Source organism: Melanotaenia boesemani, chromosome 13 (genome assembly GCF_017639745.1).
Source record: "Melanotaenia boesemani isolate fMelBoe1 chromosome 13, fMelBoe1.pri, whole genome shotgun sequence".
In the NCBI taxonomy this organism is placed as follows: Eukaryota; Metazoa; Chordata; class Actinopteri; order Atheriniformes; family Melanotaeniidae; genus Melanotaenia; species Melanotaenia boesemani.
Genome location: NC_055694.1, coordinates 28837809 through 28954612, shown reverse-complemented (window position 1 = coordinate 28954612; position 116804 = coordinate 28837809). Strand labels below are relative to the sequence as shown.

Sequence of the window (116804 nt, the reverse complement as noted above, 5' to 3'; positions counted from 1 at the left end):
TGGAACAAGAACTGTCAATTGATGATAAATTATTTCTAATAAATAAATAATAATAATAATAATAATAATAATAATAATCTACAACTTTACAACCTAACTCCGGATAAATGAGATGTTTTTGTTTCATGTGACTGAATGAAAAGGAACTGTTTTCCGTTAATGATCTGTATAGTTTGTATTTGCTGTTGGATCTTTTTGATAAAAAAAATTATATTTTTTATACAAATCAAATTAACATTGGTTTAATAATTTTATTTTTACCATTTGTGAAAATCTACTTACTAAGTGACAGATGGATGAATAATATGTCTATTCAATCAGATTTACCTGCCAAAAAACAGCATTTTTACTTGATTCACTTATGGATCGTTTGGAGAAAATTTACTCTCCAGTTTTTCTGACCTTATCCAAACTAGATTTATCCATATGATGGTAGTTGTAGTTTATTTATCTCTGATACAAAGGGTTTTCCAGTAGGGTGACTGGCCTGTATAGACTACATTTCCAAGCATGCCCTGCGAAAGTACCGCCTCCTCTCACGTCTCTTTCACAGTACTGGGCCGCGAGGAAGTCGCAAGATGGCTGATGTCGCTTGGAAGTAATGTTCCCCTCTGCAACATGAAGCCGTGAGTGTGGAAGAAAGCGAGGGAGGCACCATCGGGCTTTTCTTTTTATTTTCTTTCAGTTACTTTTATTTTCTTTCGTCAAACATCCATCTCATTCCGCGTCGTGTCCGCCCCGGACTTGTCTTCGGGAGTTGACGCGTCAAATCACGCCGGGGACCCCGCCAGCAGCTAACGGCTAGCCACTGGTAGCAAACAGAAGTAGTCAATTAGGCGCACTGCCTCTTCAACACTTTCCCCCTTTCTCAAATCGATATTAAGTTACCGGTTAACCAGCAAGCTACTGCTAAACATACTGAAATTTCCCGGAAACATTGTGGAATAAATGTGAATAATAAAAATCAGCTGTCACATGAAAATAACTATTTTTAATCTCCTCGATCTAACATGATGTCCGCGACCTAGCCATCTAGCTTGTGGATTTATAACTAACGCGCATCTGTTCACATGCATTAATCAGTTAACCAGCAGAATTATTATTTAACATCCACCAAATCGCCCGCATTAACGTTACATTCTGTAGACTAGAATTTTTAGCTCGTGATAAAGCAAATGATGGGAGCAGTAACTCTGATTAACTTTATCTGGTTGTAGTTACAGCACTGGCCCTGCTGGCATCGTACCAAAAATCCGTGGGGATGGACACCAAATCGAGTAGCCGCGACCAAAACTGAGAAACTAGCAATAGATATTTCTGGATAATCTCCATAGTCAGACTCACTAGTACTCAGTTACCCGTTTCAGAAACTTGGGTGACCGTTTAGTTGTTTTCAGCTTGAACTCAACAGTTTTTCACCATATCGGAGACAAGTTAGCTTGCCTGGAGCTAACTAGTCTCTCCCGTTAACACATTACCACCACGGCGTACAGAGCGTACTCAGACCCGGCTCCCGGCCAGACACACCGGCTCAATAACACCGTCATGGGAGTTCAGGGATTTCAGGAATATTTAGAAAAGCGGTGTCCCGGAGCCGCAGTCCCGGTGGACCTCCTGAAGCTTATCCGCACCGCGGCCCGCCAGCCACCTCACCATCACCACCCACACCTCCACCCTCATCACCCCGGGCCCATGCCTCCCCCGCCCGCACCTGCCAGGATTCTAATCGACGCTGACTCCAGCCTCCAGCGCCTGTATGGAGGCTACCAGACGGATTGGGTGTGCGGAGGCGAATGGAACGCCATGCTAGGCTACCTGGCCGCCCTGTCGCAGGCCTGTCTGTACCAGGGTGGCCTGGAGCTGGTCGTGGTTTTTAACGGCACGCTGGGAAAGGAGCGCTGGCCGGAGTGGGCGCGGCGAGCCCAGGGCCAGCGGCAGACAGCGCAGCTGATAGTCAACCACGTCGGCAGCAAGGCCACCCCGCCTCCTCGGGCATGGTTCCTGCCTCCGGCTTGCCTCAGCCACTGCGTCCGCCTCGCCATGTTTCGCTTCCGAGTGCGGGTGAGAAAATGATCATTTTACTTTGTTACTGTGGTCCTGCAGCGTGTTTGTGTTCATTTAGCAGCTTCCTGAACTTCATCTAAGTATGTTTCTCTCAGATCCAGAACTCCATCTGGGACTGTTTCATAGTCAGAATTCCACCTGGGATTGTTTCAGAGCCAAAACTCTTTATCAGGATTTTTCCACACAAATCCAGAACTACATTTAGCTCCAGAACTCCATATCTGTTTCACTCATGTCTAGAACTTCATCTGGGTCTATTTAACTTGGATCCAGAACTCCTTTTGAATCTTTTTTACTCCAGTCCAGAACTTCATCTGGATTGGTTTCACTCAGATCCAGATGTCCACCTGGAACTGTTTCATATGCAGAACTCCCATTTGGATCTGTTTTACTCAGATCCAGAAGTCCATCAACAGAACTAGACTGAGAGACCGTTTAACGGCCTTTGCAGGTGTTTTGAGTTAATTAGCTGATTAGAGTGTGGCACCAGGTGTCTTCAATATTGAACTTTTCCACAATATTCTAAGTTTCTGAAAAACTCAGTTTGGGGTTTTCATTAGTTGTCAGTTATAATCATCAGAATGAAAAATCTGTTAGTCTGTGAGGAATGAACATCTACATCATACAAGTTTCACTTTTTGAATGAAATTACTGAAATAAATCAACCTTTTCATGATATTCTAATTTTATGACGAGCACCTGTAGATCTGTTTCACTCAGATCCAGATTTTCATCTCAGTCTGTTTCATTCAGGTCCAGAAGTCCAACTTGGACTTTTTTTTTAACTGAGATCCAGAACCACATCTGGGACTGTTCTTGGTGGTTTTTCTTGATTCTGGATCAGGATTTAGTCTGCTCTGAGAGCTGAATGTTGTTGGTTCTTCTTCTATAGGTTGTACAAACGTTGGAGGACCACCACCAGGAAGTGTTATCTCTTTACCGGGACTATGGATTTGCAGGTCTGATCGCTCAGGACTCAGAGTTTGCTCTCTGCAACATACCTGCCTACTTTTCTTCGCACACGCTCAAACTGAGCTGGAACGGAAAGAACCTGACCACACACCAGTATCTGCTGTCTGAGGCCGCCAGGCAGCTGGGGCTAAAAACACAGCATCTGCCACTGTTTGCTGCTCTGCTGGGTGAGAACCACACACATGATGGCCATATCAAACACGAATCCCTGCTTCTATCTGCTGCTTTATCTGTTTTTGTTCATCCTTGCAGGAAATCATATTTTACCTGATGAAGACATGGCTGCCTTCCACTGGAGTCTGCTGGGACCAGAGCATCCTCTAGCTTCCCTCAAGGTACTGAATATTTCTAAACATACAGCAGCTAGCTCTGAAAAGTCTCTACCTCCTGACAGGTGTGGTGTTTTTGTCCCAGCTCTTGGTTCTACTGAAGGTTTTACTTAAACATTTATAAAGAAATGCTGGTTAACAGAGTCTATTACTGAGCCCGTTTACATAATCATCAAAATCAGATATGTGGTTGTAATCAGATATTTATAGTAATCTGATCTGATGCGTTATATGCACTTCTGAAATATATTCTAAAAATCCATGTCGGCTTTACCAGTCCATGATCAGATTTATTTAGGAGGACATATATGTGTTGTGATTTCACTTCCTGTTATTTTCAAAGCTTCCAGATTTTGTTGAACATGGTGACGTCATCTGTCTTCCCGTTAGTTGTCCAGATCTGGGAGCTAATAAGCCTGCAAAATATACAAATGCTTTACTTTAATTATACTTCAAGAGGAGGAAACGATGGTTGCTTTGCCTTAAAAAAGTGTTGTAAACGGGCATGTTGCAGGTTCTGATCCGCTGGTGTTATTTTCCTGTTGCGCTCGACACTAAGCTGCCTTTAGAAACTTCCAGTACGTGCTGATCTGACCAATGATCTCATATAACCTGCCTTGGCCTTTCTCACAGACGCTTGTTTCAGCATTTTCTCACGTTCAGCAGATAAAGAATATTGACAGTTTTCATTTCTGGCAGCATGCAAGTCATCTTCACCTCATTCCAGAAATGACTCTTCGTTTGCCTCCCGCTGCTGCACGCCATGACTGTTTGTTTTTTGTTCTGCTTGGGGTGTGACTGCACAGCTTCCGTCTTTTTTTACGTCCATTTTAACATCTTTTTAAATTCTTCTATTAAAGGATTCTTTTGCACACGTGCAGATGTAAAAACAAAAAAATCAGAAATACAGATTTACATTCACAAAGATATCAGAGTATCGGGGAGAAATCTAGGTGTGTAAACTCAGTTTCTCATAATCCTGTAATGGCAGTTACCTGAGAAAGTATATCAAAGTTTGCAGTTTACACGATCACCTGAATTACCTGATCGCTCCAGAAAACGCACAGCAATGCTGGGTTGTCTAACAGAAATCCCTACCCAGGCGGAACGTCGCTGTTAGAGGGGGCATTGTTTGGAAGAAAAAAGCTTCCTGGTGGAGCGTCAGTGTTGTGTAACAAAATCATTGTTCGAGGAAGTGTTTCAGCCCAAATTTGGTGCAAAATGAAGATAACCAGAATAATATTAAGATAATATTTTAAAAAAGACATTATTGAATGAAAAATATCGAACTTGATCTTTTAGGGCTGGTGGGAGAGGAGCCCGCCTCTAATATTATGCTGGGGAAACGCTGGGTTTTATTAAATGTACGTGTGCAGGTCCCTGGTTCAAAATAAAACGTTGGTTGAAAAGGAAAAATCACAATAAAGATTGGTGAGCTAACCTAAATCTTACTGGTGTCTTTTTATGCATAATAATGTTAAGTTCAATATTTACAGTGTTTTAGAGGAGCTTTTAAAACATCAAGATGTATATCGCTTATCGGGATACAGCCAGAAAATAATCAGGGTATCAGTTTTAGACCATATCACCAAGCCCTAATTCAAAGTATTAAACCAACCAAAATAGTCCTACAACCCATGGGGTCATCAGGATGTTGTTGATGGGTTGTCCTTGAGTTGAAAGTCAAAGTTTAAATGTCACTTCTGGTGATTAAACGCTTTTACAACGATAGCTGCCATAACTCCTCAATAAATCATATTTTCATCTGTTACTAACCTGCCTCTGTCTCAAGTCTGTAGTAAACTGTAGGTCTGCTGTAATTTATCATTATAATAATCATAGAGGTGGTACGTGACCAGCGTCCGAAATGAACTTTCTGACTCACCGGCCAAGTTGGCCGGTAGAGGAAAAATTCCACCGGCCAAACATATTTTTTACTGGCCAAATTATTAAATTATTTTACACACACATACCTCTACACACGTTATTTTCTATAAAACTATGTTGTGTTGTATCCAAACTGAAAGTGGAAGTCAGAGCAACATTAAACAAATGCAACAAGAAAAATGGTTTTATTTGATAAAGTGTTGATGTCTGAATTCATTAACTAAAACCTAATCAGACTCCTCCCTCTCTACTCTTCGTGCTTTTACACAGTCCGTGAAGTCTGGCCTCCTGCTCCTAACAGTCCTTGTGCCACAGCAGTACAGCGTTGGTGCGATCATACGCCCTGATTTTTGTTTTTTATTTTATTGTTTAAAAAATAAACTTAACAAAAATTAATAAATAACAAATAAATGACAAATCAGTAATACTGAATATAAATAGCTTATCAATAATCATAAAAGCTGATTTATAATAATAATGAACTGATTTATACAATAATAATAAGTATAATTATTATTGTATTGATAATTTAATCGGCTGACAGCCGTTCGTAGTCACGTGGAGTCACGTCACGCCCATAATGGAGCTGTTGTCACCCTTCAGGTTGAAAACAGCTAAGCTAAGAGGCTAACATCACGTCCAACAGAGTGCTGCTGTGCTGACAGCGTGGCATGCGCAGGTGTGTTAAAGCCTACAGTCGGTGCGTGAGAAGCGAGAGGAACGGGGCCGTGAAGCAGACAGAAGTCGCTGCTAAATCCAAACCATCACTTTTCATTGTAAGCCCTGCTGATTTATCCTCCAGTCCACTGTGCTTTCTTTTGGCTGACTCCTGCTAAAAATCTCCACATATTTACCTACTTAATTAGCCTGAACTAAACGGTAAAGAGAACTGAAACCGTGCAGCGCATTCTCGTGTCACGTGCGAGTGTTTGCGTCAGTGTGCGTCGTTCATACATGCAGACAGCAGAGGAACATAAAGAAGAAATCCACCAAAAGAAAGATGGAAAAACATGACTAATTTGGTACAAACATTAACTCACCATTTGGCGGACAGCCCTCTGAGATTTACTCGCCAAACAAAAAATTTACTCGCATTTGGCGCCTGGAGAGTGTTAATTTCGGACCCTGTATGTGACATAAAAAGTTTGGGAACCATTGTCTTTATTTATTTTGCCAAGTCTTAATTGCTCTTGCTCTGGAGTAGTTTTCAAACTTTTTCCTGGACTGTACCCTTTTGAAATAGTTTTGAACTGAAAACTCTCTGACCAGGGAAAAACGTTTTTAAGAAAAAAATAACCCCAGACGTGACATGAGAAACACTAAAACTGTCATAAGTGGTTTATATTGTACTTTCTATTGATTTTATTCCTAATTACTTTATTACTCAAGGTTTTTATTCTGATATTTTATTTATCTCAAGTACCTTCGGCAGTAGTCCGTAGTACTCCCAATAGAGAACCAGAGCTCTAGATAGCCAGGAAGGCTGAATGCGGTCGTTGTTGTTGAACTTGTAAATTATTTAGCTCTTTTAAGCAATTCAGTGTTCAACATTTAATTGTCTTTTTGGTAGCTCTGTGGTGGAAGGAGAGACAGAGCAGGTGAAGAGCAAAGGGAAAGAGAAAGGAGCAGTCAGGGGAAGAAAAACGAAAAGAAAGCAACAGGAGCAGGTGATGAGAGATTAACTTCTTTTTTTTTTTACATCAAATGTATTGTTCTAAAACGCAAACATTAGATATTAGTTCGAACAATAGATGTAAAGTTGGCTGCTTTTGGAGATTGCTGCTGCTGTGACCCTCTAAACTATGACAATAATGCTTCTAATCTAAGTACATTAACACACCTTAAATGAAACATTGCACTCTGGATATTTAGGTACTGTACAGTCTACTATTATGTGTACTGCTGCTATCATCTACTATAACACCTTTTTTGTATTCTTGAAAAAAAAGAATCTTCATTTTTTAATTTACATTTGAACTGGACTCAGCTCAGGATGTCCTTAAAGGCTGGAAACATCCCTGGTCGGAGCGCAACCCATTCCTTCCCCACCCCTTCACTAACTCTAAAACTAAACGATGCCAGACCAAATAATTGGACTGAGGTGATGAAGGAATACCGAAACAGAAACAAAGACTTGGATGAAAGTAGAGTTGGACATGGTTTTATATGACCATCTCTCCAACTGCTGGAAAGCCACCACAGAATCCACCTTTGAAGAGGAAACCGACCCACTGCCTCCTCCCCTTGCAGGGTGACTACTGAATATAACATTCATGTTGGCTCATTCAGATAAATCAATAACTGGAATAATTATTTAAGAATAAAACCTGAATGTCGCTGCACTGTCATGTTGCCTGGCAACTGATTTAAATGTCAAAAGGTGCTTCAATTACCAGTTAGCTTAACTATGGGCCTGGTGGTGTCCTAATCATACCTCAGATTAATATTCAGTGTCCATTTCTTATCTCTTTCTCCTTTCTTAGTCATCATCTTGGATAGCTTTTTTTTTTTATCTCATCTCCATGATCTTAAACTACTCATTTATTAGTGTTTACTGACTTGGTATAAAAACTATATTTATTGCTGCAGTTTGTTGAGTCTTTCAGCTGCATCAGTGTAATAAGTAATTTCCCTTCACGCTCTATTGTCTCCTCTACTTAATCTCGTTCCATTCTATAAGAGTTCCACTAAAATCAAACTGGTCTTGGGGAGGGTCAAACTCTGAAATGAGCATCAGACTCACGGTGAGGTTTGTGTTATTCATTTAATTTCTTCATTATTAATTCTCCGTTGTGCTAAATCCGTGTTCATGGGATTTTAGGAGTTCCGTAAGTTTAGTTTTGATCTGGTATTCATCTGCATATCCTAAACAGTTACTTAGTGGTGGATTCATCCATTATTAAGGACAACACAGGACTTTTAGCACAGCTTTGTCAATACTATTTATAGTGCTTTTCTGGCAGACCTTTTTCATTCACGTAGCTACCATGGCTTGGTGTTTCTAGAAGGATACTCTTTCATGAATTTAACCAGATGAGAAAAATTCTGAAACTATTTGACATCAATAGGAAAAAAAAACTGTCTTAAATCGTACTAATTAATCAACAACCCAGTAAGCTCAGTTACGTCCGAGGTCTAGGTAGTTTTGTGCTGTAATGTTTTAAGAAAGCCGTTCATTTCCTCTTCCAAATGCAAGTGTGCCTCTGTTTTTTTTTTTATTTTATTTTTATGGCATTACACCGTACATTGAATTGTGCTGTTTATGTCACCACTTTTATGTTAAAGCCACGGATGAGCCAGTTAGCCTGAAACTTTTATTTGGCTGCTTGGAAACGTTGGTGCTACAACATCACTGACACCAGCACTGCTACTAGCATTGATCTTTTCTTCTGATGTTTTTCCCTTCAGACTTCAGATGTGATGTTAGATTTGTATTTAAACCTGCCGTCCGTGAATGGATCTTCTTACCGGCAGGAAATCCTCAAAGTTTCTGTAGCGGATGTCGTCTATTTCTTTTTAGAATTATGGCTCCGATGCACATGTTTACTGCACATTATTATAACACTGCTTTAATTGTGTGCAGGAATTTCCTGCATTATAAGAGCCGGGTTTGCGGGAATTGTTTATATTATGTGCGATTCCTGCAATCCCACAGTGAATTTCAGGCCCTGTTTAACTATAAAACATGAAATTTATCTATCAGATTAATCACAGCTTACAAATTAATTAGTCATGATTAGACACCATTTGCAACTATGCTGGAAAAAGGCACGTTTTACTGTATTGTATCAAGAGAAAGAGCCAATGCGTACAAATATTAAATGTTAACAGACCTTCACTTCGGTTTTTCTTTTTTCTACATTAGATAATCACTTAATTTGTAATAATACTTTAAATAATTAATAAAATCTAGACCTCAAAAAGAGTCTTAATTTGTGCCCCTGCCTGGCCCCTCATCAGAAGTTTTCTAGACCCGCCCCTGCATATCTGAAGTATAAATCCTTTCTACTACCTGTTAGCTACTATGTTAGAGAACGACCATGCTCTGATTTATATCTCAGAACCTGGTCAGAATTCCTCTCATCACATTAATGGTTCCTAAATGATCAGCCCTGTGTCTCCAGCATCTGCCCAGCACAGATGATTTAGGGAAGATGTCCCCTTCATTTTCTTTTCTTTTCTGCTATTTCATTCTCACTAGATATCTGAACCTGATCTATCTTTATTAATGTGTGCTGACTGCCTGCTGATTAGTAGATTTTATGGCAGTCACTAACAAACCTCATTAATACTAAAAACTAGGTCCCGACCGATACGGATCTTTTGAGGCCGAAACCGATTCTGATATTTGACAGAAAAAAAAAATCTGATTACCGATTAAAAAAAAAAAAGAAAATGTATGTTATATATATAAATAAAATGAGTAAATTAACTTCATTTTTGGTTCATTAACTCTTACACCAACAAAAATATGAATTACAGGCAGAACATTTTAGTGCTTCACAGTATTTTGTCTTTATATGTTTACAACAGTAGAATTTCCACAAACATGCAGCAAAGCATGAAATAACTGGGAAATTAAAATATATACCCTTCAAAAGTCAATATATAAATGAATTGTATAAATGAAAGCTGACTTAATTAAATATATCTTATGTACTTCTTGTTGATGCAAATTAGAAGTAGGTAAAAATACAGGTAGAAAAATATAAAGTGTATGCCTTAAATAAGCAACATGCAGCCTTCTGATGCCTTTAAATGATAAATTACATTTTCTTTACTCCAATTTTTCTTTGTCATGAAATATATCATGACAAAGATATACCTGCGGGAGGGTATCATATATGAACCAAAATAAAAACCAGGTATGCTTTTCTCAAATGCCAAAAAGATGTCATCTTTGATAGAGTTGTATTTTATATATAATGGTCACAAATGGTCTGGCACTAATTGTAACACATAGTGAGTCGCTGTTGAAGCCTCTCATGTTAGTATTTCCTGACAAAGTAAAATTAAGACATGACAGTGGCTGATGACAGACTGTATAAGTTTTCGGTGCTGCAGTGAATAAACCTCCTCCCCTCTGCATTCACATCTCTCCTCCTAAAATACGCCTCAACCTGCAGCTGACGGATTGATGATGTACTCTCAGATATTTTACATGCTTAAGTTTTTTTTGCAGTTACTGGCTACTTGGCTAATGCTATGATAGGTTGGGATAACAACGATGTTATTGCTAACACAGACGGGTGTTATGACTGGCCGTTTTTAGGAATAACTTAACAATACGATATGTATGAACTGCAGACATCAGCCAGTTCTTGATGTGCTATTACGGCTACAAGTCAGCATTGCAGTGCTCCAACATTTTACATGGACATCCTGTTCCATTGCTTCACACTTCAAAATAAGAGTTTCTCTTACAGCGGTTAGCCAAAACATTACAGGAAAGCACCTTAAGCTAATTTAGCACAACTTTAGTAATGCGGCGTAAATGAAAAGCTGACCGACACAACGAAGCCCGAGTCACTCATTACACATGGCCAACAGAGTTAAACTGAAACTGGAGACATGCTGACTCATTAATTTCACAACATTAGGAGGAGAAGGCATATTAGTACAGAACTGTGGGAAAAGCGTTGAAATATTTTCTTTTCTTTAAATGGAGGAGTGCGAGTGTTGAACCGTCTCACTGAGAAAAAATTTAACACAGTTAATTACACAAGTTAGTTACCGCCGTTAATGCGTTGTTTTTGACAGTCTTAATATTTTTAATTAATGTTTTATTAGCACACTGATTTTAATTATTGAGTAAATAAACTCTGATCAAAAATTTCTAATAAAAACTATTTTGAAATTGGACTTTATAGGGAAATGGGCTGCTAATCCAGGACAGTAAATTCTTAAATGTTTTTTATTACGATGGCTTTCTGGCTTTCTTCTGCGAATTCCTCACAAGCATTTGCCAGCAGTTGTTATTGCTGCGGTTCGTTGCACTTTTCCTTTAAGGCAACAAACTCATGCTCTTTCACGTGATGACAACCCAAATTTAGCTTTTAAAGTCACTGATGTTATGTTTGGCAGCATTCGTTCCGCCTCTGCAAACTTCAGCCCTGCATATTAGGCATGTCGCTGTTTTGCTAGTGGGACTTTTTTAATGAGTAAAGACGCCAAACTGCTAACATACCTGTAATGCTAAATGTCAGCACAACAGTGACACTCATCCAGCTGCTTCTCCGCCGACCAGCTCAAAGCTGTTGCTGTTACTTTCTGTGTCTGTGTGTGGTTGTGTTGGGCAGGAAACAGAATTATGATTCCATTTCCATGGTATCAGATGGTGTTTAGACAGAAATACTTCTGATGCTAGCATCGGTATCGGCCCAGCTCTAGAGTGGAGTCCCCACCTCTGCTGTAATCCCATAAATACACTCTTTATTGTGGATGGTGTCCTGAACTGGACACAAAGGACAACATACCTCAGAAATGTCCATCATTAAAATGTGTGGAAATGGTCAGTGTGAATGTTTTGATGGTGTTTTCAGGTGCGAGCCCATCAACTGGTGCTGCCCCCCTCTGAGGTGGTGATCAAAGCTGTCTCTGAATATGTCTCCTCCATCAAAGACCTGGGAAACCTGGATGCCATCGCCAGAGATGTTTTCAAACAGTCCCAGGTAGTCTGCATGCACGCTGAACTTCTTTACTGGTCAATATTAGTGTTGGCCCATCATTGCTGTGTGTTGCAAAAACATTAAAACCACTATAAACAGTTAAAACCGACATATACCATGTGTATGACTGTACTACCTCTAGTGCTGTCCTTGGGGTGTAAGATGTGTGTATAGGTTGTGTACTTCAGCGTATTATGATAGGTAGCTTAAATTTTAAATTATCCATCAAAAGTTGTTTCTCTTGAACAGAACACTCAACAGATGTTGTTTAACAAGTTTATGAAATAAGAGAATAGATTGTGGCTGATGCTGTTTACATTATAAAAGTTTGTTGTGGAGAGAAAAAAAATAACAATGATCCAAACAAGAAAGTCCTTTCAGGTTTTTTAAAAATTGTGCACGAGGGTAAGAGAGTCATACAGAGTTACCAGTATGAAAAGTCCCGACAGGTTCTCACCTGATCTGTTTAGTATAATGGAGACAGGTATACAATGAGGTTATTAGAAAGACAGTTTAGTCTCTTAATCAGCACTCTGGCAAACAATGGTCAAACCTGATTTACTCAGTATAGTGAAGGTTGGTCTATGATGGGATTAACCTGATCTGCTCATGACACAAGCGCTTGTCTAAAGTACTTTAGTCTAAACCAGTATTTCTCAATCCAGGTCCTGGGGACCCACATCCCTGCCTGTCGTAGACGTGTTCCTACTCCAACACACCTGATTCAAATTTATGAACGTCCTTATCAATTAATTTGCAGCCTGTTAACGAGCCATTCATTTAATTCAGGTGTTGAAGTAGGGTTACTTCTAAACATGCAGGGCAGGGGGTCCTGAGGATCTGGATTGACAAACACTGGTCTAATTTAAATGAAGGAATAATGAATTAAATTTTCTTCACAAGTTTTTATGAAGAACATGTTTTGGCTAATATTTCTGCATATCAGCACCAGATTATTCATCCATTATAATTCCGTTGTCAAGCAGTGAACATGATGGTCTGTTTGGTTTTCAGTCTCGTATGGAGGACAAAGTTGAGCGCTTCAAGAAAGCAGTGGAGTACTTCTCTGCTGCATCCAAACCACGTTCACCTAACATGGGGCCCTCCTCTTTCATTTGTGAGTACATTTCAGGATCATTTTTATGTTTTCATGAAGTCATCGGATCAGTAAACATTTCCCCCCTCTGTATTTATGTCTCTTTCCTCAGTACCAGGATTTGGACCCACTCCATTTGGGGGCCCACCTGGTCACATGGGACCGATGCAGCCTGGAAAGAATCAGGTGGATTCCTTATTCTGTGATCTTTCTGTCTCGTTCATGTGTCTGATTGCTTTCCAGCTCTACAGCAGAACTGTTATTATTCTGGATTGTATTGCTATGAATATTAATAGAGAAAAAACATTAATTGATTTCCAACACTATAGATGTATCAACACTACTTATAGGTCTTTAAAAAAATTTTTCTATTTTTTGACGCGAGCATAACAAAATAATTAGGGGTGGGACTCAAAAAATGTATTCAATAAATTCAAGGCTTAATTAGAGCACATTTTAATCACATAATATTTGCCCCAAAAAGCAACTTTTTTAAATTTGAATTGTTTTTTGTGGACAACCGAGTCACATAGTAGACACATAATAGACATTTATATTCTAAAGTCAACCTCTAGTAATGTTTGGAAACATGCATTTAATTGCATTTCAATTGAAAACAGTAGAGAAAGAAATGGCTAAAAATTAACAGACCTAAAGTTATGGTGTCACTTTAAGTACTTTTCTTTTCATTCTTGATTAGCTCTCCTCTAATTGAGAGTCTATAACATGTTACAGGGGGGGTACTGTATAAGTCATTTGCCAAAGATGGAGGAAGAGGAGCTGGATCACTGCATACACCTCAGCAGCAAAACAAAATGTTAATGACACAGATGCATTTAGTCCCAGTCCATGCAAACACCGTTTTCTCTGCCTCCTCAGTGTTTACAGACACATGGTCGTATTCATACTGAGAATCGAATTTTAATCTCAGTGGTGATCAGAGTTTTCAGCGATCATAAAAATGAAATGATCTGATTATTTGTCCTTTGCAGTTTACTCTTGTGCTGTTTTCAGTTGCAAATCGAGCGCCACCGGCGTTGCAGTGCTCTGCTGCAGACTCCTCCCACAGCCCCGACCGCTTTGCTTTTATTCAATGCGATTTACCAACACCTAGACTGAAATGTCAGGAATAAATAATCCACCAGCTCCCAAAGACACAAAGGGATAACAAACGTTATAAACAAACATAACCTTTTTTTTCTCGCCAAAGACCAGTGCTCAGTTAACGCAGTGAACAACCCGGGCATCACTTGTCACCATTTTAGTCTCTGTTCTGTATGATGAGTGTTGTGAGGGTGTTGTGAAGGACGTGGCTACAGTGCACTGTTTCGCCACCACAGCGGACCTGTGGTCAAGCCGCACCATAGAGCCGTATATAAACGTCTTGCTACATTTTATTGACGTGGATTTCAACGATTGAGTGGATTACAAGACTCAGTTTTTCCAGATCACATGTTCTTCCCCGTCCCAGACAGTCCCACAGCTTTCATCAGGTGGTTAATGTTTGATGTGAAATAAAGTGTCTTCCTCATCTTCTTCTCTCCCTCCTCCACTTCTTTGTCCAATCCCAGTTCACTCCCCCCCCAGTTCCTGGGTTAAAGCCACTCTATCAGAACGCTCCATATGGGCTGGGCTCCGCCCCCATCTTCCAGACGCCACAGCCGCTGTCTCAGGACTGCAATGACTCAACGCCCAAGATGGGCTTCTCTGATTGGTCAGCTCCGTATGAGTCCACCCAGGGGGGGAGTCGACTACCCAACCATCACACCACCACCCAGTCTGGACCCTCGCCATCCTCCTCTTCATCATCAGATGGAGATGAAGCCAATGACAGCAATGCAAAGTAAAGTTGTTCTTCCAGTTTCCAGTGTTTCCCTGGGTTCACAGCTTTGAGGGGGATTTGAGGGGGGGTTTGACGGGCACCCACACAAAGACTGGCAGAAAGATACCCTTTACAGATGCAGTAAAATCTTTTCCTACATCACAGGTCAGGGTTTCATACAAGAACTATAATCTTAATAAAAAGCATGTAAATATCGGCCTTAAAATCAGCACTGCTCAGTCATGAACTCTGTATCTGTAACAGCTAACCTACCCATTACCTTTACCATTACCTCCATTACCTACACATTACCCATTACAGTGAGAATATGACATGTGCGATAATGACTATATGATGTAAATGTGACAGACAGGCTCCGTCACAGACTTTTCTTTCCATAAATGACTGAAATGCTGTGATAAAAACCACTCAAAACAGAAAACAGTTAAACTTTTTAAAAGTCAAGATGAAAACTGTTTCATTCAGTAGAGTTGTCCTTATACTCTTATTAGTTCAGATCTCATATAATGTGTTGATGTTAAGAAAACCTAAAACAATGACAGTGGATTTAGCTTGTTTATCTGTGTGTCTGCAATGGACACGACGTTCTCAGTGTAACATTGGAGGAGCTGCGGAAGCTGGATGATTAGGGGGAAGCTGGAGGAGCAAGGGGAGCTAGAAGAGCTGGGGAAGCAGGGGGAGCTGGGGCAGCTGGATGATTAGGGGAAGCTGGAGGAGATAAATAACATCAGACAGTTTCATTTATAATAAAGTATAAACTTGTCACTGGGACATTGTTGGCCACAGATTCTACATAAAAAATACACAATCACATCGAATAATTAATATTCAAATATTCAAACTGGCTTTGAAATGTTGAAAATCATAAATGATTATTTGGTTGTTTTGAGCAGGTCTGAAGTTGTTTAAGTTGTTTACAAAGAAAAAAAGCAACAACAACGAAAAATAATAAAATTTTTGGCCACAAAGGTCATAAGAGGGTACTAAATTTGAGGGGGGCACAAGGGTTAAGACCAAGGCAATGAGAGAGGTTCCTGAATCGATTCTTCCACTGAGACAGTTGTTGTTCATCTTGACTCATTCCAAATCTCCCTCATCGTTTTCCCAACGTCTCTGGAGTACCAGCTCAGCGTTGGGGAGTACGCGTCAGACTGCTGTCCCTCAGCAGTCTTTGGTGTCTCAGATCTGGGAGGACATGCAAAATCTGCAGAGGAGACACCATCCTCGTCCACATCTGTGGAAAAACGCTGGATCAGCTTCACTGTTTTTCCTGTACAAAACACGGCGTTTTTAACATCAGATGAGATATCATCTAAAAAGATAGTTAATTTTTGAGTTAAAGACTAGATTAAAACTATTTTTCTGTGCTTTAGAAAATCCTTCACCCCACAATAAAATTAGTCTGACCTATTTTAAACCTATCTGGGCTCCCAAGCTGGTGAGGAGGTTAGCACCGCTAACCCTCAGCAAGAACATCGCTGGTTCTAGCCACTGCTAGGAGGGGCTTGAGCCAGGACACTCTGTGGAATATGAATGTTTTCCCCTTGTATGTGTGGGTTCTCTCCGGCTTCCTCCCACAGTCTAAAGACATGCGTATTAGGTTGACTGGTCACTCTAAATTTTCCCTGTGAGTGAGTGGTTGTTTCTCTCTGTGTTGGTCCTGTGATGGACTGGTGACCTGTCCAGGGTGGACACTGCCTCTCAATTGCTAGGATAGACTCGAGCTCCCCCGTTACCCTGAACTGGACTAAACAGTATAGAAAATGAATGGATGGATAAACACTACTATGAAAAACATGCATATCATGCTGGGAACCTCCGCCCACCTTACCCCAACTCACCTCCATCCTATTCAGCCACTTCAGTTTCATATTCTGTGAAATTCTTCTTTTTTGATGTGTCTGGTGCAGTTCTGGAGATTTGGACAAAAAGGTGAAAACATGCTGCATATTTTTACCCATTCGCAGCTTGATTAACGGGAGGAGATGAGGCGGTCCTCGTAGAGTTGTTGTCAGTTTCAAGTCAGGTGGAATAAGTCAAGGAAAGATGATCAGGAACAAGCATATTATATATACAGTTTCATCAATCTCAAAATTTCTGGGCATTCATACTCTGGTTTTGGCCAAACTTCTTTTAATAGGAAATCCTTTGTACAAGAGGCCCCTGGTCCTGACCATCTCCTTCTTTTCTCAGCCATCTGACTGACAAGCCCTCTCGGTGGGAGGATCCTGCTGGAAGAGGGGCGTTGACCTCTGGGGATGGTTCCCAGGGCAACGGGAGTGGGTCAAACATTCCATCACTGTTGTCGATGGCAACACGGAGTCACATGGACATCACTACACCACCACTGCCTGAGGTGAGAGTCCACCTGACCGTAGAGCTGTTGGTACAGTCTGCTTGTATCTTTCTGAACATGGAAATTTCGCTGCAGTCCAACTTGTTGATCCGGATCCAGAATTTTAGTGAGATTTTGCTTAATGCATTTCTCTCTCTCTTCAGGTCAGTGCTGAAGTTCTTCGTGTAGCTGAACACAGACACAGAAGAGGACTAATGTACCCCCAGATTTACCACATTTTGACCAAGGTACAAAGTTTTATTTTTATTTTTATTCATTTTTATCCTTAATTTTCTGCTGTCTCTGTCCCGTTGTCCTCACGGCTCTGTCCTCTCAGGGAGAAATGAAGATGCCAGTGTGTATAGAGGATGAGTGTAACTCTGAGCTGCCTCCTGCCTCTCTGCTGTTCCGTGCTGCCAGGCAGTACGCCTACGGAGTCCTTTTCAGTTTGGCTGAAACACATCGCCGCTTGGAGAGGCTCGCCCTGCGCAAGAGGACCCCCCTAGAAGGTAGACGCTCGGGGGGGGTCAGATCAACCTGCCGGCTCTGAGGGTGGAGGGGGGAGAGGGATTCAGCTTGAGCTCAGAGAGAATAAGCATGTGTTTTTGTTCAGTTCCTCCAGTGATTGTGAAAGAGTGGAGCTGTGGGAAGGCCAAGTCAGCGCTGACCCCAGAGCTGGTTCTGGCTCTGTGTTTCCGGGAGTGGACCTGTCCCAACCTGCGACGCCTGTGGTTGGGTCGAGCTAGCGAGGACCGCTCCAGGAGAACCAGGGCCTTCCTGGCGTGCCTTCGCTCCGACTGCCCAGCCCTCCTCAACCCAGCACAGGTCCCTCAGCATCTGCTGCTTATGTGCTGCGTGCTCAGGTATCTGTTCAGTTTGAGAGTCCGTTACCAGCCGCTGACTGAAGCTTAACTATTCCGATCATCAGTCCATACCGATTTATGCACCAATCAGCCATCAGTCCTGTCCTCATCGAGGCTGCTGAAAAATATTTATTCAGCTCTGTCCATTTAGACCTTCACTTAGATCACTTAAGATCATAATTCTGTATTCATCATGTCAATAACTCGTCTGTTTCTTCTTGTTTTCTGTATTTAACCCTGTTAGCTGAACTATGCAGGATAGATTGGTCCGACATGACAGCTCTGGTTGGTGGAAACCTGTGGGTTTGGTTTTTATTTTGGTCATTTGTGATTTACCAGAAACCAATTCAGTTGTCAGACAGTCAGATGGGTGGTCTGGTAGATTTTAGGAGGAGATCTCATAAGCCTGGAGCAGACCTGGAAACCTGAGCAGAATATGGAGCCTGTTTCTAAATCTTCCATCATTTTCCTCCTCCTACCTGACCAGTCTTTCCATGTCTATAATTCAGTTTTTGTTAAAGGTGTTAGTGTGTACTCCTGATCCTTAAAGCCGGTGTTTTCCTCTTTCCTTTCAGGTATATGATGCAGTGGCCTGGCGGGAGGATCCTCCAGAGACATGAGCTCGATGCCTTCCTGGCTCAGGCTGTTTCCAGTCAGCTCTACGAGCCTGACCAGCTACAGGAGCTCAAGGTGATATTCCACTCCTCCGTCACTCTGAGCTGATTAATAATGAATGTGTCTAGCAGAGTTCAGCTTCATCAGGTTCTTCAGTCTGATGGTTTTTATTATTGGTGTAAACTCAGGATCAGCTGATCCACCAAACATCTGCTGTTTATTTTTCACGTCTAACATCAAACTTCATCTGCTGATGATCTGCTGACGGTTAACTGGAACTCATTTATTTTCGAGCGCCATCTCCCATATCAGCAGTTTCTAAGGAAGCTAGCTTACCCTTTAGTTGATCTATGGACACTTTCCAGGCCTCCATCCAGGAGGTTTACAATCCAGCCACGAATGTAGTGTTTATTCAAAGAGAATTTGTGGTAAATCCTGTTGATCTTGACCAAAACACACACCTGTACAGGTGGGTCTGGAACTGAGACTCATCAACACTAAGGGTCTAACCTCAATAAGATGGTCTGGGGGCTGGCCTGAGCTGGTAGGTGAGAGTACTCGTTTGGCTGTAACCACATCTAAATTCCCAGTATTTACCCTCTAACTCTGGAGATTTGACGTTGAGCATGGGACTCAGGTTGTTCACCGGCCATGCAGGTTACTTTGGCTCCTCTCTGATCTGTGCGCTTGGTATCCGACCAGATTGATTTTAGAAGCTAGGAAGGGAATAAGCTTCAGGGACCTGTTTTAAGTTTGGACTAAGCTAAATGATAAGAACCCAGCATTCATAAAAGTTGTACCACAACCAAGACGTTACTAAGCTTTCAGTGATGAGGGGGGCTTAATAATGACGGCTTTATTTAACTGCAGGTTATATTTATTAAAAGCATTAAAGCAGGGTAAAATGGTGGTTACAGCTCTTATTTTTGGTAAATGGAAAATAATTAAAGAGCAAATATAATTCAAATCAATTAAAAATTCACTAAAGATGATAATCAAAAACAGAGTTCAATTGTACTTTAACTGTTCTAAATGAAAATCACAATAACTGATTATCTCATTTCTGAGCCGTTGCTGTGTGGGAACGTCAAGGTTGCTTGGAATCGTCTGTTATTCTAAACCTCTCCTTGGGAAACTTTGAGGTGAGGTTTTATCAAGTTGTCTGGCTGAACAACCCAGTAATTCCTCTGTGTCAGAAATATCAAAATCTCTTAGGCCTGGTACACACAACCATTTTTGGGCTGTTTTTGTCCCAATTTTGCCTCTTCCCGACCTCGGATGGCAAACGCCCGATCATCGTGAGATTTCCCTGTCCAATCATCATTTGTCTGAGGTGTGTTACGAGCCGATTTGTCCTGCTATTCCCCCCCGAAATGGATCGTAGTCGACAATTGGGAACATTGAACATGTTAAATGTTTCAGAGCCGATTTCTGAGGAACTCCGTGGATGGTGACGTGGTATGGAATGTAGCCAATCAGAGAGCGAGCTGGCTGGGGAGCAAGGAAGTAAATAAAGTCCATGTTCACGCCGTCTCCAGTCTGTTATTTTTTTCATTTCTATATTTGTCTGTTAACAATAGTCCCAAGACCACCATCATTCCGTCTTCCTATATATCCTCTTCCATGCTGAGTGTTGAGTTTTCCGGTTGTTGCTGTGGATATTCTTCTACGTTTCAATGTTTGTCCGGCTCGGAGCACTAGATTGTAGATGAGTTGCGGGACAGCATTGTCACGTGTGTGTTGTTCTGTGATTACATTTTTCGAACACACCACACACAGTACGATCAAAACTGAATTTTTTATCTTCACGTGCGAGTTCTCGACCGGATAAAAAATCTCATAAGATTAAAAAAAATCGTTGTGTGTACCAGGCCTTAGTGGTGGAAAAGTAACTCAAAAGTCCTTTAAATCCACAAAACCTTTCAAATCTGTGATCAAGAGTACTCCAAATCATAAAGCAGAATTTTCTATCTTGGCCAAAATATCCCAATCCTTTAGAATGGTGGTAAAATAATCCAAAAGTCCTTTAATCCACTATATATTTAAAGTCCCATTGTGAAAAGTATTCCAGATAATATATTCCAAGTGGTGCAATTCTTAGACAGTCGTGGGGATGCAATCCAGCTTTTGACTTCTTCTGAGTCCCTGAATCAATCTGTAGCACCAGAGAAACTTACTCTTCCAGAGCCTAGAGGACAAGATGCTATTTCAGCCAAATTAAACACTTTTATACTCTTGGCAAATCTCTGACCTCAGTTCCTTGCCGGAGACTTAATTTCCTTGCAGTTGCTGAGGTAACTGACATGAACAATGTTCTCTCTCTGCCGTTACCTGGACGACAGATGTTCACACACTCTTTGCGTTTGTCAGCTTCGGTATTGTACATTGATGACCATAAAAGCCTCGAACCGTGAAAACACCGAGTTTCTGTCTCCGTTTCCTGATCAGACCCTCGGCCTGCTGCTTTCTTTAGACTTTGTTGGTTCAAGCAGAGCTCCCCTCCTGGTTCCAGGGTTGCCATGACATTTACTTTCAGACTCATCAGACTGCTCTTAATGAATGTTAAGTTTGATCAATTCATAATCTAATATTGATTTAGTGATGTTAGTATAATTGTCATGCAAGAAAAATGCATATATTTCTAATACATATCTTGACTAGCAGTGATTTCTGCGCGTGTGTGTTTTAGTGAGTGTGTGTGCGTAGCAGACTCCTTCGAGTACTGTTAGTTGCTGCCTTTTACTACTTCTGAATGCTTTCTTTGCACCACCTGTAATGCTTTTTAATTTTTTATATGATGAACTCTGAGTTGTCCTGTACATGAAATGAGCTATAGAAATGAACTTGCCTTGTCTTAGTATTAAATTCTGTTTTGTTGTTTTGGTTTGTCGTTATCTATTGATACGTTCATTTTTACATAATTTTAGCTTCATAATAGGACAACTGAAGCTGTCCTGAAAAAAATATCTGGATGTTAACTGGGATTAAATGGCTTGAGCTTCTACATGCAGTTTTATATTTTTGAGAAAAAAAAGTAAAATATGTCTTGGAGTTTTAAGCGTTAACGAAGAAGTGCTGCCAACCGATTCTACCTTAATTTTTTCATCTTTCCTTTTTTTAAATGCCGCCATGTGTCCTTCCTGTCAGGTGGAAAAGGTGGATGCCCGCGGCGTGCAGCTGGCTGCTCTCTTCATGGCTGGCGTTGACACAGCATTATTCATCAACGATGTCTGCGGCCAGCCGTTGCCATGGGAACACTGCTGCCCTTGGGGCTTCTTCGACGGCAAGCTGTTTCAGAGCAAACTGGCTCGGGCCGGCCGCGACCGGGCCGCTCTGCTGGACATGTGTGAGGGTCAGGTACGAAGCCGAGTCTGCGCCTTCTCATGTTATTAACATGGCGAAACAAGGGAACATGGTGCAGTTTAAAACTGAACATGTTAAGAAATTAAATTAAATTTTCACAAGCTTAATGTGGATCAGCTGATGGATGAAGCTGTTATAGCAGACTCGAGATTTCAAAGTTTCTCTGGTTAAACTCTTCATCTCTGATCTGCAGGAGGAGCTGGTGTCAAAGGTGGAGAAGATGCGTCAAGCCATCCTAGAAGGCATCAACCTGTCCCGCCCTCCTCCTCCTCCTCCTCCTCTTCCACCTCCTGCCTTCCTCTCTCCCGCCATGGTGTCCCCGTTCTATGCCATGCCTCCTCTCTACCCACCCCGCCCCATGGGAGGGATCCCTCCACATCATCACCCTCATCATCCTCATCACCCTGCCCAACACAGACCAAGAGCTTTTCCAGGTACACACATTTTCACCTGAGCTGCAGGCATTTGTTTTTACGTGAAACGAAAAAAAGCAGAAATACCAATGTTTGGTGATTTTATAAAAGAAAAGTCAACCTGAATGAGGAAAAAGATGCATTGATAATCCTGACAATTGGATCGAAACACCTTGAATCGTGAGGCACCTAAGATGGCACACCCCTACTGTCCACCAGCCTACATCTGCTCTGCTCATACATGCAGAATTAATCTTGCCCGTCAGAGTTTTCCAGGAAGTCACAGAATCTAAAATCATGATGAAGACCACCTTTTAGACTGCCGAGTGGCCTGTTCTGGTCCACAGAGACGGGAAGACACATGATGTCCAAACATTTACAGATAAAACCTTAAGGAAGAAGCCATCTTATTGTTAATTACAGGGCACTTTACAGAAATAATTAGAACCAATTCATTGTATTTATTCAGTGTTCATACAAGCCAGTTCATAAAAAATAATAGCCTAGCTAAGGAAAGCACTGGATTGGATTGAATCTTGACTTCAATTTAATCCTCCATCCTGAGCTGCATGGCGGCAGGTGACAATGGAAAAGGGATAAAAAACTACCTTTTGAAGAAGAAAACAAAAATCTTCCAGCAGAACCCGACTCACGGAGGGCGGCCATCTGCCTTGACCTGTTGGGGTGGAGAGGGCAGGAAAGAGACCAACAGGCGTTGCAACTTTCATCCAAGGAGACCTGCTGAAAGAGAAGAGGAGAAATACAAGTTATTGATGCCAATACTGACAGGTTTATACATGAAAACCAAAGAGCAGAGATAGAAAAAAGAGAAGGAAGCACTCAGTGCATCATGTCCCTCAGCAGTCATACCACTGGGTGCGTGTTAGCCACATTACCACCGCGCTGCGGCCTTTGCTGCTACTTGCAGCCCTTTTAGTCAGTGGTTTGATTTCCACCGGGGGCGCCGCAGCGCGTATCAGAAGCGTCCCAGAAGCGCCTTGTCACGGCTCTCCACTAAACCTACGCGCCGAGTCTGGTTTTGATGAAGCACTCATCCAGAATGCGTCAAATCCAGCAGTTCAGATCGGGGCAGACAGGAAATCAGACACAGGAGCAGTGTAAAAGCTTCCAGTATTTTTCAAAATAAAAGCCCCTGTGGCGATGTGCACTGCTGAACCATTACGTGTTGAACCTGTCAGGGGGTCTCGGTTTCTCCTGTGATTTCGTGATCTCGAGGATCCTGCTAGGTGGACTGCAACTGGGGGCGCTCCACGCCTGACACGCTCCCGGTGTAGATTACTGCACCACATAGGTCGGAACAAAACCGTGGCACAGCCGTAACGTGGCGCACACACACCCAGTGGAAATGAGGAGCAAGCCTATGACAGCTTTACTAAGGGATGGCTCACCACCCCTAACTATAAGGTCACAATAGGTCTTCCAGACCTGATGTGGGCCTTCGCAAAGACTACAGTACCTACCGGCCTTACATAGATGCCACGTGAGTACAAATCCAGCTTAATATTAATCAAAAAGGAAGGTTTTAAGCTTGATCTTAAAGGTAGCGAGAGTGTCTGCCTCCTGAACCCAGACTTGTAGCTGGTTCCACAAGAGAGGCGTCTGATAGCCAAAGACCCCTCTTTGTCGCTTTGGTGGTGCTTTTGCATAATTTTGATACAGGGTGTCACTCATTTTATCAATATTACGCAGGTGTACGAAGGTGGTTCTAGAAACTTGTTTTATATGCGAGCCACAGGGCAAATCCTGGTCCAGAATAATTGGAAGGTTACTCACTAGAAGCCAAATCGAATCTATGGCTCAAACTGTTCACAGGTCAAGTTTTTGTTTACTGACGGGAAACACGGTAAACATCTTTGAAGATGAATTAATCTGGAGATTTTTCCAGCAGACGGATCTGACCTTCTTTTCCTCTCTGTTCAGGAATTCAGTCCATCCCCCCACAAGGAGGGAAACTGGAGATAGCTGGAATGGTGGTGGGCCAGTGGGCTGGGAACAAACCAGTTCGAGGGAGAGGGGGCTTCAGCATGCAGGTGGTCTCAGTAGGAGCAGGAAGAGGGTGAGAACAATAAACATTCTTTACCAATTTAGACTGGACATATGAGTTGGAGCATATCTGTGGTGTAGTTGATGCTGAACCAGTTTTTATCATCAGTCTAAACATTTCAGTGCGAGACATTTGGTAGTGATACATATCTTCATAACTTTAGTCTCAGAGGAGTTGAGTTGGTCTGAGGATATAAGCAGGAGTTGGTTAGGTCTAAAAATGCCTCTGTCATGTCTACATGTTTACATGAGCAACATTTCTTCAGCCAGGCTCGTTTATATTGCTTTAAAATCTGACGCCATGTTTTTGTATCACAAACTGATCAGTTTAGTTTTGGTCATGCTGTGACTTCCTCTATACGTAACTTTTTATTTATTTATTTAAATAAACATTGAGTAAAACAAACAGTGTAATACAAGTCACAAAATTTGGTATTATGTTGATGTACAGGTAACGTAACAGGTAAATATTCGGAAAGTCTATTTACATGCACGGTGATCAGAACAATTGGAATAACCCTCTGATGGAAAGGAAACGTTGATCAGATCAGAATTTCGTGTAGAAGTGGATTGTTTACATGAAGTATTTTTATGATGATCATAATTTAACTTGTCTCCATGGAAACAGAGAAATGTACATGTAGAGGAACCTTTGCTGCCAGTTAGAGGGTTGGCCACTGCTGGCAGCATGACACACCTGGGCCCATCTGCACTTACTCAGTGTGTGACTTGTGTTTTTAGCGGAGTTGAGTGTGAACTGCTCTCTGAACATGTTTCCTCTCTTCAGGAGAGGAAAGGAAATTCCAGCTAAAATGAAGGGAGGGAAAAAGGTCGGCAGCAGACCTCAGGTACGACACTCGGAACCAGAACTCTGCTCTACCTCAATATGTGACCTCGCCCTGTTTCCTCATCTCACCTTCTGTCCTTTCTCCAAATTAGACGTCGACATCCCCTCCCTCCAGCAGCCCCCCGAAGCCATCGGAGGAAGCGGTGTCCACGCCAGAGACTGCAGCTCAGCAGCTGAACGGCGGCTCCATGGCCTCCATCAGCCAGCCTCTGGAGCTGGCCCTTCTGGCCCAGCCAAATCCATGTGCCTTAGCCAGCAGAGACAACCAATCAGAGGGGGCAGAGGTGGAGCCCCCCTGTTGCCTTGACGACTGCCCATCAGATGGAGCACTACAGAAAGAGGAGTGATGGCATCACTGCCAGAATGCACTGCTCTCAGAGAGTTTTCTGTGTTCGACTGCCTTTCCCTGTTTTTGTAGCCCGTTCTGTTAGCTGTGCATGCTGTCACATGGAGCAGAAATAGCCCGCCCCGCCCCCCCATCATCTTGTCTCCTGCTCCATCTGACAGATCAAAGCAGTGAACTGTTGCCCCCTTTGAGTTTCTCATGTGATTTTACATTCAAGGTTTTCCATGAGTACAAAAGCATAGCTCTCCCCCCAAAGAAAATCCCAAGCTTCACCTACCCATATTCAGAGCAGAGTAAGTACCAATCCTTCTCACCCCCTCCACTGAAATGAACTGGATGTTTAGTTGGGGAATCTGTACAGTTTTACCTTCTTACAGGTTTTAATGGTCCCATTAAGTCACTGCACACCGACGCAAAATTAAGCCTGTGGTGACTGAGTGGAGGTGGTTACCACGGTTACAGCTGCTGGGCCTGGTTGCTGTGGTCAGTAGTTGTTTATTGATGAGACGTTTAGAATGACTCTGGACAGGATGGTGTACCATTCTGTGCAGTGACAGCCTCCCTCCTCCTCCAAAAAACAAAAACAAAACTAACAAAAAAAAACATAACACACACACACAGCCACACACACACACAAACCCCTTTAGTTAAATTGAATATTGATTTATTATTGATGACTGGAGCACTTAACAATTATAGTGTGCAGATTTATTCTGAGCTGTGTAGCAGAGCTCAGCTGTGCTCAGAGACCCCATGAATTTATGCACCTTAAGCCCTGAAGTATGCAACATTAATGTCCCTTTTGTCCCAAAGCTTTGATTGTATTAACCCAGCAGAAGCACTTAACGTTGTATTTAAAGAGAATAAATCACAAAAAGCCCCTGTGTGTCCAGCTAACTGACGGCGTGTCCTCCATGACACGTAGAGCTGCGTTTAAACTTTATTATAGACGGCAGAATGTGAACAGAGTGGTTTCACACAGAGAAGCACTTTGTTTTAGATTTTCAGCCACACTGGACGGTCCTTCCCCCGCTGGAATGAAAACGCTGTGGCACCTTCATGACCCGAGGCCAAAAACAAAGGATTAACGCTGCCACGTGGGGTAGACCATGGACGGAGAGGGTGGGAAAACTGCTGCCAGGCAGACAAATCTTCCACCAGAGAGAGTATACGTCGTCCACGTCAGAGACTCCAGGAATCATTTCAGAGTTGTATAAAGTTATTTTAAGAAGCCCCCTCCCTCTCCTCCTCATCCTCTGATGGGGCAGCTGTTTGGACAGCTTTCAGCCCTGCACATCTCTGGTGTGTCACTTTAGAGCAGCAGGAATTTTGACTCTCTGCTGATGTTTTATTAGAGCACTTATAAACCCCCCTCCCCCATTTTGACCCCGATAGGTGTAATCTGACACAGAAATGGAAGTTCATCCTTCTTCCAGGTAACTGGAAGCTCATCTGCAGGTGTGAAAGTAGTTGACAGGCAGATGCTGCCTGAGAAATGCTCAGTATCTCTAAACTTTCCACTAGCACCTGGAATCAGCTGATTCCAGGAAAACGTCAACAAAAAGCACCTTAAACTTTCCACCTTGTTGGTGATGTCACTCTTTATGTGCCACAAAGTTGACATGACTCGTCTGAAACGTGGTTTTAGAGGAGAAATCCTGACTATATCTGTTACTGTAATCTCATCAGACACCCCCTCAGCCCTGAGCCTCGGCCTGCGCTCAGCTGTGCTGTTTCTGATGCCATCAGACAGCAGAGATTCAGACGCTATATATTGGATGTTTTCAGCTGTTATTAATCGGACGTTTTCAGCCTTTATTGATCAGACTTTTTTAGGTGTTATTGATTGGATCTTATAGTTGTGCAGACGTTAATAAGGCTTAGAGCAGGAAACAGCGTGGAGCCCAAACACAGGATGTAAAAACCAGGCTAGAGAAGCTCACTCCACCGGCCGATACTACCTCTAGGATCACTAGAGTCACATTAACAGATCTAAGGACAAATACTCGTATTACAACAACTAGAAGATGGCTCCTACACGGCGAACCAGACCACGGTCTGGAGTACGACGCCCTCTCACAATTTGCTCGCCATACACACACACACACACACACACACACATACATACACACACAGACAGTTTCAGTTGTATTTGTTACCAGCAGCATTTATGAAATCAAGTTTTACCTTTAGAGATAATTTGGTAACAGATTCTGCTGACGAACTGTCTCCATGGACGGGTCAGAACCAGATGGTCAGAACCGGTCGGCTGGTGTCGGCCCTCCACACACACACTTGGATGTTAAATCATGAGTTAGATAGTTTTTGGGAAAACAAAGTTTTTGTTTTAGTGAAATAGGTTTATGATAAATTACTTTTTTTTCTATGCTTTCAACCCCCCACCCCCACCTTCACTTATTTGCCCTAAAACACCAACCACCCCCCTCCCCCTTCCCTTCCCACAGTCACTTTTAGCTGCCATTTAAACTGTACACCCCCCCCCCCCCCACCCCCACCCCCCACCCTTCCCCAGGCATCTCGGTCATCCCATGGTTCTATGCCCCCCCCCGCTAACAGGCTCTATAAACTTTGATAATCAGTTTCTGTTTGTATCTAGCCAGCGTGAAAAAGAAAAAATGAAACCAGTTAATCCAGTTGTGGAAATGATGATGTTTTAACTATTTTTGATCTTCTAACCTTCTACATGGCTTCAGTTAGCACTGAGACACGCTTAGCCCGCTAGAGGTCTAACTTTTTACCTGTATGTTACCTGGCCGTTATCTTCACCATTTATTCTATATGGACGTAAATATTTCACCCTGTTTTTCATCCAAGACGTCGTCTGCACTTTGTTTCGTTTTGTCCCTGATGAAAATTTAACTTGTTTTTATTCCAAGCTCGACTCTGCACAAAGCTGCAGGACTTCTGGAAGAGTCCAGAACCATAGTACCCCCCCCTTCCCAAAAAAGAAAAAAAATATACGTACCCACCCTGAAATTTTGAGCTCCAATACGAAGTTGTCTGATGAATTAAAGAAAAGATGTTTCAGCATATGTCTGACAATCTGTGGGTGTTGTATTTCTGGTGGCCGTGGAGACAGACGGGGAAAGGAAGTCACATGATAAACAGGCAGGTTTGGGTCTGTGTGTGAGTTGTATTCAGGAGCTGTGGGAAGATCGATGTTTACTTCCTGAATCCAGCATCTGACACCCGTTCAGCTGTGCAGGGGGGGGTTTCCCTGTAAATGTTGAATTTTGTCTCCAGGACTCTGTCTTGTCCTGCTGTTAGAGGACAGAGGGTGAATCTTCCTCCAGACAGTTTGTTTTCCTGTTGATCTGAAGTCAGAAGCAGCTGATGACCTGAAAAGTGACCAGAAGAAAATGGCTTAAAAATGTTGAATCTGACTGAAGGATGTGAAGTAAATGTTTGTTTATCAAAGACAAGTTCTGTGTTTGGACACTTCATCCAGTTTGGATAGAAGTTGATATTAAATGTTGGTTTTAGGTGGAAAACAAGGAGCCTATTAGATGTTTTTCTCCACGAAGCCATAAAAAAGCCCCTGTCCCTCCCTGCTTTGTGGAATGGGAGAACATGAATCCTCTGAGGTTTTCTTCCTGTCGTTGTATTCTTGTCCTCTTTGGATGAAGGTCCCTAATTTCAGTCTGTCTCTACACCACCCACTCCCCCCTCCACCCACTGAGTTCTAAACTCCAGGACCCCCGTCTGTTTTTTGAGAGCATTAGTCACGTTGATACATGAGTACTTAGCCCCCCTCCCAAACTTTGTGCAGCGGAGAAAAAAAAAACAAAACAAAACAACAAAAAAAATGGTTAAAGTATCCATAACATAATTGTTATAGAAATATTATCATCATCATTATTGCTGTCATAATTATGGTTGGTATAATTTGTCATCGTTAGCATTATAGAAGCACCAGTTGGTCTGTGGAAAGGTGAGAAAAGAAAGCTTTTTTTAAATTTGATTTTTATTGTTCTAATTATTTTTTTCTGTTTTGTCTGACTGTTGGTGGTCTGATCTCACTGAGGGACAGAAAGAAGGTCCAGAAAGAGACAAAGATGGCAGTCATGTTTGTACTGGTTGGGAAATGACTTACAGTGCTGAAATAAAATTTATTCTTTTAGTAAAAAAAAAAAAAAAAAATGTACCTGTGGTGTCCGTGTCTTGACTTTCACTGGAAACAAAGAGTTTTAATTCACTCTGAAGATGTTAGTCTTCCTTTTACAGTAATTTTATTCATAGTTTTTATACCTTCAGTACAGATCAGATTCATGCTTTACAGAGAACTCCAGATGTGAATTCGTTTTATATTAAGTTTGACTAAAACATGACTTGAACCTCCCCGAATAACCGGCACGCTTAAATTTGACAGCCATGTAAAACAAATTAAGTTTGATCAGAACTTTAAAAAAATCTGTTGTATCATCAGTAAATAAGGTCACAGATAAACAACACTGCATCTTTTAGTTTATATGTATGGAGGCAGAAAAGTGCCACAATGCATTAAAAACGGCACTGAAATGTCACTTTATTGGAATGAGAAATGCACAGATGAATAAATGATGAAATGTATTGATTTCATTTAAATATTTCATTTTATTTAAAAATGTATTTTCACTGCTGCAGCACATGATGAATTTTTTTAAAAAAACTGCAGTAACAAATGGGTTTGGCCATCGAACACCTGGATAAATCCTGCCACGAAATATGTTGGAGCTCTGCAGGAATTTTTTTATTTGGGTCGTGACCGTTTGAATGAATTCATGATGCAGCTCAAGAAACATGAAATCATTAAATAGTGAAATAAAGTTTTTACTTAAAGCTAATGTAACCATTTAAAAGCACATTTGATTATGAATTTGAAAAATTACAATTTGTTGAACTTCAAACTGAAGACTTTAGGTAATCCGTTATATATTTTATCATAGATGCATTCATTTCCAATATTAATGACATATGTACGTATTAACTAAATTTATTTAATGTGTTTATTTACAGTTTAAGTTGTTGACATAATTATTTAACACTGTATTGATGTATTTTATATTGCCATTTATCTCCCTCCTGGGCTCTGTTGTCCTAAGGTGAAGCCATGTTGACAGGTCTTCACATATATGAAGCCAGAACCTGTGGACAGGTGTGCAGGACCACAAGGCATGGAGGTAGTTGTCAGTACAATGTGAGCAGATATTTGATTATTTCAGACCCATCCTGGACATCTGTTGTGTTGTACAATGAGTTCTGTGAAGAATCTTAAAATGTATTAGTTGCATATTTGAATTCTCATTTTAAAGGTGTTTAAACTTACACTACGATTCAAAAGTTTGGGGTCACTTTGCCATGGGATTCAATAGGGAAGTGACCCCAAACTTTAGAATGGTAGTGTATTTGTGACTATACACTTTGATTAAAGTTACATTGAAGGTCGGTCCTTCTCTTTCAAAAACTGTTCAGTTTCCAATTTCAGAATAAAATCGCTGCAGCACTGTGCCGCAACTTAGCCAGAGCACATCAGAGTGCAGAGAAATTCTCCATATTCAGCATTAACATCAGAGAGGAAAGCTTGAAACACTCTGTAGTAGAGCCTCCATGCTCAAATTACGTTGACAGTTTTCACAACTGTGTTCTTCACATTTTCAAGATTGACTGTCTTAGCACAAAGAGCTTTTGGTGAATGAAAGTGTATTTTAATAGCCCCACCTCCACTCCCCTTCATCACAGACACCATTAGTTTGTGCTCACCTGTCATAGCTGGAGCCCCTTCTGTTGTAACTCCACAAAGCTTTTATTATTTAAGTCCCACCTTGTCAGCTGAGTCTGACACAGCTTCATAAACGTGCTCACCTGTTGCTGTGCCTTTATGACTCTTAAGCTTGAGCAGCTCCTCTGTAACGGCAAAGTTTCAGCTCCCTGCACATAAATAAGCAGCTGTGCTGTGTCTGTGGCATCAGTGCCCTCATCGCATGCAACGGGCCAGTTAAACATTGACTGCAGACTGCAAATGGCCCAGGGGCCGTAGTTTGGACACCCCTGCTCTAGTGAGGAGTTCTAACTGAAATTCCCAAAGCCTCCTCCTTTTTCTTATGGGAAGGAAAGGAAATGAATTTTTCCTCACATTACTGCTTGTCCTGCCAAGTTTTTAATTCTAAACAGATTCTTGAAAATCTTCAGTGTTTTATTTAATAATAATAATAATAAAATGGAGGAAACTAAGTTAACTTTGCTATGATTGGAGGTCATCTCCAGAGGAGGTGTTGCTAGACACTCTCATTAATTGGTCAGATTGTTGCTATGACGACAGAGCAAAGAGAAGTAAAAAGTAAGAGCGCTCACTCTGACGCTATTTCAAATAATCAACTTTCCATGTTTTCAAGCCTCAGCCCAAAGCCTGATGTTCAAACCTGAATATGAAACAGTCCTTTCTAAAACATTTACATTTTAATTATGTTTTATTTATATTTACATAAACGGTGTGTTGTTTGCAATGTTTCTTTTACTTATTATTTACTTGACAGGTAGTTATATGTAATTTAGTAAACAAGTGGATTGAACTAGATTAAAAGATGAATTTTTAACTCAAAAGTCAAACATCTCCCATACCCCATGTCCCTTGTGGTGCTCTGATAGGTTGAAATAATTAATTATAACTTATTGTTTATTTTTATTTAAATAATATAAATTCTCCAAATAAGTACTAAATATAGATAGTATGACTCTGCCCAATATTGATATATCCCTTTGACTCCAGATATTAAGAATTATTTTGGCTTTGTTCAATCTATTCGTGAAGTGTTACCTGGAGTTTGGAGTTTTAGTTAAATTGCCAAGATATTGTACAGTCTGGCAGGAATGTTATCAAGAAAATGGCAGGAACAGTTGTGCAGTGGTAATATTTCACATTTAGAGGTATTTCATGTCAAACTGGATACACTGGAGAATAAATTCATTAAGCTAATAGAAGCTAAGCTGGTGTGGAGGAAAAGTCAGTAAGGACACTGTTCTGTGGAGAAAGAGCCACAACACTGGTCTTAATTTTGGATAAAAAAAAACGGTAGCATCGGCCAGATGACAGATGTTAAGTTGTCAATTGAAAATTGAAATACCATTAAAGGAGATCTTTTATGATGGAAATATGAATATATATCTATATATATAGATATATAGATATATATAAATAAGACAGGTCATCAGATAGAACTAAAAAAGCCACAAAAGAGTATAAACTAAGAGACTGCAATAGAACATAAAACCCACAAATCATGACAAAAAGTTTGGAATCAAGACAGTGAAGTGTGATGGGCCTCCACCTGTCTAAACATTTTTTCTTTATTTGGTTTAGATATTAGGGCTGAGATATACTTACTGTATGTATGTATGTATGTATGTATGTATGTGTGTATGTATGTATGTATGTATGTATGTGTGTATGTATGTATGTATGTATGTATGTATGTGTGTATGTATGTATGTATGTGTGTATGTGTATGTATGTATGTATGTATGTATGTATGTATGTATGTATGTATGTATTTATGTGTGTATGTATGTGTGTGTGTGTATGTATGTATGTATTTATGTATGTATGTATGTATGTATGTATGTATGTATGTATGTATGTATGTATTTATGTGTGTATGTATGTGTGTGTGTGTATGTATGTATGTATTTATGTATGTATGTATGTATGTATGTATGTATGTATGTGTATATATTAAGGCTTTAAAATTTCCATCAATCTTTGGTATCTGGTCATTAATTCTATCTATGAAAACTTCACACTCAGTTCTAGAAAAATGTTTTGTAGACAGAACTATAAAAACTTGTGATATGATTATCTATGTTAAACTTATCCTCACATAAACAATCATCAATAGTTTGGTAATAGATTTGTTGTCCTGCCTCCTTCTTTTCTTAATTAAGGAAATAAGTAATGCTTTTCTCACCCTCTTCAATCCACCCAGACTTCGAGCGAATAATGCACCCACAACTTTTTCAGTATAAAGCTCATCAATGATTGTACCTGAAAAAGTTGCTATTTATCTTCCTTACATAGCAACTACAGAAAAAAGTAGTCTTAGAAATAATGTCACTTTGCTTCTGTATTCTTACCTTATTTAGTTCCCTGCCTTCATAAATTGCAATTCTTTTCACTTTAAATTTGAACCACTCCCATTTATTAATTGTGGCTGACCCTTTAAGCAGAGAGACAGAATTTTATTACATAAGGAATCACTTTTGAAAAGATTTCAGTTGAATTTCCAATGGAAATATTTCGGTCTAGAGACCTGAAAGTAACTTGCATTAGGCCAAGTATACTGTGTTTTGGGTTGGTAGTTAAATAGATCATGAGATCTTGAAAACTCAAAATGTAAGGACTGAAAGAGGGAATATGAAAGTGAGAAAGAAATCTATCCTGCCACTCAAAATGGTAAAATCACCACCAACAGTAACTCTGTTAGTGGAGTGGATAGTTTTTCAGTTAACAATTATTTTCTGCCTGTTGTTAAAGTAGTAAATCCATCCATCCATTATCTATACCGCTTCATCCAATGAAGGGTTGCGGGGAAGCTGGAAACTAACCCAGCATTTAGCAGGTGAGAGACAGGTACACCCTGGACAGCTCACCAGGCTGTCGCAGCCATAAATATTCACCAAAATAAATTTACATGGTGGTGTGATGGTTAGCACTGCAGCCTCACATCAAGAGCGTCACTGGTTTTAGCCTTTTAAACAGCGTTTTCCCCCTCTCTCTCTCTCTGTCTCTCTCTCTCTCGCTCTCTCTGTCTCTCTCTCTCTCTCGCTCTCTCTCTCTCTCGCTCTCTCTGTCTCTCTCTCTCGCTCTCTCTGTCTCTCTCTCTCTCTCTCGCTCTCTCTCTCTCTCTCTCTGTCTCTCTCTCTCTCTCTCGCTCTCTCTCTCTCTCTCTCTCTCTCTCTCTCTCTCTCTCTCGCTCTCTCTGTCTCTCTCTCTCTCTCTCTCTCTCTCTCTCTCTCTCTCTCTCTCTCGCTCTCTCTGTCTCTCTCTCTCTCTCTCTCTCTCTCTCTCTCTCTCGCTCTCTCTGTCTCTCGACCGGCGCAGTGACTCATCTGGCATACAGACAATCTTTGGTGTGACGTCGCTGCCTTCCACGATCCAAGATGGCGAATATTCGGTGTGTGAAGGTGAGGAAAACTCAGATGAAACCTGCAAACGTTGTGGCTTGTAAACCAGTTATGACCTCCTTTGGGGGAAAACGACTTGTTAAACATTAAATGAGTTTATTTTATATGTAAATAAACCGTTTTCTCCGTCAGATTTCATCACAGTTTAGAAGTTTGTTTCTATGGTTTAACTCCAGATAACCTCAGCACCTGCCCTCGCGCTCCACATGTGAGAAACTACAGGGGCATTAAAAGGTCCATTAATGATCCTTCAGGGTGCCTGGAATTTAATTAAATTAAATGTAATAGTTTCTCATTCGTTTCTAGGCTGTTTAGACTCACAGACCTCTGTACAGGAGCGAGACTAGAAAATGTTTGATCAGGGGACCACAAGGGCACCATTCGGAATGGGGTGGCTCATGTAAATGAGACCTTCAACAAAAGAAAAGGGGTCTATGTTTCCTGTTCCAGCACATTTGAATCACTTGAACATAAATAGCAAGGTTCTCTTTCAAACGTTATCATACGGTGCTGTCCTTGTACCTCAATGCGTGTTTTGTGCTGCCATGGTTGTTAAGTCAGTTCCTCCACTAGTGGGCAGTGCTAGGTTAACAGTTCACTTCCGTGAGTTGACGTCATTTTCAGACACCATTTGGCAACGGTAATAGATAGCTGTAAAGTTGTTTTCCAACCACCCAACACACCCTAAATATTTGCATAGTCTTTCTTCAAAAGCTTGTGCAGTTTTTACAGTTGTTGTCCTTGTCATCATTCTTCTTCTGCTTTTTTGTTCCTTTCCTAATTCTCTTCTTCTCTGGTTTGTTTCTTTTGCCGGTCGTATGTCAGCTATTCTACTCAGGACTGCCCCATGATTTCCGGTGGTATTGTTCTGTTTTCTGCGTCAAGTGACGGATAGCTAAGCTCCCTGAAAATGGACCAAATTATGTGCATAACCGACGCAGAAGACGGACGGACTTGTCCGTCTGCGTCGAGCATAAGTGGGCCCAGATGGAAAGAAATCACAGATGCAGTTATGTTGCCCAGATCTCTTTGAAATATATGAAGGTGAATACGGTTTTAAAATTATGTTATTTACTTTCTTTGCTGTCATTTATTCATATAAATAAATAAAACACATTTTGCATTCAAAAGCTTTAAGTTTAATTTTGTTTTTAATAAGTTTAAAATGTGTTTAAGAAAGAAAAGGGGAAAAAATCGATTAAAATTTTAAATCGGATTTAGTTTAAAAAAAAACAAAAAACGTTATTTTCAGGCCGTATCGGCCAGCCCTGGTCCTAATGAAACAGTTTCATTCAGTAGTTGCTCAAATTCTTAGATCAAGTGTTTACGTTAAAACCTCCAGAGGATACTGGCTCTATTTTAAGCTGTAATACAATTTAGAAATTACTACAATGACTTAGATTCGGCTTGTTGAGCTGTGCGTGTTCCCGTGATGGACATGAAGTTCTTGGCGTAACACCAGGGCAAAAGAAATACTCTGGCTGCTTCTCACTGGAGTTTGCTCAAACCAGTTTACATGTGCTTTGTGGACTTGGAGAAGGTGTTTGACCGTGTCCTCCGGTGGCTCCTGTGGGGGGTACTCTGGGAGTATGGAGTGCCGGACCTCCTTGTATGAGCTGTCCAGTCCCTGTACGACTGGTGCCAGAGCTTGGTCCGCATTGCTGGCTGTAAATCGGATTAGTTTCCAGTGCGGGTTGGACTCTGCCAAGGCTGCCCCTTGTCACTGATTCTGTTCATAACTTTTATGGACAGAATTCCTAGGTGCAGCCAAGGCTTTGAGGGGATCTGGTTTGGTGGCCTCAGGATTGGGTCTCTGCTCTTTGTTGATGATGTGGTTCTGTTGGCTTCTTCGGGCCGTGATCTTCAGCTCTCACTGGAGCGATTCGCAGCCGAGTGTGAAGTCAGTGAGAATCAGCACCTCCAAATCCGAGACCATGGTCCTTAGTCGGAAAAGGGTGGAGTGCTTTCTCTGGGTCGGGAATGAGGTCCTGCCCCAAGTAAAGGAGTTCAAGTATCTCGGGTTCTTGTTCACGAGTGGAGGAATGATGGAGCGGGAGATCGACAGGCGGATCGGTGCGGCGTCTGCAGTGATGCGGACTCTGCATCGGTCTGTCGTGGTGAAGAAGGAGCTGAGCCAAAAGGCAAAGCTCTCGATTTACCGGTCGATCTATGTTCCTACCCTCATCTATGGTCATGAGCTGTGGGTAGTGACTGAAAGAACAAGATTGCGAATACAAGCGGCCGAAATGAGTTTTCTCCGCAGGGTGGCCGGGCTCTCCCTTAGAGATAGGGTGAGAAGCTCGGCGATCCGGGAGGGGCTTAGTGTAGAGCCGCTGCTCCTCCACATCGAGAGGAGCCAGATGAGGTGGCTCAGGCATCTGGTTAGGATGCCTCCTGGACGCCTCCCTGGTGAGGTATTCCAGGCACGTCCCACCGGGAGGAGGCTCCGGGGAAGATCCAGGACATGCTGGAATGACAACTGGAGTGACCACATCTCTCAGCTGGCCCTGGAACGCCTCGGGACCCCCCCCCCCCCGGATGAGCTGGTGCATGTGACCGGCATAGGGAAGTCTGGGTGTCCCCGCTTAGGGTGCCCCCACGACCCGACCCAGGATAAGTGGCAGAAAATGGATGGATGGAGATTTTATAAATTTATTTTGTATTTATTTCTTGGCATATTTTACTTATTTATTTAATTATTAATTATTATTATCAGCATAAACGGGTCAGTAAGTTAAACTGTTTAGAAAAGATCTTTTAACTCAGTTTTGTTTTTGGTATATTTTTTAAAGATCCAGCAGACCCAGAAACTTCTTCAGAATGACAACCATCTACTCTAATACAGTTTTATCACTGCTGTTAGTACAATTATCAATAAGTGATTAATATACTAATTAATATATTGAGGATGTGCAGCATATCAAATTATGATTTTTGCTTTTAGCTATCACAAAATCATTGATATCAACAAAACAACTGTTATTATTAAAATGATGTTCAGAATGACATGCACAATTCTGTTGTTTCTGAACAATAAGCAGCTGTGGTGATGTAGACTCCTCCACTGTTTAAAACAGCTACAACAGACCTGGTGTTGTGGCGAAATAAGCACCCGTCCTGCCGCAGTTCCTCCGAGCTCCGGTTAGGGTAGGCGATGTTCATCAGTCTTCACCGCATCCAGACTTTTACCTGATTTGTCCTGGTTTACTGTCACATATAAATCTCTATGAAACCAGGGCTCTTCAACTGGTGGCCTGCCCGCCACATGTGGCCCAGAACCAACTTCCATGTGGACCAGCCTATGGATCTGCCAATAGATCAATCAATAAATAATAAAAAAGACTTCAGAAATTTGTACGTTGATTGAGGAACTACTGTAGTATGGACCATGATTGTAAAACTCGTTAGCCTAGCGATTTTAAACCCATAATGCAGCGTTTTGTTGTCTTTCTCCAGCCCAAAAAAACCCAAGATTTAACCCCACCTGGACTGACAAATGTTTATTTTACCATCACATTCAAATGCAAAACCTTTGTGTTTAATTTGCAATGAGCGTGTGGCAATGTTTAAAGATTACAGTCTGAGGAGGCACTATGTTGAGAAACATCAGACATTTCCATGCAGACATCCCAGGAGAGGGCTGCAAAAGTGCAGTTTGATTGCATCTTTCCACCGGAGCTGCATGTCCATAGTACGGTCATACTACAGCATAGGAGAGCTATTAAATACATTTATTTTTTAGTTTTCTCAGCTTTGCACATTCATCACCATCCTCTAACGTGCTGACTGACAGATGGCAGCCCTCTGATTATTCTACTTTTCTTACTTTTACTTTTCTCTGTGGGTGTGCTGCTTTTTTAGGGTATGGTTGGCCTGGTGACGGGGGGTGCGTCCGGTTTGGGGCGGGCCACTGTGGAGCGTCTGGTTCAGAGTGGAGCGTCTGCCGTCATCGTGGACCTGCCGTCCTCTGATGGACAGACTCTGGCAGCCAGCCTGGGAGACCGATGTGCCTTTGCTCCAGCAGATGTGAGTCCATCAGTTGTCTGTCAGAGTTTAACATGAAACATTTCACTTTGAAGCTTATTAAAGATGGTTGAAATAATTTCTCAGGGGTGGCTATTAAATGTTTTTTGAAATGACCAGAGAAATACAACCTCAGATGGGAAAATGTCAGGATGTAAGATGTAAATAAAAACAAAATTCAATGATTTCCAAATCTCATCAACTCATATTTTGTTCCCAATAGAACATAAACAACATATCAGGTGTCGAAACTGAGACATTTTATGGAAAATATGAGTTCATTGTGAATCTGATGGCAGTTTATGGTCGTGGCTCCGGATTGGATAAAACTTTTTTGAGCTAAACTTTCATAGCTGCACTGATGTCTCCCATTTGTATCCTGTCCTTCAGCCATACAGATGACACTCACCTGCTACAAAATTTATGGTCCATTAAATCTGTCCTGTATTCTGTTATCCACGGCATGCCAGACTCTTCACCACTTCCTGGTTTTATTTTGGACAGTGTCTAAAACGAAAAATAACACAATGTCCTTTGAAATGTGTGGGTTGAAACCGGTCCTTTGTTGTTTCCAGGTGACGTCTGAGGCAGACGTGCAATCAGCAGTGTCTCTGGCCAGAGAGAAATTTGGGAAGTTGGACCTAGCCGTTAACTGTGCTGGCATAGCCGTAGCCGTCAAAACGTACAACTTTAAGAAGGACACCCCTCACAGTCTGGAGGATTTCCAGCGTGTGATCAATGTAAGACTTAGTTTTCACCTTGAACATCCTGGGGTCCTTACGAGACTTGCAACCTTGGAGGAACATTGTTGTTGTGTAAAGATCTTCAGTTTAACTTTGAGTTGTTTGTAGAAAAAAACATTTAACAGCAGAAACTGTTTTTATTCATCATCTCAGAAGTTTGGTGGTTAAACAAAAGCCAAGCAAACAGGTTGCGGTTTGTTCAGATGCAGCTTTGCTAACCTAAGCCCGGCTGCCATGTTTTTTTTGTTTGATAGAAGAGGCTTTCTCCTGCAGCCCTTCCACACATGGCTTGAACTTTTTAATTTAAAGTGCTAACTGAGGCCTGGTGTGTCTTAGATGTAGTTCTTTTGTGTTTTATAGTTTCTCTAAGCATTACATGGGCTGATTTCTTCTATTGTTAATTTTTATTTATGGATTCATTTGATTCTTTTTTTTTTTTTTAATGTTTTTATTAATTTCACAGACAAAAGTCAAAGACAACAAAAGTCACTTATCCCCCCTCACTTACATATTCTTGTCACAGATCAGTTAAAGTGAAAAATAATACATATCCCTCCTTCTTACTGTAAGTAGATAAATAAATAATTACACAGCAGATAACATGCAACGCAGTGGTCTTGTCAATGAGATGAAATGAGACAGAGAGGCGAGATATGGTGACATGTTGGTTAACAGAGGTGAGCATTTCATTTGTCTTGTAATGTCTATAATTTAACTAATCATACAGCCACAAACAGAATCAAACTTTCCAGGTGTACCCCTCAGAATATACTTAATTTTCTCAGAGTCTAGGTATAGCACGAGGTCCTTTACCCACAAGGAAGCTTTGTAGGTAAATGGAGATTTCCACTCCAGCAAAATTCTTTTACATGCTAATAAGGATGCAAAGGTGACACCGTCTTTAATCTTCCTCCTAATTATCTGATAATACTCCAAAAATGACTAATTCTGCACATGGCATCCATTTTATGGTGCGAATCTCACTTTTTAAAGCATAAAACCAACCATGGTTTGAGCATGGGGTGGGGCCAGCGGTTCCCAAGGAAAATAGAACTAGAGTTAAAACCATGTCAGAAAAACCAGGAAACTGGAAAGTACTTTAGGTGAGTTGAGCTTTGGATGAGACAGATGCTGCTTTAGGAAAACAGCTCTGCTATGTACAACAAGTAAGTAGCTGATTTCTGAAGTAATCATCTGGCTTTTCTTCAGGATGAGAAGTCTCCAAGTGGCTTCATACTGTCAGATGCTGATATTTTGAGACATATAACACACTCTGGTCTTTCTTCATTACCCTCTTTGACCATTACCTGATCAAGCCGAGGGCAAGATACGCCTCATATTTTCTTGTCTTATATTTTAGTAGTTGTTGATTCATTGTCTTTCACACATTTAACCATGTTTTGCTAGCAGTGCAAAAACTTTAAGTTTTATTTAGCTTTGCTGCGGCCCCCCCAACGGGCTCAAAAGGCACCCTTGGTGGGTTCCTCTGCTAAGTGTAAACATTGGGGTTTCATCATATTAGTGCTTATAGACACTTTAGGGCAGGGGTTGCCAACTACATTTGACCTGGTGCCAAACGTTTTGTTTTGGCAAATGTGAAAGTAAAAGATGAATTTTCGCATAACAAATGAATAATCAGCTGGTGTTTCCTACAGGTGAATATTGCAGGAACGTTTAATGTGATACGCCTTGCTGTTGGTGAGATGGGGAAGAATGAGCCTGATGCCGACGGACACAGAGGATGCATCATTAACACTGCCAGTGTTGCAGCTTTTGATGGACAGGTAGGTTTTAAATGAACATAAAACTCTGGTAGATGTTCTTATAACCATCTGTTTTACTTTTTAAGGTTGGACAAGCAGCGTATTCTGCTTCTAAAGGCGGCATCGTTGGCATGACACTCCCCATTGCACGAGATCTGGCACCCATGGGCATCAGAGTCATCACCATAGCACCTGGTTAGTGGACACACTTCAACACAAACTGGAGAAAGCAAACGTTTTGTTTTTCTGTTGTACATTTGATATTTATGTATATATATATATATATATATATATATATATATATATATATATATATATATAATGTGTGTATATTATTACTGTTTTTAATTCAGTGCAGTTTTATGTGTAGTTATAATGTTTAGTTTCTTATATGCACAAGAATTCCAATGTGCCTGTTTGTACTTGTGCAAATGGCAATAACGTCTATTCTATTCTATTCTATTCTATTCTATTCTATTCTATTCTATTCTATTCTGTTCTATTCTGTTCTATTTGGTTCTATTCTAAATGTTGGTTGAAGACAGTTTCAGCCATCAGACAAATAGCAATAAACTCTATTCTCTATTCTTCTCCAGGACTCTTCTCCACTCCTCTCCTCGCCAGTCTTCCAGAGAAGGTGCGCTCCTTCCTCGCCCGCCAGGTGCCCTTTCCCTCCCGCCTCGGAGACCCCGCAGAGTTTGCCCACCTTGTGACGTCGTTGGCTGAGAACCCAATGATTAACGGGGAGGTCATCAGACTGGACGGAGCCATCCGCATGCAGCCCTGAATCTGAGTTTTAACATGTTGGCACAAGAAACTGATCAATATGCTTGTAACGTCTGGTGTCTTCTGTAGAAGGTCTCATAAACTCTCCTTAATCATTCGATTGTATGAATCACATCCAGTTGTTCTGACACTGAAATTATTCAAAATTTATTTAAGCGTCAGTTATACATAAATAATTCTGATGTGACTTCCCACTGGCTTCATTGATCTGTAGTAATACCAGTTAGAGGACAGCTAAATCTCTAGTGCAGGAAATGTTCTTGGTTTGAAGAACCAGGGACGGATGTTGACGAGAGCGAATCCAGAACTTCTTTTTAACAATAATCGGGTCAAATTTCAGAACTTCAAACAATAAAATAAATATAGAGGGTTTTAATTTGTTATGACTCAGATAATAAGGATTTAACATCAATTATGAAACTCATTCTGCTGCAGGATTTCAGTATATTTAGTTTTTCAGCTTTGAGAAGACAGAGTCTCTGTGTTTGGAGTGCTTTATCCTAGCTGACATTCCAGAAAACAGAGCCACTCTTATGTCCTTTGGAATGCTGTAAACAGAAGGAAAAGACAAAAACATTAAAGGTCAGACAGGAAGTACCACATGGACATGATTCACGTTCAAACATGAAGCAGAATACTATAGTTCTGATGTGTGATGTGTAGTCCAGTAGAGTTGTTTTTTTTTTTTTTTTTTTTGCTCTAACTACAAGAGCTGTGTGGTGTGTATTGCTAAAACTTTTAGCAAACCTGTCGCCATGGTTACATGGGGTTTTTTAATGCAGAATTAAATAATTCATAATTAAATATTCTGATTTGTGTTTACATGGAAATCGTAATTCCAAATTGAGGTTTACATGGAGAACATGTTTAATCGCCTTTATTTAAATCTGGGAGTTGGGAAGGGTTTTGATTGGACAGGAGGCAGATGTGACATATTTTCCTGCTTCTTTTTGTTTCATCTACAACATGGAAGACCACATAAGAACCATTTTGTTCTGATTTTGATTATAGTTTTGAAGCTCGACACTAGCATACTACTTCACTTTGGTCAGATGAGGAGGAGAAGAGGTCGCGACAGGAGAAGGGAACAATTATGCCCAGAACAACTGGAATTCATTTAAAGTGGAATGGCCGTATACATGATCAAGGAATTATTCAATTCGGATTTAAAATCACAATAAATCAGCCACTTACTTCGAATTTAAGTTTAATGGCCTTTTTCATTTAGAATTAGGTGTTTACAAGGTCATTTTGAAGAGGATTTAATTTTTATCCTGAATTAAAGGGGAAAAACAACTCTCATGTTAACGTGGGCATTCACAGCTAAACGTGCAGTTTCTTAAGCTGGAAAACAGCCACTCTTATTCCCTTTGGAACACAGCCTGGGAGCATACTTGGAGCACATTTCACCAGCATCAGCCACGCCGGCCCTACTGTGTGCAGACGCTGAGAGAGTAAAAATCCAGCTTTACTGCCAACTTTCTCTGCTTCACTGATGGTCAGATAATTTAAGACAGAAACCAGACAGTGAAGCTTAGATCTGCTGAGTGCAGCAGGAAACTGGCTGTTAACAGAAGATTCATTTTTGCTTCTTGTTTTCCTGTTCTCGTATTTGTCTTTTTGCTCCTCTGCACATAATAATAATATAGTCATCTATATTGCACCTTTTACTGTTATGGAATTAGAAAATGCTTCACAGAACAATACAAATAAAATACATAAAAAAATAAGTCAAACGGTAATAAAACCCACTGTGTAAATAAAAGCATGTTTAAAAAGCCAGATCTTTAACTGTGTCTAGGTGTCTAGGCAGTGAAGGGAAAGAGGAAGAGCGTTGTATCACCCAGGGGCCCTTTCTTTAAGAAACTCATTACCTCGAGTCTTGAAACAAGTTTTTGGGACCAACAGTAACATCCAGCCTTCTGACCACAAACAGGGTCAGGGAGTAAAGCTGAAACAGGACACATAAGGAGCAGCTCGACCATCCGAGGCTCCAAAAGCTGGAGTCAAGATTTTAAAATGTGATCTAAAATTCACTGATAACCAGTGAAGGGAGACTAAAACAGGCTGATTCAGACCTGTTTGTGTGTTTAAAGCCTTGCAGGATGATTTGAATGCGGTTAACCTCCTTACTATTTATAATTACAGTTTTTTAAATGGGAAGATATAAAAACACGAATAAAAATCTCCAATTCAACTTTGGACACAAGAGGTTTCAATTTGGAAATATTCCAGAAACGAAAAAGATTTTTTCTTTTATTAACTGTTTAGCGTGATGATAACACACATGATAAAAATAACACCAAGGATCAGCACAAGGCTGGATGGAGAAAACTAATTTACCCGTGAGACTAATTCTAAATAACTTCCTCCAGCTGCTGGTTTTTCTTCTGTCAAACCCACAGGCCTTTCTAGCTAGAAATAAAGGCTTAAATTAAATTAAAATTTTAAATATCCAGAACAGGCTAAAACCTGATTGGCTCAGAGAAAAATTAAAGATATAAGCCAGAAAAGGGAGAGGGGAGGATAGGATGGAAGTAAAGATGAAGAGAAAAGAGACAGGGAGAGAGGCTGATGTCATCTCTGTGAAGCAGCCAATCAGGAATCAGGGGAGAAAGGAGGGAGGGATTAGAAGCAGTGTTGAGAAGGGTGTGTTTCATGTTCCCCTCTGGATTCAAGACAAAAAAGACTGACGGATACGAGCAACTGGACAGGACAAAGAGGACATGGAGACAGGAAGACAAAGAGAGATGGAGGACAGAGCCTGAAGAGGACAAATAAAGCAGAATAAAGAATAAAAGATAAAAAGACAAAGACCCACACAGGTAACAAAAGCATCACAGCCTGGGTTGGTGTGTGTGTGCATGTGAGTGTGCGTGGACCAGTGAGGGTGGGCAAGCTAAAGGGTGTGTCTGTACAATAGATCTGAGCTGGACGGTGAAGACATAGTCTCTGAGAAAACTACAGGATTGATACTGAGATGAAGGTTAGCAAGGATGGATGTGTGTTAGTGAGTTTATGTGTGTTTATGTGTGTGTGTGTGTGTGTATGTCATAAATACGTTGGTTCTTAAAACAGCTGTGTGTGGAAAATAGCGTGCATGTTATGGGGGGGTGAATGGTTTTCAGGGAGGGGCAAACCTACATGAACATTCATTTTAAATACAGATATTCTCCTAGTGATGGACATTGGCTTTGTGGTAGTGAGTGGACATCCGAATGTCCTGAGTGGACATATAGGCATCCTGAAGGGATGTCCTGAGTACACATAGATGTCTTGAGTGAACGTCCTGAGTGGATGTTTGGTTTGTTGTCCTGAATGGACATCTGGATGTCCTGGGTGGACATCTGAACGGTTCTTTTTAAAGGAGTTATTTTAAAACCCAAAGATACATTCATTTTCTGAGTTAACTATATAAATTGTTCATTAGGGTCAAAAAGCTATAGAAAATAAAAACATTGACACTGGCTCGTCTTTGTTAGGAGCAGAATCATCCTCAGCCAGTTTGAGTAAAAAGTACTCAGATTACAATGTCAGTATCCAGATACTGGACTGGAATAAGTAAAAGCAGGAATACAAGAACAGAGTCTGTAAACCTGGAAATACTTGTATAAGAAAATAAAATCTTATAACGTTCACAGCTTCACTGATGTTACCTCAAGATCAGCTGAGTCATAGTTAGCACCCCTTTACTATCAGCTCTGTTTGATTACTTTAATCTGGAGTTCTGCCTCACTGATGATGATGCAGCACCTAAAGTTGATCATCTTTAAGCTCTTCTATCAGTATTGTCACATGAACAAGTTTCTTAGTGTATATATATATATACATATATATATATATATATATATGTATATATATATGTATATATATATATATAAACAATTCTAAATAGGCCTGATTTAGCCAAAGGGCTAGTTTTCATCGGCTGTCCCTCACATCAGGCTTCCTGGAATCAGGAAAAACAGATACAGAAAATTGAGAAGAAAACAAGTGTATGTCTATCTAGAACTGTTAATCAATGAGCTAAAACGGATCAAAAAAGTGAGCAGAGACAAGTGATAATGACATTTCTGGAACCTACACAACATAGAGACAAGGCCACTAAATCCCAAAACAAGACAACCGCATAACTAACACCAAATAAGAAGAAAAAGAAGACATAAAATAAAAAACAGTCAAGCAAAACATGCAGGCAGAAGTCTGCATATGCATGCATCAAAGTACGTTACACACAAGCAAGCAGCAGGAGTTAACATGTTCTCCGTCCCTGTGGGGTTTTTCCAGCTTTCTGTCGTAGCTGCTGATTCATCATTGATGTTGGGGTGAGCTTGCATGTGGTTTGTCTTGCAGCTGGGTCAGGGTTCAACATGGGTCTGAGTCTAAACAAGGTAGAAAGAGGATGGAAAACAGATTTAAAATGGACTCTAATTACTCTGATTACTCCAGATAGGACACAGACAATGTGCACGTGTGTGTGTGTAAATGTGTATATTCTAATATAAACCAAACTAAGCTTAATCCCAGTATGCTGAAGCTTCCCTGCTTTGGTTTCCAGCTAGAGCCACATCATTACATAACTTTAATCATCTCTTCACTCCAAACATGTCTTTCTTTCACTGACTTTCTCTTAGTTTCTGAATCCAGATTTTATTTATAGTTTTAAGGCTTTAAATGTCATGGCTTCATCATGCTACACCAACAGGTTTGTTTTGGTTTTATTTGACTTTCTGGATGCTGTAAATGTGCCTTATTAATCCTCTACCTCTACTGGACTGGGCAGTTTCTACAAATACAACCTCCAGTTACACCAGTTCTTCCACCAGAGCCTAGTCAAGCTGCAGAAAAACTAAAGATAAATCTGCAGCAGTGAAGAAAGGACTAACCCAGCTGGCTGAAAACTAATATTATATGCTATATACTAATATGACAAGGTATTTTGGGTGGTCTTGGGGATGGGAAGCTACATGTGTCACCACAGCTGTCTTGGGACAGATTGTTGGAAACATGGCAGCCAATCCACGGCTACAGCCTCACCAACCACTACGGAACATTCATACACCTGTGATGCAGACACTGGAGGCAAGGAGGGTGAAGTGTCATGTCCAAGGACACAACGACAGATCACTGGAGGAGTTGGAATCGAACTGCCGACCTTATATTATTGGATGACCTGCTCTACCACCTGAGCCGGCTACTATTTCTGCTGGTAAACAAAACCACACATCAGATGCCAGAATAGTTTTGCCAGACCTCTGGACTCAAGAGTCCAGTTTGATCCTGAAGCTAAAACTGTGGTCCAAAGAATTCACACAGCTGCTGTCATGACTGGTATGAAAGGAGAGAAAGTAAATAATGACAATGGCCAAGATGATGGCGGTTCTGATGAGATTTCCACTGTCAGTCTGTAAATGTAGAGGGCTGCACATCTGATTTGTGTCTGGACGGGTCTTGTTTCCAATCAATCAGTGTTTCCAGTCACTGACAGGATGATGGTGCTTTGATGAGTGAAAGGAAACAGCAACATCCCACATGTATCTGTTGTGTGTGAATTAAAAGGAAGAATAGTGGGTTAATGAAGACCGTGTTTCACCGGTAAGACACTGATGAGTGAAAGCAGGTTTCTTCAGCTGCCTTTAAACTGGAGAACTGAAATGTTCTAGAGATTATTCTAGAGCGCTGCCATGTGAGAATATAAATGTCAACTAAACTTGTTTTCTGATGAGAGTTTTCTGGAACATCAGCTGGTTGGATGTTATAGAAACGTGTCAGTAATCCTGCTGCTGTTTACACAAGTGTATGCCGAAGAGTTGGTTGTGTTTGCTGCTTTACACTCAGTCCTTGGTGTTGTGAGCAGATATCAGCAATGACAATGCAAACAGGATCTGTTCTCACCATCTTTCAGCATCACCTGCATGATCTAGCTCATTGGTTCCAACCTGGGGCAAAGAGCAGAGGGGGTCCCCAAAGATCTGACTGTACAGATCTGTGTGATTGTTAAAATCAAGTCCATGTCCACACAGAGATGAGTTAGAGTGTATCAGCTGTTGTTTTTATTTTATATATATATTTTTTAATCATCTGTACAGTTTATCCACATAGAACAAGTATTTTTGGGGTCTCAAAACTGTTGGGTCCCAAAGTGAATAACTTAAAATCTGCTAGACAACAATATATTAAAACATATATCCTTGGTCAGAAATAAAAAAATAAATAAAAACAAACAAACTTGCATCCAATCAGTTCTGGTCCATGTTCTGTGGTTTAGTGAGGTCAGTTCTGGTCCATGTACTATGTTTCGTGAGGTCAGTGAGCTACAAACATGTCTGTCTTGGTAACCTGAATTTTTTCTCTATTATTTAATTAATGAAACATGCGTGAGAAACACCACAGTGCAGAAGATTGGTCCGTACATAAAAAGAAAAAGTCAGGTTATATGTTGATGTTTATCTTAACTTTGGTTTAATTGAATGACTGGACTTAAAATCCATAATTTATGGTGAGTAGCAGATAATAAAATTGTGTAGCACAGCATGGTTTGAGCATTGGGCAGGTGAGAGAGTCCATGTGGGTCTTCAATGAAAATAGGTTGGGCTGGACTCATGCACTTCCTCTCACAGATCCAGGTCCTGCACAAAGCTTTCTGTGCTTGTGAGCAGCAACTGTGGAAAAATGTCTTAAAATCTCTGGTGTTTATGTGTGAAAACATTTTTAGTTTCCACATAAAAACAGACTCTTCTTTTCTTCCGACTGGGAAGCGCCTTATTCAGGTGTTCTTATCATATCTTTTTATGCGACAGAAACTCGGAACAGTCATTGGACAACGGTGATCAGTTCCTGGTGTGTTGACCGAGCTGAGGGAAACATCCAGACATATGATATAATATTGTTTTTACAATAAGGTATTTTGATATATGAGAATGAATCATTTGAGTCTTTGCGGCTGAAACGATGGAGATGATGATCAACTTACAGAGTTGGTGTGTTAACCGTCACACAGTGACCTGGCGTCTTCCTGCAGGTCCTGACTGTTATTTTTATTTATTATTTTACTTACTTATTTACTTATATATGTGTCATCTTTATTCAGGCTCACCCTGTGTTCACTAAAACATATTCAACCAAGTCCATGTTTTCACATATTTAATTATTTTACTTGTTATTAATTCACTTTTTGTTTGTGAGAATTATTTGTGTTGGACAAAGATAACTCGCTCTTTTATAAAACCTTTTTATTTCAATATTTAAGACTTTTTCTTCTGTCTGCATATCTGTAGTGTTCAATTTTCAAAATCCAAAAATACACAATTTGCCTGTTTTTTCACTCTGATCCTGTTTTCTCTGATTTTTAAAAAAAATGTATTTATGTTTTTTTTCCAATAAAACACAAACTCGTGCTACTGGACTTCTTTTCCTTGCAGACAGTGATCCTATTGATCACTGCAGGAACTGAAGCAGATCAATGATCTTTACGTCTCATCAGCATGTAAAGGTTAATCTGGGATGTTTCTGACCTCTTTGTTTTGTGACTGAAGACTAAGGTAGTTTATAATTTTGGAAAACCTTTTTTAATGGCTCATTTCATGATGTTTTTCTTACTTGCATAAGAAGTTGTTAAAGCCCCCCATCGTCCTGGTAAATGCTCTGTTCAGAGAGTTCCACTGTATTTATTTCAGTCTGCCTGTATTTAAAGCGACCAGCAGATAGATAAACTGGTGGGACTTGATATTTTCATCAGGGGATCATTTTGAGACAGTGATTTTAAATTCTCTACTTGTCAGATTTCCAGTAAAATGCCTTTCCCATATAATTGTCATATAGATCCTGATACGCCTTTCACCAGCAAAAAGCCCAAAGAATAGGTAAGAGGAATGCAGCTTTTTCTTTTCCAGAAAGAAAGTAAATTGAGTCTTTTTGGCTTCCCACTGAAGCAGAAAACTGAAAAAAAGTTTTGGCTATTTTTGTGACATTTTTCTGACCAAATAAATAAATAAATAATTAATTATAAAATTATTATTATGTTTAGCATGAAAACAGGAAGTGTTTGTGCAATCTGTGTATTGTGAAACATCTGAAAACATCATACTGGGATTTGTAAAGTTGAAACTGGTTTTATTCACAGTTCTTCTCATTTGTAAAGTAAAACAATTCATTGTTTATTTTTGAACAAAATTTAAAAAGAAACTATAAAAATAAGATTTTTAGTCGTTTCAGAAATAAACTTCTGTGATGACGTTTTTAAACTTTAATGCTGCTGCATCTTCATCAGATTATTTAGTTTAAATTACAAACTTCAGATATGTTGGTATGAAAATACTGTACCAGACTTTGTTATCTGAGAGCTGCAGGGTGGGAGAGAGAGGGAGAAAAAAGATGATTCCCGCAAACAAGATGGTTTCTTTATCATTGTGCTATAAACTCAGGGGGAAACAGTGGGAAGGAACAGAACCATATTTTTCTCTGTATTTGAGGAAAACAGAAGGAGGGATGAGTGGAGGAGGTGGATGAGATGAAGGGAGTGGCACCGGAAAGAAAGCAGGGAGAGGTGTGGTGAGACGGGGTGGGGGATGGGAAAAAGGAAGGAGGCTCTGCACTGGGGGATGGGGGACATATTGCTGATGCTGTTGGAGTCAGGGAGTTACCATGGCGATGGGGGAACGATGACAAATTATGGGAGGGACTGGTAATTCACACAAAGATGGACACAGTACAAACTTATATGTGATTAAATGGCAGGCTGACATTAAATGTCTCATCTTCATCCACTTTAATGCTCCTGTTCTGTCTGGAAGGAAGACAAAGAGGAAAAAAGAAAAGAGAGGAAAGAGGAAAATGTGATGAGGAGGGATGGAGGAGATGAAAATCAAGGCTTTCTGAATCGAGTAAGGATGAAGAAATAGGATCTCCCACGTGGGAAATGGTGTAGCTTGGCTAACTTAGCTGCGGTGGCAGATGTTAGTCTTACAGCGTCACAAAGAAAAATCAGTATTTCATACATCAGCTCAGAACACCAGGAGACAAAACCTGAACCTGAACCTGAAACCCGAGTTGAACCCTAACAGGAAACTAAAAAATTAGATGAAACTGCAATAACCTCTACATTTCAGAATTATTTGTGGAATGACTCTGAGCAGCAAACTTCCGACACAGATGAATCACAGAAACTTGTTTTTTAGTATTTTATGAAAATTTATGACAATAACATATCAATCAGTTAATAAGAAGCTTTTGCCTAAAGCAAGTTAGCTGGAAACTTCAGCCTGATTCTGTCCATAAATCAGTAGATTCACCAACAACTGGAGAGCAAAGCTGCAACACGTTTAGTTCCCACCTGGATCATTTTAATCTGATTCATTTTTATTATGAACTCGGCTAATCGAATGTTCATTCACCAAGATTTATTTATTTATTCTTTTCTGGCTGTTTTTCATGTGGAAAACAAGTTCAGCAGCAAGTTCAGCATGATGTTACGTGTGAAGCCCTGGCAGTTATCAGGCTGCTCTGCTTCTACAGCTAGCATGTAGCCAACTAGCATGTAGCCAACTAGCATGTAGCCAACTAGCATGTAGCCAACTGGCATGTAGCCAGCTAGCTTGTAGCTAGCTAGCACAAAATAGACAGTTTTTTTTTTTTTTTTTACAACAAATAGACCAAAGGAGCAAACCAACAGCCCTGCTGCAGGGAACTCTGCTACAAAAAAAAAAAAAAAGAACTCATGGCCGACTAAAATCCTGAAATATAATGCAGCATACATTAGGTGGCTTTACAGCCATACAGAAAAATGGCCATGATTGCCCAAAATGTGTCCTCTTTGAGCGGCTTGATTTCTTTTGTTTTGTTATTATCTGCCAACAATTTGTTGAAAAGTTTATTATTCAGTGGGAATATACAGTGCTGAAAAGATGTTCATTAATTTTTTTCTAATGCTAAACAAACACAATAACAGTGAAAAAGGAGTAAGAAAATACATTTTCATACTTTATGTTTCTTTACATATTTTGTCTGTGAATTTGGGGGTCCCCGGTAAGAAGTTAAAGCTGTTTTGGGGTCCTTGGCATGGAAAAGTTTGGAAACCCCTGCCCTCAACAGTGATTTCAGTATCCAAAGACTTCACATTTGAAATCTTTTCTTTTATATCTGACCATGCCATCTAGAGTTAACCTCTTCTTGACTAGACCTGGCAGGGGCAGGATATAAGGGGCAGCATAAGCTACAGTACAAAAGATCTTTGCACACAGATGAAAGGGTTTTAAAGTGAAGTATTCACGCCTCCTATCTGCTCAGCTTTGCTTCTTCTACTATAGCACAGCTCCTCGTCAGACATGTCTTTACTATTTCCTAGGACTACTTTACTCACTTCTATAGGAATTTGGCTGCTATCCTCTGGTTTTTACTTAAAGTAATGTGCTTTTCTTTTTGGAGGAGATAATCATTTACATTTTCTACTGTGTTCCAGGTGAATTTACTCAGACAGGAGCAAATATCTTAATTCTGACACTTCTGCAACATTCTCACATGTTTTAGTTTTCCATACCTGCAAACTCAGAAAGTATAAAAAAGGTGACAGATTAAGCCCCCTTAGAGGGCCTGGGGGCATCCCTCACCAGAAAAATGTTATGATTTTAATGTGTAATTAAGCATTCTACTGTAGTATGCTCAGAAGAAAATATCATCATGATAAATTAGACACCACCACTCAAACCTGGAACTTTATTAACTCATATCTAAATCAAACCATGTGTAAATAAATTAATAGTTTCAAAATGTTATTTTTGTTCTGAACATGGTCCAGCTCAAGCGAAGGAGCACAGTGACATGTTTATTTTTCTCTCAGGTGAAGGAAGCAGGTGATCATTTTGTTTAACAGAGAGTTGAAGATTATGTTTGAGACATGATGCTCTGTCTGCAGTTAGACTGCCTGGAAACACAGTTACTGTTTTCTTTATTATTATTGTCAAACTACATCTTTTACAAATTTTAAGAAAATGTATAAAAAACATGGTTAGCAGTAATTTGAGAGTTTGCACTTGGAATATTAGGGAAAGCTTTTAAAAAGGAAAAAAGTACTGCTGGCCATAACTTAAAAAAATAATAGACATAACTCTTTACCAATAAACAGTCTGGCCTTGGGCATTTATTTTTCCTGTTTTTTTTTATATATACAAAAAGCTGCTTTAATTAGGAAAAAAAATGATCATTTCAAACTGCTGCATTTCTTCTTAATCTTTCCTCTTCTACTCAAATGGTAAATCCTGCAGTTCTGGTAGATTCTGGTCATCATGTAACTGACTATACCATCTAAGATAAAAAAAAAAAAAACAATCAAAACAAAACAGATCCTTTATCTCTGATTAGTCCTGATTGGCTCTGATTGGTTCAGTAAAATCTGTGAGCTCAGATAGCACAAGTTAGGAGAGCGAGTCATGTTTAATTAAGGTTGTTGAGTGGACCTTGTGGTTTAGACTGGAACTCCACTAAAGGCCAACTTATGATTCCTTACGTGCAGCGATGTCCATTTCAAATGTTGTCATGCACTGCCATCTTCAAACTTTCATGTGTATTTTGCATTGGCTTGGGCTCCCCCACCTGTGAGCTTACCACCCGTGGGAGGGGCCATGGGGGTCAGATGCAATGTGGGTCAGATGCAATGTGGGTTGGGTGATGGCTGAAAGTAGGGACCATGGCGGTTAGATCCTAAGCTGCAGATGCTAGCTTTAGGTATGTGGAACATTGCCTCACTGTTAAGACAGTGTGCAAGGTCAAGTGGTTTTGGCAAGATATGGCTAGACTCAACTCAACACACAGGTTGGGCTCTGGAACCAGCCTCCTTGAGAAGGACTGGACTCTCTTTCACTCTGGAGTTGCTCCCAGTGAAAGGCGTTGAGCAGGTGTGAGCATACTCGATGCCCCTGACTTGGTGCCTGTATGTTCTCTTTTCGAAAGGGTAGCTGCCTTTTGCCTTCAGGTGGGGGGAGTGAGTCCTCACTGTTGTTTGTGCTTACAGAGCGAATGACAGTTCTTTAAAAATATAACAATACATTTATTAAAGCACAACAATTATGACTTACTTATGTGGCTGGTGAAGTCACAAGATGGCCAGTATTGCTGTGGGAACAAGGAGATCACAAGATGGCTGTTGTTGCAATGTGACCAGTGCACATATCATCTTTGACCCATGTGTAGCATTTGCACTACCTCGATTCCACAGTTAGATTGTTTTCTGTTGCTATCAGGTTTTATACTCTAAGAATGTTTTTGCTTATTTACTGTCACAGTAAAAAAGATTTTATTTGCTTCTATGTGTGGACAAATGGACAGAAACATTCAAGATGATCAGGCCAGGGTGAGGTGCTTGTGTGTCTGATATTTGTTAGGATTGTAAAAATAAATTTTATTGTGATTATGACCCACATTTACTGCAGTGTAAATGTGTGTATGTATGTGTATATATACACACACACACACACACACACACACACACACACACACACACACACACACACACACACACACACACACACACACACACACACACACGTGGACAAAATTGTTGGTATCCTTCAGTTAATGAAAGAAAAACTCACAATGGTCACAGAAATAACTTGAATCTGACAAAAGTAATAATAAATACTTTTATTATATTAAATTTAACCAATGAAATTCAGACACTGCTTTTCAACCATGCTTCAACAGAATTATTTAAAAAAATAAACTCATGAAACAGGCATGGACAAAAATGATGGTACCCCTAGAAAAGACGGAAAATAATGTGACCAAAGGGACATGTTAATCCAAAGTGTGTCCACTAGTTAGCATCACAGTTGTCTACAATCTTGTAATCAGTCAGTGGGCCTATATATAGGCTACAGGTAGTCACTGTGCTGTTTGGTGACATGGTGTGTACCACACTCAACTTGGACCAGAGGAAGCAAAGGAAAGAGTTGTCTCAGGAGATTAGAAAGAAAATTATAGACAAGCATGTTAAAGGTAAAGGCTATAAGACCATCTCCTAGCAGCTTGATATTTCTATGACTACAGTTGCACATATTATTCAGAAATATGAGACAAAAATGGAACTTTTTACCAAGGCACATCAGCTCTATGTTTACAGACGGAAAAATGAAGCATATGAAGAAAAGAACACCATCCCTACTGTGGAACATGGAGGAGGCTCTGTTACGTTCTGGGGCTGCTTCGCTGCATCTGGCACAGGGTGTCTTGAATCTGTGCAGGTACAATGAAATCTCAAGACTATCAAGGGATTCTAGAGAGAAATGTGCTGGCCAGTGTCAGAAAGCTTGGTCTCAGTCGTAGGTCATGAGTCTTGCAACAGGACAATGAATCAAAACACAGCTTAAAACATCCAAGAATGGCTAAGAGGAAAACATTGGTCTATTCTAAAGTGGCCTTCTATGAGCCCTGACCTAAATCCTATTGAGCATCTTTGGAAGGAGCTGAAACATGCCGTCTGGAAAAGGCTCCCTTCAAACCTGAGACAACTGGAGCAGTTTGCTTATGAGGAGTGGGCCAAAATACCTGCTGAGAGATGCAGAAGTCTCATTGACAGTTACAGGAATTGTTGGATAGCCGCGATTGCCTCAAAAGGTTGTACAACAAAATATTAAGTTAAGGGTACCATCATTTTTGTCCAGGCCTGTTTCATGAGTTTATTTTTTTTTTAAATAATTCTGTTGAAACATAGTTGAAAAGCAATGTCTGGTTTTCAATGGTTAGATTTCATAGAATTTTTATTTATTATTACTTTTCTCAGATTCAAGTTATTTCTGTGACCATTGTGAGTTTTTCTTTCATTAACTAAAGGGTACCAACACTTTGTCCACGTGTGTATATATAACGTAATATAATAATAAAATTAACAATGGAAAATTGGTAAAGATGTCAATGAAGGTTCCTCTGCAGCAGTTTCTAGGAGCTTCTGAAGAACTTTCTTAGTGAATCTGGATAGATGTAGACCAGTTGCTGTACAAGCGGCAGACAGATTAAAACCTAATGTATTAAACAACATAAATCAGCTATAAATCTTTATTAAATAACAGGCTGACCTCATGGACAAAGAAATTACTTGTCCGTCATTTTCCATTGTGCAATCAGCTGAGAGATTTGAACTCTTCATCTGTAACGAATCACGTCATCAGTTCTCGATAAGGTGATTGGCTGTCCCCACTTTAACTTCACTTTGTACAAAAAGCTTACAATTCTGACCAGAGCTAGAGCAAGAGGAGAGACAGAAAGAGAGGCAGGTGGAGAGGCAGGTGGAGAAGCAGGGGAGCAGGCAGGTGGTGAGACAGGTGGAGATCCTGAAGCAGGTGGAGATACAGGAGGAGAGAGGGGTAGAGAGACAGGTGGAGAGACAGAAAGAGAGACAGGAGGAGAGGCAGGTGGAGAGGCAGGGGGGCAGGCAGGTGGTGAGACAGGTGGAGATCCTGAAGCAGGTGGAGATACAGGAGGAGAGAGGGGTAGAGAGAGAGGGGAAGAGGCAGGAGGAGAGACAGGTGGAGAGACAGGAGGAGAGACAGAAAGAGAGATAGGAGGAGAGGCAGGTGGAGAGGCAGGAGGAGAGACAGAAAGAGAGACAGGAGGAGAGGCAGGTGGAGAGGCAGGGGGGCAGGCAGGTGGTGAGACAGGTGGAGATCCTGAAGCAGGTGGAGATATAGGAGAAGAGAGGGGTAGAGAGAGAGGGGAAGAGGCAGGAGGAGAGACAGGTGGAGAGACAGGAGGAGAGACAGAAAGAGAGACAGGAGGAGAGGCAGGTGGAGAGGCAGGGGGGCAGGCAGGTGGTGAGACAGGTGGAGATCCTGAAGCAGGTGGAGATACAGGAGAAGAGAGGGGTAGAGAGACAGGGGAAGAGGTAGGAGGAGAGACAGGTGGAGAGACAGGAGGAGAGACAGAAAGAGAGACAGGAGGAGAGGCAGGTGGAGAGGCAGGGGGCAGGCAGGTGGTGAGACAGGTGGAGATCCTGAAGCAGGTGGAGATACAGGAGGAGAGAGGGGTAGAGAGAGAGGGGAAGAGGCAGGAGGAGAGACAGGTGGAGAGACAGGAGGAGAGACAGAAAGAGAGATAGGAGGAGAGGCAGGTGGAGAGGCAGGAGGAGAGACAGAAAGAGAGACAGGAGGAGAGGCAGGTGGAGAGGCAGGGGGGCAGGCAGGTGGTGAGACAGGTGGAGATCCTGAAGCAGGTGGAGATATAGGAGAAGAGAGGGGTAGAGAGAGAGGGGAAGAGGCAGGAGGAGAGACAGGTGGAGAGACAGGAGGAGAGACAGAAAGAGAGACAGGAGGAGAGGCAGGTGGAGAGGCAGGGGGGCAGGCAGGTGGTGAGACAGGTGGAGATCCTGAAGCAGGTAGAGATACAGGAGAAGAGAGGGGTAGAGAGACAGGGGAAGAGGTAGGAGGAGAGACAGGTGGAGAGACAGGAGGAGAGACAGAAAGAGAGACAGGAGGAGAGGCAGGTGGAGAGGCGGGGGGCAGGCAGGTGGTGAGACAGGTGGAGATCCTGAAGCAGGTGGAGATACAGGAGGAGAGAGGGGTAGAGAGAGAGGGGAAGAGGCAGGAGGAGAGACAGGTGGAGAGACAGGAGGAGACACAGAAGATGAAACAGGAGGAGAGACAGGAGGAGACGCAAGAGATGAGGTAGGAGGAGAGGCAGGTGGAGAGACAAGAGGAGAGGCAGAAAGAGAGACAGGTGGAGAGACGTGTGTGTTCATTGTTGTGAGCATGTGACTGAGCTTGTGTGGGTGTGGGTGTGTGAACTACGTCATGAATGAAATGAACTGGTGGGATCTGGGAGGAATGGGAAGTGAAAGTCAACACATATTTTCCGGTATCTGCTTATCTATCTATGCATGTTTGTGAGGACCAGTTTTAGGTGATGCCATGATAGAGACTGATGAGGGATGTTTAATGCATGTCAGGTATCTTAATCAGTTCTTTCTTTGGGACAAAGGACTGATTGACTTGTTTTTTTTGTGGACAGTGTGAATCAGAATCCTCACAATGAAAAGCAAATGTTGGTGTGTCAGGGGAGTTTGTGTCATTATCAGGCGCTGTATGAAGCCTGTATTGACCAGCTGACACCCCCAGATGAAACCACTTAGAGCCTCATGGCGACATCTGCCCCCCCCACCCCCCAACCCCACCAGCCTGCTGTGATTGTGATTAAAAAGATATAAAAACAGAACCATTATGATTCTGCTGTGATTGTTGGAAGTTAAATAGTGTGACATGTAGGATGCCCATTCTCCCCCAGGCTGAGTTTGGTTGTATACATCACATCTTGGCAGTAAGGAGTTGGTTATTAGTGTGTGCAGTTGTTTATAACTAAATAAACTGATGGCAGAATTAGAAAGTTTTCCACAGACATAAATTAATCAGAGTTTAATCTTCACTTCCTTTTACAATAAGAAGGAACAAAAAGGGGGGAAATGACCATCTGTTAAAAACACCCCTCCCCCTACCGTCATGGGACAGTGTTCAGTTGTCACAGAGGAACAAAAGAGAAGCTGTTTGGACTAATAATAATTCAGTGTAAGAGAAGTTACACGGCCCAAGAGGTGGGGGGCACTTTCCATCAACCATCACAGCTGAACACCACCCTTACCTTAAATTAAACCAAACCCAAGTCTTCATAAAGAATCACTCTGTATCTGTTTCCTTGGAAATACCGTCTGAAGATCTCCAGTCTGCTTGTGTGAAAATGGCTTCTATGCTGCTGTATTTAATAAATTTATAAAATATCTGTAATAAAAAGTGTCTTGTTCAGCAGGTTCATGTTTGGTAAAATCTTTTTTCTCCTCCCTTTTCCTGTCCTCTTCCTCTTTTTTCCTCTCCACTTCCTTCTTGTCTTCTCACCACAGTTTGCCACTGAAGAAGGATCGTAGAGCTGACGAAGCTTCACTCAGAGACTAACCTGCGAAAGCAAGTCACCCCCTCACCCCACCAACAACTTCCAACCCAGTTTATTTTTCCATCTCTGCTCTCCTGACTACATTCCTGGAGTATCTAGACAGGGAATTTGTGTTTTTATGTGTTGATGAGTGTCAGGGTGGATGGGACGTGGATGGGACATTGAAAGATGTGTGTGTCGCAGCATCAGTGGATGAGCTATAGGGGGCCATGTCCCCCAATTCTTTCCCTGATCCTCTTCATCTTCCCTTTGGCCTTCCTCTTCTCCATTGCTCAGGGAGCTATCGACATTCCCAAACACTGTGAGTACTGCACCACACCAAAGCAGAAGTAGTTTTCCTTCATGTTAATAGAATATGAAATACATACTTTAAACTTTAATCAGCAACATTAATAGAGACAGAGCTCTTCCAGATTGTAATGTTGTGTATGGCCCACATCACACATAAACTTCAGGTGTCATAGTTTCAGTTTATAAATCAGCCAATCAGGTGACAGGAAGTAATTGTTGACGTAATCTCTAAACATTATAAGAATTTTTCCACCTCCTATTTGACTAATTTTGTCTTCTAACTTGCAGCTACCTAAACTTTTGAGCCAAACGAAGCTCCTCTGACTTGCTAAATTTCCTTTACACATTTACATATACTCTCTCTTCCAGCATGTCCATTCATTGTCTTCATTACCAGCCAATTGAGCTATCCTAAACAGTTTAGATGGATCCCTGATTTCAGAGGTTAGGGTCAAAGATCAGCATCCATATGAAGGTCCCAGAGGACTGGATGAAGGTGGAGAAAGGGAGGAATTGGGATAACCCTAACCTTCAATTAACAACCCAAAGTAAGAGAGAAAAAAAGCCTACAGTAAGAAAAGAAAGACAAAAATGGAAGAAAAGCTGTAGGAATAAAAAGAGAAGAGACAATGAAAGATGAAGAAAGGTAAATAAAAAACAAAACAACAGAAGAAAATTAGAAACGGACGTAGGACATCAGTGAGTTCCAGTCAGAAAAGCAGGACATTAATAACAATAAATCTGTGAAACAGCTACTTGAGGTTAAAAGTGAGCCTACCGGAGTTTAAACTTGCCTTCTCTCTATGTGTTTTCACTGCTTTCCTGTGGACGAACAGATAAAAAACACAACAGTAAGTGGTTTCTTTTTCTGATAAAAAGTTTACTTACTCAAGCAGGAGAAAAATATCACAGATTTTTACATCTGCACATGGATAATTTCCAACTTCTGAGAATTCAGTTGTTTACTTCTGATGAAAACAGAATAACAATACTTAGCGCTGTATTTAACTAATAATGCTGTTTCTACTGAACAATAACCATTTCATTACTATGTGTGGAATTTTTTAGTGTCACAGCCACCAGAGCTGACGGAGTTGCCAACATCATTCACAGCCTTTTCTCGAGAGGACATTGTTCTTCCCTGTGAGGCCTCTGGTAACCCCCCACCCACGTAAGTACACTGCCTCCCATTCTGCTTTTCGTAACTCTAGAAACCACAAGTAAACCTGCAGTCTCAGTGCTCTGTTGGGAAAATCTGGAAATTTGAGAACTTACAGATAACGTGGCAATTTAGCAGAATTATAACTTCTATTCTGCATCTAACAGTAGAACTTTTGCTGTTTTTAATACATTTAAATCAGATGATGGATTTTTTTTGTTTTTATTTATTTATTTTTTTTACTTTTGGGATATTCTGATAATAAGTATGTCTTTCTCGTCAGTTATTCATTAATCCCACACAAAAAAACTGAAAAGGAACCATTTTCCAAGTTTTTGGGGCAACACAAAAATGGAAAAACGGAAAACGAGCACTCAGATCGGATTTTAGATTTTGAGACTTTGCTGTGTTGTGCTGCTCCAAGTGACTGCTGTCACTGCAGTTCCTGTCCTTCAGTCATGAGCAAAGACTGTATATAAAAAATGACGTCACGCGTAGGTTTCTGAAGAGCTAAATTTAAGCTCATTCCCACCGTCACCATCTTGGTAGCGTCACGCGTGTCATCATTTCCAGAAAATCCAAAAATGGGTGGAGATGAGAGGGGGACTGTGAAGGTGAGGGTAGATGATTGACACCCATCGAACTCCGAGCTGCCTGTAGCTAAGAGCTAACCGAGCTAACCCAGAGCTAATAGTAGCTAAGCAGCTAACGGAGGTAGGCAGGCTAAAGCTAAGGCGCTGTTAGCCCGCAGTTAACCATCCCATCAGATCACCAGGAAATATTGGGAAAATGTAAAGTAAATTTGATTTTCATTTTAAAATAAAAAAAACTAAAAAGGAAATTCCAGGCATTTTTCCTTTTAACTGTTAAAATGGAATTAAAAAGCGGAGAATGCTTTGATTTTGGTTTTAAAGTTTGCAGAACAAAAATTAAAATCACCAAAATACAAACACAAAGAACAACCAGTTTTACAGAATCTTCATTTTTAAGTTTTCCATATGATTTCCGCTGTATCTTACATAGATGTTCCCAAACCTCTACTGTCAGAACTACATTTCTTTCTATTTCCCATTCCTGGTTTACATGGAGCGAGTGAACGCTCAGTGGAACTTCTGAGCAACATTTGTGCAGAAATTTCTTTGGATGATGAACCTCACTTTGCCATGTCAAGAATAGTTTCTGAGTAGGGTTCCAGAGAGATTTGACCAGGTAATATTAGTTTTCATAAAGATATTAATGACTCAGCACTCTGCCCTGCCTGAACCAAAAGCCATGTTTACATCAAGGCCAATCCACAGGTTGCAGCGTGTCGAGCTCCACCCTTTGGCATCGGATTGGTGGGATTGTGACCCCCATGGAAGGGTCCCAAAAAAGGGTCCTGTCTGAAAAATATGGTTTTTGTGTTTGTATTTTAATGATTAATTTTCAAACTTTTGTTAATTTTATTTCAAGAGTTAAAAGGAAAAATGAAGAATGAAAAACAGACTAACTTTAAGAAGACAGCCTTCTCAGTAACTGTGGCCCACTGTCTGGCTCTGTGTCCACGCTGATGTCCATGTCGGCTGCAGCAGACACGAGAACACTTAACTTTTTATTTTTCTTTTCCATTTTCATTTTGTGCACATGTGTTTTCGTTGCCTGATTTTTCGTTTTGAATTAGGAAATGAATAAAGAAAAAATGAGTGTTTTTTTTTATTTTTCATTTTTTGTTTCAAATGACAAAAAGAAACAAAACAAAAAAATAAAACAAACAAAAACAAACAAAAAGAAATCCCTGAATATACATGGACCTATTTTCAACATGTTTCTGTATTTGTACATTAGTGTCTCTTTCCAGCAGAGTTGTCTGGTTGTAGTACAGCTGATTTCAGCTCAGTGGTTTCTACACCAGATCATTAATGATTTTATAACCATAAATATGCATTGCAGGTCACTGCATTTGGTCGTCCGTGCAACTGGCCCAAGTCCAGTTATTACCTCTTGTTATTCGGTACAGGTTGAAGAATCTGAATAAGAATTCATTGTTATGAGTGACGTCACACCCCGGTAATAACGTGACCATGAACCACTTGCCGGTGAAAACAAAACCTGCAACCTACCAGCGTCTGTGTTGAAGTGTGCAAGACTGTTCTTGTTTTTGGTTGTCGGGAGTTGTCTTTTCGGCAGCTCCAAGAATGATGTCTTCTATCTGTTGAATGATTTTGTTAATGGCAGCCAACCAGAACACAATGCTTTTAGGATATTTTTGGGAATCTCTTTGGAAATGAAGAGCATCAACGCTGAAAATTGAGCAACACTTCGTTATCACCGGCAAGAGACCAAGAAGTTCACACATGTTCCCTGATGTTTGCACCTGCCCACAGCATGATGTGTTATGTGTATATGTAGCCTTCATTTTTACTGCTTTCTAAACTTGTGGATTTTTAATTAATGTTGACATTTGACACCTTGTCCAGGGACAACAGTTGAAAATGAGTTTTACAGCTAATACTGACACGTTTACAGAAATATTCATTAATATGTACTGTCCCAGATAAATAAACCAATAAACAATAGATTGTTCATTTCCAAAACAACTAATAGCTTTATTAATACTTAGGATGTTTCAAGATGCAACAGACCGTCCTTTAATTTGTCCTTGAACTTTTTATGTTCTGAAAATATTTTCTTTTGGTGTTCTCTGCCCTCAGATTCCGCTGGATTAAGGATGGGGAGCAGTTTGGGTTGGAGCAGACAGGATCTGGGACACTGCGAGCCCAAGACCAAGACCTCGCAGTTTCCCTAGAGTCCTATGCAGGAAGCTACCGCTGCTACGCCTCCAACACTCTGGGGACCGCCATGACACAAACCGTAGAAGTCATAGTTGAGCGTGAGTAACACACAAACAAATATTGTACACAAAGTTCTACACACAAAGATATCAAGCTAACAGATAATCAGATTTTTCATACTCAGGAAGATAAGAAGCTGTTAAAATTCATGGGAGGAAAAGACTAATTGATGCATTAAGAAGAGCAACAAGCCAGTAACAGTTGTTTTTGTACTCATGACTTCCTTTTTATGCTTGGTTCCTCTTCCTGATTACATTGCACCTGTTCTCCGTGTGGTCATTAAATCCCTCAGCAGATAATCCGCCTGCCTTCCTTTGTTGAGAAGACATCTTTCTTCTCCTCCTTTAGCCCGTCTGCTGTTTGTATTTATTTATTTTACCAAGCCATCCTCCCTTTAACCAACCCCCCTTTCTTACTTTCATTTACCAGCCCCTCCCTTAATTTCTCCAAGGATTTACTCTTTAATAATCAAATAATGTATAATTATACACAGTACACAGTATAAGTAGGAGTAAAAGTTCAATTAAAAAATAGTCACTGATCTAAGTTTACCTTCTGTTTTTCATGTGAATCGGAAATATGCAAACACATGTTGTCCAGGAGGACTGAGAGGCTGCAGACCTGCTGCAGTTTTCTGTTGTTTCCTCAACAAATCTCTCAGAAAGTTTGATGCTCAAATCAAAATGATTCTTTTCTAACACTGCTGAAGTTTAATGTTATTATGCTCCTGCTTTGTGTTGTAGCTCAACCAGTTCTTCAAAAACAGCAGAAAGTACATTTGGAAGCTTACGAGGGATCGAGCATCATCCTGACCTGCAACCCTCCTAAGAGTTCTACTCCTCCACACATCCACTGGATGGACAAGAGTAAGTCTGTCTTCTTGCTTGCTTTTTATCTGTTCAGTGTATCAGTGATATACATGTTCTTGTCCAGTTTGTAGCTCTTCATGGCTTCAGTTTAACACAACCTCAGTTGTTTTTTTTTTCAAGTTTAAAGCCACGCTCAGCTCTACAGCAGATTGATGAAGGTCTGGACTTTATACGCCGTTAATAACCTGTTACTCCTTAATAACTGATAATAAAATGTGATGGCAAGATATTGTCTTTTTCTATTACAATAATAATAATAACCGAATAAGAAATATAGAATTTGCTGCAAAATAGGTGCGTGTTTCTGGGTCATCAGAAAGATTTTCTTGTCTGTGGTATCCAAGAGACGGAGGTTCAGGTTCATAAGAAGGCGTTACAAAACCAAACGGCAAACAAAAAACAGAAAACTCACTTTTGTTTCTAGTGCAGTGTGTTGCTGAGAAAAATAATCAGTTTAACCGCTAAAACCTTGTCAGATACATGACGTGACACAATAACATCATCATAAGATGTTTATTTGTCATGTATGTGAACCTGCACAGACAAAAAGACGACCAACACGCTAACAACTCATGGAATAAATTTAAATGCTCAAATCAGGATTATTAACACAAAAATGACTTGATTTTACACTAGCAAAAAAAAAGGGACTTTAAAACAATGACTTTAAACAGAATTTATAGTTTATTAATTTTAATACTAAAGATTTAAATAAATAATTCATTTATTCATTATCTTCTCTTTCACATTTTTTATAGACAAATATTTAACAAACATTTTTTGTATCTGCAGCTCATTTATGTATTTGTTTTTTGTTGGTTTGTGAAATATATATATATATATATATATATATATATTGGCTTGGGAGGTTCGAACAGTGGCCTTTTTGTGTGGTGTTTGTTGCATGTTCTCCTTGTGTACTCTGGCATGCATGTTAGGTTAATTGGTTACTCTAAGTTCTTCCTAGGAGTGAGTGTGTGGTTTTGCTGAATGGTTGTTTGTCTCTCTATGTTGGCCCTGCGATGGACTGGCGACCTGTCCTCTCACCTGATAAATGCTGGGTTAAGCTCCAGCTTCCCCACAACGCTTGATTGGACGAAGCAGTGTAAATAATGGCTGGATGGATGTATCATACAGTACTTATTGTACCAAACTGAACGTGATCCCTCCTACATGTAACCAGAACCACACTGTACCATACCAAACTGAACTGCTCAGTGTAACCAGGGCTAAAAATCCTGGTCCGTCATCATCATGTAAATTAGTCTCATTTACATGATGTCTTTGTCACCCTGCCAAGATCATTTGTTGAATTGTCCGGGTGTGTGTGTCCTGTTGTTCTCAGAGATGGTGCACATTGAACAGAACGACAGAGTGATGACCGGCCTGGATGGAAACTTATACTTTTCTAATCTTTGGAGGAACGACAGCAGAAAAGACTACATCTGTAATGCTCAGTACGCCGCAGCCAGGACCATCCTCCCTGAAACTGCTATCAGACTCACCGTCAAGCCCAGTAAGTGCTCACATTCACAAAAAAGACCCATGAGTTATATGAATATGAAACAAGTTTATTTCAGGCTTTGTGAGACCTGTAAATGACTATAAAAGATGTTTAAATAATTACTCTCAGGGTTCATCCAGGGACAACAACAGCTCACACACAGGCTCAGTTCAAAGGTTTTTTTTTTAGATATACACATCACAGCTGGCTTCTCTCATAGCAGGTTCTTCTTCTGAGGCTTAGCATACACCAATCTGCGTGACCTGCTGCTGTTCCCTGAACCACAGCTTCACGTAGTTTATGGGAAGCTAGGAGTCTATCTGTTGACCTTTTGCTTAGTAGGGGGGTCTGATCTGGAAGTAACAAATCCATGGACTAGTTTTTCTGCATCCCTCTGAGAAAGAATGTTCCTTGTTTTGGGAATATTACTGAGGTGGAACAAGGAGATCCTAGAAACCTGCTTTATATGCGAGTCAAAGGGCAGATCTGGTCCAGAACAACTCCAAGGTTCCTCACTGTAAACAGTATGTGAATATGTGAGAACAGAGCTGGAAAGAAAGTTGGACCAACTATTAAATGTTAATTCAATAATAATAATAATAATAATAATAATAATAATAATAACTTGTATGGTGCTCTTTTGGACACTCAAAGACATTTTACATAATTTACATGAATTTATAATCTTCTTATTTTACATCTCAACTCTTTTTGCAAACTGATTTTGGAACAAAGTTGAGGTGAAATAAGTTAAAGTCTAAAGTTAAAGTCTAAGGTCAGAGATGCAGTAAAAGCTGTTTTCTGGTAAACATTTCAATAGACATGTGAGGGAAGTAAAAGTAGTATGAAATAACAGATTAGTGATGAGGTGGCTCCAGTAAACTTCAAATATTTTCAAATTTAAACCAGAATAAAACAGATTCAGCATTGTGAACAAAACCCAGAGAAATGGTTTGACATTGGTTTATTTGCCTGCTTGTAAAACATTCATGGGCTGTATGTGCCATGAGTAACACTACAAATCCCATGATGCAACATGATAGTGTCATTTTTCAGATTAGATTGTTTTGTGAGATGATAAAAAGTCACATTTCTATGCTAAACCATCCTGTAATCCTGAAATCATCTGCAGTTTACCAACAGAGTTCAGTGTGTGTTGGCTGAATACGTTGTGTTTTTCCCTCTCCAGGTAATGATGTTAATGGTAGAAAACCTCATTTCTTCCATTCCCACGGCTCCCACACATCGGTCCAGGCCCTCAGGGGTCACAGCGTCACCCTTGAATGTATCCCCAAAGGCCTGTGAGCACTTTACTATGTTGGTGTAGAAGTGCGTGCATGTACGCGCGCGTGTGTGTGTGTGTGTATAATAATATCAAAATAATATCATTTTAATAATATCATAAAAACATAATAATATCTATCTATCTATCTGTCTATCTATCTATCTATCTATCTATCTATCTATCTATCTATCTATCTATCTATCTATCTATCTATCTATCTATCTATCTATCTATCTATCTATCTATCTATCTATCTATCAGCCCCACTCCTCGGGTGGAATGGATAAAGAAGGATGGCAGACTGGATGAAACAAGCAGCAAGGTTGAAAATCACCACCGTTGGCTGAGCTTCAACAGCATCACCCAGGCTGATGAAGGGGAGTACCAGTGTAAAGCCTCTAACAGCTATGGCTCCACCACACACTCTTTTACTGTCACTGTGGAAGGTAGGATGCTCAGCATTCCCGTGATGCAGTGAAGAAGTCACTGCCATGTTAGTCCAGACTTGTTTATTTCTCCTTTTAGAAATAGTATTTACAAATCACAGTATTTAAAAAGGAATTATTACTTCAATATACAATTCCTCTTTAATATTTCAGTTTAAAATTTGTAATTACAAAATACTTTGCAGTTTGATGTAAAGGTCCCATATTATGCAAAATTTACTTTCTAAAGGTTTTTAAAGTCATATGTGTCCTCATAGCCTGTATGAGGCCCAAAATTCTGTCACCTCTCTCACTAGCTTGCTCCTGTTTTTTGCAAATGTCTGATCAAATGAGTGAGTTTTAGATCTTTCCCTTTGTGACCTCACGAAGGGAAAAATCACTTCCCTGGGTTGTGGATACCGCCATTGACCCGCCCCCCTGGCTAGCTGAGCCAGCCCTCTAAAATCAAATAAAAGACACCAGCAAGCTTCAGATTCTCTCTCAGACAGGGTCATGAAGAGGCACCACTCATAACATTTAAAGGTTCAGACACAAAAACAGCCCGTTTTCAGTTGAACCACTAGAGCTACTTTCAGAATGGCTGAAATTAAGGACCAAGGCTGAGTTTGAGGTAATACACTTTAAAAACAATGTTGCTGGACCTCTGACACCCATATGAAATAGTTGAAAAAATATGGGACCTTTAATTTTTGTATGAATTAATTGTTGATTTTGAAATTATATTTAGAAATCTATATTTTTGTTGCACAATTACTCATCATCAAAATGTTGTATTGCTATTTCAAAGACTCTCCTGGTCCTTTGTTGATAAATGGGTTAAAATAAGCTGTGATTACTGTCTTATATATTTTGTAAACGCTTTGCTTCTTTGCCAGTGCATTCTGGACTTTATTTAGGTTTTTAGAGGCTAATATCTGCAATGAATGGGTGACAGTGCCCAATGTTTACATTTTCACTTTATTTGTATATTTGTTTTACAGTTAAGTCAATCTAAACTTAAATTTAAACAAGTCCTTCTAAAAACATTTCATATGGGAGCTTCTTGGATGTACAGTATGTTCTCCCTTTTCATACATGAGTTTCCTTGTGGACCCGTGGCATCTTCCCACCACCTAAACCTAAACATGTATGTTATGTAAACTGATTATATTTAGCTGACCCTAGGCTTTAATATTAACATACATGGTTATCTTGTTTGTGTTGGTCCTGTGATGACCTGGCAACCTTTCTAGGGTGCATCCATCCGTCTGCCTAAAAGCAGCTGGAATAGACCCACCCCCCATAAGACATAAATTAGATGAAGCAGCTGTAGATAACCGATGGATCCATTAAGCTGCACTCAAAGAGAAAAGGGGCAGTTAGTCCTGCATCTCTAGATCTTTAAGCATCTATTCTAATAATGTTAAGTTTTAATAATGTTTGGCAGACATTTTGTCATGTTATAGAAGGGAAGTGCAGGGGGGGGGGGGGGGGGGGGGTGTTGTATTCAGAGCCATTATGACCCAATTACACAAGATTGAGCTGTGTTTTTTCCTGAATGACAACTAAAAATGTCATCATGAAAATGTCCATACATCCATCCTAGCCGCTCCATACTGGTTGAAGACCCCCAGAACCCCAGAACCCCAGAACCAGATGTACGCCCCAGGGGAAACGGTACGACTGGACTGTATGGCTGATGGCATACCACCTCCTACCATCACCTGGAGCATCAATGGACAGAGATTAGCAGGTATGGCATGTTTGTCATTTTACTTTTCCAGGTTCAAAGTTCAGTAACTGATGAGCTAAACATGCACTCACACATTTTAATAGTTAAAAATAAATTTATATATTTATATTATATTATATTTATCTTACATCTATCTTAATTATTGTGGCCAAAAAGTATTTCTGTTGTGAAATGCCAAACAGAAGAAATGTGAATGATCAGATGATGTAAAGTTGGCCTTTTCTGTGTTTGATGACGTTGCACAGCTTAAAGGCCACGGACAGCTTTCAGGGACAAGGAGAGTTTCTGACTCTACTGTCAGTGACTCATTTTTTTTACCTCTGCAAAGCTCTCGGTGACCAAAGTCTGAAGGATTCTGGGTATTTTTTTTAATGCATCATGGTGTGCATAGAACCTAACCATGCAAAGAAACTGGCTACAGAATGCTGAAAAAAACACAAATAACAAATAATGGTCGAAGAAATTCAATTGAAAACTTTTTCCAAGTTGATGGTTAATGGGATTATCTTCCTAAAAAAGTGTGGTTGTACCCCAACTTGTACGTAATTAGGTTGCTCCCACATGAGAACAAAATCGACAACAGGAAAAATAAAACAAAGGGGAGCTGCATTTCATGTGATTCCATATTTCCAGCAACACTGCCCCCATGTGACAGAAAAATGCAATAACATGCAGTCCTGGCACCAGGACGTGGTGACAGGTCGGCAGTTGGATGCTGGGGAGAGGCCCTATTTATCAAGTGAACCGTTGAATTTATAACAACTTTATAACAAAAAAATAATAAGTTCTACATTAATAATTTCATATTTTGCCCACATCAAAGCATATTTAGTAAAAAAATAAACAACAACAAACCTGATCAAAGATATGAGAGAAATGTTCCGCATCATGGATCACATTTCACACAGAACAACACAGACCCAGGCTCAGATGTTTTCATCATGATCCGGTTACTCCACAAACGTCTACATGCAGTCAAAGTGTAAAAGTGACTCACTACACTTTGTAAAGATGAGTCGGCGTGAGTTTAATCCAGCTGCAGACAATGAGGCAGAGGAGAAGGTGGGATACATGCAGCTGTGGTTGCTCTCTTGCTGGGTCTCGCCACATTGCTGGTCATTAAATGACTGATTCTGTCATCGTGACACCTGCTTCTGTCTTCATGTTATCATTGAACCACAGATTAAATATACAGACACAAAACTTGCAAATATCTGGAGAAGTCAGTTTTCTGAGCAACAAAAATTTAAAAACATGAAATAATTCTATTTGACTTAATACCACTGTAAAAAAAACCTGTTGAATAATTATAAATTTAAATTTATTTTTAAAAGTATGAATGGAAAAATGAGAGAATGATTGTCAGGAAAGCTGGGAAGAGAAAATAAGGCTAAGAAGGAGGAAGGATAGATGTACATTATGGATAAGATGGTGAGTGAGGAAGAAATGAGGTGGGAAAGAAAGAGTTGTCAAAAACAAGAAAAGAAAGAGGATCAAAATTTCCTTGTAGAAGCTACAGATTTAATAAGAGTTTTTATTTAATCATGTCTTTGTCAAGTTTCTCTGTGATCAGTCAGAATCAGTTTATTAAACCATCCTACAATTTTGTGATTTGTTGTTTTTAATCTCCTGCTGTCTTCTGACCTTGTCTGAAGAGGTGGACCCGGACCCTCGCCGCAGTTTAACCAGCAATGCTTTAATACTGAGGGATGTGGAATTCCAGGACACGGCTGTTTATCAGTGTGAAGCCACCAACAAACACGGCTCCATCCTCTTAAACACTAACCTCTTTGTTGTTGGTATGCACACAGTTCGATGTTGGACTTTCCCCTCTTACTTCTCATTATACTGTTGGACCAGTGCTGTCCAGTCTTTATGAAAACGTGCTGATGTCTCTTTCAGAGCTTCCTCCTCAGATCCTGTCTTCTGATGGACGCGTGTACAGAGTCATTGAGGATGGAGACATCAAGCTACACTGTGAATCTTTTGGCTCCCCACGACCGCAAATTACGTGGTAAGATGCAGTGTGTGAAAGTAACAAAGTACATTTACTCAGGTAAAGTTACAGTAGAATGTGTATACACTACTTTCTACAGGCATCATTTCAGGGACACATATTGTCCTTTTTGCTGTGGTGCATTTATTAGTTACTGCCTCTTTTATGAATGACTGAATGAGTTTATGAGGTTAAAACGGCACTATCACAACCAGTTAGGGATGACATAAGAGTCATTGTGATCATCTATTTACCCACTTCCTTCTTTATCTTTCTTCTTTCTTCTTGGCTTGTGGCCACAAAAAAACAAACCAACAAAAACTTTATTTATATAGCACATTAAAAACAACTTCAGTTGACCAGAGTGCCTCACAATACCAGCTGTAGTCAACAGATGTAAATAAAACACAAATAAAATAAATACAAATAAATAAATAGCAAGTACTGACCAGTCCTGTATAACCTGGACTACTTGGTAGCTCGACTGTATTAAAAGCACTTGATAAATCAAAGAACATGATTGTCAAAGTGTCTCCTGATTAGTCTGGATGAGAGTGGGCTCTTTGAAGCAGGTAGATGATGGTGTCTTCAACCCCAAGACCATTACTATATGAATACTATAATGGGTCATGAAAGGTGTTCACTTGGTCATTGAGGTGAGTTAAAACAGTCTCTGCAGGACTTTCATGATGTGAGATGTTAGGGCAACTGGTCTGCAGTCCTCTGGCTCAGATGGTTGGGATTTTTTAGGTACTGGGACCAGGCAGGATGTTTTCTACAGCATAGGAACTCTTTTCTGACTCAAACTGGTGTTATAAAGGTGCTGAAGAATCCAACATAGCAGGTTTTCAGAACCCTGGGCCTGACACCATCTGAACCTGCAGTCTTGTTCTGGTTTGGTTTCTCCAGTTGCTTTTTGACCTGACTGCTGGAGACAGACAGGCTAGAGGTGGAGGCAGAGGATGTCTCAGTGCGCACTGATGTTGAGGGGATGTATATCAATGACTTCCGGGCAGAGTGGCAAAGTAGAGGTGTGTTAGATAAGCTAGTTTGATTATCTAGAGACAGTGAAGTAGAATAATGAAAGTTGTCCTGCTGAACTCATAAAACTTGCTCAGCTCATTGGTTCTGTCCAGACTTGTGTTCCTCAGCAGGATTGAGGAAACTGATAGTTTAAACTTTCTGCCTCTTGCTCTTGCCCAAGATCCTATTTGGCTCATTAGTGGCACTTCTCTGGGCATTAGTTGGGTTAGAAAAACAAAATCAATAATCTGATCAGATTTTGGTTATCAGATTGGATCAAATCTTGAAAATGGGTTGTTCAAAAGAGAAAGAAGGATTCTGAAGTCAGATTGGATTATGTGTGATCTGAGTCTAGTTGTGATCTGAATAAAGCCTTCAGTTTGTGTTGTTCAAAGCTTTTGAGGGGGATTTGGGTAACTTTGATCCACGAAAACAGGATTATCCTGATCCCAGCAGGGGGTAGGAGTTCAAGGCGGATTTTAGGAAGAAAATGTGGTAAAAAAAAAAACCTTAAATTTGATCAAATAATAGAGAATGAGAAGTCATAAAATTATAAATAGAAATGGATGTTTATGATTTCTGCGTGTTGTCTCCAAATGAAAGACATTTACATAACCCCATATTGGCTCTTCTACCTGTTCTTTACACAGCTGGTAGCCCACTTTGTTTTAAGTTCTGGTAATCTGGATTCGGTAAACTTGAAAACTACGATTCTGGATCAGGGTGATCCTATCCAATGCTGCTTTGAGCACCCAGGATAAAAGTAAGATGGATCACCTGATCCTCCATCATGAAAAATGGGATTCCCACATCTGGAGAGTTTTTATAAAAACATACTGATAAAAATCTCAACAAAACACTTGTGATTGGCTGCCAACACATTCTGGAATAAATGAATTTTCCTTTTCAAGCTGTTTTATTTTGGCTTTGATCATGTTAAAATTGGTATTGACTTTCAGTTTTCTCTCTCATAGTTTTTTATGGTTGTGTGTCTACAGGGAGGATGAGGTTGGGTCTCCTTTGTTGTTGGATCCTCGTGCCTCCTTGTTGACCAATGGAACAATCGAGTTATTGAACGTCAGCCACAAAGACAGTGGAGGGTACACCTGCTCTGTCAAAGACTCCAACATCTCCATCACTGCTAACCTGGTAGTCTTCAGTGAGTCAAACACACGTTTATATGACAAATATTCAAAGTGGACCTGACATAATCATTTCCACTTATTTAATTTCTAGGTACCTCTAGTTTAGCTTTTCGCCCATCACAACTCCACACAGGTTGGAATGAGGGAAAACATTTTCCTTGATCGAACATTCAGGGTTCCCTATGAAGTTAAGGATTTAATAAAAAGTGAATATTTGGTTGGGATCAGAAGAAGTCAGAGTTTGCAGTGATTACCAGTTTGGAAATCAGTCCAGTTTGTTCGTGTCCTTCTCTGTTTGCTGACCAGATGTTGTGATGATAATAGGGAGACAAAAACTGTAGCTTCTTTTTAGTTGTACTTGTCAGGATTAAGGTTGCTAAGCAACACCAGGTGAGTTGAGCTAATTTTAACCTGAGTTAATATTTCATCTTCATCCACCAGGATGTCCTGGCAATATTTCTGATGAAGACGACATAGATATCTGTGAAAATATTAAAAAATTTCTCCCATCTTCATCAATATTAGTCTTATTTTTTTCCGCCATCCTTATAATAGTTTTCTCTTCATTCCCCCATTTATTGTGTATTTATTTGGTTTTATATTTATATTCTTAAAAAACTGTTAATGGTGTGTAAAACTCATCCAAGTCCACAAAGAAAAGTGAGACCTGTACAGTTATAAAATGTTTAAGAATATTTTGGATTTTCCTGTTTGTCTCAGATAAGACTAGGATACTTACGGGCCCCACAGACGTTCGTATTCGTAGAGGAAGCACTGCTTTCCTGGACTGTGATTTCTACAAAGATCCTCTGCTGCACATGTCCTGGGTCGTCTGGAAGAAAGACGGTCATGTTCTGCAGGAGTCACCAGATAACAAGTAAACGCACACTCACACAATATACAATGACTGTTATTTACTTGCAGGACCATTTAGACCGTTTAGAAAGTTAAAAATAAATATATGCATCTTACCATTAATGGTGTGAGTGGTTGGTTGGAAGTGTACTTTGAAGTGCAGCTCGTAAATGCAGAAAGACATTCACAGTAAAGACCTGTGTTTGTGTGTGTGTGCGTGCGAGCGAGTGTTTCCCTACTAGCGTATTGGTTGAGGTTAAAAGGGGCGGGGTTAATTAGCATATATTCGAAACATTTAGGTTAAACATTTAGATTTAGATATAAGATTTAACATTTAGATATAAGATTTAACATTTAGATATAACATATAACATTTAGATATAAGATTTAACATTTAGATATAAGATTTAACATTTAGATTTAGATTTAAACATTTAGATTTAGATTTAACATTTAGATATAACATATAACATTTAGATTTAGATTTAAACATTTAGATTTAGATTTAACATTTAGATATAACATATAACATTTAGATTTAGATTTAAACATTTAGATTTAACATATAACATTTAGATTTAGATTTAAACATTTAGATTTAGATTTAACATTTAGATATAACATATAACATTTAGATTTAGATTTAAACATTTAGATTTAACATATAACATTTAGATTTAGATTTAACATTTAGATATAACATATAACATTTAGATTTAGATTTAAACATTTAGATTTAGATTTAACATTTAGATATAACATATAACATTTAGATTTAGATTTAAACATTTAGATTTAACATATAACATTTAGATTTAGATTTAAACATTTAGATTTAGATTTAACATTTAGATATAACATATAACATTTAGATTTAGATTTAAACATTTAGATTTAACATATAACATTTAGATTTAGATTTAAACATTTAGATTTAGATTTAACATTTAGATATAACATATAACATTTAGATTTAGATTTAAACATTTAGATTTAACATATAACATTTAGATTTAGATTTAACATTTAGATATAACATATAACATTTAGATTTAGATTTAAACATTTAGATTTAACATATAACATTTAGATTTAGATTTAACATTTAGATATAACATATAACATTTAGATTTAGATTTAAACATTTAGATTTAACATATAACATTTAGATTTAGATTTAAACATTTAGATTTAACATATAATATTTAGATTTAGATTTAAACATTTAGATTTAGATTTAACATTTAGATATAACATATAACATTTAGATTTAACATATAGCATTTAGATTTAGATTTAAAATTTAGATTTAGATGTTCTATTTGACCATTATACATGTGGTTAAAAGTTATGTTAAATGTAGGAAAATGTAGGAAAAATGTGCTAAATGTGAGAAAAGTGAGATAAATAATGAAAATGTGTCAGCTACAACTTTTATACTGAATTTTTACACTTGGCACCCCATATTCTTCCACCATCTTGGTATCTTCACTCTCAGGCTTGGAGTCTGGTTCAAACATAAATGGCTGAATTTTGTAAGCTGCTGCTGTTCAGGTTCACTTGCTATCGCTAAGCTGTTGATGTTTTGGAGTCTGACGCACTGTGCATGCACTGAGCCAGCCCCCCCTTCCGACTTTGGCCTCCCTGCGGCCAGTCAGCGCCCACCTCATTAACATTAGTCAAAAACTTGCATGAACTCTCAAGAGACAAAGTTGTGGTATGAGCAAAGGGTCACAACAAGCTCTATATTGGATTTATTTTGCTTAATGAGTTAAAAAAAATATATATATTTAAAGACACTTAGAGGACAGTAGATACATGAAAAGACCAGGTGATGACACCTTTAATATTTTATGGGAGTGACAATACTCATAGCTGAATAACAATGATTCTATTTTATGTTCAAGTTTTAGTTTTTCATAACCAAATTCTTAAGTTGGTGTTCCAGCAGGGGCTCTGTCAGGGATTTTGGGCCCCATGAAAAGAAACTGAAGTGGGTCCCTCCATGAAAATTTTGATACTGTAATACATAAAATTAGACATTTTAATGATATTTTGACCATCATACCTAAATTTGTGAAAAAAAACCAAAACAAAACAAAACAAACAAAAAAAAACCCAAACAAACAAACAAACAAAAAACAAACAAACAAACAAACAAAAAAAAACAAAACATGACAGGTAGGAGAAGCACTAAAATACAACGAAGTTCATTCAGATTTAATTATTTGTTGCAAGATACTTTATATTCCAAAACCCTTCTCTCTCTTTTTAAAAATATTCAAACAATAAGTTATCTAAAAACCAGTTACCTAAAATACAAAACTTAAATACAAAATAACCTCTTCCATGAAAATTAAATGCATTTATTATCTGTGGAGAAACAAATCAAATCTCAGCTAAAACACCATCAAAAACAAAATGGCCGCTCATTTTTTATGATTTATTGTATTGTGAGAGTTATCATTGAATATTATCATTGAACAAGAGACAACAAAAATTAATAAATATAAATAAATAAATAAACAAAATCAGAAGCAAATGGTAAAATGAATTAGGTAGGCTCAGAAACAAAAAATAGAAGGATCTCACATGGTTTATTATTTTATATGAACTGAATGTAATACGTTCAGAAGCAAACTACTGTGGAGATTTACAGCCAAACAATAGCTGGGAGCCGTCTTTAAAATTAAATAATCACATTTTAAAAGGTAGAACTTTGTGTAATAAGATCTCAAGGCGTGGTAAAGGTACACTATTGCTGAGTCAAGCTCTTGCAATCTCATTCACAATCACTGGCCCTTGCTCAGCCTTTTTCCCTTTCTCCCTGGAAAGATCACTTATCAAGTCCTGAAGTCCAGCTTTCTATTCTATCCAGCTGTTCTATTATATATTATCTCCAATGATGTAATGTCATTTGTAATAGCATCACAATCATTATTTCTGGTGGCCTCTCACTATTTTGTTTTACTTAAAGGTGCTTTCAGTGATTTCACCAACAATGTCAAGGGAAATTGATTTGACTACCAATACTCCACGTCATTGTCTCCCTCATGTAGCAACACATGCAAGTCTAATTTATCTCCAGATCTGTAGACGCACAGGTGACAGCATTAGATTAGTGGGGGAAAACATATATGATGCTATATGGTTGAGCTAGCTTATGAACAAAGTTTAGAAGAGACAACAAGCTGATGTTCCACAGCTTTCAATCAGACAAACTAACTGACCCACCTCGCCTCTGAAAGAACTGGGTGACATATTGTCGACCCCTCTCTTCTCTCTTCGGTCTCAGCTTTCTTAGCTTTTCTTTTTAATCTTCCTGATTTGTGAGGCATCCTGCCGTCTTACCATCCACTCGCTTTCTGTTTTGCTGAGCTCTGCAGCTGATGGAACAGGTGGACTAAACCATTTAAGGGAAATATAGAGGGGGTGAGCATTCAGAAATGTTTCCAAAACAAAGAAACCTAGTGATACATTTGCATTTTAACTAAACTTTTTGTGTGATTGTAAATTTATCATTGAGTATCAGATAATTTTGTGAGTATTACAATTGGATTGAGGGCCCTTCTGGGCCCCTGTCAATCATGGGCCCCTAGAAGCCTTCTCCTTTACCCCCCACTTTTGGGTGCCCCAGTATTCCAGAAGCTTATAATATGAACTAATACAGTCACATTCATTGAGATATTTTTGTTTCTGTGAGTTTCAAAACAGGTCCAAACAATTCTTTGGTGGTTCATAAATTCCAAAATCCCAAAATCTGCCCTAATAAAATAAAATTTTTCTTCGGTTGAAACCAGAATAAATAAGTTGTCCATTAAAAATGTTCAATTTCTTTATTTATTTATTCAATTTTATTTAGTTGGTAAATTTAAGTATTAAAATATTTTATACTGACTGAAATGTCATTCAATATTCTTATTCTCCACTTTTTTTTATTGGTTGAAATATGCATTCAATGTATGAAAATACAACTTTAAATCCAAATAACAGAAATATTTTGGGGAAAAAGAAAAAACTAAATAACATGAAAGAAAAAACAAGAAAGCATAAACAATTATTCCATTCGCTGTTTACTTTTTTTTTTATCATTCATCTTTAGTATAAAATGAATTTATAAATAAAAAAACAAACAAAATCTCATGTATAATAAAAAAAAAAAAAAAAAAGGTTGGGGAGAGGTTCAACAGGTACGAGTTTAGTTATTGTAGGGGAGGATAAAAGGGAAAAGCAAATTCTCCACCTTTTCCTATTTCATGGGAAGTCTACTATGGTCATCTAATATTCATATGATCTCTTAGTTTAATGGGAAAGAAATAAGAGTCGGGCTCATTGTGGTCTGAGTTTAGTTTATTTCTGGATTAGTCCCTGTTGGATTATTTCCTTATTTTTTCAGTCTTTGAGTTCAGGTTGGGGTTTTTGTTCTTTCCTGATTCTTCCTTCAGTCAGACTAACTTGGTTCATGTAGTTTTCCCTCATTTTGGTATTCTGTGTTTACTTCCTGTTACCTGCTCCTTGTCATTCATCTCCAAGTTTATCTACCTGGTTTCCTTTCCTCCCTCTTTGTTGTTTCTCTTGATTTTCAAACAGTTTTTCTGACAGTACTGTCATTACCTAAGTTTAGTTTTATTTTTTGGTTTTTAAAGTTTTTTTTTTCATCTGTTAAAATGCTGGGATAGACTCCAGCTTATGGACTAAGTGGTACAGATAACTAAGTGGTACAGATAATGAATGAATGAATTAAGTTTTATCTATTTTTTTTTTTTTTTATAACTTTCTGCCTCTGCAGCATTTTTTGTTCTTCTCTATGTAAGTCCTAGTTCTTTTGTCCGCCTGCCTCTTAGTTATGCCTCTCAGTCCTTCCTCCTCACCACCAAACCGTGAATTACCGGAGTTATATAAAGTATTACAGAAGGCTTACATTAAAACCGCATTAAACTCTGTGCGTTTCTGTGTGTTTTTAGATACACTATGTTTGAGAACAGAACACTGAAAGTGACAAATGTCCAACCAGAGGACACGGCACATTACACCTGTGAGGTAAAGACTGAACTGGACCAGGCAGACGCCACCGGGTCCATCACTGTAGTTGGTATGTGCCTGCCTGTACTGTAAGTGGAAACTACATGTTGGCTGTTTTTAGTTTGTGCTCAGGACTAACAGTTTTCTGTTCGGCCTAAAGCTCCACCGGACCCTCCCACCTCTCTGTCCTTTTCCAACATTGTGGGCAACAGCCTCACTCTCAGCTGGATTCCAGGATCCTCTCACAACAGCATCATCACAGGTACCGATCAAAACATACACCTCAGCTTTTTAAATCAGGTGATTTGAGTCAGACTGTATCGGGGGGTTCGAGCATGCCCACACCTGCTTGGTGCCTGTCACCGGGAGCAACTCAGGAAAGGAAGAAAGTCTAGAGCTAGCTTCTGCAGCCGAGGATCAAACTGCCAGGGTCCCTGCCTTCGGCCGCCACCCAGCTCACACTGCACCCGACCCTGATGGCCCCTCCTGCAGGTGGTGAGCCAGTGGGAGGAGGGGCCCATGTCACCCTTGCAAGCTGAGCCTGATTGGGCCCCATGGGCAAAGGCCCGGCCACCAAGCTCTCACCTTCATGCCCCACCTCCAGGCGTGGCTCCAGAGGGGGACCCTGGTGATTGTCTGGGCAAGGGAAACCTTGGTCCATAGTTTTTTGTCATCATAAGGATGTTTTTAGCTGCGCTTTGTGTGGTCCCTCCCCTAGAGAGCTGTTTGCCATGGATGACCCTACCAGGGGCATAAAGCCCCTGACAACATAGCTCCCTGGATCAGCAAGACGCGCAAATTCATCCACCATGGAAAGGTGGAGGCTCAGGGAGGATATAATTCCATTATATCACCTGATTTTCCACATTATCAGAATAATATGTACCTCTTAAGGTACTTCTAATATTTCTTGGTACATGAAACTTATGTGGTGATCTTCTTCTCTGGATCGTGATGCCATTTTAGTGTGAACTACTTAAAGCAGATGATGTAATAAAAAAAAAGTTGAGAGGTAAAAAGAGCTCCAGACGCAAGCTTGATGAATAATAAAAACAGTTTATTACAAAAAGTGACATCTTAAACAGATCTGTAGCATCTGTGAGGTCTCTGAAGGCAATAGTAGAAATCCCACTGAACATTTGTACCAGTGGCCTTCTATATGTTCACAAACAAACATTCCTGAGTTCTTCTGACACCTCCCCCGAGGCTAATCCAAACTTATGGAGCATTTCCTATGGATAAACGTTAACTGTCTTTATAGAGTTCATGTGATCATTTCTTCTCTGAAAGTTGTTGGCAGAATTATTTTTGGTCAAATCTAGTAAAACGTCAACCATTACCTTCTGACGAATTTTCTGTTTGCTGCTAAAAGAATTCTGAATTATTTTCCGTAAATGTCGATCCAGTTTCTAAATGTAAAATCATCCAGGTACATCACTTCTAATAAGGGATGGACCGATATATAAAATCTTGGCCGATACCGATATCCGCTATTAATATTGATGTCATAACCGATAACCAATATTTACAGATGTTGATATATATTTTGTTTCAAAGGGTTTAAGATGATCAAATTCTGTACAAATTAAAAATGATCCAAACATTAGAGGTGTTAGCTTCCTGCCATTGTTTGTGAGTTTCTGGATGGGGGTTTTTCAGATGACATATAAAATTTGTGGTGTTGAATGATTTGATGTGGCACACTCCTCGCATCATAGTGCTTTTCAAGTATCTTCTTTTTACACAGTGAAAAATTACCACACAGCTGACACTGCTTCTAGCTTTTGCTTCTAGATTCACACTGAGCTCATATTTTCCACGAAATGGTAAAATGTCTCAGTTTCAACATCTGAAATGCTGTTTCTATTGTTCTATTGTAAATAAAATATGGGTTGATGAGATTTAGTAATAATTTAATTTAGGGTTTATTTACATTTTCTTTTTTTAGAATCAGGGTTGTAATCTTAATTAAAGCATTTAAATAATATTCCTGATTCGAATAAAATAAATAATGTCATCTGAATCCAAATCATTTGATATTATACCACAATATATTATATATTAGTGTAGTGTTTCAAAGTTCATATCTGGTTAGTATAAAAGAGCGATCTGGTTTATGTCCAATATTTTATGCAGCTCAGAAAAGATCTTGATAAATGATAAGGTATCCACATCTTCCTGTTGCCATGGAGCTAACTACAATATCACATTTTCTTCCAGTGTTCATCGTGGAGGCCCAGGAGAAGGCACAATCAGAGAATGGAAAGCAGAGCAGGGAGAGCTGGGAGAAGTGGAATGAAGTAATAGGAGACTTCAACCATGTACAGCTGATCCTCCGTCCCTTTTGCACCTACCGTTTCAGGGTTACTGCTGTTAATGCAATTGACAAGGGCAGAGCCAGCGAACCCTCAGAAAACTATAGCACGCAACCTTCAGGTGAGTTCATACTGACCATTTATACTGCTCCTTGGATTTCTTTTGAGGTGTCATCTAGTAAAGCAACACTAGCTGATGGCATGCCTTTGGACTGGCCTCATCTGTGGCATAGCTGTATCTGACAGCTGTTATTTGGCTGTCACCATGACTATATGCTGCTGTTATGTACAGTGAATGGTTGTACCTGAGCTGAAGTCTTTTAAAACACTGCATTACATAGTGGAATGTATTGAGAACAAAGTAACATGAGAATGGTCGATGGAAATCAAAATCATTAAGTCATGGAGGTCTGGACCCAGAATCATATTTAAAATAAAAGTGGAGCGATCACAGACAATTCAAAATGAGTTTAAGTAGTGTGTCTGACCGCCACATGCCTGTATGCACTCATTACAACATCTGAGCATGCTCCTGATCAGGCCACAGAGTTATCCTGAGAGATCCCCCCTCCCAGACCTGGATCAGGGCATCAGTCAACCTCTGGACAGTCTGTGGCAGTGATGGATGGAACGAGACATGATGTCCCAGAGGTGCTGAATTGGATTCAGGTCTGGTCAACGAGCAGGACAGTCCATCGCTTCAATGCCTTTATTATGCAGGAATTACTGACACACTCCAGCAGTGGTGATCCAAGGCTTGTTGTTGGGGAAACAGCAGATGGTCCTGGTTGGGATGATGATATCCTGACAGAATTTACTGTAATCAGTGATCTGACTAATATCCACTCCATGTGGTTGGCAGATAGCATCCCACGCTATCATGTTGAAGTATTCCTGCAGAGCTTCATGGGCTTCCCTGACTCCACATGCTCACAGACAGGACCTGCATGAGGCTGCATGTCCCCAATACTGAGGGTTAACCAGACCAGGCTGTGGTCTGATCTTCCAAGCTGGGGGAAGGGCAGACTCTGAAAGCTCCAGCAGTGTTAGCATACAGTAGATGCATTTGTATGGCAGTAGCTCAGGTGGTAGAGCAAGCTGTCCAATAACTGGAAGGTTGGCGGTTTATTATTATTATTATTATTATTATTATTATTATTATTGTTATCTGACTGAAGTGCTTGTGTGAAAAAAAAATAATGTTCATATTCACAAAGCAGAAATGAATCTGTTGTTTTAGTGTGCATTTGGGAAAAACTGTCCTCTTAAAAGTCTTTTCCTGTCTTCATCTCTCCACAGCTCCTGACAAAAACCCCAGCGGTGTACGTAGCAACTCCACACAACCAGGGACTCTGGTCATCACATGGGATGTGAGTAGTTTAGTTTGTATCTGTGTATGGTCGTTGTCTGATTACCACAGTTAATCCAAATCTATTTTTTAACTGTGAAATATTGTTACAGGAAATGGAAAATCGTTTGCATAATGGTCCAGATTTCCACTACAAGGTGTTCTGGCGGGAGGTGAAGGGGACAAATGTGCAGTGGCAAAGTAGTTATGTAAAGCGTCCGCCATATCTAGTAAACAACACGCGTACCTACACACCATTTGAGATCAAAGTCCAGGCTGTCAATAAAGCTGGAAAAGGGCCAGACCCAATCCCCACCGTCGGTCACTCTGGAGAGGATGGTAAGTCACATGATCACGTTGAATCATTCATTCCAGTCACAGAGCCAGAATTGTCCTGGCCAACAGATTTATGATTAAAAGGGGGAATCACTGGCCCAACTACAGGGTGCAGGCCCTTGAAAATCCTGGAATTAACTTTTTTTGTTTTCCATTGTTAAATTTATAATTAATTAATATAATAATCAAAGTCACTTTTGCTCAACTGAAGGGGCAGAAAGACTGAATTTGGATCATCAATAATGATGGATGTTTGAGGGACCTACCACCGCTCTGAAATTGAACAAACTGGTTTAGTGAAAACCAGCAGCAGCTTGTTCAACCGAGTTACACACAGAGTGCATCCGGATAGCCAGAGGAGGAAGTCATGTATTCCACAGTCAATCATAATATAGTTGGTATCAATGGATTCCTTGTAATTTCAAGATTGTGAAAATGCAAGTGGCACCTGACCCCAAAATCTCCAACATTGATAAAAAATGATCTACCATCACTTTTAAATTCTTCCAATGAAACAAAGGAGGAGAATTTTCCAACTTTAAGACCATAATGAATGATGAATAAGACGGAGTCTGATTATAACCCCTGCTGTTGGGGATCTTTAGTCAGATTTAATATCTGACCTTGAAAAATTCTGTCTTATAATCAATACTGAATTACTTTCTGCATTGCATTAAGTAGAAAATAACGGAGTGATGTGAATCAGAAAGCTGTCCAGCCTGCATGTTATCGAGTAGAATAAGTGAAGTTAAACAGGAAAAATAAAATAGATAACATGACTTGTTTGTTTGTTGGTGCAGCCATGGGGGGTTCTGGTCAAAAAGGACAAAGATACCTTCCCTAAAGGAATTTAATTGCTATCCTCCTCCTCGCTTCGCTCTTCTGTATGCTAATGATAGAAAAAAACAAAACAAAACAAAAGGCTTAAATGACAGTTTAATGTTAAGATTGTTACCAGTAATAAATCTCCAACACATAAATGTTAACCAGTCAGATATTGAGTGAACTAACTCTAAAAGAGAATGTGCGCGTGATGTCACTGTGGCTTTCCGCACCATATTGAGGGCCCCCGGCTACTGTTTACGTCACTGTTTTATAAGCATGTCGAAAACACGCTGAAAAGAAACATCCTCTCCGGAACAAGCTCAAGAGAGTTGAATAGTTAAGATGCAGAAACGTTAATTATTAATAACTTAGATCGTTACAATCTGCTGAACAAGGAGGTTTAGATATGTTACCACCTGTTTCAGTCTCAGACGTCGGTGTTTACCTTCTGTTTGGTGGAAGTTCCTACACACCACCATGAAGGCATTTTCTAAACAGATAAATGAAAACCTGCAAGTCTACAAACTGCAGGCTGCAACTACACCATCATACTGATTATTTATATCTTAATTAAGCATTTATTGTTCTGAAATTTTGATTCTGAAATCAAATATATTATCTGTTAATCTGTGTGGATTCATTTATGATAAATTAATATATTCTGGGCAATATTTTAAAAAAGACATATGTCCTAATATGCAGGATTAATTAACTGAATACATCTTCCTTAAGCAAAAGGAGCAGCAAAAACATAAAAGAAGTTAAAAATATGATGAAGTATATTTAGTTATTGTAATAATGAAATTTACAAAAAGCTGATAACAGATCTGCTCTGAAGCGTGAACAGTTCAGAATGTCATGACTAATGTGTGACAGACTGGAACTCATGTTAATCAGAGAACAACAAACACCATGTGGTGGAGGAAGGTTTATGTTCTCATCTTTACATGTAAGTGTCATCCAGATTCCTACTGCTGCATCTAAAATCCGTACTTGTTGACCCCACAAGAATTCTCAGGTGTAGGCTACCACCTCACCTGTTCTCTCATCATCCCGTTTATCATGCTGACACATTGAATGCAGCCATCTTTAGTTCTGTGCACATAAAGCCCAAACTGTCCTTTACATCCAATTCATGGTCAGCCAGAAGCTCAGCACCTGGAAAAGATTCTGCAGAAACGCACTGTTCTCTGTGATTCTGTGTTTATCCAACATATTCACTTCACTTCACCAAACATGAAAATCCGGTGGTTAAATTCTTTTATATGCGCTGATCTTGAGCTGCTGCTGCAGCAGAGTACACAGCTTGAGAAAAAAAGGATAAGATGAAACACTCATCAGAAACTCTGAGTAAGACGTAGATTAAAATGACGAGACCCACTTGTGAACTGATGTAAACAGACTGCAGGTACACCCTGTTTATGGTGTCAGTGAGCATTCTCTGTATAAAGAGAAAAATCTTTTCAAAATGAGAGTCAAAACACAAAATAGAAGTTTTAAAAAAACATCACTGAACTAAATATTGCTTAAAATAGTTTGGAATTGAGGTCATAAAGAGACATAACAATGTTTATGGGGATTTTCTTGTTTCTGATACTTTTAGAGAAGTAAACATGCCACAGGTCAAATTATAATTGTTAGGTGGGGTTGAAATGATGTTTCCTACAACATAATTAGTCTTCTTTGACTCATCAATGTGACTTTTGTATATGTAACTTATATATAGGGAAGTGCATTCCTAAGAGGCAAGGGCAGACCTTTGTCTCTAAAGCATCCCTAATCCCCCTGAGGAATATCAAAACAGAGACAAAGATCAGAAACAAAGAGCCAAATGGACGTAATAAAGAGCCAGGTTGGAGATCCAGTGACTCATCAGGGCTGAGCAGGAATTTGTCGCAGCTCCAGGTTATCTGGGAAGGTTGGAAAGGACTCTGAGAAGCAACGTTTTCTTTCACTATGATAAAAACATCACCTCTGAGTTTCTTTGGACTGAATGACTAACTCCATACCTCCTTATCAATCACACAGACTCCTCATTAGTCATACACATTCAAGTTAAAGTACGTCAAAGTAACTTAAATATAAACTTATATGTCTCAGTCTAGCAGTTTTTAAATTATATCTCCATAATACAAGTAAACAGATGTTTCATGATAAAGTGGATGGATGTCTCAGTAATTACTTGATTCAGATCTTAGTCATCTCATTTCTTCTCCCAGCAGAGCACATGCTATCTAAAATAAGCCGCCACAGAGCATCTCAGCTTCTATCTCGTCTTTACGTTCTGTGTCTTTTGCTTTTTATCATCTCAGTCATCACTGTGTTTCTTGTAGCTACTTTATTTTTCGGTAATCAGCTTCTCCAGCTTGTTCTAATTCAGTTTGCATTGGTTCATATGCACCTACTACCTTGTGTCACATCGTATTCAGTATCAGACCCATGCAGCATCACAACCCTGTGATCTAGTACAACCCTGACATGGAACCAGCAGAACCACGCAGAACTTTCAGAGATGTGGGGTGACCACATCACCACTTCTAACATCTGGTGACTGCTGATTGGTGGATGGACCTTCGGCTGTATGACTATTCATTACTGAGCTTGAACAGGACCTCATTTTTTTTAGAAGTGATTCTTTCTTTCTGGTGTTTCCTTTCTTTGGTTCTACATTGTTTTCTTTTTTTTTTCCACTTTGAGTTTTGGCCGTTTGTATTTAACTTTGTACGGTCCAGTCTGGTAATATTTGAACTGTATTTGTGATTCTTATCCCTTCAGTTTCTGATTTTCAAGCTAAAGAATATCAAAGTAACTTAAATATATACTTGTATAATACAAAAGACAATGCAGAAGTTTCAAACGAAAGACTAATCTGAAACATCTTGTTTGGTTGTTGTACTAAAGAGTAGAATTCATGGGATGTGCCTCACTCTGTCTGCATGTACAAGTACTACACATTTTCTTTTAGAAATAGACATACTCCTTACAGGTGTTACAGAGGAGAGAAATTTGTGCTTCTGGCCTTACTCCAGCTTCTGAAGATCTCTGACGCTATGACTAGCTTAAATGTCAGCTGCCAGTCACACCTGACCCACCCACCCATGGCATTGCAGTCAAAAACAACATTGGATCCACCAAAGTCTCAAATACAAACGTAACACTTTGTTATCAGTTGAAGTTGTGTAGCTTTTTAAAACAGGATGGGCATATGTACTACTACCAGCCAAAAAGGCAAATAAAAAAAAGCATGGCATCTCCACTCCTGGAAGCTGCTAAATTGGGGGGAAAATCACAGATATGACAAAAAGTAGTTAAAAACTAAACAGGAAGTCAGGCTTCAGATAATGCTTAACCATAGAAAAATAAAACGTGCTACAAGAATTTGTTTTCCAGTTTTTCTTGCACATTTGTATTAGAAGCAGGAATTATAGTTTTAGGTTTGCTGATCCACAGCTGTCATAAACAATAACTTATTTTAGATTTGTAGAAGCTCTGTTTAGACTAAACTAATCACTGAGATTTTTCATTTTCTTCAGCATTTGCTTGTTTGACTTTTCATTCACATGTTTAGAGCCAGAGGAGGCTCCCAGCGGAGTTTCGTCCACGGTGATGAACACCACAGTCACAGTGACATGGAACCAAGCCCAGAAGGTCCGAGGCTTGCTGCTGGGATACAAGGTACCAGTTATTATCTCTCTCTCTCTCTCTCTCTCTCTCTTTTTCTCTCTGTGTGGGTGTGTGTGTGTGTGTGCATGTTGTGACTTGGCAGGGGGTCAAATGGGACAGAGAAAATTTTTCTGCTGACACTTTACTAAGTATTACAGTTATAAACTTATAAAAGGTGAATTATTAGAAGTAGAATACTAAATTAATGCTAAATGTTTGACTTTTGATATTTTTAAGACATTTTTTAACATTTTTTTCCTTTTCATTTATAAAAATATAAAAATTTTAATTGTAAATTATAAAATTTAAATGACTATTTATTTATAAGTTCAATTTATTTATAAAGCACATTAACAACCAGTTTCCCAAAGCGTTGTACAATAAAAACCATCCAATAAAAAATATAAATAAATAAAACAATAAAACCAGAACAAAAAGTTCAAAGTTCAAATAAATCTTCAGCTCAACTGTGTTTAAAAGCAAGACAAGAAAATGTCTTTTCGCTGAGCACATCTGTCTAAGTGACTTTCGCCCGCAAACACCTGTGGTGATGTTTTTAATCCCTTCCTATAGGGAAAAGGGCTGCATTTATTAGCAGAAATGGCTGCTTAATTTAACTTGAACATCTACTGTAAACTGCACTGTGTGGATAACAATACTAAGAAAAACACTTTAAGACATTTTCTTTTACATTTACAGCTGCTGATGAAATGTCTTTCTTGACTAGTAAATGTAAATGCAGCGATGTTTGATCATATTTACATTTATCATCTTCTCTCGTCAGATTTATTTCAGCAGGCCTCGGAGTGGACAGGCTTGGCGTTCTCTTCGTAAAAAGCACCATGTGGAGGAGCAAGAAAAGCAGAGAGACGAAGACAACTGGGTGGTGGAAGTTAAAGGCATGGCCACATCAAAGGAAGTGGGAGGTCTGCGTCTTTTCTCTAAGTATGTGCTGTGGGTCACCGCTTTCAACAGCAAAGGGGAGAGCCCTCGCTCCGTGCCCCACCACTTCAACACTCCAGAAGGAGGTGAGTTCAACATAAAATCACATTTGATTTGACCATGTAATTTGGGTGGTCCTACAAACTACAAACTGACATTATTTGCAAACATTCATTTACAACCACAAAATCTTTGACTGAATTGAGACCATAAAGCCTGCAAACACAAAAGACAACAAACATAACTTCAACCAGACAACAACAACAAAACAAAATTCATAGTCAACTCACCAACAGGATCGCTAAATCACAGATCAATGTTTTTCATATAGAATGGTTCTATAAATGAACAATTCACAGGGCTCGAAATAACATGTTTGTGCATGTGTAGTACCTAATTTTTTTGACTGCATGTAGTGACTTTTTCTTTTAAAAGCAGCAAATCCAGCCCTTTATTTTCTGGTGGTCACTTCTAGCTGCAGTCAGAGCAGGAAATGTTGACCTCTGCACTGCTCCCAGATTGAAAATGAATCACACATATGCAAAGTTGCCTCTAATTGATCCGCCCTGGCATACAGTCAGGTATTGAATGTAGACTGCAGACAAAAACATTTAGAGTTAAAGATAGAAGCAGAATACTAAATTATTGCTTAATGTTTGGCTTTTGATATTTTTAGACATTTTTAACCTTTTTTCCCTTTTGCAGTCAAGTCATGTTACAGACTCTACTAGAATTAGGGCTGGTCATGTTGACACATTATTATTGCTTTAACTGGGTTGACCAGATGTGAGATGGTAAAGAAGAGGACCCTTTAGTAGAGGGGATAGGGGACCATGTGGATACAGAAAAATGTGTCCACATTCAAAGCTACTACAGCAGCTCCCTGCTTTGTATGTCATGCACTGAGCTTCCCATCCATCAAAACCAAGATGAAAATGAGGATTTTTTTCTGTAGTTCATCCGTGAATTTGCATTTACATTTCTGCATTTTCTAGCTTTATACTGGACACTCAGATCTAAAACTCCTGAACAGCTTCTTCCCCAAGCTGTCAAAGCCACCAGTCCAAAGCACCAAAGATGTTCTTAATTAATTTTTTTTATCCAAGTCAAGTCTCAAGTCTTATGGCTCAAATTCTTTATCTACCAGCATTTAGTAATATTACTAATCTTTAGCTTAAACTGACACATGCTCTGTACCTCTCTGGTTACTTTCTTTGCTTTGCTGAATTTGGAAAACCTGTAGATGAACATGGAAATTTATTCATATTAGTAAATATTCTCTTAACATAACTTATGAAAGTGTTTTTAATATGTACAAAAATCCATCTGACACTACAAAGAATTTTTCAAAACTAATACTGCAGTTCATAGCATTTTTTTTCCCTGAATGTAGAGAGGAGGGTCAATATGCTTCACCTTAGTGCACAATCACCAACTGTCCTGCAGGTTTTGAAAATTTCCTGCTGCAACAAACCTGATTTATATGATTTTTTTGTTTGCACAAACACCTAGTTATGCCGGCCTCACCCTGCTGGAGTATAAATTTTTATTGTATTAGCAAAATTACATTTTTTGGAAGTACTTAATGTATTCATGCTCACTGATTCCTGCTAATTTACTGCAGGGGTTTAAGGGAGCATAACGATTAGTGGTGTGCATGATCTCCTCCGTGAGCTGCCACCTTACCGTGGTGAAGGAGTTTGTGTGTCCTGAAGATCCTGGGAGCTATGTTGTCGGGGCTTTAAACCCTTGGTAGGGTCACCCATGGCAAGCAGGCCTCTAGTGGAGGGACCAGACAAAGCGCAGCTCAAAGCACCCCTATGATGACACAAATCTATGGACCTAGGTTTCTCTTGCCTTGACGTGGGTCACCAGGGCCCCCTCTGGAGCCAGGCCTGAAGGTGGGGCGCAGAGGCGAGGGCTTGGTGGTCAGACCTTTGCCCATGGGGCCCAGTTGGCCTCAGCTTAAAAGGGTGACATAGGCCTCCCTTCCCGTGGGCTCACCACCTGGAGGAGGGACCATAGGGGTCAGGTGCAGTGTGAGCTAGGCGGCGGGCGAAGGCGGGGACCCTGGCGGTCTGATCCTTGGCTGCAGAAGCTAGCTCTAGGGATGTGGAACGTCAGACAGGAAATGAGTCTGAGCTGGTGCACGAGGTTGCAGGCCTGACAGACCCAAGTGTGTTGTGAGGGTCTGCCAGTAATATGGCGGAGTCTCCTGTCAGAAAGAGTTTCAACTCCCATCTCCGGCAGAGCTTCAACCATGTCCTGGGTGACATTGAGTCCGAGTGGGCTGTGCTCCATGCCTTAATTGTTGAGGCAGCCAGCTGGAGCTGTGGCCGTAAGGTCCTCAGTGCCTGTTGTGGCGGTGATCCTGGAACTTGTTGGTAGACACCAGCAGTGAGGATGCCATCAAGCCATAGAGGCCATAGAGAATGAATTCTGGATGGCTTTGAGAAGATTCTGGTCCACCACCCGGCGGCCCAGGTGGGGAAAGCAGTGTTCCATCAACACTGTGTACAGTGAGGATGTGGGGCCTGCTGACCTTGACTTGGGACATTGTGAGCCAGTGAAGGGAATACTTCAAAGACCTCCTCAATCCCACCAACATGTCTTTCAATGAGTCTGGGGACCCTGGCGTGGGCTCTCCTTTTTTCTGGGGTTGAGGTCGCTTAAAAAGCTCCTCAGTGGTAGGGCCCCGGGGCTGGATGAGGTGCACCCAGAGTTCCTTAAGGTTCTGGATACTGTAGGGCTGTCGTGGCTGACACGCCTCTGCAGCATCGCGTGGAATTCGGGGACAGTTCCCCTGGACTGGCAGACTGGGATGGTGGTCCCCCTCTTTAAAAAGGGGGACTGGGGGGTGTGCTCCAACTAAAGGGAGATAGCACTCCTTAGCCTTCCTGGTAAGGTCTATTCAGGTGCTGGAGAGGAGGGTCCGTCGGCTAGTTGAACCTCAGATTAAGGAGGAGTAGTTTGGTTTTTGACCCGGTTGTAGAATGGTAGACCAGTTCTATACCCTCCTTAGGGTCTTGGAGGGGGCATTGGAGTTTGCGCAACCAGCCTACATGTGCTTTGTGGACTTGGTGAAGGCGTTCGATCGTGTCCCCTGGGGACTCTTTTGGGGGGTACTTCAGGAGTATGGAGTGCTGGACCTCCTTGTACAAGCTGTCCGGTTCCTGTGTGACCAGTGCCAGATGCCTCCTGGATCCCTCCCTGGTGAGGTTTTGCAGGCAAGTACCACTGGTAGGAGGCCCTGGGAAGACCCAGGACACGCTGGATGACTACATCTCTTGGCTAGCCTGGGAATGCCTCGGGATCCCCCTGGATAAGCTGGTGAATGTGGCCAGGAAAAGGGAAGACTGAGTCTCTGCTCTTTGCAGATGATGTGGTTCTGTTGGCTTCATTAGGCTGCGATCTTCAGCTCTCGCTGGAGCGATTTGCAGCCAAGTGAGAAGTGGCTGGGATGAGAATAGGCACCTCTAAATTCGAGACCATGGTCCTCAATTAGAAAAGGGTGCAGTGCTTTCTCTGGGTTGGGAATGAGGTCCTGCCCCAAGTGTAGAAGTTCATGTATCTCGGGGTCTTGTTTATGAGTGAGGGAAGGATGGAGCAGGAGATCGACTGGCGGATCGGTGCGGCGTCTGCAGTGATGCGGACTCTGCATCAATCTGTCATGGTGAAGAAGGAGCTGAGCCAAAAGGCAAGGCTCTGGATTTACCGGTCAATCTACATTCCTGCCCTCACTTATGGTCACGAGCTGTGGGCAGTGACCAAAAGAACGAGATACAAGGCCTAAATAAGTTTTCTCCGCAGGTTTGCTGGGCTCTCCTTTAGAGATAAGTTGAGGAGCTCGGTGATCTGGGAGGGGCTCAGAGTAGAGTCGCTGCTCCTCCGCATCAAGAGGAGCCAGTTAAAGTGGCTCGGGCATCTGGTCAGGATGCCTCCTAGATGCCTCCCTGTACGTAAGGGTGTACGTCCCACTGGGAGGAGGCCACGGGGAAGACCCAGGACACACTAGATGGACTGCATCTCTCGGCTGGCCTGGCTTTAGGATGACAAGCTGGTGAATGTGGCTGGGTAGAGGGAAGTCTGGATTTCCCTGATTAGGCAGCTGCCCCCGCAACCTGACTCCAGATAAGTGGCAAAAATTTGGATGAATGAATGGACTGACGGACAAATGGACGGACGGACAGACGGACGGACGAATGGACAGACGGATGGTGGGCCTGACTGAGCCAAAATACCGGGGCTGATATTTTTGTCCCAGTCTTCCCCTGGTTCAGACTAAACATGTCACTCCTTGTCACTGATCAGAAGTCACTTTACCTCACATTCCTTATATTTCATTACGAGAATTTTAAGAGAAAATGTCAAATTGTTGATTAACTGAATATTTACACATTTTTCAATAAACCAGTTTTAAATCTTCACTGGACTTTGTACGAAACAATGTGATTATTTAATCACAATTAACTAATTAAACAAATTTAAACATTGCCCAGCACTAAATTAAAACCAAACTAAACATTAGAAAGTAAATTTAAAAAACACCTTTATATGTGTGTTTTTGTTTTCATAAGATTTTAGAAGTCAAAGTTTTAGGTAGATGTTTTACTAATTCGGGTTGTGAATCCACATTATTTTTGGTACAAATATTTTCTTTTTCTTTTCTTTTCTTTTTTTCGAGCCCTGATTCAGCAAAAATTTGCCCTTTACTCAGAACATTCCCACAGATTAATAGATCTTTTTCAATGAACCATTCAGCTTCATCTACTTCTGATTAGATAAGCCAGGACACTCAGCACTGGTCCTAAACAGCCGCAAACACATAAAAATATGAGATGCTGGACGTAGCCACTTTTACATCAGCCTTTGGTTTGTGACCTGCTGTCACAATGAAGCCTCAAAAAATGTTTCTCAGTTCACTGCTAAACAGCTTCATTCATCTTAATCTTCTCATCTTGTGATGGACTGGACTCCATGCCCCTTAAGTTAGCAGACAAGTTAGAACTACAGTTGAAAATATCCTCTGGTCACATTTTGCACATGTCAGCATCTTATCTGGATTTCAGAAACATGGATAAGGCCTTACTCTAGAAAAAAACATTGTTCCAGTAAATATCCTAATAAATAAATAACTTAATAAACAATAGATAAATAACAAGATCAGACTAGAAAACAAGGAAACAAAAACTTCTCTGTGTTATGCACTGTTTAGTTTTATAATACATGAGCCACAGAATTATTTACCTGCATTTCTTGTCCATGTAGCTCCGGGTCCTCCTGCATCATTAAGGTTTGAAAGCCCCACGGAGATGTCATTGATTCTCCTCTGGACTCCTCCACTTGAAACCAATGGTATACTGCTGGGTTATATGGTGCAGTACCAGCAAGGTAAGATTTCAGCATTTTGTAGGAACAGGCTTAATAAAATGTATGTTTACTTCTCAAAAATGTTATTACTTTGCATGCTTTGCATATTTGAACTTAGGCTGCAATTCAGTGGCAATGAGGCAAATAAAACTATTCAGTAAAAATAGCACAATCACATAAGAAAATAAATATTTCATTTCAGTAACATTAAGCTTCAAAGTGATGAAGTCTAAACATTAAAGTACTCATTTTCTCCCTGGTTTGGGTTTCATCTTTAGAGGTGGAGAGTCGAAACAAACTTGTGAAGATGCAGACGATCAGCGATCCCAATGTAAATCACATTTTATTGGAAGATTTAGACCCCCAAAGTTATTACATCTTTAAAGTGATAGCACGCACCGCTGCTGGAGATGGACCTCCTATCACACGGAGGGGGGCCACTCTGTTGGAAGGAGGTGAGACTCTGGTGATTTGTTTGGAGTAACTGTTCTTCTTCATTTGCTGCAGTCAGCTACTTTTATTTTCTACAACTTTTTAGTCGGGTGTGACTTAGAATGTCTAGCAGTTGTTCACCGATCTTATGTCTTTGTGGTTCAGTCACAAGCTGTTTAATCTTTTGGTTAAATTAGTGATAGAAAATAGTTTTAAGTTACAGTAGACTGCATGGGAAAATCTTGTCACAAGTCAAGCTCACAGTGCCAAAGTTATAATAATAATAATAAAGTTTGATCTTTATCAACATTTCATGACCAGCTGAGAGTATTTGAAATACCTCTGAACAAAGGTGAACAAGATAAATCCGAATCAGATGTCCATAACACTTAAGCTAACTCCTAGATGTGGAAGAGAAATTTTTCCAACCCCTGTTCCCACTCCCTGCTTAAGCTCCTCGCTTTATGTCGAAGGCTGAGGAAGCTTATTTCATCCTCTTGTATCTGTGATCTCATTCCTGTGGTCACTATATGAATCTCATGACTGGAGGTGAGAGTTGGGATGAAGAAAGAAAACATTAAATAGAAATAAATAGACATTCACTTATTAATTCAGTTTCCTCTTTACAACTACAACAAATCCGTTCAAATCCCTTATTTCTGCTGACGTAGTTCCAATCCTTCTGTCCATCTCCTGCTCCATCATGCATGAACAAGACCGGAGATATTTGAACTCCTCCATCTGAGGCAGGAGTGAGCGATTCACCTGTTATCAGTTGACAAGCATGGCCTCAGATTCATACTATGTCCACACGGCACTGAAGCTGTGGAGAGCGCTACAATGATTAAATAGTAACACTTCAGAACTAGAACAAGACGTAGCGCATGCACAGATAATGACGTCTCTGCTTGCTCCTGCTGTTGATGGTACAGTAGCACTGTGTTGTAAAAGCATTTTGGTGCTAAAGCTGTACACAAGCCAGGACTGTCTGGAGTAGCACCACAGCATAGTTGGTCATTGATGCCATTTTTGTTGTTGTGTTTGGCACGCATTCATCACACTGATGTCATATCCTCTAGTGGTGTGATTACACTGTCCTCACAGTACCACAGACAGTAGAGGTCTTAAACCTATCCACCTTGGTACCTGGCTTCAGACATGATCGGTTTCATCTAGGCAAATCCCTGGTTTAGTAGGGATGAAAGGGTGGATTGCTAAAATACTTTTGCAGTTTTACTGCAGTTCGGTGTCGTGGGGACGGCCCCTTAAAGGAGCTGAACTTCATTCCATGTACTTCACACTCAGCTGTAAACCGATTCGGTGTGAGCTAAAGAAGGTAAAGAGGCCAACAGAACCACATCATCCGCATAAAGCAGAAATGAAATCCTGAAACCAGAAATGCTTAGCTTGATGTTGTACCAGGGCGCACCCCTCTCTTTAGTTATATAATGAAGAAAATCAGCAGCTGTATGGATTAAAATCTGTGAGTGAATGTTAGTTTTTTTTAATTGTAAAGTACTTTGAGTGGGATTAGAATAAGGTTTTAAAAATGTGGAGTAGAATTACTTTCTTATGTCTGTTTTATCTATCTCACCTTCCAGTTCCTCCAACAAACATCACCATAGTCTCCAGTAATACATCATTCAACCTTAGCTGGGTGCCTGGAGAGCGAGACAGGAACCATGGCTTCCACATCTACTATCTCAAGAAGGATGGTAAGGATTCAGTAGTTACTGTCTTGGCTAAGAAAAGAAATTAGTTTGAATTTGAATATATGTAATGTTCTCACTTTCTATTCTGGTCATTAATGGGAGGGCAGAGACACTGGCCCTCGTTTATCAAATGAACATACTACGGAAATCTGCTCGCATGACCATTTCCATGCAAGGTTTGGGATTTCTTAATTTTTACTTGAGCATGAGATACGATCAAATCTCACGACATGTCTGAGATTGTGTACGCAAGTTTGAGTCTGTGTGGATTTGCGGTGCAGCACACCAAAATAATTATTAAACAAACTGCTGCTTCGGGTTGCTGAAGTTTAGGTGGATGAGTCTCAAACCAGCGTGGGAGGGCTGCTGTGCTCTCCAGAGGAAGTCTGCAACATAATTCTGTCCTGTGCAGTCTTGCATAATATTGCTCTGGCTAATGGAGCCTTTTCAATCCCCGGCGCACCCAGAGGAGCGGATGCCCAGTGAACCATGCCCAGCACAGCCTCCGATGGAGGAGACAGGAGTCAATCCACCTTTTCTAACAAGTAAAGTAGTCTATGTGTTACACACTGGAGAAATTAAGAGATGACTCTGGTTCATGAAAGGGTTTATTTATGTTGAACTGTATTAGTTTATCATACCAAACACATTGTGTCTGGTGGACGCCACAGTCTCTGGAAGGATGGTGCAAATTCGCCCATCTCTGTACAGGCCATAACAGCTTCTCTGACAACAGGTTGTCCCAGCGCATCATATGTCAGCATCCTTGTCAGCTCTCTCTGAGGGTGAATGTGGCGTGTCAAAGGTGATGATGTCTTGTTCCGTCAGATGTGTGTTCACTGTTGCTCCTGTTGCTCAGGATAATTCTGTATATATATATATATATATATATATATATATATATATATATATATATGACAATTCTGACTCATTCTCCCTGTCTTGTAGTTCTCCCACATGTTGTTCACAGGCCTCAAGGCCTCAAGTATTGGAGTGGTCACTCTGCCATATAACTGAATAGAACTTTATAGTCATTGCAACAAAAATGCAATGAAATTACAAATGGTGATCATGTTGCCATGACAACCTCCACACAAGTTCACCTTCATCTTCACTCTCTGCATCTGTGTCATGCTGCTGTAACTGTTGCTGATCTTTTAACTTATTTTGTCTCAGACCTTCTTTGTTTTGTCCAGCCATTTTTTCTCCAGCTTGTCTACAGGTAAGCTGTCTCATGGAGGCAACAGATTTCTGTGTACTGGGCAACTTCCACCCCGTTTCTCTGGTTTGATTTCATATACAGGCATGTCAGGGCTCTTTTGACTCATGACCATGTACACCTTTTCCTCCCAGTGTGAACAGAACTTGCCCGGCCCTCCTCCTTCTTTGAGATTGCGGAGTAGGACTCTGTTGCCAGGGTGCAGCTGGGCTCCGTACGTCTTTTGGTCATAATTTTGTTTTCCTCTTGTAACATTCTGAGCTGAAGCTGATGCAATCTCATAGGCTTCTTTCATTTGTGGCTGCCATTTTGTCACATACTCTGTGTAGCTCAGCTGTTGTACTTGTGTTGGTAAGTTGAACAGGATGTCAACAGGGAGTCGGGGAGAGCAGCCAAACAGCAAGTAGGAAGGGGAAAAACCCAGTAGCCTCACTCTGAGCATCGTTGTAGGCGTGCATTTCTTTAGCCAGCAGGTTTTTCCTTGTCTGTCAGTGCTCTCAACATGGGCAGGAGGGTTCTATTGAAATGCTCCACCTGACCGTTTACCTACGGGTGATATGGGGTAGTATGGGAGCCATGCATACCGCATACCACACTTGTTTTTTAATGTTTTTATTGATCTCTTAGTGTGTCGTTTATATTTTCAAGTGCGCAAACTAAAGAATTATGACTTTCAGTTACCAGGCATGGGCTATTGAAAAGGAGTAAAACAAATAAAACATTAATAATGGGCATATACAGGCTACTTATTGAGAACTTTATTCATACCTCAGCTAGAGTCCATTTAACAATGTCAAGGCTATTAAATGCCTTCATGATCTTCTTCCATGTCACATTTTTGTGCATGCCTTTGACTCAATCAGCAAAACGTCTCCTCTCCAGTTTGACCTTACTGGGCGAGGTTTCTGGACCACAAATAATTAAGAACGTAATACATGAATGACAATGAATTTCAGCCGTCGCATTTATAAAGTCCCGATCATTCCTACGCTGGAAACGATCAGATATGACACGTAGATCCAATCGTAAGATCATTCCTCCGATCAGATGTGCTCTTATTTCCACGTTCATTCGATAAACGAGGGCCAATGTCTTTCAGATCATTGTCCGTTGGAGACATTATCCATCAGAGACGCTGTCCTTCAGAAGGTCAGTAGTTTTATTAACCAGGAGGTTAGTGGTTTCTGTCACGGTTTAGCTGAGGTGAGGACCCAAATGTAGGACTCAGAGACAGGGGGCAGTCGGAATACAAAAACAAGGATTTTATCCGCACATCCAGAATAACAGGAACCACATGACAGGAAAAAAAAAACCACAAGGATCTGACCCAAGAAACTGAAAACCAAGGATTGTCACTGAGGGTTTAATCAGGAACAGGTGAAGTGAGTCAGCTAAATGAAACCAGGAAATGAAACTAATGACAGGAAGCAAAACAGAACCAGCATGGGAAGAAACCACAAAAACAAAACAGGAATCCAGACATGAGCATGACAGAAAACCTACCGAACAGTAAAGAACAAAAAACTACTGAACCAAAAAAAACAGGATTATGACAGGTTTCATTAAAAAGGAGGTCAATAGTTTTATTAACCAGGAAGTTAGTGGTGACATTAACCAGGGGTTTTTATTAACTAGGAGGTCAGTGGTTTTATTAACCAGGTCAGTGGTGGAAAAATGTCTAGGAAGTTGTTTTACATACACTGAATAAATCAACAAATGTTTAGGTACAATCACTGTTATGTGTTAGTTGTTTGTTAAAAAACAAGTAGTCCTGATGAAGAAAACAGTCATGACTGTGATAAATGGCAATTCCAGTCATTTTTTTAACATCTCTTTTTGTGTTCAGCTGGAGGAAGGTGGCAGGAGTCAGAAGTCGTAAACTCCACGAAGGGTTTCTATTCACTGACGGACCTCCATCCAGGAATGCAGTACCATCTAAAGATCCTTCATGGTAACATCACTCATTGGGAAGATACAGTCTGGACCTTGGGACCAGGTATTTGTCTGAATGTGTAGCCTTTGCATTTTCTTCAGTTGAATTTCAAAGTAATTGTAGAAGTACCTATAGACTAATCCGACGGACATTTTGTTTTTATTGCACCATCTAGCGGCACCACCATTATGAAGGTGGCGAGTATTGATTATCTTGTATTCGCTGACATGGACAGCAGCATGAATATCTGGACTGACAACATTAGACCGTGGTCTACATTTACTGAAAAGGGCATCTTATTTGGAAATCTCAAAGATTTTCTGTTTATCATTTTAGTTAGACATCAGAGAGTCAATGTAAGCAAAGTTAAAGGTCAGAGCTGTGTCTCTGCTATACAGCAAACAAAGGCCATGTGTTCTGTCTCAACACAGTAAACAGAAATTAGAAGAACAGTAACGCTCACATACAAGGCTGGCATTAGGATTTTCTGCATAATTGATGGTATCCTTCTTTGTCTCAGTACCATCAGAGATGCCCAGTGGTTTCGCCACCCAAGGATGGCTGATAGGACTCATCAGCGCTGTTGTGCTGCTGCTGCTGATACTGCTCATCCTTTGCTTTATCAAACACAGCAAGGGTGGCAAATATGCAGGTACACCCATAAATATGCTAGCACAATAGACATGGATGTTACATTTAATATATTATTTATGACCAGGGATTTTTCTCAACAGTTAAGGAAAGAGAGGAAAAGCAGGTGGACTCTGAAGTTCGACCAATGAAAGATGAGACTTTTGGAGAATACAGGTAGGCCATTTCTCAGTTTAAATTATAGGATTTATTTATAGTATGTTTTCTAGAGGATACTGAAAACAAGCAATATTAAAAGAAATACACACATATACATAAAAAATGTATGTTAGGTTCTCTAGCTTCCATTGTGTCATTCCTGTATAATTTTATATTTTATGTATATTTTGTATATTTTATATGTATATTGACAAAGGTGTAGCGATAATGAAGCCAAGGGTCATACACAGAGAGGCAAGGAGCAGACTACTTAGCAGGGACAGGCGAATATCCGTGGTCATTCCAAAACGGGTCAAGATCCAGGAGATCACTCGGTAGGAACAGTCCGACAGGGGATAAGGCACAAGAAGTCCAAGGGCTGTAGCAGGGTCGAATACCGGAGTCTGGAAAGGAGAAAACGTTGGCTATCAACAAGGCAAGAATGCTGACCATCTGGCAGGAAAGCATGAACGGGAGAGGGTTTAAGTAGGGCAGAGCACAGGCGCAGGTAGTGTGATAATCAGGGGTGCCACAGGTGGAGCAGTTGAGTTTGATGAGGGAGTGGAGGCCCAGCAGAGCAGCAACCATGACAGTATCTGTAGCCAGATTGATTCTAGAAAATAATTAAACACACAATAATGACAGTTTTTAAAAGCCTGTTTTAAAAAATAGAAACAGAAATGTTTTTTTTTTTTTTTTTTTACCAAACTCATAAAACGAAATTACAGCCGGTGAATAGATCCGATGATCTGGGAGAATGACGTATAAACATGAGTGAACACCAGTAATGCAGCAGAATACAAACCCAACTTCAAATTCCCTTTAAACTTAAATCTCAACACTATTTCTCCAACTAAACTTAACACTTCTATGTTTATGCAAAATCTATTTGAAAAAAATGTGTTGAAACAAATTTGTGTTTAACCTCAACAGACAGTTTTTATTGGCCTGATTCTTAATTAAAACATCTCTCATGCCTTATGATCTCGTTTTTTCCCTCCTTTAATGCACTGCCTGCAGGTCCCTGGAGAGGTGAGGGATTCTATCTTCTCATTAACTTTTTATCTGCCATTTTGTTGTGGTGGTGTTTCAACAGATTTAACTCTTTAACTAAAAGAGGATGAACCGTGGAACTATAACTCAATGGATTATTTTTGGGGGTCATATTACAGCTTCTAATAACGTTTATCATTTAGAGTAACAGTATTTGTTTTTGCTATTTATTTCCTGTGTTTTTACATTCTTGTATTGTACTGCTGTAGCTCAGGACGGGGTGTGATTATTTTCCCAAAAAGTCTATTATATATATATATATATATATATATATATATATATACTGTATAAAAGAACTGTTCTTTTTTTACAGTTCTTTAAAACAGAAACAAGTTTTGCAGTTTTTCCAGAAGACCTTTCAGCAAAAGCAAATGAACAGCCTTTTTATTTAATAATTAAATAAATAAATGAATAACTACTGAAATGAATAAATATACCATAAGATAAATACAAAATAAAATAATAAAATGTAAAATTTTATTTATTTAATGACAGTTTATTTAATATATTTGATTTATTAATTTATTTATTTATTTATCTATTTTGAAATACTTTAATGTCAAAGTGTTAACCAGGACAGACGGCCAGTTTCCACTGGGTCCGTGTTCTGGCTGCAGCACGGTTTCATTTTGGCCTTTGTAGCATGTCAAGTCACAACAGGAGTGTGTCATGTGCTGGGGAGCACTGATGTGAGCCAGACCATTGACTTTAACGGCTGAAGCGTCAAAATGGAAAGTTCTCTAGATGTGTCGCGAACATTTACTGAAGCCCACAGATACCCTTCGTTTCCCTGACCTCCCTGCCTGCCTGCTAATTCTTCCCTGTCCACCACCTCCTGCAGTGCCTGGCGTCACTGATACCATCATTCCCTCAGGAAGTGAAGTAATTAGTTGTTACTGCATGACCCTGAAGTGGAAAAACAAGTGTACACAACGAATGGACAGACAGTTATTAATTAAAAATCTCCAGAGCAGAGCTGGAAGATGCTGCCGGAAAGGCACATTACAGTCCGCCCCGTCATGACCAAGGGTGCTTAATAATTATTAGTTGATTAAAATAACTGCCAGGTAATTTATAATGTATTGAAATGCATTACAAATAAGAAAGAATTGTCATGACAAAAATAAGTTGGACTAGAATGCTCTTTTTTATCCGAGATCAGCAACCGGGGATGTGTGGTGGGCCGTGAAGAAGAAGCTGACAGGCAGGTCAGGAAAAGGAAGGTTACACATAACCACGCCCATATACAGATAGCCACGCCCCTTAATTTGAATATAAGAACTCAAAATAAATTCCATTATAAAATAAAAGTGATATATAAATAAATAAGTGTAAACATAAAAGTATGTGTAATAAAATAAAAGTATTTATCAATATATTATTTTCTAAATAATATTATGTCATTAAATAAATAATAATTGAAAATTTTACATTTTATTAATTTAATTTGAATTTATTTTATGAGATCATTTTTAATTTCAGTATTTATTTATTTAATTAATTATGAATAAAAGGGCTCTCCATAATGCTGGGCTTACACCAAATGATTTTCACAGTCGCAGACTAAAAACAGAAGTCCTTAGGAAATCTGAGGATTCTTACTGGAGTCACAGCTCACTCCCGTCATCTCGATCGTTAGGTTGAAGGTGGTAATCTGCACTATTTCATGTCAATCTTTCCCTCGTCTTGGATCTGCGACAATATCAAACGTGTTTGATATTATTACAAGTTACAAGTGACAAAAGCAGAAACAGGAGTCTGGACAGTCAGAACAAGGACAAAAATGTACAAAAGAAAAAGACGAACAGAAAGCGGTGATGAAACGTTGTCGGTGGACTGTCGAGAAAGAGGAGCAGATGGTTATTAAGAGTAAATGCCTGCTGTGGATCATTTATGTGTTACAGTATAATAATCTAACAAATGAGAGCCATTTTTACAACATAAGAGGGTCTTTCAACGTTTCTTACCGAAAAATCTTAATACAGATACATGTACAGTTACAAATATAATATGTATATATATTAGGACTGTCAAATAATTTAAAACGTTTAAATATATTAATCACAGCTTACTAATTAATTATGATTAATATCCATTCACGACTTTTCATGAAACAGGCCCATTTTTACTGCATTATATCAACAAAAGAGTCAATGTTTACAAATATTAAATGTTAACTAACCTTCACTTGGGTAAGCATCAAATGTCCAAGGGTCAGTAAATGCAACATGTAATGTACTTTTATATGTTGTTCTGCATCATTTTAACATGTTTTATATCATAATGCAGAATTCATCCAGCATCAGCTCACCAGTCATCTCTGTCAGAAAACCACCAGATCTGATGATCTGGCTAAAAAAAAGTTTTCTTTATATATATATATATATATATATATATATATATATATATATATATATATATATATATATATATATATACATATTAGTGTATTAGTGCTGGGCAATGTTTAGAATTTTTAATCGCGGTTAATCGTTTTATTAATTGCTATTAGTCGCATTGTTATGCACAAAATGTAATTTTTCTCTGAAAGAAAGTTTGCTGCTATATGAAATAAATGCAGTAAGTTTTGGTTTACAAACACTAAATATGGGGTCTGCAACTTGCGGCTCAGGAGCAGCAAATGGCTCTCTGGACCTTCTGAAATGGCTCTTAATACATGGCTAAAATGCTAAAGAACTAACTAAAGTTTTTAAATAAAGATAAAAATGGATGACTTCTGCTTCTGGTAGTAACATGTAGGAAGACAAACAAACTCTGCTAAAAACCAACCAAAAAACGTCTTTAATGGTATCAAAGGAAACAGAAATTAAAAAGAACTGATGAAAACACGACCAGGTGGGAAAAGTAAAAAGTGTACAAAGATGAAAGAGGCGCGTGAAGATGTTTGTGGGCCTCAGTCGGAGGCAAACCTGGAGAGCAGCCAGTCGCTTTGGGGCGAGTTGGACTTACTGGGGGAGATACGCTCCCTCAGACAAGAACATAAACCAGCAGCAATGGAGAACAAGCAAGGAATAACAAGAGTGGAAAAAAGTATTAAGGAGGTTATTAATTGAATGCCCACGGTGGAAACACGAACAGCTGAGTTGGAGGAGCGGGCAGGACACACTGAAGAACGGACGACACAGTTGGAGAAAGTCGTAGACTACCTGCTCCAAAACGAAGCCAAACTGAAGGCAAAGTATAATGACCTGGATGCAACAGCGAGGCGTAAGAACATCAGGGTACACTGCATGCCTGAGGGGTCAGAAAAGAACAACATGGTGGGGTTCTTGAAGGAACTGACCTGCTCTAAGTTGAAAATACAAACAGAATTAGACATCGGAAGAGCACAACAGGTCAGTATTACTGCACAGACGAGGACCAACACAATCCGTACTGCTGCCCCGAGAGCAATTATTGTAAGTTTTTTTAAATTAGCGAGTGGAGGAAGATGTTATTCAGGCGGTATGGAAACAAAAGACTGTATATGAGGGACATGGCATGTATTTTAATCAGGATTACACAACAGAGATACAAAAGCACAGAACATGGGTCCGTGATATCATCAGAAATCTCGAGGAGGGTAAGGTGAAGGATCTTTCTACAGGGTGTGCAGAATTACTAGGCAAGTTGTATTTTTGAGGATTAATTTTATTATAGAACAACAACTATGTTCGCAATGAACACAAAAGCTGAATATTTTTGGAAGTTGGAGTGGGGCTTTTTTTAGTTTTAGTATCTTAGGAAGATATCTGTGTGTGCAGGTGACTATTACTATGCATAATTATTAGGCAACTTAACAAAAACCAAATATATACCCATTTCACTTATTTATTTTCACCAGGGAAACCAATATAACAACTCAAAGTTTACAAATATACATTTCTGGCATTCAAAAACAAAACAAAAACAAATCAGTGACCAATATAACCACCTTTCTTTACGAGGACACTCAAAAGCCTGCCATCCATAGATTCTGTCAGTGTCTTGATCTGTTCACGATCAACATTGCGTGCAGCAGCAACCACAGCCTCCCAGACACTGTTCAGAGAGGTGTACTGTTTTCCCTCCCTGTAGATCTCACATTTGATGAGGGACCACAGGTTCTCTATGGGGTTAAGATCAGGTGAACAAGGAGGCCATGTCATTATTTTTCTTCTTTTAGACCTTTTCTGGCCAGCCACGCAGTGGAGTACTTGGATGCGTGTGATGGAGCATTGTCCTGCATGAAAATCATGTTTTTCTTGAACGATGCTGACTTCTTCCTGTACCACTGCTTGAAGAAGGTGTCTTCCAGAAACTGGCAGTAGGACTGGGAGTTGAGCTTGACTCCATCCTCAACCCGAAAAGGTCCCACAAGCTCCTCTTTGATGATACCAGCCCATACCAGTATCCCACCTCCACCTTGCTGGCGTCTGAGTCGGAGTGGAGCTCTCTGTCCTGTACTGATCCAGCCACGAGCCCATCCATCTGGCCCATCAAGACTCACTCTCATTTCATCAGTCCATAAAACCTTAGAAAAATCAGTCTTATGATATTTCTTGGCCCAGTCTTGACGTTTTATCTTGTGTGTCTTGTTCAGTGGTGGTCATTTTTCAGCCTTTCTTACCTTGGCCATGTCCCTGAGTATTGCACACCTTGTGCTTCTTGGCACTCCAGTGATGTTGCAGCTCTGAAATATGGCAAAACTGGTGGCCAATGGCATCTTGGCAGCTTCACGCTTGATTTTCCTCAGTTCATGGGCAGTTATTTTGCGCCTTGTTTTTTCAACACGCTTCTTGCGACCCTGTTGACTATTTTGAATGAAACGCTTGATTGTTTGATGATCACGCCTCAAAAGCTTGGCAATTTTAAGAGTGCTGCATCCCTCTGCAAGACATCTCACTATTTTTGACTTTTCAGAGTCCGTCAAATCTCTCTTCTGACCCATTTTGCCAAAGGAATGGAAGTTGCCTAATAATTATGCGCACCTGATATAGGGTGTTGATGTCATTAGACCACACCCCTTCTCATTACAGAGATGCACATCACCTGATATGCTTAATTGGTAGTAGGCTTTCAAACCTGTACCGGTTGGAGCAGAACAACATGCATAAAGAGGATGATGTGGTCAAAATACTCATTTGCCTAATAATTCTGCACACACTGTAGATGGGGGGGCAATGCAACAAAGCTGAGAAAAATGGGCGTCTACATAGAAGAGGATGATGAGACAGAAAAGTTAAAGAAGGATCTGCTGAGCAGTTGTTGGAGGGAGGTGAAGTCACATAATGCATCACAGGTAACGGGAAATGCATAAAAAGAAAGACGCCATGAAAGACACTAACTTCTCACTAAGAAAAAGGTAAAATGAAAATTTAACTAAATAAAAAAAAATTTTACAAAGGAGCTATAGAGATATTTTTTAAAGGAAATATAATGTTGGTTGCAGAGTTTTATACTATTGCTCTATTGTATACTATGCTCTGATACTATTTAAGTATCAAGTAACTTTATCAGAACAAGAAAAAATGGTTGCAGTCCTCTGAAAGGGGCTATATCTTTCACAGGCATCTTTTGTTGGAAGTTAAAGTTAATTCTCTTTAGTCAATAGTTAGTTGTTTAGTTATTTGCTTGTTTAATGATGAATGTAAGGGGAATGAATAAATGTGTTTTGTGTTCTAAGGGTAGGATAATAATGAAGTGGATGGGGTACCGTACTTGTACAACCATTTTTGTTATGGACAGGTTAAAATTTATTTCATATCATGTCAATGGTCTAAATAACCCAATTAAAAGAAAGAAAATTTTAAATCAATTGAAACAACTTAACTGTTCAATAGCAATACAAGAAACTCATTTGGAAGAAACGGAACATAAAAATAACAACGGGACTGGATAAATCAGGTATATTTCTCATCTTCTGGGAGAAAAGGGGAGTAGCAATATTATTCCAAAGAGATTAAATGATCTTAATATTGAATATCTACGCACCTAATGAAGAGAATAAATAAATGGTATATATATATATACATTCCATTTATTTATTCTCTTCATTAGGTATATATATATATGTATAATAATTTTTTTTTAGCAATTTTTTAGTTTATAATTATAATAATTGTTTGTAAGTTATAATAATTGCATCAAATTTACACAACATTAATGACACTAAAATACCAGTAATGTTTTTTTTTATCAATTTTTCTTATCATTAGGTTGAAAACTATGAGGTTTTTTCCGTTTTTTTTAAACACATTAGAAATAAAAATGTGGTGCTTCAAAAATGACAAGTTTTCTCTTTAAACAGTAACAGTTAAAATATTTCTTCATACATATTTATAAAATCAAATATTTATGACAAATAAGGATGAAATGTTCAGGATTTACTAACTAAAAGGTAAAAAGTCAGCAGGATGAATTTAAAGCTGTTAAGCTGCTTCCTTCTAAACACAGAAGGAACAATATGTGATGAATATCAGCATCAGGTGAACAGACAGAAAGCGGGATTAGAATCTCACAGCTTCTAGATGGTGAGGAGAGAGAAATATTCACAATATGCACAATAACTTCCATCCATGCACCTTCAGTGCTTCATTATCCAGGTTTCTGGCCTAAAATTTCTCTAACCTTCATTCTTAGCTTGTCTGTTAAGCTCTGCACTCTTCGCTACCGGGAGTTAAGCAGTTGACATCCGGTTTTACGGGTGTAGCGTCAGGTCTGTAGATGTAACTATAAACATGTGTGGTATCCACAGAAAGTCCAGAATCTCAGCTACCAGCTCAGCGAAACCATTTCTATCACCAACAAACACAGTTAAGGCAGCAAACAATTAAAAGACCAGGCACACAAAGTCCAAAAAAGTATGTAAACACGAACTATGTCTCCCCATGTCCACCCGACAGCATGAACACGGACAAACGACTCTTCTGCTGAAAGCTCACATCTCACAGATTCCACAGCTGGAAGTTTCATCTTTCTATGACCAAGACTCACTGAACCAGAGGCAGAAGAAGACCCGATTTATGCTTTACGTTTGTAAAACAGTCATAAAATGTCTTACTTTTCCTGTCTTGCCTCAAAACTTATATCCACCAGGATTAAACCGCATTTAGTAATAAATAAATAAATAAACAAAGTTTCTTATTGTTTCATGGGTTTTGATGGACAAAGAGAAATGTCGATTATTCTTCTTCATTCTTAAGGGCCAGACAGAAAACCTTTCTTTATTTTAATATCCCGGCTCTCTCCTGATTACATCAGACACATCGTTGCAGCAGGACGAGACATGCGGGAGAGATGGATGATGAGATGCAGCCTCTGCATGTGGCCAATGAGCAAGAAGTTTGAAAGAAAGAAAAAAGAAATTAATGCTGTTAGTCAATTACTGCATTAACGCCATAATAACGCGTTAACATGCCCAGCCCTAATATATATATATATATATATATATATATATATATTTCATGTAAATTTATTGATTCTGTATCATGTGTATCTGCCATTTAGAGGCACATGAAACCGTCCTTCTGCTGCAGCTTATCAGCTTCCATCCTCCTTTTCTTTGCTAAGCTATCATATCAGATGTCATGTGACTTCTGTTTTGTCTGAACTGAAATTTAATGCAACATATTATGTTCATCCTTTTTCATATATGCTGCCACGGTGATTTTTATACTCAGAGATGCTTTCCTCATTTTAAAATCCTTTAAAACACTTGCTTTTCTCTTTATATCTTCTTTTAGCATTCTAGATGAGAAGCACTCGGACAGCCAGCCGTCTCTGTGTGAGGACAGTAAAGTGGGGAGTGACGACTCTCTGGCTGAGTACGGGGACAGTGTGGACATTCAGTTCAATGAGGACGGCTCCTTTATAGGCCAGTACAGTGGCCGAGGGCCTGCTCCCCATGGCAACGAGAGCTCTGATCCAGCCTCTCCAGTTAATGCAATCCCACCTCCCCCAATTGCTCCATCTATGTCCAGCATCCTGAACCGACCCAGCTAGACATACTTACATATATACTATAAAAGGAAGCATATATGAATGGCTGCAACAAAAACAAAAGGAGACAGGTTTCCTTACTAACTGCCTGTTAAGATTACACAGCGTGACATACACATTAATCAGACATTTCTTTCATGTAAAGAAGAAAGAAGGGAGGTGGAGGACAGGATCAGCTGTTTGTAAGGAAAGAATTAACAAGTTTACATTGCATGTGCAGTTTAAGAAAACTCTTCATGTGACTCCAGACACCTCAACAAGTCAACTGCCAACTACATAAATTAAATAAATGTTTACTGTCAGCAGCTGCAGAGATGGTTAATGCTATTTTGCTAAGCTGTGTTATCTTTTACCATGAGCATATAACGTTTACATCCATTTTTTATGCATTTTTTTATCTATTTAAATTTGATCTCTTTGTCTACTGTTGTTTACAAAGAGGAATGCTTTCTGATTGGATCCTGCTACAGTTTTTATGATGTACCAGTTTCTAAAAGCTTAAGAAGCGCTCAGCAGGTCCAAACATAGTTTAATGTTTAAAACTAAATGGCAGTTATTGAGCGCTTAGGAAGATGTTAGTGAAGGATTTTGAACAACTTATGCAGAATATATGACACAGTATACACTATGTCTTTTATAAGATTTCATTTAAACATCTGAAACTTTAACTCTCATTTTGCTTATTGGACACATTTAATTCTTAAGCAAAATGTCACAATTACTTTTACTAAGAAGTTATTTTTTGTTTTTTATAAGTTTTTATTTGTGTTTGTGTGTATCCATATGGAAATGGTTTAGTACAGATATCAAAGAAGCTCCCGTATGAAGACTGGGATGACAGGCTGATGCTCTCCACCTCCTCTCTTCTCACTTTCTGTCAGTCAGTCATCAGGATGAAACGGTGGATGAAACGGTGACTTACTGAACTGTTGTTCTTTTCCTAAATGCTCTGTGTGCATTTTGAAATTGGTGAAGATATTTTCTTCGCTTGCACGTGTGCTTTACCTTCTCAAGTTGAGCTATTGTCTTTGAAGCAGACACTGCAACAAATGGACCTTTCAGAGCAGCAGAACGGCATCATGTTTCAGGGTACACCTGGACCGTTCTGCTGGTACGAGGGAGGGGGACAGGGATGACTTTAATTGTCTGTAGGAAACAAAAAGATGACAAAGGAAAAGTCTGTTTTCTATACTCTGAATGTAAATAAAAAAGAATTAAGATTGCCTCTTTTTTTTTTTTACTTGTGTTTCTTTTAAAGGATTATCAGATTGTTTTTTTTTAATCTGTTGCTTTGTTTGACTTTGTACTGCAGCAACTTGATTCTGCAGCATTTCCACCGTACAAAGCCCCCACCCAGCATCATCTTTTCCTCTGCTTTTCCTCTTGTGTCATTTAGTAACTTATAGATTTAGACAACACTAGAATTATAGGGAAGAACTTCTGTTCAGTTTCTCTGTAGCCTTTAGAGACGCAGCAGACTAATAACTATAACGTCATGTCATTAATGTTAACATTTTTCCTGGTGCAGAGGGCTTTTGGTGCGGTCTTCTGAAGCGCAGGATAAACCAGCTGTAAATCAGTCTTTAAGTGTATTTCATGGCCTTTCAGTGGCAGACGGGCTGCACTGCAGGTTCTGTTCACAGTGCCTCCAACTGTCCCTAATCCAGTCTCACGGGATCAGTAAGGAAAGGTGGGGTAAGATGGAGGAGGTGAAATACTGCAATACTAAGATGTGCTAATGTGTGCTGTACTGTAGCTGATTAACTAACCCAGCCTGTAAACTAATAAATAAACATGGACTCTGCATATACTGAACAGACCCGAGCAAGTTTTCTTCTCTGTGATGAATTTGTGTGTGTGTGTGTGTGTGTGCTGTTCTAAAGTTAAAACTGTTGGGGCAAGAGGGGTTGTTCTGTCATTTAGGGGATAATCAACAATTATTCATGATGATTCATACAATTATTAAAAGGAACCCTGACTATTAGCACTTATTGGTCTTCACATGTTGATCATAAAATTCATTGTTACTGACCTGTGAAAATTCCTAATTACTCAAAATATTATGTATTTACTTTGTTTTTTTATCTACAGAGGTCGCCATTATTTTACTTGTGCAATGCATTCTGGGAGATTACATATGAAGGTTTCTCTCAAGACTAGAACACCAGGAGGTGAAGGCAAAAGTGACTTGTTTGTGGCATATTTTTCCTTTTTTGACAGTGGATTCACAGAAACTCTGCTCAACTGAGCTGTTTTTGTTTCAGATTCCAGCCAAAATATCACGTGCAAAGCTGTGGCTGCTGCTTTTGCAGCGGACCCAAGGAGGACCTCTGCTGGCCCAGCAGAGCTCATGTCACATCGGTGGACTCCGGGTTCTCCTGATGAAGAAAATTAGGAAAAAGCCACCTGATCCTCCTCATTCAGGATGTCTCTGATAATGCTCGAGACTAACATTAAATCTTCATTGCCTGGTGCCAACAAACAGATAACTGTTCATCTGAATTTGTTTTTGTCTCAGCGACAGAAAGCCGTTGAGGGGAATAGGTTGCTGCATCGCAGGGCTGAACAGGAGCCACACTCAGACACTTTATTCTTCTTATTTGGAACATTTGCTTAGAATGATGGTCTGGCTGCTGTGTTGTGCTGTATATTTTTGATAATAGCTTCGAGGCATCAAGATCCAAGAATTCGGCCACACAAGTTTAAATGATTGATATATTTTTTTATATAATAGATTTAAGCTGGTGATACTCTAAAAATATTCTGCTGCTGATTCCATATTGTGAAGTAAGAATATTAAATAACAAGAAGTTTCCATTTTCTATTATATGTTTGGTTTTATTACTTTATTTTTCCATTGAAGTTAATCAGCTTTTTGTTTTGCAGGATGTCAGGGTTGTTCCAGATGTGTGTAAGCTTACATAGAAAAAGTGAAGACTTGGTTATCTTTAGAAATTCCCGCTAAGCCATTAATGAGGAACTGATATTAATGCTTTTAAAACACTTATGTGTTTTGATGGCTGGGCTGATGAATGGCAGGTCAGAGATAATTAGATCCTCACACAATGCCTGCTCTACATCTAACCGTGGTTCATCTAGACCGCTGGGTTTAAGCCATTTGGAGATATATTGCAGTTAATTAGCTAAAAAATAGAGATTAAAAATTGGCAGCTCCAATTTACCTCTATCTTTAGTCTTCTGTAAAGATTTTAGACTGCAATGTGATTGCTTGTTTTTCTATAGAAATGTAGATATATGTGAGTCCAGCGATTTAAACCAGCTGGAGGACGGTTTAGTGCAGGGGTGGGCAATTAATTTTTACAAGCGGCCACATGAGAAACCTGAATTGTGTCAGAGGGCCAAACTGACAACTTAATTCTGCTCAACTTTCTTCCATTGTAAAATTCACTAAATGATATATTATGAATAGCTGGTACTGGTAATCAGAAGATTAAAACTATTCTGTAAATATTTATATCGGGCTATGTGAAATTGTGGTGCATAGGTCAAATAAAACAAAAACAATCACTGAATCAGTGCAATTTAATTTTAACTTGTTAATCTTCACAATGAAAAACAACAAACACCTTTAACAAATTTATAGAAATGCAACAATACAACAACTTGTAATGTTTTCCTCCTCGTTTCACCTTTCAGTGAGAATAATCCAGTCTGTTCTGGACTTGAACAAGGACATTGAACCCTGGCTGAACGTCTGAGATGAGCCGGACCTGAAGTGTTTTGCCAGAAGGTAAATGTTTTAGTTACAGCATCAACAACATGGTTCATCTGTAACACTGTCTTACACAACATTTCCTGGTGTATAATACAATGCAAAAATGTTGATTTCTGCACAGTCTAAGTCTGCAGCTCCAGCGATGTGCTCAACCTCAACCTGCCTCGCAACAGTGCGTCAGGAGAGGGAGACGTCCTCCTTTTCCTCCAGGCATATCAGTGCAACAGAGTCCAAGCACTCCTTAACAAACTCTCTGTCAGAAAATGCTTTATGACATTACTTGTCCCAACGGCTGCATCTTTGGTGGTGTTAAGTTTGGTATAAATTCCTTGCTGGGTTTGCAGTTTTGCTAGCAACGCATCAGACGCCCTTGCACTATTTTTCAGACAGATTTTTGTATTTATCCTCATGTTTTGGTCGTGCAGTGGCGATTGAAATTGTAATCTTTTAACACAGCAACCTGTGTAACCACAAATCAAGCACACAGCTTTACCTTTAATTTCTGTGAAGAAGTACTTGTCAGTCCATGTCTTGTAAAAAACACGACATTCATTATCAACTTTTCTTTTCTTAGCGTGAGCTGACACCCTCTTTTTACAAAGAAAATATATATTCATTGTATGTCCTTGTAATAGGGAAACTTAAAGACAGTCCAAAAAGGGTATATAGGCAGAAGCAGAACCTACCCCCCAAATCAGAACTATAAAAGAAGAAAATAGCTACCATGACATACATACAATAATAGGATTTAGGAAGTAATATACACATATTTACTGGTAATGATTACATTCACATGATTCATAATGTTTAATCACATTTGTCTTAAATATGTTTTTAAACCGTTTTTAAAGTTGTACAATCTTTTAGCTCCTGGTCTAATTTGTTCCATATATCAACCCCGACAAAGGAAATACAGTGTTGTTTTATGTTTGTTCTTGCTTTTGGTTTTCTAAACGTATTGTACCCTCTAAAATCATACACGCTATCTCTGATTGAAAACAAGCCCTGAATGTGCAACAAATTATTCTTTTACTCTGTACATAAATTGAGCAGTTTTAAAGTCAACCAAATCTTTAAACTTTAATGTTTTTAAATGAACAAAAAATTGGTTTGTATGCTCTCTGTAATCTGCTTTATTTACAGTTCAAATAGCTCTCTTTTGGATTATGAACAAAGGATTTAAATTAGTTTTGTAGGTGTTTTCCTACACTTCAATAGAGTACATCCGGTGGGGCAATACTAAGGAACAATTCAAGAGATATAACGTTTTTTTATTTAGAAACTCTAACTTTGTGTAACACTGCCAGATATTAGAACAACTAACAAACTGCCAGAGATTTGGACAGAAGTGGCGTAACGCTTTTCAAAATAAAAGCAGCACAGCTGTAAAGCATGCTCAACATAGATATTTCTATCATCTGTCTATGTTGTAATTTATGATTGTCCTCACGCGGGCCGGACAGGGATGCACAAAGGGCAGGATGTGGCCTGCAGGCCGTAATATGCCCAGCTCTGGTTTAGTGGGTATCCCAGAAAACAGCTAGTTGACTTTAGGTAGAACCATCATTTCAATTGTGGCAACCCTCCCCATGAGAGATATGGGTAAGCGCCTCCACCGTGAGAGATCATCCTCTATTGTTTGAAGTAGCTGGACATAATTTAGCTTTGTTAGTTCTGATAATCTGGGAGAAATATTTATGTCTAAATATCTAATATTTCCAGACTGTATTGTAGTATTGGGTATGTTTTGTAAGTCACGGTTAATGGGCACAACTGGTCTTAGACCAGTTAATAGAGTAGTCAGATATTGATGAGAATTTGTTAATGAGTGTGATTGTCTGGGGGAGAGATGTCGGTGAGTTCTGGAGGAAAAGTAATACATCACCAGCATAAAGACTTAGCTATCTTATGCTGTGTATTTTTGGCATGGATTCCTTTAATTTTTTTTTTTTTTTTTTTTTTTTTTTGTCTTGAGGCAGCAGCTAAAGGTTCAATAAAAATAGTAAAAAGTGAAGGAGAAAGCGGGCAACCCTGCCTGGTGCCTCTCTGTAAACAGAAGCTTGGAGAAGTTTGATCATTGGTCTTCACACATGCATTTGGTTTGTTATATAATATTTTTATCCAGTCTATGAGAGATGACCCAAACCCAAATTTGTTTAATGTTGCAAATGAAAAATTCAAGTTTTCTCTGTCAAATGCTTTTTCTGCATCTAAAGGCAAGGCAAGGCAAGGCAGTTTATTTGTATAGCACATTTCATGTACAGGACAATTCAAAGTGCTTTACATAAAACAAAGACATTACAGATATTTAGAATAGTAAAAGGCATCAACACATAATCAACACATAATCACAATAAAATAATAAATTACATTAAAATGATTAAAAGCAAGATAAGTTAAAAAAAAAGTTACCGTGCAGATTTCATGCATAGGCGCATGAGAAAAGAAAAGTTTTTAACCTGGATTTAAAAATGTCTACATTTGGGGAAAGTTTCATCTCCACTGGCAGTTTGTTCCATTTGTTTGCAGCATAACAGCTAAATGCTGCTTCTCCATGTTTAGTCTGGACTCTGGCCTGGACTAGTTGACCAGAGTCTTTGGATCTAAGAGCTCTGCTAGGTTTATATTCTCTGAACATATCACAGATGTATTCTGGGCCTAAACCATTCTGGGATTTGTAAATGATCAGAAGGGTTTTAAAATCTATTCTGTGACTGACTGGAAGCCAGTGTAAAGATTTCAAAACTGGTGTGATGTGTTCAGATCTCTTAGTCCTGGTTAAAACTCTAGCAGCAGCGTTCTGGATGAGCTGCAGATGTTTAATGCTCTTTTTAGGAAGTCCTGTTAAAAGACCATTACAGTAATCCAGTCTACTGGAGATGAATGCATGGATGAGTTTCTCTTGGTCTTTCTGGGAGACTAAACTTTTAATTCTGTTGATGTTTCTGAGCTGGTAAAAAGCTGTCTTAGTGACAGCTTTGATATGGCTGCTGAAAGTCAGATCTGAGTCTATCAACACTCCCAGGTTACGAACTTGGTTGGTAATTTTAAGAGCCCGAGTCTCCAGGTGTTTGCCAATGCTGACCCTCTTCTCTTTGCTACCAAACAGAATAATCTCAGTTTTGTCTTCATTTAATTGTAGTAAATTCTCCCTCATCCAGGTGTTTATTTGCTCCAGACACTGACACAATAAGTCTATTGGACTGCAGTCATCTGGTGACAGAGACACATAAAGTTGTGTATCATCTGCATAACTTTGATAACTAATGCTATAGTTTTGTAATATTTTACCCAAAGGGAGCATATACAAGTTGAACAGAAGAGGCCCAAGGACTGACCCCTGGGGGACTCCACAAGTCATGGCCACTCGCTCGGATTCATAGCTGCCGATCGTAACAAAATAACTCCGGCCTTCTAAATAGGACCTGAACCAGTTAAGGACCGCTCCAGAAAGTCCAACCCAGTTTTCCAGCCTGTGCAACAGGATTCTGTGATCTACAGTATCAAACGCAGCACTGAGATCCAACAGAACCAGGACTGATACTTGACCAGAATCGGTATTCAACCTAATGTCATTTAACACTTTGACCAGAGCTGTTTCAGTGCTGTGATGAGGTCGGAAGCCGGACTGAAATTTATCAAGATTTCCACTTTCATTTAAAAAGTCATGAAGCTGGTGAAATACAACTTTTTCAATAATCTTGGAAATAAAAGAGAGGTTAGAGACAGGTCTATAGTTGTTCATTATAGAGGCGTCTAGAGTCCTTTTCTTTAGGAGTGGCTTAATAGCAGCTATCTTTAGTGACTTGGGAAAAATGCCTGATGCCAGCGAGCTGTTAACTATCAGTAGGAGATCACTTTCTACTGAGGTAAAAA

General features: G+C 39.7%; 3 protein-coding genes across 6 annotated transcripts; all 3 read left to right on the top strand.

Moving 5' to 3' along the window:
- The first annotated feature begins 541 nt into the window (after nucleotides 1-541).
- fam120c (family with sequence similarity 120C) lies at nucleotides 542-29499 on the top strand. Its single transcript, XM_042004799.1, has 17 exons — nucleotides 542-2061; nucleotides 2957-3203; nucleotides 3289-3371; nucleotides 11795-11923; nucleotides 12935-13037; nucleotides 13129-13202; nucleotides 14588-14859; nucleotides 17053-17215; nucleotides 17359-17442; nucleotides 17532-17703; nucleotides 17808-18057; nucleotides 18633-18747; nucleotides 21820-22029; nucleotides 22229-22469; nucleotides 24390-24525; nucleotides 25300-25360; nucleotides 25452-29499. The coding sequence occupies exons 1-17, from the start codon at nucleotides 1546-1548 to the stop codon at nucleotides 25704-25706; spliced, it is 3111 nt and encodes a 1036-aa protein (XP_041860733.1). The 5' UTR covers nucleotides 542-1545; the 3' UTR covers nucleotides 25707-29499.
- Nucleotides 29500-34787: 5288 nt separating this feature from the next.
- On the top strand, nucleotides 34788-43019 carry hsd17b10 (hydroxysteroid (17-beta) dehydrogenase 10). The gene is made up of 6 exons (XM_042004813.1): nucleotides 34788-34882; nucleotides 38744-38908; nucleotides 39481-39645; nucleotides 41304-41432; nucleotides 41498-41606; nucleotides 42008-43019. The coding sequence occupies exons 1-6, from the start codon at nucleotides 34859-34861 to the stop codon at nucleotides 42196-42198; spliced, it is 783 nt and encodes a 260-aa protein (XP_041860747.1). The 5' UTR covers nucleotides 34788-34858; the 3' UTR covers nucleotides 42199-43019.
- Nucleotides 43020-44837: 1818 nt separating this feature from the next.
- LOC121652167 (neural cell adhesion molecule L1.1-like) lies at nucleotides 44838-111007 on the top strand. 4 transcript variants are annotated; one of them, XM_042004793.1, is made up of 29 exons: nucleotides 44838-45022; nucleotides 59068-59418; nucleotides 60245-60259; nucleotides 60477-60579; nucleotides 63258-63436; nucleotides 64142-64264; nucleotides 65613-65783; nucleotides 66961-67072; nucleotides 67318-67502; nucleotides 69088-69234; nucleotides 70890-71033; nucleotides 71137-71248; nucleotides 73252-73412; nucleotides 74119-74275; nucleotides 79218-79345; nucleotides 79436-79537; nucleotides 81496-81711; nucleotides 82890-82960; nucleotides 83052-83277; nucleotides 87668-87774; nucleotides 88547-88790; nucleotides 93973-94095; nucleotides 94353-94529; nucleotides 96108-96221; nucleotides 99284-99433; nucleotides 99891-100022; nucleotides 100105-100177; nucleotides 101180-101191; nucleotides 108937-111007. In XM_042004793.1, the coding sequence occupies exons 2-29, from the start codon at nucleotides 59286-59288 to the stop codon at nucleotides 109193-109195; spliced, it is 3876 nt and encodes a 1291-aa protein (XP_041860727.1). In that variant the 5' UTR covers nucleotides 44838-45022; nucleotides 59068-59285; the 3' UTR covers nucleotides 109196-111007. The 4 variants fall into 4 exon arrangements, with proteins under 4 accessions (XP_041860727.1, XP_041860729.1, XP_041860728.1 ...); XM_042004795.1 differs by lacking the exon at nucleotides 60245-60259; XM_042004794.1 differs by lacking the exon at nucleotides 101180-101191.
- Nucleotides 111008-116804: the final 5797 nt, after the last annotated feature.

Bases quoted from the DNA above. Each gene is read 5' to 3' on its own strand.
- fam120c (XM_042004799.1), top strand. From the start codon at position 1,546: ATGGGAGTTCAGGGATTTCAGGAATATTTAGAAAAGCGGTGTCCCGGA. The intron at 17,443-17,531 runs GTACAAAGTTTT...CTGTCCTCTCAG, and splicing joins TTTACCACATTTTGACCAAG to GGAGAAATGAAGATGCCAGT. The intron at 25,361-25,451 runs GTACGACACTCG...TCTCCAAATTAG, and splicing joins AGGTCGGCAGCAGACCTCAG to ACGTCGACATCCCCTCCCTC.
- hsd17b10 (XM_042004813.1), top strand. From the start codon at position 34,859: ATGGCGAATATTCGGTGTGTGAAG. The intron at 41,433-41,497 runs GTAGGTTTTAAA...TTACTTTTTAAG, and splicing joins TTGCAGCTTTTGATGGACAG to GTTGGACAAGCAGCGTATTC. The intron at 41,607-42,007 runs GTTAGTGGACAC...ATTCTTCTCCAG, and splicing joins AGTCATCACCATAGCACCTG to GACTCTTCTCCACTCCTCTC.
- LOC121652167 (XM_042004793.1), top strand. From the start codon at position 59,286: ATGTGTGTGTCGCAGCATCAGTGGATGAGCTATAGGGGGCCATGTCCC. The intron at 94,096-94,352 runs GTAAGATTTCAG...TTTCATCTTTAG, and splicing joins TATGGTGCAGTACCAGCAAG to AGGTGGAGAGTCGAAACAAA. The intron at 100,023-100,104 runs GTACACCCATAA...TTTTCTCAACAG, and splicing joins CAAGGGTGGCAAATATGCAG to TTAAGGAAAGAGAGGAAAAG.